The sequence below is a fragment of the Corythoichthys intestinalis genome, chromosome 22 (assembly GCF_030265065.1).
Source record: "Corythoichthys intestinalis isolate RoL2023-P3 chromosome 22, ASM3026506v1, whole genome shotgun sequence".
NCBI classification, from domain to species: domain Eukaryota; kingdom Metazoa; phylum Chordata; class Actinopteri; order Syngnathiformes; family Syngnathidae; genus Corythoichthys; species Corythoichthys intestinalis.
The window spans coordinates 30,320,363-30,464,541 of record NC_080416.1 but is presented as its reverse complement, the minus strand read 5'-3'; the positions used below and the strand labels follow the sequence as shown (position 1 = coordinate 30,464,541).

Sequence of the window (144,179 nt, the reverse complement as noted above, 5' to 3'; positions counted from 1 at the left end):
GTTATATAAGTTTTACCTTATCACCAAACACTCTTCCAACAATTACGCGTATTCGTTCTGAAAAGAAAGGCGTCAGGAAGCCGGCATTTTCACACACGAGTGGATTTATTCCTAACACGGAAATCTAATACAGCACTCGGGGCACAGGTCCCTCTCAGTACAGTCTCGTACTCCCCTGTGTCTATCAGGAGAAGCACACACCCTGTGTTGCCCAAGAATGATTCAAATTACACAATATGCAAATACATGTTCCTAGCGACTATTGATTGGCTATGTGATACCTGCAGTTATTCTTAGCTTGCTCTGATTGGTTTAAATTCCCCTGCAGGATGGCGGGGTCTTCTCTCTTTATCTCCGGGGGTCCCTCTCAGTGGGGGTCAGCCGAGTTGTTTTCCCGCCTCTTTGAGAAAAAAGGAGCGGCCGCCTTTTGAGACAAAAGGGAGCATCTGCCCCCCCTTACTGTGATTGACTGTGGGCTTATTCTACAAGTCTTGTAATTGTGCCTTCACACACATCTGTTATTTCCTGGAACTTGTATAAATACCTCTGCCATTACATTTGACTGTTGATTAAAGTTATGCATGGTAAAACACTGTTTTCTCTTGTTATGAAATTATTTTACCTTCATTCCCTCTCATGACCTCAGACCACTGAGGTCATCATCACATTTTTCACATTGATTAATGAGTGCATGAATATTTGATCGTAAATCACCACAACAAAAGGATATATTGATTGAAAAGATCCATATTGTCTTCTTCAGACACCCATGTCCCGAAGGGGCACATCCACGTTGTCATCCTCCTTTTCCAAGTCCTTCTCAGTCACATGTGTTTTTTCCCCTTTGAGCGGTTGAGTGGTTCAAGGAACACCATTTGTTTGAAGCAACATCTGTTCTGTAAACTTTATCCCCAGGGGAGGTCATGAGTGGCCAGCTCATCACCCCCCTTCCACTTTGGTATGTGACTTGTGACCTTTTTCCCCAGGCAAAAGTGTAGAGCAGGACAACTTACTCATGTAAATCGATATAAAACATCAAACTTCATGGGTTACAATTTAATAAAACCCCTAGCTTAAATAAATGTAATTCCCTTTTCCTTCCTAATATTTCCCTAACATTTCCCCCCTGTTTACACAGTCAAGCTGTGTAACAAAAAGATAAATCTGAGAAATAAATATACACACAAAAACAACAGAAGATATAACAACAACAGTAGAAACACATTCAAAATTCATTGGTGAACCAAATCCTCGCCCAAATTTTATGCAAATCAAATCATGTATCAGTGACTTTAATGTTGTCAGCAAAACCCACAAATGTGTACGACCTATCATCTAAACCTGACTAAAAAATATCTAACTTTGACTGTCTTAATCCATTCTACATTTTTATTGGAAACCCCTTGGAACTACTTTGTATCTAAATTCAGATGATGTTAGCAAATTAATATAAATTTAATATATCACTGTACTTCATCTTAAAACTAAAAAATCCCACAAATATATCACTCTTTGAACTGGAATAAAACTAAAAACAAACAAACTCTGAGGCGGCACGAGGTAGGGATGTCACGAGGATGACGACGATGGACCCTCATCGCAAAAGGGCCTGTAGTCACAACCACTCCTTGTATGGTTCTCGATTCATGCAGTTCTTGTCCATCCACGAACGACATGGTCAGTCCATCCGGGCTGCAGAAGATGTTGGCTTCCGCATAGATGAGTCAACTGTATCCCCCCAGTTCAGTGGGGCCTCCCACAGACAGACTGCTGCTGCAGTCCTCCAACGGCCTAGATCTCAACTTGGGAGGACCCCTGTGTCCACCAGCACGCGAACGTCCACCTTCATGGAGAAACGGTTGACTGTGTTACCTCTAGACCAAGTCTCTGGACATCTCCACTGGCGTGACTGCCAGCTTTCCATCACAGCAGCACAGGTTGGCGGCTGTTGTTGTGGTCCTCGCTTTACTGCTGCCATGGTTCCAGTCACATTCTCCTCCAAAGCATGGAAGACAGCATTTGGGATGGAGCTTTTCAAGTCCCTCTGGTGGCTGTTGCAATGTCTGTGGGGCAAGGGAGCAGCATAGAGACGTCGCGTGTCCATACTGACCAGTCTGAATCTCGCTTGGTCCTCTGGGGAAGGGCGAATGTCTTGTTTGCATCCAAGGAATGAACTCTCTTCCCACCTCGTGTCATACTCAGTCGCTACTCTTCCTATAATAGCCTATGCTAGCCGCAAATATTCAAAAATTAAAATTTAAAATCACATTTGCATGTTTTGCTGAGAACATTTTTACTGCTTGAAAAATGTAGCAATTAACACAAACAACATTATTTCATCATAATTGAAAAATTCTTCCCCAAAAAAAAATCAAAATATTATGGTTTTGGAATTTAACCCCAAAAATTCCCATCAAAATGTTTTCTTGCACAGATTAAAATCAAACCAAAAAAAGATGTATGTAGTAAAGTTATCATTAACTATATATCTAACTCCCCCTGTTTAGCCATGTGAATTGACAAAACAAAACACAGGGCTGAAAAAAAAAAATATCTACATTTGCTAACACACAAATAATCTTTACCATTGTTATCTTAAATCAACCCACACATTTCCTAGTGCATCTATATCGATAATCAAATCCACAGTAACACTCTTCTATTTGTCCCACTTTGCATATCAAACTAAAAATTTAATTAAAATCAATGTAGCAGCATGAGCTGAACAATTTAGTTCTACACATTCCCCATCAAAAGCGATAGCAGTTAACTAGTTAATCCTATATTCATTTAAAACTATGCCAAAAATTCAAACCCCTCAAGCTGAGACTTCTTTAGTGTTGGGTCTCTATTCGCCAACACAGTCATCTGGAAGATAAAATGGATGTGTTAGTAATCAATCAATAAAACAAACAATTTCATATTCATTTCAAGAATCTCACAAATAGATAACAATGTCATTCAAAATTATGTATTACCATAAACATAAATGGACTGTATCGATCAGTCAGTGCTCCATGTACTGTATAAGTAACGTAGTTTTAATTTCTAAAATGTACTGCAATAAACAAGTGACAGATCAATTCTACATCTGCAAATCGACTTTAACAAAATCATAAACTAAAACAAAACCAAAAATGAACAAAATTCAATTCCGTAAATGTGCAAAAAGTATGGAAGTAAGTAGTTTATCTAATCCCCCCCAAAATGAATCAAAATATAAATAAAAAGTACAAAGGAAAAAGTAAATAAAATTTTGAATTATACTCAGAAAATTGTAATCATATGCTATTAATTTAGAAATTGTGACAAACGTTATAAAAGAAAAACAACCTATTCCTCTAAATTTCATAAAATTATATAGAATTTTCATAAAATTATATAACATTTGATTAAACCTTTATAACACCCCATAGTAACAGCGCCATACAAGAACAGTTCAGTAAATCTGTACTATCAAGGAGTATTACAAATATGAAACTTAATCTCAGACTCTTCATATTACAATTTTCGTAGTATAATTGTACTTGGCCCAATGCCAATAATTGCTTATGATCAATTTTGTCAGCTCCCATTTTAATCAGTAAATTAAATTTGCAGTGGCATTAATATATCGCGCAATGTTCCACTCAAGATTACAAAATTGAAATTTGTCTTTGTTTTGGAATTTCTTTAGAGCAGACAAAATGTCTTTTCACCTTCTTTGGGTCACTGTCTAAGATTCATCAACATGTAATCCAAAAATTACGATTCCACGACGCAATTATAATCTATTCAATTGATTGTTTTTAGTCAAATACAGTATCTCAATAGGTATCTTTTGGGTAAATTTAGTAATCAATTTACATTTCTATTTCAAATTTGAATTTTCCATAACACAGTGTGTTGTCCACATAAGTCAAAATCGGACTTTTTTACCCAGGCAAAGTTTTTCATTTGAATGGGAGAGTATTTAGGGACAACAATACTCTTTTAAGGAATCACATCTTTTCTTATTCAAAACCCCTTCAAGTCTAAATTGTTTCATGTTACTCTTACGTCTTACAGACATACCAGTTGTCATAAAGTTTTTACAAGTATCCAGCTTTCTTCCAGATGAACTGTGGTCATAAACTTTTATTACTGTTTACCTTCCTTTCAACTCAATTTTGCTCCCCCATACTGTTTATAGATAACACCTTGGTTTCCTTCCACACATTGTAAAGGACAGCTCCTGTGATCAAATGGACATCAGGTTACATTCGACACTTCCACTGTCTCACAAAGTGTGGATGAAATAAGCATTTTAACATTTGGTGTGCTTGCTACAGTACTTTATTTTAGTAAGAATCTGATTCTTTAGGATCAATTTACTTCACAAAATGTTTTAACTTTCTTCTTTTATTCCACTATGGCTTCTCTGCTATTCTTTAACACTTAAAACACTACCTCTTATAGCATTCAATTCAATTTGTTAATTCTGATCATGATTTCAACTAGCGCTGTTAATATAAATATACCTTTCCAATTGACATCATATAATTTATAATGGAGGATAATTCAACAGTCCAGAGGAGAACAAAGAATGTTTTTTCGTGCACTAAAAAACATCCATTTGTATTTCACTCCAGGTTGGTAGAATTATCTGCTTCCATGTGAATTTTAGAACGGTTTTTTTTTTTTTAATCCCAACTTTTGATTTGTGATCATTATTTATACACTCCTTGTAACAACTTATTTCCCTAGTTTAAACTATTCCTGCCATTCTTAAAAAGCGGCAAGGTTTAGAATTGCTCTAGCGTCTGCTAAAACTGATTTTTCATCAGCTATTAATATTTATTCATTTTGTGACATATACCAAACCGCTGCTCCTTCCTCAACAGGAGTTTGCTTAACCAACATTTGGACCTATCTTTCTCTATAAGACTTGTATTGATATCTATTATCGTTCCCAAAAATTAATGGGAAGTCTTTCTGACAGTTCTTATAGTATTTTGCCATGTACTTCAAAATCTAATTTAGTCAATCTATACATTATGTCATTATGTGTGATTCCTTTTCTCTTTAAATCTGCCGATAATGACATTTCTCTATTTCTGAATCACCTTCTTCATTGTAAATTTTATAACGTAATACTCTTTTAAATCTAGCCGAATAATTTTCTCCATCTTACTTTGAATGTTAAGAACTAGTTCAAAGATTAATACGTCAGATTACTCTACTTACTTGGAGTAAATATTATTATTTGTTTCTTATTAGCTCGATACATCTAAAAGTTGGTCATTTTTTCACCTGAATTCAGAATTTACTTTCAAATAATATTATGAACAATATCTATTCTTGAATGAAGAACTTTTCTAACAATCTAATTTTCTTTTATCAAATATACTAGCTCTTTGCTTAAAATAAATCTGTTAAGTTTGTTTTCAAATAGCTATTTATCAACAGTTGATCTTTTCCTTTTTCAAAACATTAACTATTTTCTTTCTTTTAGCCATTCTCTTATTTTCTTTTAAGAGCGTTCTATAATTTTCAATTTAGCTCAATAGTCTATTTTTTTTTTTTTTTTTTTTTTTTTTTTTTTTTTATCTCTAATGAGATTCCATTTCAAAATTCATATCCTAAATAGTACAAGGGAAAGGCTGGAATATTCCCAGCTGCAATTACAACCTTCCCTTATAATTTGGGCAAAAACCCAGCGGATGCCGTCGAGGACCCCATGTTGCAAATAGGGGCCACCGAAGGGCCGCACTCCTCATGTTGAAAAACTTCTAGGTTTTTCCGATTTTGCACAATAAACGATCAGCTATTCACAAACAATTCCCTCGCTTATCAACGTTCGTCTCACACGCCCAAAAATTTCCAAGCCCTACATTCTCAGCTCCTCTATGCTCTGTGCGAAGGGCCAAATGTGTGATTTCCTCTTCTAGCTTGATTTTCAGCGTTGCCAGAGTAGACTTTTCTTGCTCTCTTCATGCTTGCTTCCTCTTTTTCCTTCTTCATCTTCCGCTTATCAATGCCACTCAAAACCTGTAATTCCAACCTTGCGTAATGATCCGTAATTTCACTCCAAACCTTGCTTCTTTCCACTCTTTCTTCCGACCTGATAACTCTCTCATTCGACTTTCCCGTCATTTGTTTAATCCACTCGTGTGCGTCCCGACAACCAACTGAACAGAGCGTATCGCCTTTCTCAGTCACACTCACAACAAACACTCTGTTTTACGCACAAATTCGTTTATTTTAGGGTGGTGGACAAAATCAAACACCTGCGATAATTTATTTGACACGACGAAGATCGAAACGGCCGTAAGTAAATCCCAGATTTTAAACCTTACGGTGGAGTGAGTAAATCCCAGATTTTATACCTCACTACCTATTAACGAGTAAATCCCAGATTTTATACCTCGTTATTAGTACGTAACTCCCAGAGATTTTATAACGCACTAGTCCACACAATTACGTTGAATACGCAAATCCCAGATTTTAAATCGTATTTAACGGAGTAAGTAAATCCCAGATTTTACACCTTACTCTTTTATACTTCAACACTCCTCTCCTCAATAAAACAATAAAATGCAGATTTTAAAAGGATTCTGCTTACCTCTATTTCGTGGTGATCACCGAGAGGAGAAAGTGAGAAGTCTGGCTACCTCGCGCCTCAGGTCGTCACCTGGTGTGGACATCGGGTCCCAGACCCTTTTTCCTTACTTTTGGTCGTCGGTTTTCCTTTTTATTCCCTTTCTTTCATCACGTCGGGGTCACCATGGAATTGTTGGGAATAATTCATACCTTCAAATATTACGCAATAATTACCTGACTCCGTTTTAGTGTTATATAAGTTTTACCTTATCACCAAACACTCTTCCAACAATTACGCGTATTCGTTCTGAAAAGAAAGGCGTCAGGAAGCCGGCATTTTCACACACGAGTGGATTTATTACCTTGGTCTTTCCAAAGGAAAGAACAAGGTAATGATATTCTACAACTTTATTGTACTTATTATTATTCATCTTATTCTCCGCGTTTTTTTGAGCCAACGCACAGCCCAAACCGTAGCACCGATCGGCACCGTTGAAGTATCGGCACGACCGGAATTCTCGCGTGACGATGGGAATTTTTCAAACCGCCACGAAAAATTTTCCGTTCGCCCGTAAACGGCAATTTTCCGAAAAATAAAAAAAGTTTAAAAATGTATCTAGTCCTACAATTTTTGACCAAATCACATAATTTGGGCATCAAAAATTCCGGGACGGTGAGGGGCATAAAAGTTGTATACAGAATTTGGCAAAAATTTACGGTTCCCTGGAAATTTGCCAAAAACTTTCCTATTCATTTTGAATGGAAAAAAAACGCGCGCTTCACAGCCCGAACCGTTAGACCGATCGGCACCGTTCAAGTATCGGCACGACCGGAATTTTCGCGTGACACAGGAAACTTTACAAATGGCCCCGAAAATTTTTCCGTTCGTCCGTAAACGGCAATTTTCCGTGAAAAAAAAAAAAGTTTCAAAATGTATCTAGTCCTACAATTTTTGACCAAATCACATAATTTGGGCATCAAAAATTCCGGGACGGTGAGGGGCATAAAAGTTGTATACAGAATTTGGAAAAAAATTACGCTTCATTGGAAATTTGCCAAAAACTATCCCATTCATTTCAAATGGGAAAAGTCCCATTCACTTCCAATGGGATTTCCAATGGAATTTACATTGCATTGATGCCATTGACGGCCATGCATGTCGAATCTACTGATGCCAATGTACTTGGATTCAATTGACTGTATGGATGTCGATGCCATTGACGGCCATGGACGTCCAAAATTTTTCCCATTCATTTTCAATGGGGAAAAAACAAAATTACCCCAAATCAACAGAAAATGACCAGATATCAATAGGACGTGTCCCCCAAACTTCCCCAATTCCATTGACGCTTATGAAGGGTGCCGCCATTGACTTACATGGACGTCCAAAATTTTTCCCATTCATTTTCAATGGGGAAAAAACTACATTTTCTAAATCAACAGAAAATGACCAGATATCAATAGGACGTATACCCCAAACGTCCCCAACTCCATTGACGCTTATGGGGGGTGCTGCCATTGACGTCCATGGACGTCCAAAATTTTACCCATTCATTTTCAATGGGAAATTTTTTTTTTTCCCCAAATCAACAGAAAATGACTAGATATCAATAGGACGTGTCCCCCAAATGTCCCCAATTGCATTGCTGCTTATGGAGGGTGATGCCATTGACGTCCAGGGACGTCCAAACTTCCCATTTATTCCAATGGCATTTTTTCATGTTTGTTCATTCTATTGATGCCAATGTACTTAGATTCCATTGACGCTTATGTAAGTTGATACCATTGACGTCCATAGACGTCCAAAATTTTTCCCATTCATTTTCAATGGGAAATTTTTTTTTTTTCCCCAAATCAACAGAAAATGACTAGATATCATTAGGACGTGTCCCCCAAATGTCCCCGATTGCATTGCCGCTTATGGAGGGTGATGCCATTGACGTTCATGGACGTCCAAACTTCCCATTAAATCCCAATGGCATTTCTTCATGTTTGTTCATTCTATTGATGCCAATGTACTTGGATTCCATTGACGCTTATCTAAGTTGATACCATTGACGTCCATGGACGTCCAAAATTTTTCCCATTCATTTTCAATGGGAATTTTTTTTTTTTCCCCAAATCAACAGAAAATGACTAGATATCAATAGGACGTGTCCCCCAAATGTCCCCGATTGCATTGCCTCTTATGGAGGGTGATGCCATTGACGGCCACGGACGTCCAAACTTCCCATTCATTTCCAATGGCATTTCTTCATGTTTGTTCATTCTATTGATGCCAATGTACTTGGATTCCATTGACGCTTATGTAAATTGATACCATTGACGTCCATGGACGTCCAAAATTTTTCCCATTCATTTTCAATGGGAATTTTTTTTTTTTCCCCAAATCAACAGAAAATGACTAGATATCATTAGGACGTGTCCCCCAAATGTCCCTGATTGGATTGCCGCTTATGGAGGGTGATGCCATTGACGGCCATGGACGTCCAATTCTCCCAATCTTTTCTAATGGCTTTTACTTTGTTTAGTGCCATTGACTGGCATTATGGTCCATTCTATTGATAGACCTGAGTGGGGCTAAGATTTGTATCTCCACAGAGGAAAGACCAAGGTGTAATTTCTCCCGAAATTGCAGTTTCTAGTTCCTAACACGGAAATCTAATACAGCACTCGGGGCACAGGTCCCTCTCAGTACAGTCTCGTACTCCCCTGTGTCTATCAGGAGAAGCACACACCCTGTGTTGCCCAAGAATGATTCAAATTACACAATATGCAAATACATGTTCCTAGCGACTATTGATTGGCTATGTGATACCTGCAGTTATTCTTAGCTTGCTCTGATTGGTTTAAATTCCCCTGCAGGATGGCGGGGTCTTCTCTCTTTATCTCCGGGGGTCCCTCTCAGTGGGGGTCAGCCGAGTTGTTTTCCCGCCTCTTTGAGAAAAAAGGAGCGGCCGCCTTTTGAGACAAAAGGGAGCATCTGCCCCCCCTTACTGTGATTGACTGTGGGCTTATTCTACAAGTCTTGTAATTGTGCCTTCACACACATCTGTTATTTCCTGGAACTTGTATAAATACCTCTGCCATTACATTTGACTGTTGATTAAAGTTATGCATGGTAAAACACTGTTTTCTCTTGTTATGAAATTATTTTACCTTCAACATATTGAATCAGTTTCCTGAGATCAGAGAAGCAACACGATTTTTCAAAGGGTGTCTGGCCCATTTTTGGAGTTTTGTGTAAAATGATAATGATTCAATTTTTTTCCCATTCTCTTTTGTGTTTTTCATTGCAAGCAAAATCAATGAAGATATTACTATCTACACATTTGTAATTGCAATCATTTTCTGGGAGAAATTGAGCATCTGGCAGAATTGCAGGGGTGTCAATACTTTTGGCCAGCAGTGTATACTGTATACTATACTATACTATACTATACTATACTATACTATACTATACTATACTATACTATATATATATATATACTGTACTTACTTATACTGTATAAACAGTGCCCTCCATGATTATTGGCACCCCTGGTTAGGATGTGTTTTTTAACTTCTAATAATTTTTTTAAATTTAAAATGTCCTGGTATTTCAAAGCATTCACGATGTCATGCACCCTAACAAGGTTCCCAGGGCCTTTGGAAGCGAAACAGCCCCACAGCATCACTGACCCACCCCCATACCCCATATGAGGTGCTTTTCAGCATGCGCACCTTTCGTGGCACGCCAGACCGACTTACAGTGTTTGTTGCCAAAAAGCTCAATCTTGGTCTCATCCGACCAAAGCTCACGGTCCCAGTTGAAGCCTGGGAGAGCCTGGGAGACCAAGATTGAGCTTTTTGGCAACAAACACTCTAAGTGGGTCTGGCGTGCCACGAAAGATGCGCATGCTGAAGAGCACCTCATACCCACTGTGAAGTATGGGGGTGGGTCAGTGATGCTGTGGGGCTGTTTCGCTTCCAAAGGCCCTGAGAACCTTGTTAGGGTGCATCAGATCATGAATGCTTTGAAATACCAGGACATTTTAAATCAAAATCTGTTGCTGGGTGAGCTGAAGAGGAGAGTACAGAGGAGAGGTCCCAGGTCTCTGGATGATTTAGAGAGATTCTGCAAAGAGGAATGGCTGAAGATCCCTCTTTCTGTCTTTTCCCATCTTGTGAAACATTATCGGAGAAGATTAGGTGCTGGGTTTTTTTTGGCAAAAGGGGTTTGAACAGAGTATTAACACCAGGGATGCTAATAATTGTGACACACATTATTTGATGTCAAATAATTATTTCTTAATGTGGGATTTTTTCCCCCACTTAATAAATGCATTTGTATTGAAGGTTGGATTTTTCTCTTTTTTTCCATTAAGTTCCCATATTATTTTAATAAAAAAATATATATTAGAAGCTAAAAAACACATCTTAACCAGGGGTGCCAATAATTATGGAGGGCACTGTACACCATATATTACATACAGTGGGGCAAATAAGTATTTACTCAATCACCAATTGTGCAAGTTCTCCTACTTGAAGAGAATAGAGAGGCCTGTAATTTTCAACATGGGTAAACCCGAACCATGAGAGACAGAATGTGGGGAAAAAAAAGAAAATCACATTGGTTGATTTTTAAAGAATTTATTTCCAAATTAGAGTGGAAAATAAGTATTTGGTCACCTACAAACAAGCAAGATTTCTGGCTGTCAAAGAGGTCTAACTTCTTCTAATGAGGTCTAACGAGGCTCCACTCGTTACCTGTATTAATGGCACCTGTTTTAACTCATTATCGGTACAAAAGACACCTGTCCACAAACTCAGTCAGTCATACTCCAAACTCCACTATGGCCAGGACCAAAGAGCTGTCGAAGGACACCAGAGACAAAATTGTAGCCCTGCACCAGGCTGGGAAGACTGAATCTGCAATAAGTAAAATGCTTGGTGTAAAGAAATCAACTGTGGGAGCTATTATTAGAAAACGGAAGACATACAAGACCACTGATAATCTCCCTCGATCTAGGGCTCCATGCCTTGGTGTCAAAATGATAACAAGAACCGTGAGCAAAAATCCCAGAACCACACAGGGGGACCTAGTGAATGACCTACAGAGAGCTGGGACCACAGTGACAAAGGCTACTATCAGTAACACAATGCGCCGCCAGGGACTCAAATCCTGCATTGCCAGACATGTCCCCCTGCTGAAGAAAGTACACGTCCAGGCCCGTCTGCGGGTCGCTAGCGAGCATTTGGATGATCCAGAAGAGGACTGGGAGAATGTGTTATGGTCAGATGACACCAAAATAGAACTTCTTGGTAGAAACAAAGGTTCTCGTGTTTGGAGGAGAAAGAATACTGAATTGCATCCGAAGAACACCATACCCACTGTGAAGCATGGGGGTGGAAACATCATGCTTTGGGGCTGTTTTTCTGCAAAGGGACCCGGACAACTGATCTGTGTAAAGGAAAGAATGAATGGGGCCATGTATCGAGAGATTTTGAGTGAAAATCTCCTTCCATCAGCAAGGGCATTGAAGATGAGACGTGGCTGGGTCTTTCAGCATGACAATGATCCCAAACACACAGCCAGGGCAACAAAGGAGTGGCTTTGTAAGAAGCATTTCAAGGTCCTGGAGTGGCCTAGCCAGTCTCCAGATCTAAACCCCAATCTGTGGAGGGAGTTGAAAGTCCGTGTTGCCCAACGACAGCCCCAAAACATCAGTGCTCTAGAGGAGATCTGCATGGAGGAATGGACCAAAATACCAGCAACAGTGTGTGAAAAGCTTGCGAAGAGTTACAAAAAACATTTGGCCTCTGTTATTGCCAACAAAGGGTACCATAACAAAGTATTGAGATGAACTTTTGGTATTGACCAAATACTTATTTTCCACCATGATTTGCAAATAAATTCTTTAAAAATCAAACAATGTGATTTTCTGGGGGGTTTTCCACATTCTGTCTCTCATGGTTGAGGTTTACTCATGTTGACAATTACAGGCTTCTCTAATATTTTCAAGTGGGAGAACTTGCACAATTTGTGGTTGACTAAATACTTATTTGCCCCACTGTATATGTGTATATATATTATATTTATATTTATATCATTATTGTTAATATTATACTATATACCACTACAGTATATATTTTGTAATCATTAAATACAATTATAAATTACTAAAAGATTCACACACACACACAAAAAAACTCAGAACGACAAAAATAGACTTTTGGCCCCTAATAATACTAAAAAAAATTTTTTTGTTTTTGTTTTTTTAAATCACAGTACTGTATTTATATGAGAACCCTATAAAGGGTTAAAATGTTAATAGAATTTTATACACATTTCCCAATAAAGCTTGATTGTAAATCAAAAAATGTATTCATATATTTCTGCACACATTGTTTTTTATTACACATATCAACATTTTAGGCCACAATGAAATGGAAAAATTTCAATTCCAAGCGGCTACATTCAAACATCTCGAATCATATTTAATGGCTTACCTACTTAACCTTAGTTCATGAGTCACAGTTTAAATATGTTTTATTTGGCCTTTTAAACTGTCAGCCCATCTGCTGGGACGGTAAATTAAAACATTCAATGTACCCCCACCAAAAAAAACAAAAAAAACACCACACACAAAAAAATCAGCCATAACTCCCACGATGTGACACACTTTCATTCTTTGGACGCTTCCCATGTGCAAGTAGCATAAAGAAATGACCGTATAAAGACAGCAGTGAGTGCACTCCATGTCAGCTTGACACCGGATTTAACAAGACACAGAAAACAGAATGTTCTGAGCTGTCTTTTTTTTTTTTTTTTTTTTTGGTCAGCGTGAGCACAGACATTAAATTTAATGTGACTAAAAACTTTGGCTGGAAAAAGTGTGTGAATGTCTGGGAATTGATGAAAAAAAAAAAAAAAAACTAAATGATGTTATTGGCGCTAATGAGGACATTAAAAGATGATATCGGCATCCCTTATGCTATTTTTATGATGCAGTATCAGTTTGTCTTATTTACTGCACTCCTTTACAAGATCAATGACGGTATCCCATTTGTCCACTAGGTGGTGGAATGCACACACCATACTGTACATACCAAGGGCGTAGGTTTGGTCTCAACATTGGTAGGGACGATATGGCCTAACCTGCATGTACACTTTTAGCTGGAGACGGGACATTCATAATGATCAATGCAAAATAAATCTGCATTGACTTATGCTAACTTTTATTTTACTGGTTCAGCCTACACCATTCAATTAAAACTTTTGTTTTTAAAAACTACTAAAGAAACATTTTTTAAAATTCCAGAAAAAATGTCCGGATTTTATATGCAAATTTAAATTGCATTATTTGAACATAACTTAAATTATATTAACATACACAATAAATACAAGTTTAACTATCCAGGAATTAAAAAAAAAAAAAAAAAAAAAAAAAAAAAAAAACATTTGTCTTAACACCCCTCAACATTGTCTAAATAAAGAAATTAAATATAAATGAAAAAACTTCTTTGTCAGGGAATAACAAAAATAAATAAAAATGAAGCTGTCCTTCAGGTAAAACACTACTGCTTTTGTCCACAAGCACAGCCAAACTCAACAAAAAATGAAAGCTCCCTTGTAAGCCTCTTTAAGACCACATCAATAAAATAAAAAGTATAATTGGGAAGAAGGGGGCAAACCTCGGTTCCTTACATTTCTCACTGTTAATTTAACAATAACAGTAGAAAACACATACGGGAGGACACTTCTCTCTAAGTAGCTTCCTACTCAAGTTTTGCAGATTAGCAGGTTTACACAGTTTACTGTTATGCTAACTCGGATTCAGATCGGACTTCCAGTAGCAAAATTAGTGTTGTGTTCCCCACTTCCACAACATTGATGTATTTCTACATTTCTTACAGTGGCTGCTGCTGGCTGAAAAAAAAAAAACTTCTAATATCCCTAACATCTCTAATATCTAATGTGTGGTGGTGGGGAGGGGGAGGGGGTCAATTAATCAGCCATTTGATTGTGCGTTGGAGGGAATAAAATGGACCGGCACACTCAGCAAGTGAAAAGAGTTACATGTACAGTGGGCCAAACAAGAATTTAGTCAACCACTAATTGTGCAAATTCTTCCACTTGAAAAGATTAGAGAGGCCAGTAATTGTCTTTATGGGTAAATCTCAACCATGAGAGACAGAATGTGGGGGGGGGGGGGGGGGGGGGGGACAGAAAATCACATTGTTTGATTTTTAAAGAATTTATTCCTCCATGCAGATCTCCTCTAGAGCAGTGATGTTCATACAGGAGACATACAACCATTCACGCACACACTCATACCTACGGACAATTTAGAGTGTTCAATCAGCCTACCATGCATGTTTTTTGGATGTGGGAGGAAACCGGAGTTCCCAGAGGAAACCCACACAGGCACGGGGAGAACATGCAAACTCCACACACTCCACACACTTTATCGTACCACTGCATGGAAATTTACGGAGCCCAGAAAGGGACATCGACAAAAATGAAATAAATTTAAACCATCTTGTGCACACTACAAACTATCTGGTGATGTGCAAGTAATGCAGTAATATCTTTATAGTTGAGTCCAAGATTGAAGTAAGGCTCAACTAAATCCGGGATTATCATTTTTAGCACGCCGAAACTGCTGGTGTCAGATGCGCGCCTGCAGTTTGTAGCCTATAAAAGGGAACGATCTGGTGCACACCAAATAGTTTTCTAGTGCGCACCAGATGGTTTAAATTTATTTTATATCTGTTGATATCTCCTTTGGGGTTCCGTAGAAATTAAAATAAAAATGTTCATCAAATTTGTAATTTATCAGACATATAGGGTCAGCAATGAAGATTTTTTTTTAAACCTATACATAATTAAGGGAAATATTTTTGTAAAAGCTAAATATATTGTAACTAGGGCTGTGAAACGATTAAAATTTTTAATCGAGTTAATTACAGCTTAAAAATTAATTAATCGTAATTAATCGCAATTAATCGCAATTCAAACTATCTATAAAATATGCCATATTTTTCTGTAAATTATTTATATTCTGTAAAATAAATTGTTGGAATGGAAAGATAAGACACAAGATGGATATATACAGTGGGGAGAACAAGTATTTGATACACTGCCAATGGGAAAATCCATTGGCAGTGTATCAAATACTTGTTCTCCCCACTGTACATTCAACATACGGTACATAAGGACTGTAGTGGGCATTTCACTCTACTGTCATTTAAATCTGTCTATGCTGTCCTCACTCCGAAGCGTCTACTTTTTCCAAAGCTAGACAGCTGGTGAACGACGCCTTAATAATCAGACTTCTTCCTTTTTCATCTGATTTATTAATAAAATAGCCTCAAACCATTGTCCTCTTTGGACCGTCATAAAACTACAAAAAAAAAAAAGTACACAAGCATTGCATTAGCAACAACGTTAGCTTAGCACGCTATTCAGGTTCACTAAACATAAACAAAAAGCGTCTCATACAAAAAATAGAACATTTCGCTTACTAACATAATATGTACATTCTTTACAACAACCATACTTACGAACAGATCTTGTCCAAGGATCATATAAGCACAACATTACAATGAAGGCTTCAGCCCGAGACGTCGTGCAGCCATATGAACTGGCAAGAAAAAAAAGAAACCATGTCGCAAAGCGACCACAAGAGTTCGCTGTTGTGCTGCAGCACAAAAAGCCTTGCTGTAAAACTTACCAAAAGGCAGAATACTGTCTGAGCGGGACATGTGCGTTAATTGCGTCAAATATTTTAACGTGATTAATTTAAAAAATTAATTACCGCGCGATAACGCGATAATTTTGACAGCCCTAAAAAAAAATATATATTTTTTTAAATCCTGCAAAAAAATCATTAAAATAGTATTGGTAAATAATGCCACAATACAAAAACCTGTTTTTTTTTCACATAAAGAAATATTTGAAATTATTACGTTTTAAACATGTTCCAATCCATGTTGGGTAATAATGATCATTTTTACACATTATTACAACTGAGCCATCATGATAGATTTATAATATACTGTACTGCATATGTATATTGTAAACACATTTACAGTATATTTTTTGAATGTGTTTTATATGTATAATTGCATATTACCTAACTTATACCCAATGAAAAATACAGTGAGCGTACGTTGTGACGTCATCGTCTGGTGTTGACCCAGCTGAGCGTGTAGGAGCTCCGCGCATTCTCCACGTAGCGTTTTAACACGCGTTGTCCATCACCGCGGCTGCTGTGTACCAGCCTGAGCCCGGTGTCCCCTAGCCCTCGCAGAACGGTGAACCAATAGCGCAGCACTTGCTCCTCAGCACCGCCGACCTGGAATCCGGCCCATTCCAGGTGCACCCGAGCCACCACGTGATGCACGCGTTGCAACGTACCTGCCTCGATCCAGTTTTGGAAGACACGCCACTCGGCGCTTAGGAGGTCGGCATATAGAAAGTGCACCTGGAAAGACAAATACAATAGAAATATTCAACTTATCTCTTGCTCACAAACACTCATACATCCAACCACCCTTTCATGCACACCCTCCCATCGTAACTTTATCTCTCACACATATTTGATTGATTATTATTTCGAGCAGTGAGTAAGAAATACAACAACAAATAGAAAGAAAACCTTAATAGTAATAGTAGTAATAATAATAATAATAACAATATACTGGTATATAGACTGCCCTTAGTTAGCTGGGATAGGCTCCAGCACCTCCGCGACCCTGGTGAGGAAAAGCGGCATGGAAAATGAATGAATGGTATATAGAGCTGCAGCTATGAATTATTTAGGTAACCAATTAATCTATCAGTTCAAATAACCAAGTAATCGGATTACGAACATTTAATGCGTTGCAGAATAAATTTTAGGATATGTAAAACAAGCATTAATGCTTGCAAAAATATTTACTTTGGCTTTCTAAGATTATACTTTCAGAAGACCATTAAATTTGAATACGAAATAAAATTCCTGGGTGTTTCGTCAAACTATGGAGGATTGCACTTTCATTTCACAAGGGCAATAAATGCATTTAAAAATAAATTAAAATTAGGGCTGTCAAAATTATCGCGTTAACGCGTGGTAATTAATTTTTTAAATTAATCACGTTAAAATATTTGACGCAATTAACGCACATGTCCTGCTCAGAAAGTATTCTGCCTTTTGGTAAGTTTTACAGCAAGGCTTTTTGTGCTGTCCAACAGCGAACTCTTGTGGTCGCTTTGCGACATGGTTTATTGTTTTCTTGCCAGTTCATTATGGCTGCACGACGTCTCGGGCTGATAATGTTGTGCTTATATGATCCTTGGACAAGATTTGTCCGTAAGTATGGTTGTTGTAAAGAATGTACATATTATGTTAGTAAGTGAAATGTTTTATTTTTTGTATGAGACGCTTTTTGTTTATGTTTAGTGAACCTGTATAGCGTGCTAAGCTAACGTTGTGGCTAATGCAATGCTTGTGTACTGTTTTTTGTAGTTTTACGACGGTCTAAAGAGGACAATGGTTTGAGGCTATTTTATTAATAAATCAGATGAAAAAGGAAGAAGTCTAATTATTAAGACGTCGTTCACTAACTGTCTAGTCAAAAAGTAGACGCTTCGGAGTGAGGACAGCATAGACAGATTTAAATGACAGTAGAGTGAAATGCCCACTACAGTCCTTATGTACCGTATGTTGAATGTATATATATATCCATCTTGTGTCTTATCTTTCCATTCCAACAATTTATTTTACAGAATATATATATAATTTACAGAAAAATATGGCATATTTTATAGATGGTTTGAATTGCGATTAATTGCGATTAATTTTTAAGCTGTAATTAACTCGATTAAAAATTTTAATCGTTTGACAGCCCTAATTAAAATACTTGAGCTTAGCCTGAAACGATATTAAAAAAATTCATAAATGAGGATCTATGTACAACAAAAGAACAATTGGCTAACTTGCAAAGCAAAAGTCCGCTAGCTTAAATGCTATAAAATGCTAACATAACACAAATCCATAACAAACATGTCAGCTCAGAAACAAAAACATCCCTTTTATTGGTCGTAACAAGGAGCAGACAAATTCAGCCATGTTAGAGCAGTAATGTATATTAACTGTTGCCACTAGAAGGCAGTATATTCACCCAAATCAATAAAACTAAATGCATCACTTTCAAAACGAACCATTACAATGTCACTCTAATTCGGTGTTTTCCAACCTTTTCTGAGTTACGCCACGTTTTTACATAGGAAAAAAATGTCGCGGCACACCACAAAGCACAAATGTTCCAAATTTACTTCCTGTACAGTATATTTAATTATCCAATAATTTCTCAATATCTATTCTAAGTCAGTGTGACTTGAGCCTGTTTAGATGACCACAAAGCCAATATCCTGGCGGGAATTTAAAAAAGTCGCACACGAAGCTCTTCTTCAACAGCTCTTTGTCTCTCTGTTTTTTATTTTTTATTTATTTTATTTTTTTTTTTTATCACAGTTAGGCTTGAAAAGCTCAGACTTATCAGGCAGGGGGACTTTATCAATGTCGCAATGTCTTTAACCGCATCAGGGCGGAGCATCTTGCTGACAATTACTTTGCAGGCAGGCAGTATTAATTTCTCTGCCACAGTGTGGGACTTTTTGAATTTAGCAACAAGTTCAGCAACAAGGTCGTTGAGGGCTTTCTCAATTACCTTTGTAGTTTTTCTCAAAAAAGTTGCCTGTTTCGCTGTGTTTTCACGAAAGGCGAACAAAATAGTCCATGGACTTGTTTTGAAGCGACGGGTGTTTTGTTTGGAGATGTCGTTTAAGCTTGTTTGGCACCATGGCGCTGTTGGATAGCTGCTCGTGTCGCGTTCAAGAACTGCTCTGATTTCTAGCTATCGGCCACATTGCTGTCCTTGACAATGTGTTGGAATAAAACACGGGGAGGCTTGACGGTCGTCACATATGGATAAAATAGAAAGAACACTTTCTTGTATATCGACACTTGACAAGTCTAATCCAATGACGTACAGTAGACGTGTTGTGGTCCATATTGGAACATTTTTGGTTTGTGGTGTGCTGCGACATTTTTTTCCTATGTAAAAATGTGTAGTGACTCAGAAAAGGTTAAAAAACACAGAATTAGAGTGACATTGTGATGGTTCGTTCTCTAACATGGCTGAATTTGTTTGCTCCTTGTTACGACCAACGAAAGAGATGTTTTTGTTTCTGAGCTGACATGTATGTTATGGATTTGTTATTTAATTTAGAAGTATATTTAGCAGTTTTAGGTGGGAATATTTGTTTTAACTATTTGTTAAGAGCATTGTAATATACAAAACAAAAAAAGCCTTAGAATTTTATAGCATTTTGTCGCAGACAGTAAGGTGGCTAGAAATCCAAGCAGTTCTTGAACGCAACACGAGCAATACTTCCCTCATTTGCACACAACCAAAACCCTCTACCTAGTCTACATTGTATATAAAAAAAATTTTTAAAAAAACTTAGAATTTTAGAGCATTTTGTCACGGACAGCAAGGTGGCTAGAAATCCAAGCAGTTCTTGAACACGACACGAGCAATACCTCCCTCATTTGCACACAACCGAAACCTTCTACCTACAGTGGGCACTGGGGAGAACAAGTATTTGATACACTGACAATGGGAAAACCCATTGGCAGTGTATCAAATACTTGTTCTCCCCACTGTAAGTCCTTCCTTCGATCTGCAACTCCGTCCAACGATGTAAAAAAAAAAAAAAAAAATGTAATCGATATTGAATAATTTCTCGCGGCACACCTGACAATCTCTTACGGCACACCGGTTAAAAACACTGCTCTAATTAAACGAAGCCTCAAAGGAGCAAAATTTGATTCGAAGCTTTTTTTTTTTATATCGAATCACTCGAGATAATTGATTAATCGTTGCAACACTAAAAATATACACACACACACACACACATATATATATATGCAGCGTGAAACACATATTTTAAAAAAACAATCACTCTCGAACTAAAAACATCTAGGGCTGCAGCTATCGATTATTTTAGTAGTCGATTAATCGATGAACCATTAGTTCGAATAATCGAGTAATTGGATAAGGAACATGAAAAATTAAATTACCTGAGCTGAGCCTCAAACGGTATAAAAAAATAAATAAATTAAGGAGGATCTATGTACAACTAAAGAACAATTGGCTTACTTACATAGCAAAAGTCCGCTCGTTCAAATGCTATACAATGCTAACTTTTTAACAATGCTCTTAACAAATAGTTCAGACACATATTCCCACAAAAATAGGCTAAATATACCTGTAAACTAAATTACAAATGCATTAAAAAAAAACATCAGCTCAAACAAAAACGTAGCTTATGTTGGTCTTAACATGGAGGACCTGGATTCAGCCATGTGAAATGAGGCAGACTAGAAGGCAGTGTATCCACCCAAATCAATAAAACTTAATGCAAACACTTTCAAAATAAACCATTACAACGCCACTTTAATTAAACGAATACTCGAAGCAGCAACATTTAAAATCTTTTTTTCTTATCGAATACTCGAGTTAATCAATTAATTGTTGCAGCACTAAAAACATCCTTCACATTCACCCAAAATCATACACACATACAAAGTCAGACTCTCCTCCAAAAACATGTAACTGTAATGGTTAATAACAATAGGCTAAATAGTTCATTAAAAAAAAAAAAAAAAATTAAAACGTGCTATGTTTTTGCCTATGTAGTTTCTTTTATCATTTATTTCTGCTGTTTACAGATGTAAATAATTATCTGTTCCGATTAAAAAAGGCTTAACAACAATTATAATGAAGGTTATTTAATTATTTCATTACATATCATTCACCGACAGCCACTCCCAGTTAAAATGGATTGGACATCTACTATTGACAATAGAAATTAATGCGTTAAATCGTACTTTTTAGAGTACTCAAAGACACATTTGTTTTAATGTAAAAAAAAGACAACAAAAGCATTTCAATAATGTTAATGTGGATAAGTCCATCCAGTAAAACTTGCCACATGCTTATCAGTGTGTAATATAGGGCCCTCTTGTGACTACAGAGTGTAACTGCGCCTGGAGGAACAGTTGCCATGGCAGCCACGGATGGCGCAGAGCTCAGTTGCTATAGGAACCTAAGTAAGAGATCTTTGTGTTTATGATGGGCTCCAAGGGATATTTGCTTGGCACCCCCTTTTTAAAAAATGTGCACGTGTATGTTACCGTGGCGTGTCCCAGCTCGGCCATGATGTCAGCCAGCGTTCGCGACGCGCCGGCCCGGCGCCTGGCCCGCGTCTTCCTCGCCGGGGACTGCCACTCCAGCCACATCCTGTGCCGGCTGAAGGTGCCTGTGTCCTCATGGCGACCGACCAGAGTGTTGCCACGGCGACTGCCGGACGCATCGGCGGGATCAAAGCGGTGGACGTCGCAGCCGAAAGACGACGTGGTCTTGAAGAAGTCAGCGTCTCTGCTGTCCATGCTGGGTGACACGGGAGGACAGTGTTGTGTTGTTTTTTAATACAAATACTCTCTCAAGAGCGCCCTCACACAAACACCATTCTGTCTACAACGTCCACAGCCAAAAACACACTCCTACAGTGGTATGAAAAAGTATCTGAACCTTTTGGAATTTCTCACATTTCTGCATAAAATCACCATCAAATGTGATCTGAAATCCCAGATGTAAAAACAGTGTCTGCTTTAACTTAAGCCACCCAAACATTTATAGGTTTTCATATTTCAATGAGGATAGCATGCAAACAGTGACAGAAGGGGGAAAAATAAGTAAGTGAACCCTCTGCCGAAGGAGACTTAAAGAGCAATTGAAACCATTTTTTTTTTACCAAACATTCAAGTCTGGACTTTGACTTGGCCACTCCAGAACATGTATTTTGTTCTTCTGAAACCATTCTGAAGTTGATTTAGGGGCCGTTTACATGGTGAATCTCCGAGAATACGAAAAATTTCAAATTTGCATTTGCGTCTCCATTTGAACAATGTCGCAATTCTGCATGAAAACCATGTAGTATTCATGCCAGGCCCTAGGGGGCAGTGCACATTTACAGGGCGACAGAGAATGATGCACTTTGACCCCACCAAGCTCCTTCGCCTGGAAAAAAATATGCCCGCCCACTCGAAGCAATGTCATTTTTCTTTTGTTCAAAAAGGCACAAAAATTGAAAATATTATTAAAACAGTAAATTAAAGCTGGCATTCTGCCATATTTGCTGTTTTTAATGTTTAGTAGCACCGCTGCGCACGCCCAATGTGATGTGTATGAGTGCTGACGTTAACGGCGCGGTCTCGCGCCGCAGGAGCCTTTGATATGCATGCCTAGGAGGCACCCCTCAACCCCCCCACAATCAGATTCTTCCACTTTGGAGGCAGGATTCAGAATTTCTCGTCTTCGCCTTCCGTCTTCGCCGACACCATATGCACGCGAGGCGAGTCCACTACTCAGTCATTGCGTCTTTGTGTCACAGAGTCGCCATGTAAACTGCCCCTTACTTCTGTGTTTTGGATCATGGTTTTGTTGCAGCGTCCATCCTCTTTTTAGCTTCAACTGTCTGACAGACAGCCTCAGGCTTTTCTGCAAAACATCCTGATATACCTTTTCATTCATTCTTCCATTAATGATTGCAAGGTGTCCAGGCCCTGAGGCAGCAAAACAGCCCCAAATAATGATGCTCCATCCACCATGTTTTACGGTGGGGATGAGTTGTTGGTGTGCTGTTCCATTTTTCCTCCACACATTAAGTTGTGTGTTACTCCCAAACAATTCAACTTTGATTTTATCAGTCGACAAAATATTTTGCCAAAACTTCTGTGGAGTGTCCAAGTGCCTTTTTGTGAACATCAAACGAGCAACAATGTTTTTTTAGACAGCAGTGGCTTCTTCCGTGAAGTCCCTCCATGAACACCATTCTCGGCCATAGTTTTACATATAGTTGATGTGTGCACAGAGATATTGGACTGTGCCAGGGATTTCTGTAAGTCTTTAGCAGACACTTTAGGGTTCTTTTTTACCTCACTGAGTACCCTGCGCTGAACTCTTGGCGTCATCTTTGATGGACGGCCACTCCTTGGGAGAGAAGCAACAGTGCCAAACTCTCTCAATTTGTATACAACTTCTCTGACTATCGATTGATGAACATCCACTTTTAGAGAAGGTTTTGTATCCTTTCCCGGCTTTATACAAATCAACAATCCTTGTTCGCAGGTCTTTAGACAGCTCTTTTGGCTGAGCCATGATGCATATCAGAAAATGCTTCTTATCAAGACATTTCTTACCAGATGATGTGTGTTTTATAGTGGGCAGGGCAGCTTTAAACCACTCATCAGTGATTGGGCATACACCTGACTTAAAATGTTTGGTAAAAATTGGTTTCGATTGCTCTTTAAGTCTCCATAGGCAGAAGTTTCACTTACTTATTTTTCCCCCTTCTGTCACTGTTTGCATGCTATCCTCATTAAAATATGAAAACCTATAAATGTTTGGTTGGTTTTAGTTAAAGCAGACACTGTATTTTCATCTGTGTGATTTTGACAAAGATCAGATCACAGTTGATGGGGACTTTATGCAGAAATGTGAGGAATTCCAAAAGGTTCAGATACTTTTTCATACCACTGTACATTCACTCCTAATCATACCAACACACGCCATCACAACTCTCTCAGACACACTACCCCTCTTCTACAGCCAAAAACACTTACACACACTCTCCTTGTCATACAAGCCTAAAGTGACACTCACACCTATAAACTTACTTTTACAGTCACACCCACAAAGTCATACAAACATGGACTCTCTAACACTAATTCCCGCTTTTATACAGTCTCAAACAAAAACTATTTTTCACGCAAACACACTCCGTCTCCCACATTCACACCCAAAAACACCCCCCCCCCTCACACACACATACACACATAACTCTCTCAAACCCCTTTCACATACATCTGAACACCATTTAAATCCCGAGATTTAAACGGACAACCCTTATATGTGAAAGCAATTTCCTGGGTCGACTGACACGGAGATGACGCGGACATTTACCAAGTCGTGTCTTAGTATAATGTTCGGGACTTTCCCGAGAAGCGTTGTGTATAAAAGCAGGCGTTAAAGGGGAACTGAAGAGCTTTTCAGATTTCGCTCTTAAGTGTTTTACTCAGTTGAATTGTATTAAATGAGTCATTCGCTCTCTCAAAAAGTCACATAAAAAAATAATAATAATAATTGACCGCGTAGTTTTTGAGTTATGGCCATAGCAACACCATAGCAACGAGGGACGCGCCGTCCTGCCGACCCCTACCTCGTGACGTAACTTCCAGGAAGTCTCGCCACCACTCTGAACACGGAAATATAGCACCACGCTATCCTCGCCATATATTGCAAACATTTTCTGGGTTTTACTCGCGGGATTCGTCATGCCATCTCGATGTGTAGCGATATGAATTACTCACAGGAAGACTCGAGACTCTAGGAGTGGTCAAAAAAAAAACTTCTGCAAAGGTTTGGACCGTTTTTGTTAGCATGCATACAGGTCCCCAATCGGCTCATTGTTTTCATCATTTCAGCCACGACAGCTTTGAAAACCGACAACAATGCAACCTTGGTTTTCCAAAGACGTAAGTAGAACATTAATGGCTTTTTTTTTTTTTTTTTATAAACGAGGGTGACTCCTACTGCCAGTTTGTTGAAGTGCGACATTTTTTTTTTTTTTTTTTTGCTGTTGGCCTGTCATAAGTAGATAGGTTGGCTGACATGTCGTCTACTCATGTGATTTTATTACTATATCAATAGGTGTTATGTAAATTCAAATGGCCCCAGCACCAAATAGGTCCTTGGCTCGTTTTTTATATTTCAACATCAAGGTCTGCCTATTTGAAGAGGGAACAATAGCATCAAATAGATGCTGCTATGACTGGGGCAATATTATTTGATCACCAAGAAATTATTATTAAATTAAAATTGGGATTCATCCAATATTTTCATGCTGCTGTGATTTTTTTTTTCCTCCAGGAAGCCAAACATAAAAAATTAAGTGGCGGAAACCCTCAACACGATGAAAAAAGCGTTGCAAGTCAGTTGCCACCCAGTTTCCCAAAATCAAGAGAGAGTGGGTCGAGTCATATGATGACCGAAGTGATCCAGTGTCCAGCGATGACGACTGAAGAGATCCTATGAGGCCTGCCAGATGCTGAATTTCTTCCGTCTGCGACATCAGATGACGATGATTTAGGAGAAATAAATGTAGCAAATTTTGATGATATGAAATCATAAACTAGTCATATATACAGCACACATTTTTTAAAAGAAAAATCAAGTTCTTCATATTTTAATGATAATGCATTATCTTTGTATAGAGAACACTTCATGCTACAGAAAAGAAATACATATTTCCCACTGCCATTATCATTTTTCAATGTTGCGCTAGTCCGTTGCTATCCTAACTTTGTGTTGCTTACTAAAATTATGCTCGTTGATGTGTGCCGTTGTGTGCTTGGTATAACATGTTGTGTCACAATCTGACAACGAAAGCTAATGCTGATTCAACATAAACCTGGTATCATTTATTATTGCGGCCTATTGAATATTTTTTCAGTATGTAATATAATTACAATATATTATATACCAATAGAATACATTAAACAGTCAACAAAATGTGTCAATGTTGTTAACAATTTATGGTTTTATTTTTTTAATGAAATTCATGCCCCTGTCAGTGCTTCAGCCTCCGCAAGTTTGGCTCTCACGTCTGGGATCTCCTGATGACACAGGCATACTCTTGGAAGGGTAATAACTTGACGGTTTACAGCAACACCTGGAAAATAAAATGGTTTTGTCATTTATTTTGAAATATCAATAACATATCATTCATTTAGCCACATTTGGGCTAGCTTTATCATATTTAGATCGGTAGGAGCTGTCCCATTACCTAAAATCCAGTTTTAGCTATGTGTAGAGCATTCATTTAGCCACATTTGGGCTAGCTTGATCATATTTAGATCGGTAGGAGCTGTCCCATTACCTAATATCCAGTTTTAGCTATGTGTAGAGCATTCATTTAGCCACATTTGGGCTAGCTTTATCATATTTAGATCGGTAGGAGCTGTCCCATTACCTAATATCCAGTTTTAGCTATGTGTAGAGCATGGAAAAATATACAACCATGTAATTGCATTCTAATAAAAAAATCACGATGCTGGATTTACCACTCACTCTCCCATTCGTGAAGTGTCGAGCTGTCAATTGGCGTCATGACGCCATCTGCTGTGTCAAGTAAATCGCCGTCATCTGACGCCTCAGGTTCAAACATGTAGGGATTAATTGTAGTTCATCTTTCCTGGGAGCCTTTGCCATCGGTAGCGTCACGAAAGAGCGATCCTGAATGGTTACCTTTGGTGGAAATATCACTGACATCGTTGTTGCTGCTATGTTAGCTGTGAGTAGTCTTCTGTTGCCTACGTCACACTTCCGGGTTTGCGAAGGGACCATTAACGGAGTGCAAAAAAACTAAAAAAACGCAAATTATCCTTACAATTACGTGTTGATAATGTCATGGTTGTTTTGACGAACTTGTCCCAAGTTTATATTCATAAAATTACACCAAAATCCGGAAAGGTCTTCAGTTCCCCTTTAAATTCACGGGTCACAGCACGATGGATGATGACTTAAATATCATGGCGGGCCAATCGTCACTTCATCTTTCTTCGCAGTAAGACGAAAAGCGGTAAACAAACATCGCAATTATCAACATAGCAAGCTGGAAATTGCTAAATTAAACTGAAAACGTAACGAAATTAAAACTACTACTGGATCGTAGAGCCGAGGAACAGAGTCCATCGTCGATCTTTAAAAATGTGTGGTTTATTTTATTTCCGATGTTATTGTCCGCAACTGCGGAAACTAGGTTGTACCTCAAAGCAAAAAACAAAGGAGGAATGCGTTCAAGGGTTTATTAAATACAAACAAAAATACACGTGTCGCGGAAAAGGGGGAATAACATAATGGGTCCGTGACAGTAGGTCGATGGGGATCAATAATACTAACCTAACCGGTAGGCAGCACCGGTAAGACAACAAAACAAATACACTCAAATACCAGCACAACATAGAGGATTTCAAAACAAACACATTTCAAAGCACACTCTCTTGTATGACAATTTCAAGTTTGAATGGGAGTTTGTGTTGAAAGGAGACTTTAAAGTGCATGTGACACGAAAAAGCATGTTTATTTCATAACACACGCGGTATTTTATGCTCCTGAATGATATGGACCGCTTGGATGTGTGTGGAAGCGATTGCTATATTTATTTAGTTTTTTTAATCCCGCACCATGAAAATCAGTGACTACCAGCTTCGGTCTCGCATTGAGGAGGAGGGCGCTGTGACGTGTACGGGTGAAGGCGTCCTTTTCACTATACAGTCGTACTGTTGTGTATGAGGACTAAGGATTCACCTGATTTTTCGGATTAATACGTTTATTTTTCGCATCATGCCAGCCAAACGGCTGCAGAAAAATCTTGCTGTATGAGAGAGAGGCGTGTGCGCCTTTTTGGAGTTTCAAAAGGTTCCCATTCACCGTGGATATTGGCTAAAACAAGCCCTACTACTGTGGGACCATTGGACTTACGAGGAAGTGAGTAAACATCTTGTTTTGTATTTTGTCAAATATGAATACAGCGATTACAAAGTAAACACTACAAACTTTCTTTAAATAAAGGACTACTTACATTTGATCATTGATAGGCATGTAAAAAGCTCTCCTCATGCACATTAGCTGCACGTTAGCTGCACAACAACTGCAGCCGCCCTCCTCCGGGGAACGAGCTGTAAATTGCTCTCCGCCGGGCGGTTTGCCGATCCGCGAAGACAATCGACAACCCAGTTGTCATGTCAAATAATCCGGGCTAGTTATGTGTGCTCTTCCGCTTCGAAGACTTTGAAACATCACTCGGTTCGGGTTAGCATGTCGGCTAGCTGTCACGCCTCTTGGTTTGTTTACATTCTCCGAAACCGGGGAAGGGAAATGACATATGTCCGATTTAGGTGTCATAAAATATAGTTCGGGAGGTGCGACAGTAAAGGTGAAGTCGACAGTTTTGACCATTATGGAGTAATTTTGCCATGTCGTCCTGAATAAATGGATTTTTATTATTTCATATTCCATTTAGCACAAGACTGTTATTTGTCATGACCATGCCATTTATTTAGCAGCTGGGGAAAATACTTGGATAAAAAGAATATCCTGTAAAAATATTGAAGAGACAGAAGCAATGACATTTTGCAGATCTCTTCGTCGCGTTTTCCTCGTTCTGAATAATTCCCCCTCAATGGGCTGTATAGTAAAACCGATGAGCCCAGTCTCCCGCTGACGTCATCCACCTGTTAGTGACGCTTGAGACCTATAATGGTAGGCGTGGCTAACCGGCAGATTAAAAGACTAATTTCTCGTCATCTGCGCTTTGCTAAATTGTTGTATATAATCGAATCGTCTCAAAATATGATTCTAATTCACATAATAAAGCGATGTAAGACTTTTTTTTCTCCTGTCGTATGCTCTTTAAGCTGGGTTTATGTGTGTGGTTTCTTTACACACACACAAAAAAAATTCATAAAAAGAAATGAGACAACTTTACTATCTAACAATAACTGAAGTGCTCATATGCTTCTCCAAAACACAATACAAACGGACCCTTAAGACACTGATTAGCATAATCGCTAAGTGGCTTAGTCACAACTCATCAACAAAGAATACAAACAATACAAATGATTTTATTTACTCACTAAAGGGGGAACACTGCATCTAACAACACAAAAGACAATCTAACTCTCCACACTTGCAGCGACCCAACATAAGTGTAGCAGTGAACTCTCTCTCGCCCTCTCTTGCTCTAATCACAGTCGCGTGCGAACAGCCTCACATTCCAAACAAACAAGGACCCAAATGGGAGTTCTTATAGCTGCCGGCAGAAATCGATGATCAAATTCAATGGCAACTAATTTATTAATCGGATTTTAATCAATTTAATCAATTAATTGTTGCAGGCTTACAACTCATTCTCTTTCACATTCATAAAAACACACAAACATGCCTCGTCTATCACAATACACAGAATCTCACACACTTGCTTTCTCTCGCACACAAAAACGAACAGTTATGACCATTTCTCAGTCATCCACACGACACACACCTGAAGGAGTAGGCAACACACATGGTGTCTGCAAGTGGAAGCAGCCACTCCTCTGCACACAGCAACCAACTTGGAGACTCGGCGGGAGGATGAGTCACTTTGACTTGACCCGCACAGACGACCCTTGAGCAGTTCAACTTGAGGTGACAAAAGAAAAGCATGGTGCGCACTATAATTGCTTACCATTGGAACACATGTTGGCTATGTGTTAACATATGATTTACAGTGTATTGCACTCACCACTAACAGATTTTTGACATGAAGAATTACCCTGTAGCCTAACGAAGAACAAACTACCCCATTTAACCAAAAAGGCCGACCACCCAATATTGTGTTTGACAGGTTTGCAAATTCACTGCGTCCTGTCATGAACATTGTACAGTCCCTGACAAAAGTCTTGTCGCTTATGCATTTTGTAGAAACAATTGCTAATAACCTGACTTTTGATTATTCAATTGGTATCAGAAATTGCTCATATGAAAGCTAAGACCCTCCCAAATGATGTCGAATGTACAAAAATATATTTGTTTCACTGAAAAAAGATTTCTCATTTAATGAAAACATAAAGGTCAAATTTTGGCAAGACAATAGTTTTGTCGCCTACAGAAAGTAGTGTGAAAATTGAACAAAAAATGTACTTCAAATACAAAAATATGTTACATATCATAAGCGAATTAAGTAGTGGTGCTGTGAGATCTAAATTCAATATTTTGTATGACTTCCATGGGCTTTGGCAAGGATTCATACAATTTATTGATGAATTCATCAGGAACATCAAAGAAAGCAGTCTTGCATGCCTCCCAGAGTTCATCAACATTATTGGGTTTCGTCTTCCATGCTTCCTCTTTCATCCTACCCCAGACATGCTCAATGATGTTCATGTCTGGTGAATGGGCTGGTCAGTCCTGGAGGATCTTGATCTTCTTTGCTTTGAGGAACTTTGAAGTAGAGATTGAAGTATGCGATGGAGCGCCATCCTGCTGCAGAATTTGTCCCTTTTTATGGTTAGGAATGTATGAGGTAGCTAAGATTTGTTGATATTTCAGACTATTTATGTTGCCTTTCACCCTGCAGATCTCTCGCACACCCCCATACTGCATGTAACCCCAGACCATGATATTGGTAATGATGTCCCTTTTTATGGTTAGGAATGTAAGAGGCAGCTAAGATTTGTTGATATTTCTGACTACCGTGTTTTTCGGACTATAAGTCACACCTGAGTATAAGTCGCACCAGCCATAAAATGCCCAACGAAGAGGAAAAAAACATATAAGTCACACCTGAGTATACTGTAAGTCGCATTTTTGGGGGAAATTTACTTGATAACATCCAACATATAGAACAGATGTCATCTTAAAAGGCATTTTAAAATAAAAATATCATAGAGAACAACATGCTGAATAAGTGTACAGTACGATAATAATACATGATGCATGAAAAACGACATGCAAACGTGGCAAGTATGCTAACGTAACATAGCTATTAAGAGTTATTCAGATAACTATAGCATTAAGAACATGCTAACAAGTTTACCAAACCATCAGTGTCACTCCAAAACACCAAAATAACATGTGAAATGCTATCATAATGTGTTAATAATTTCACACATAAGTCGCACCCCCAGCCGAACTATGAAAAAAACTGCGACTTATAGTCCAAAAAATACGGTATTTATCTCTCAGGGTGCAGACAATTAAAAAACCGTGTGGCATTTGCCAAGGCCCAAAGCCTGTCAAAATGATGGACGCTGGAAAAGTGTCAAAAGGTGGATTTTTCCGATGAATCTTTCATTGAATTACACCACAGTCGCCGCAAATATTGCAGGAGACCAACTGGAGCCCACATGGATCAGAGATTCACTCAGAAAACAGTGAAGTTTGGTGGTTACATCATTACATCCAGTATGGGGGTGTGCGAGAGATCTGCAGGGTGAAAGGCAACATAAATAGTCTGAAATATCAACAAATCTTAGCTGCCTCTTACATTCCTAACCATAAAAAGGGACAAATTCTGCAGCAGGATGGCGCTCCATCGCTTACTTCAAAGTTCCTCAAGGCAAAGAAGATCAAGATCCTCCAGGACTGACCAGCCCATTCACCAGACTTGAACATCATTTAGCATGTCTGGGGTAGGATGAAAGAGGAAGCATGGAAGACGAAACCCAATAATGTTGATGAACTCTGGGAGGCATGCAAGACTGCTTTCTTTGATGTTCCAGATGACTTCATCAATAAATTGTATGAATCCTTGCCGAAGCCCATGGAAGTCATACAAAATATTAAATTTGGATCTCACAGAACCACTACTTAATTCGTTTATGTTATGTAACATATTTTTGTATTTGAAGTACATTTTTTGTTCAATTTTCACACTACTTTCTGTAGGCGACAAAACTATTGTCTTGCCAAAATTTGACCTTTATGTCTTCATTAAATGATAAATCTTTTTTCAGTAAAACAAATATATTTTTTTTACATTCGACATCATTTGGGAGGGTCTTAGCTTTCATAAGAGCCATTTCTGAAACCAATTGAACAATTAAAAGTCAGGTTATTAGCGATTGTTTCTACAAAATGGATAAGCGACAAGACTTTTGTCAGGGACTGTAGATAGTTCATTTGGTACATTTTTACCTCAGCATGTATTTTGGCTAAGTAAAAGATACATAGCAAGTCAGTCTGGTCTTCCATGATTTCAATTTGATTTCCATTTTGGTCCAATTTCAATAGACCAATCACAGCATACGAGGGGAAGGAAGCGACGGCCTTTATTTTTTTTTTTCGTAAAAGTACTTCGTTACTGTACTTAAGTACATTTTTGTGTGTATGTACTGTACTACTGAAGTGGTACTTTTTACTTCACTACATTTTACAGCACGTATCTGTACTTTTTACTTTTCAAATTGTCAATTGCGATACACGTTACTTTTGTTTGTAATGTGAAAACGAAGATGTGATTAAAATTTGACATACAAATTTTACAATGTCACATTTTATGTAACCTACCTGTATTGTGTTGACATACAGGATGATACGGTCGAGTTCTCCAGAGAACGATGGCTGATCCTTGGCCCAAGGCTGCAGCTCCAAAGGTCTCGGTCCAACCTAGCAACTCAGAAATACATTCAGTATGTTTGCAGAATGCAGGAAGTTATATTTCGAATTTCTGAAGTAGTGCTGCAAAGATTAATCGATAAACTCGAGTACCGTATTAGCCCGATTATAAGACAGTGTTTTTTGCATTGAAATAACACTGAAAAAGAGGGGGTCTTCAGTTGAAGCCTTGGACCGTGTGCTTTGGTCAGATGAGACCAAGATTGAGCTTTTTGTAACCATCATACCATTTTAAGCTTTCCAATGATGTATCATCTGACCAAAGCACACGGTCCCAGTTGAAGCCTGGGACCGTGTGCTTTGGTCAGATGAGACCAAGATTGAGCTTTTTGGAACTAAACACTCTAAGTGGGTCTGGCGTGCCACGAAAGATGCGCATGCTGAAAAGCACCTCATACCCACTGTGAAGTATGGGGGTGGGTCAGTGATGCTGTGGGGCTGTTTCGCTTCCAAAGGCCCTGGGAACCTTGTTAGAGTGCATGGCATCATGAATGCTTTGAAATACCAGGACATCTTAAATCAAAATCTGTTGCCCTCTGCCCGAAAGCTGAAGATGGGTTGTCACTGGGTCTTTCAGCAAGATAATGACCCGAAACATAGGGCCAAATCCACACAGAAATGGTTCACCAGACACAAAATCAAGCTCCTCCCATGGCTATCTCAGTCCCCAGACCTTGTTTTGTTTGCAAAAGGGGGTTGTACAAAGTATTAACACCAGGGGTGCTAATAATTGTGACACACATTATTTGATGTCAAATAATTATTTAATTATGTGGGATTTTTTTCCCCCACTGAATAAATGCACTTGTATTGAAGGTTGGATTTTTCTCTTTTTTTTTCAATTAAGGTCCCATATTATTTGAATTTAAAAAAATATATTAGAAGCTACAAAATACATCTTAACCAGGGGTGCCAATAATTATGGAGGGCACTGTAAATGTTCAGATATTAAGATTTGAATGAGGTAAAATAACATGCTTTTTGCCTCAAATATATTGTTATAACCATTTGTTTCGGATGTACTGTAATTATTTTCTGTATAAAAAATAATTTGGTGTTCAAAAAGTCTTTTTTCAAACTTGAGTCTTGGAAAAAGAGGGGGTCGTCTTATAATCAGGGCCGTCTTACATGGGGCAAATAAGTATTTAGTCAACCACTAATTGTGCAAGTTCTCCTACTTGAAAAGATTAGAGAGGCCTGTAATTGTTAACATGGGTAAACCTTAACCATGAGAGACAGAATGTGAAAAAAACAGAAAATCATATTGTTTGATTTTTAAATAATCCATTTCCAAATTAGAGTGGAAAATAAGTATTTGGTCACCTACAAACAAGCAAGATTTCTGGATGTCAAAGAGGTCTAACTTCTTCTAACGAGGTCTAACAAGGCTCCACTCGTTACCTGTATTAACGGCACCTGTCTTAACTCATTATCAGTAAAAAAGACACCTGTCCACAACTTCAGTCAGTCACACTCCAAACTCCACGATGGCCAAGACCAAAGAGCCGTCGAAGGACACCAGAGACAAAATTGTAGACCTGCACCAGGCTGGGAAGACTGAATCTGCAATAGGTAAAACGCTTGGTGGAAAGAAATCAACTGTGGGAGTAATTATTAGAAAATGGAAGACATACAAAACCACTGATAATCTCCCTCGATTTGGGCCTCCCTGCAAGATCTCACCCCATGGCGTCAAAATGATAACAAGAACGGTGAGCAAAAATCCCAGAACCACACGGGGGGACCAAGTAAATGACCTACAGAGAGCTGGGACCACAGTAACAAAGGCTACTATTCAGTAACACAATGCGCCGCCAGGGACTCAAATCCTGCACTGCCAGACGTGTCCCCCTGCTGAAGAAAGTACACGCCCAGGCCCATCTGCGCCCATGTATCGAGAGATTTTGAGTGAAAAAATCCTTTCATCAGCAAGGGCATTGAAGATGAGACGTGGCTGGGTCTTTCAGCATGTCAATGATCCCAAACAAACAGCCAGGGCAACAAAGGAGTGACTTCGTAAGAAGCATTTCAAGGTCCTGGAGTGGCCTAACCAGTCTCCAGATCTCAACCCCATAGAAAATCTATGGAGGGAGTTGAAAGTCGGTGTTGCCCAACGACAGCCCCAAAAGATCACTGCTCTAGAGGAGATCTGCATGGAGGAATGGGCCAAAATACCAGCAACAGTGTGTGAAAAGCTTGTGAAAAGTTACAGAAAACGTTTGGCCTCCGTTATTGCCAACAAAGGGTACATAACAAAGTATTGAGATGAACTTTTGGTATTGACCAAATACTTATTTTCCACCATGATTTGCAAATAAATTCTTTAAAAATCAAACAATGTGATTTTCTGTTTTTTTTTCCACATTCTGTCTCTCATGGTTGAGGTTTACCCATGTTGACAATTACAGGCCTGTCTCATATTTTCAAATGGGAGAACTTGCACAATTAGTGGTTGACTAAATACTTATTTACCCCACTGTATATCCGGGCCAATACAGTAATTCCATTATAAAAAAAGCTTCGAATCAAATTTTGCTGCTTTGAGGATTCGTTTAATTAGAGTGGCGTTGTCATGATTTGTTTTGAAAGTGTTTGCATTTTGTTTTATCATTTTGGATGGATACACTGCCCTCTAGTGGCTACAGTAAATATGACATAACTCATCTAACATGGGTGGATCCAGCTGCTCCCTGTTAATGCCAACATAAGGATGTCAGTTTTTGTAGGAGCTAATATGATTGTTTATGCGCTCATAACTTCGTTTAGAGGTATATTTTGCCTTTTTTTGGTATAGTTTTCATTGATAGCTGCAGCCCTTATCTGAAGAATCAGTCGAATCAATGATGCAGGAAACGTCATAAGTCAAACTGGGTAAAAAACATACTCTGTGAGCTTCTTTGAAAAGTTGGAAGAGGCAATATAACGAGACAGAAAAAGCCTAAAGCTGTAGTTAAGAGGCAATATCATCAGTCCTACTTAAGGTTTATTGCCAGTCACCAGCTCTGCTTAATATGCTGAGACAGCCTCGCGAACGAAGCAATAAAGCCATCAAAACTGTTTCAGCACACGGAGCCCTAGCATGGCATTAAAAAAACAAGCCTTTAGAGTTTTGGAAAGTCAAAAGATTACCCTTTGATGGTAACCGCTTGGTAAAAAGAGAGTCTATCTAATCATATGTATTTCTGAGGAACTTGTCTGTGGCATGAAAGAGACAGGAGACCACAGCTATAGGCCTACACAGTAATACATCAAAGCATTAAAAAAGAAAAAAAAAACTCAACCCCAAACGGAAAATGATGTCTATGGTCACCATGGCAACACAGATGAGTTGCAGGGTGGGGGGTGATGAATCACTGGAATGAGTCAGAGTTTAGCCTTGAGCAGAAAAAGAGTGAAAAAAGAAGGAGGTGGGACTATTGAGGAATTTGATGGGACACGTTGAATGAGGTCGTGAAGGCCAAATGGTGAAAAGAGACACAAGGAGAACAGCTGCCCCCCAGCCCACCTAATTCACCTGTTCTGTCATGTTTGGACCGTGCACATAAATCGAAATCAATGACATTTGACGACTGTAATGAAACTCTTTTCAGTTTCAGTGTCATTGATGACGATGGACGTCCGATCATGCGGCTCTTTTCATTCTTCTGCTGGGAATGTATTCATGGTCAATGGCAGCAAAAGTGTTGAAAATGTCAGCATGACCTTACAGCAGTGCATTAGTGAAATGTGTATAATCAATGGAACAACAAATTTTAGTAGGCGATATATTGTCTTATAACATATTGCTGATATGCGATATTATTGTCAATTTTCACCAATTCAACCACTAATGTAGTGATGATTCATCCAAATAAATCACTCATTTAAATTTAATAAATTCTTATTCTTAAAACACAAACTACCGTATTTTTTGGACTATAAGCAGGGGTGAAAGTGGCTAGAATTTCTTGCCGGAACTCTCCGACGTGAAGGTCGCCATTGAGCCAGAAATTTATGTATTTATTTATTTTCATTTGGGGGGGGGGGTTAAACCTCGTAAAACTACTGAAATGCAAAGAAAACTGTTTTGACACAGTTATTTCTATAACACATACAAAAACAGATTTCCATTTAAAATTGTATTTTTCCAATGATTCGCAAAATAAAAGTGAACAAAAACAGCAATAACCCCAACTTCCATCTCCTAATTTTTATTTTCCCTCATTTCCTCACATACTTTGCCAAATCTCAATTTTATCTACTTAAGAACAGGATGTATATTAATATTGAAGTTCATGTAAACATTTACTTTTTCTTTTCTTTTTCTTCTAATAATAACGATATAAGCAACATACATTCAGAAAAATAAGTACAAATGACTTATATTATGCAGAGTGAAACGGAATACTAGTATATCTTGAAGATCGCGCAAACATTGACTTTTAAATTTTTTTTTTTTTTTTTTTGCTGTTCCAGAAAACATGCAGCCAATTGAACGGATAAATGAGTCCAGGCGTTTTGCTTTGCTGCTTGCATTCGCACATTGATGTGACTCATCATCCTTAGACTCAGGTAACTGCAGCAGCTGGGGAAACCTCCATGCCGTCCGTGGAATAAAATAAATAAAAAATATCGGTGGAAACAGATTACGCAACACAAGCACTTTATTATGCTTGTTGTTAACATTTGTGTATGTAAATCTGATGTTGGTAAATTGTTGTATTCTTGGAGATTAAATGTATGTGTGGCAGTTTAGCATTATTATTATTATTTTTTTTTTACATCGCGTTTTGACAGTTGCAGTCATATTTTTGGAATCAAAGCACCGTGTACCGGAAGAGCATTCCGGCCCTGAATCTTATACTGCATTCCTGACCGTTCTGGCCCACCTTAACCCCTGACTATAAGTCAAAGTTTTTTTCATAGTTTGGCTGGGGGTGCGACTTATACTCTGGAGAGACTTATGTGTGAAATTATTAACACATTACTGAATCATTTCACATGTTATTTTGGTGTTTTGGAGTGGCACTGATGGTTTGGCAAACTTGTTAGCATGTTCTTTATGCTATAGTTATCTGAATAACTCTTAATAGCTATATTAAAGTATGATAAGATAATTATTAAATGGTTATTAAATAGTTGCCTTTACCAATGAAGACTAACAGTAAACCATTGATTGCTATAATAAAATGTTCCATGATTGATTGCAGTACACTATAGACATGTTTAGCTCGTGGTAGAACTGCCTTCTCATTCTGACCAGTTTAAACCGGTGTTCGGCCATTCCTTACTACGCGGCGAAACGTCCTACACAATGCTCAGAGCGCTTGCGCATGCATCCACACGCATGCGCACATCGGTTAGAAGCGGCGAGTATCACTATTTTTGTTTTTATTTAGTTATTTAGAACCTTTTCACTGCCTCAAAGATACTTTTTGCATGTATTACTCTCTCATACTTTTAACCATTGTGTTTTTTTGTGTTAGCTTTGAAGCTGTTGACCACATTAGTCACATAGCGTATTTAAACCGTCCTTATTTGATTTAACTACATTTAAGTATTTTCTGCAGGCATTTTTTTAGTACGTTATTCCTGTATGCATCTAAACAAAACAAGTTTAGAGCGCACGGTAGTACTTTAGGTGTCAAATTCGACTAATGTAGGAGGTTTCGCCAATGTAGGATATTTTGGCAGAACACCGGCCTAGGTTGCACAGGTCAATTTCAGTACAAGCCGCAGACATTGAGAAACTAAAATTGTCTGGGACATTTAAGAAATCGTATTGTTGCATTTTTTTATTTGTCAAATGCTATTGCTTCATGAAATGTATTTGATTAGATGATTATTAAGTTGTTATTATATATTCGCTCTAATCAATTGCTGCTCACAATGAAGAAATGCTTTTGCTTATTGCTGCCCGCAATCAGTGTTGTTAATAACGGCGTTAGAATATAACGGCGTTACTAACGGCGTTATTTTCTTCAGTAGTGAGTAATCTAATTAATTAGTTTTCTCATCTTGGCAACGCCGTTACCGTTACTGAGGCGGGAAAGGCGTGCGTTACTATGTTGGTTGACTGACGCGAGAAAAGTCTGAGAAAGACGGACTCACAGAGACTAGAGAGCAGAGCAGGAGTGGGGAGACGGCAAGGTAGGGTGACGCCGTTGCAAACGCGATGCTACTATGCTAGGTGGCTCCAATAATACCTGACTGTAGCCGATAGCCTACAAACTACGCCCAAATGATGCTTCGGTAGATATCACATATATACAGAACTAGAGGCAAATGACAGACACGGCTGCATTAGCAACATGTATAATAAAGAACTAGATGTGTTAGTAAACAGCCGCCATCTTAAAGCAGTAGACTTCTCAGGAAGGTTCAGGAAGGCTCTGTTGTAGAGAACCTTCCTAGCGAACCTAAGTAACTTTTTATCTAAAATGCTCCAAAATCGGCAAAATCTTAACTTAAATCTATTTTTGAATGATGAAATACTTTTAAAACTTAGAAGACAGAAGGGAACTAATGCAATAACGCGAGTAGTTTTAGCAACTTTAACGGTTGATTCACAACATTGTAAATAACTTCCACACATAGCAAAGGTTACTATCTACTACTATCGCAATATCCGTAACACCCCTGTGTTTAGTTAAGTTTAGGGTAAAGAATCGGGCAAAGGTCAATTGTCCCAAAAAAAACTTTAAACTTCACAATGTGTGACCTGTTTTTTTGTTGTTTTTTTTTTGTGAGAAAAAAAAAAAAAAACATGAAAATTACCACCGGTTACTTTACCAAGTAACTAATTACTCTTACATTCAGGTAACTGAGTTACTAACGCAATTACTTTTTGGGAGAAGTAATTTGTAACTGTAATGAATTACTTTTTAAAAGTAAGATTAACAACACTGCCCGCAATGAAGAAATGCTTTTGCTTATTATTATTGTTCACAAAGAAAGGATGTTTTGTCTTGCCTGGTCAAGGGCAGAAGAGGCCGCTTTCCTTTGCTGAAATGTGCTAGCGTATACAATTCCACCTACATGTACACACATAGCCAAACAAAGACAAGGGGTGTCGCCAGCTTGCGTCCCCTTTTTCCCTTTTAGGCCAAGACACTCATCTGTCACTAGGGCCATCCCAAATAAAAAGCGAGGTAAAGGAGGTGCTAGTTAGAACGATTGCGGAAGCTGTATTTTGTAGTCCATTATATAGCTTTCTTCCTTCTCCTTGCAAGCTTTTCAACTAAATTGAGTGCCTTCTCTCCTTTGGGTAATATTATAAATGTCTACCTAAGGATTCGTATTTGAACTTGACAACATTAACGTACCGGCCACGTTCGCATTTCGTTGTTCATGCATCATGTTACATTATCATACTGTACACTTATTCAGCATGTTGTTCTCTATTGTATTTTTATTTTAAATTGCATTTAAAGATGACATATCTGTTCTATGTGTTGGATTTTATCAAGTAAATTTCCCCCCAAAATGAGACGGTGCGATTTATATGTTTTTTTCCCTCTTCATTGCAGATTTTTGGGCTTGTGCGACTCCGAAAAATATGGTATATTAAAAAAATAAATAAATACACTGCTGGCCAAAAGTATTGGCAGCCCTGCAATTCTGTCAGATAATGCTTAATTTCTCCCAGAAAATGATTGCAATTACAAATGCTTTGGTAGTAATATCTTCATTTATTTTGCTTGCAATTAGAAATAAATTTTGCTTGCAATTAAAAAAAAAAAAAAAATTAGAATGACAAAAGTATTGGCACCCTCAGCCTAATACTTGGTAGCACAACCTTTAGACAAAATAACTGCGAACAACTGCTTCTGGTATCCATCATGAGGTTCTTCCATTGCCTTGCTGGAATTTTAGACCATTCTTCTTTGGCCAACTGCTCCAGGTCTCTGAGATTTGAAGGGTACCTTCTCTAAACTGCCATTTTCTGATCTCCCCACATGTGTTGTATGGGATTCAGGTCTGGACTCATTGCTGGCCACTTAAGAAGTCTCCAGTGCTTTCTCTCAAACCATTTTCTAGTGCTTCTTGAAGTGTGTTTTGGGTCATTGTCCTGCTGGAATAACCATGACCTCTGAGGGAGACCAAGCTTTCTCACACTGGGCCCTAAATTATGTTGCAAAATTTGATGGTAGTCTTCAGACTTCATAATGCCATTCACACAGTCAAGCAGTCCAGTGCCAGAGGTAGCAAAGCAACCCCAAAACATCAGGGAACTTCCGCCATGTTTGACAGTGGGGACCGTGTTCTTTTCTTTGAAGGCCTCCTTTTTTTTCCTCTATGTTGATGTCTTTTCCCAAAAAGCTCTACTTTTGTCTCATCTGACCAGAGAACATTCTTCCTCAACGTTTTAGGCTTTCACAGGTACAGTAAATTTTGGCAAACTCCAACCTAGCTTTTTTATGTCTCTGGGTCAGAAACGGGGTCTTCCTGGGTATCCTACCATAGAGTCCCTTTTCATTCAGACGCTGACGGATAGTACTGGTTGACACTGTTGTACCCTCGGACTGCAGGTCAGCTTGAACTTGTTTGGATGTTAGTCGAGGTTCTTTATCCACCATCCGCACAATCTTTCGTTGAAATCTCTTGTCAATTTTCCTTTTCCGTCCACATCTAGGGAGGTTAGCCACAGTGCCGTGGGCTTTACACTTATTGATGACAATGCGCACGGTAGACACAGGGGCATTCAGGTGTTTGGAGATGGATTTGTAGCCTTGAGATTGACCATGCTTCCTCACAATTTTGCTTCTCAAGTCCTCAGGCAGTTCTTTGGTCTTCTTTCGTTTCTCCATGCTCAATGTGTTACACACAAGGACACAGGACAAAGGTTGAGTCACCTTTAATCCATTTTAACTGGATGGAAGTGTGATTTAGTTATTGCCACCACCTGTTATGTGCCACAGGTAACTAACATGCTGTTAATCACACAAATTAGAGAAGCATCACATGAATTTTCAAAGGGTGCCAATACTTTTGTCCGGCCCATTTTTGGAGTTTTGGGCAAAATGATCATGATTTTTCTTTGGTTTTGTTTCCATTCTCATATGTGTTTTTTCATTGCAAGCAAAATAAATGAAGATATTACTACCAAAGCATTTGTAATTGGAATCATTTTCTGGAATAAATTGAGCATTATCTGACAGAATTGCAGGGGTGCCAATAACTGGGATAGGATCCAGCACCCCCGCAACCCTGGCGAGGATATGTGTCTCGGAAAATGAATGAATACTAGAGAAATTAAAAAAGAACATTTGCTTTTATTTGACAACAATGATCAACAATTTGACCAAATGTCTGAGTCGTAACCAGCAATTGAATAAAAATCAGTTGCTTTTTGTATATTTTCTGCACTGAAAATTTGAAATAATGTCCTGGTTTTAAAAAAGGGTTGGAAATTTTTAAAAAAAAAAGTCATTGATTAATCGAGGCATTGATTGAACTACACGACAAATTTATTCTTATTTGAAAAATCATTCACTGCTGTTCTAAAACCAATCTTTGAAAAAAAGGTTTTTCAAACCAACTGGCCTGAGGAAAACAACCAATCATAGGCAGAAAGTGACCTAAGATACATCAATCATTTGTCGTTGCTATGCGTTGACAATGTTATCTCTAGTTTCTAGAGCTTTGCTGAAACTATGGCTAATTATTCACTTGTGAAAAGTCTTAAAAAGACCCATTCTTTGTTTGCTAAGAACTAGCAAACAGATGCAGAGCAAAGGGTAACATTTCTGTTAGGGAAGTATGTTTCTCATATCATTTCAATTTCTTATTGATTGGAAGGGTGACCTGAAAAAACGGGAACTTTTTAGAAATCCAATAAAACCAAGAGCGATGGAAAAAAATATTATCTACAAAATAACTGAAATCTTCAAACATGGCCATTTAAAGGAATCCACGGATAGAAAAACTTAGCTCTTAAAAGATAAACGTTATTTTGATGTTTTCATTTTTATACAGTTAGTAAAGTTAGTTTAACTAGTGGGTCGCCATTTTGTTGACGTCGCAGGGCGGTACACTGCCGGACACAGTATCACTCTCTGACTACATAAACATGTCATCCTTTCTGCCCTTCCAATTTGAACCCGACCGGAATATTAATGAGTAGGACATTCCAATGATATTTCACAAAACGAGCAGCAAAAGCAAAATTAACAGGAAACACGGGATGAGACGAGTAGCATTCATGTGTCAAGTTTGTGAATGACAGCACTCTCCTGCTCTAGTGAAGGAGCAGGACAGTGAGGTGAAAAAATGTTTGCAGATCTTCACGGCAAACTATTGTCAGAGCCAACTTATTCCAATGTTATTATGGGGATAGTTAGCATCCAGAGCTGTCGTGTGCTTTACATATCATTTGGGTATAAAGTGAAACACAGCAGTTTGCAAATTATTTTTGCATTGTTGCATACTAAAACAGTGATGCAGTTAAATTGAATAATCATAACTTGTACTAACAATTATCTTTTAAGAACTACTGTAATTTTCGGACTATAAGCCACTACTTTTTTCCTTCATTTTGAATCCTGCGGCTTATCGTCCACTGTGGCTTATTTATCGATTTATTTGGGCATAGACTTCATAGTAAAGTCTATGATTTGGGTTAAGAGGTAACACCTTATTTGACAGCGGCATCATAACACCTTCATAATTATGACATAACACGATCATAGGCATTACTGAATGCTTATGACGGATGTGATTAAGTGTCATCCGGCAAATTATGCCACTAACTCCATTTATGTCCAGCTCGGATCTTTTTGCATCCATTCAAAGGTGAGACAATTTGCCGGATAAGACCAAATGACATCTGTTATAAGCATTCATTAATGCTCATGACAGTGTCATGTCATAATTATGATTGTCTAATTACAGTCTTATGGTGCCACTCTCAATGAAAGTGTTACCAAATACCATAACTAGCAATTAATGAAACAACTGGAACAGTAACTGAAGAAATAATTAGCACAAAACATGAATTTTGATAGCTATTTACCTCTGTAGCGCATGTAATGCACGCTAGGAAGCATGTTGGACAACAACAGTGTTGACCGCAGGTGGCAGTAGAGGTTGACTGTCTCTCCCTAAGGAGCAGTGATGGCCTAATAAAGCTTCTTGAAGCAATGTAGCTTTGCAGCCAATTGGTTCAAAGCTTCATTGTGGTTCATTTGGTCTTATGACAGTCGTATGATGCCGCTGTCAAATAAAGCTTTACCGGTTAACATCTTTTGGTGTAAATATCCCATAATACAGCGAGAACAGCTGCAGCTTATAGTCCAGTGCGGCTTATCAATGAACAAATGCCGTTTTCGTGTCACATTTGTTAGGTGGCGGCTTATAATCAGGTGCACCTTATAGTGCGAAAATAACATTTAATATAATAACATAAAAAACATGTCTTACTATTCGTGGTTCCCTTCAAATAAGTTCAAATAAACAAGAAAGCACAATGCTTAAAAGTATGAGAGGCAAACACATGCAAAAAGTATTTTAAGGCAATGAAAATGTAATAAAAAGCTCAATAAAAACACAAATAGTAAGTACTCACCGCTTTTAACCGATGCGCATGTGTTGGACATCTCGCCGCGTAGAAGGAATTGCAGTAAGCCGGTAGTAATTGTCGAGTGACAGTGACAATCTACGTCATCACCCCGAGTGTTCATAAAACAGGTCGCCCTCCGTTGGTCAAACCATGTACTAAATATTATAGATTTTTAAATCAATGGCAATATTGTATCATAGACTTCATAATGTATTGATGGGGCGTGGGGCTGATAAATAGGGGGCCTGCATTGTTGGTGAGGTTGTCAAATCTGACCGAGTGGAATCACAGACAAAAAGCTTTTTCTGTTGAAAATTCTTGTGTATAAATGCATAAATCCCTGAATTCTCTATATAAATATGGATGTAAAACAGTCTCGATTCTTGGTTATGAGCAAAATAACGTGCAGTTAGAATTTATTTTACGTAAATGTGTCGAAGTACGATGCTAGTCTGTCAGTCAATGATGCGGCCGCAATATATAAACAGGGCTTTTCCGGTGAAAATTCTTGTGAATAAATGCTTAAATCCCTGAATTCTTTATAGAAGAAATAAATAAAAAAAACGTGCAGTTAGCATTTATTTTACGTAACTGTCGAAGAATGACGCTAGTCTCTTAGCTTTTTCTTGTGATAAGGGGGCTGCCACAATGGCTTTTTCCGTTGAAAACTCTTGTTGAATAATTGCTTAAATGCCTGAATTCTTTATTGATATAGATGTAAAACAGTGTTGATTCTTTGTTAAAAGCAGAAAAAAACGTGCAGGTAGATTTATTTTACGTAAATATTGCGAAGTATGAGGCTAGTCTGTAAGGAAATTAGCAGCCATCATATGTAAACAAAGACCTTTTTCCATTGAAAATACTATGGAATAAATGCTTAAATCCCTGAATTTTTTAATAGATATGGATGTAAAAGAGTCTCGATTTTGGCATTAAAAAAAAACAAAAAGAAAAACAAAAAAACGGGCAGTTTGCATTTAATTTATGTAAATATGTCGAAGAATGATGCTAGTCCGTAGCGGTTAATTTCTCCCGTTGATTTTTTTCACAACATTTCAAAATGCATGCATGGTACGAAAAATACTGGACTGTCTCAGAAAATTAGAATACACAATATTCTAATTTTCTGAGACAGTCCTGTATATTGTTCTATGTAAAGGACGTCAGCCAAGGTCGGCCCCCCACATTTTTACCACGCCAAATCTGGTCCCCTTTGCAAAAAGTTTGGACACCCCTGCTTTAAATGGTGGATTAATGTACAGGACTGTCTCAGAAAATTAGAATATTGTGTATTCTAATTTTCTGAGACAGTCCAGTATATCAAATAACCTTGAATCCTCGAACAAATCACTCCTGAGACAAACCTTCTTGTTTGTATGCGGTACAGCTTTCGTACTTTTTCAATCCTAAATCAGCCGTTGGATTACTGCATGTGTTGACTCTATGACCGACTGCGAATAACTGAACCGGACTGTAGGGCGGCCGCCAACTTAAAGGCGTTGCACAGTGAAACTGGAATCTGAACCGTCAATCATTATGAAGTCTATGATTGTATGTGTTTCTAACAACTTATTTTAGTAAAAGAGAACAATTGTGGCTTATTAGAGCCTACAAGTCTTTAAGTCTGAGGTTCCCTTTAAGGCACAATGATAAATTTTTCATTTAAAGCAGAAATGTGAAGTAATTTCATAACATGCCAAATAGGGTCACATTTAAAGTAATTAAACATTGTCCAACAAATAAAGTATGAAAAAATAATTTATATGTTGTATATTTGACAAAATAATCGCGTTTCCGAAGTTCGAGCCTGAAAGGGGACGAACCTGGGAGTGATACGTCACACCGAGAACAGCGATGGCAGCGCTCCATACATACGGTCGCCATACAAAGCCCTCCAAACAATGACTCAAACAGCTATATAAGCGATAGATCGAGCACAAGGGAGGAGAGCCAAGTTTTTGAAGAGTTGGAGGAAGAAGAGGAGGTTGGAATTTTACGTTGGACCTAACATGTATTAGCCAGACGCTAATCAGGATGCAAACAACGTGCCTAGACTACCTGACATAGAATGGAGACAAGACCCATCGAGATTACAAGATTGGTCAAATATAGGCTGTTATTATTTTCATGATTTGAAGATGCAGGCACATAACTTCATGTTCATTTTGGCAGAACCAGCAGCTCTCAAGCATATAAAATAATAATATAAAAATGTTGGGGGGAAAGAAGGAGATGAGTCGTTGATGGCTTTCTCCACTTTATTGTGGCAACAATAAGAAAACAAAATAATAGCGGACTGCCGCCACATTCGACCGCGAAGTTTTGCTTCTCTCTCATCTCTGCCTCACCTCGTACTACCAGCTACTACTACTTCCAGTCCCAGCGTCTCTTAAACGGATCATTCATAGTGTCTTGTTATGAGCTTTTTGTTGACAAAGGTATCGAACACACCACGTGCTGACAACTTTGTTTCTTTATTAACACATGGAGCTAACAGGACAAACACAGCTTGGGGCTCTCGGCAGGAAGTGGCGTCTAATGGCGTGAGGAAATGTTCCGAGACTACATTTCCCATGATTCACTGCGTGACTTGAGCCGCTCGCTGATTCGCTGCGAGATTGACTCGATGCCAACACGCTAGTTGTCACCTGTCAGCGGCTCTCGTAAAACACAAAGTAGAAGGCTATCAAGCGATCACCGTGAAAGAAACGCCGAACTGTACAAATGCAATGCAATGCTTGACGCATGAAGGTGGAAATACATAATAAAAATACAAATAAATGTGCACAAACTCACTGGCGGTGTGTGTCTCTTACGGCAACGTGACCGTGAATTACCGCGACGCCGACCCGCTTATATGCACATCCACACCCCTTTCCCGATTGACAGTGGATTAACCCTTTCGGACAAGATCGTAGATGTCGCACAATTTAAACACGCTTAACCTAGCGAACACAACAACAACTATGATCGGGGAATGCCACGAGTTGGCTTTCGGCTAACGTCGCTAGCTTCTACTGTACATTCCACAACAGTTGGCAGCTCTGCTTTGACAAGGTCATCAGTCATCTATCCAAAAATCACACTTACTTTTTGGCAAATCCTTGATCATAAGCAGACCGGTTAAGGAAGCAAGCATCTTCAAAGTGTTTGTAGCAGAGACCACTACTCGATGATGGCGTGAAATTCATTTGCTTCGTGAGAACAAAAGATGTCCATTTACGTGCCCTACTATCCTTTGGCCACTCAAACAACTTTTCGTTAGAGTGAGAATAAAACATTGCCACAACGTAGTGGCATCTTACGAGAAACAATGCAAAAACAATACTGTTCTATGGCGGACTTCCCTCGCACTTCTAGGTGTGACGTCATTTCCGAAGATTGCCGAAGAAAAGCATTTTCATTGTCCAGGGCGTTGCTATGGGTTAAACAAAGAATCTGGAAGGGTTGCGTTAAAAAAAATAACGAAAATATGCTCATAATTGTTTAGCCATTGATATTATTCAAAAACATGGTTGGTCAACCTTACTTCACATTTCCGCTTTAAAAATGACGTCATTTAAACAGCGTCCGCCTGCATGAATGCATTCTTAAAATCTGCTATTGAAAAAAACCGATAATTTTACGTATTAGTAGAAATGAGCAAATGGCAGCTCATTTGTGACCTTGATCATTTCAGGATGAAATTAACAGTATCCCAGCTCGAATGTGAATCAATAAAGAATCTAAACGGCAAATTTCAAGAATGCATTTGTCGAGGAAGATGCCATTTAAAGGAAATAAAATTAAAAAATGAAAATTCCATCATTATTTCTTTAGTGGCATCTTTTAAGGTTTCAATTACTATAAATAAAATATTTTTCCTTCTCCACTCTTGGTTTTATTGAGGTGTTTAAAAAGTACCCTTTTTTTTTGGGTCACCCTGTACAAACATAAACTCACAAACTAAGGCTGCAACAACTAATCAATTAAAATAGATTCCTAAATGAGTTGCCAACTAATGTGAAAATTGATTTTTACCGGCAGGTGTCAGCAGACCCGTGTGGGTCCTTATTTGTGCGCGCGCCAGTGATTAGCGAGAGAGTTCACTGCTACATTCAGGTTGGGTTGCTGAATCAATACAGTAATATTATGAACTGTTAGACAAGTTAACAAGTTAGATTGTTTTTTGTGTTGTTACATCCAGTTTGCCTCCACCAGAGTTGAGTAAATGCAGCCAATTTTATTGTTTGTATTCTTTATTGATGAGACGTTACTACTTAGCACAGAGCGCTAAGCCAGTTAGCGATTATCAGAGGTGGGTTCAGTGACCAAAAATTTTATTCCAAGTACGAGTAACATTACATAGTCATCCAAAAAATTTACTGAAGTACAACAAAAAAGTATTTGGTGAAAAGAATACTCAAGTAATGAGTAACATTATTAGTAACTGCTTATGATATTTTTAGTTTATTTAGTTTTTTTTCTCTAAGTAAGTGAACTGTTATTATCATACTTTGAAGAATAAAATCAAATTTATTTCTAGAGCTCTTTACAAAAACCTCAAAGTGCTTTACAACAAAGCAGATTATAAAGACTATAAACTATTATGTAACCCCCTTAAAGAGCATACGACACGAGAAAAAAAGTCTTAAATGGCATTATTATGTGAATTAGAATCATATTTTGAGACGATTCGACTATATACAACAATTTAGCAAAGCACAGATGACGAGAAATTAGCCTTTTAATCTGCCAGTTAGCCACACCTACCATTATAGGGCTTTAGCGTCCCCAACAGGTGGATGACGTCAGCGGTAGACTGGGCTCATCGATTTTACTATTCAGCCCATTGAGGGGGAATTATTCAGAACGAGGAAAACGCGACGAAGAAAGCCGCCAAATGTCATTGTTTCAGTCTCTCTACTCCAATATTTTTACAGGATATTCTTTTTATCCAAGTATTTTTCCCCAATAGCAATATAAATGGCTTGAGAAGGACCAGTCAGCCCGTCGAGGGAGAACTATTCACAACGAGGAAAACGCGACGAAGAGAGCAGCAAAATGTCATTGTTTCTGTCTCTTTACTTCAATATTTTTACAGGATATTCTTTTTATCCAAGTATTTTTCCCCAATAGCTATATAAATGGCTTGAGAAGGACCAGTCAGCCCGTCGAGGGGGAACTATTCACAATGAGGAAAACGCGACGAAGAGAGCGGCAAAATGTCATTGTTTCTGTCTCTTTACTTCAATATTTTTACAGGATATTCTTTTTATCCAAGTATTTTCCCCAATTGCTAAATAAATGGCATGGTCATGACAAATAACAGTCTTGTGCTGAATGGAATATGAAATAATAAAAATGCATTTATTCAGGACGACATGGCAAAATTACTCCATAATGGTCAAAACTGTCGACTTCACCTTTACTGTCGCACCTCCCGAACTATATTTTATGACACCTAAATCGGACATATGTCATTTCCCTTCCCTGGCTTCGGAGAATGTAAACAAACCAGAAGGCGTGACAGCTAGCCGACATGCTAACCCGAACCGAGTGATGTTTCAAAGTCTTCAAAGCGGAAAATCACACATAACTATCCTGGATTATTTGACATGACGACCCGGTTGTCTATTGTCGTCGCGGATCGGCAAACCGCCCGGCGAAGAGCAATTTACAGTTTGTTCCCCGGAGGAGGGTGGCTGGAGTTGTTGTGCAGCTAACGGGCTGCTGCTAATGACCATTAGGACAGCTTTTTACATGCCTATCAATGATCAAACGTAAGTAGTCCTTCATTTAAAGGAAGTTTGTAGTGTTTACTTTGTAATCGCTGTATTCGTATTTGACATAATACAAAACAAGATGTTTACTCACTTCCTCGTAAGTCCAATGGTCCCACAGTAAATATCCACGGTGAATGGGAACCTTTTGAAACTCCAAAAAGGCGCATACGCCTCTCCCTCATACAGAATGATTTTTCTGCAGCCGTTTGGCTGGCGTGATGCGAAAAATAAACGTATTAATCCGCAAAATCAGCTGAATCATTCGTCCCCATACACAACAGTACGCTGTATAGTGAAGAGGACGTCTTCTACCGTACACGTCACAGCGCCCTCCTCCTCAATGCAAGACCGAAGCCGGAAGTCACTCATTTTCCTGGCGCGGGATTCAAAAAACTAAATAAATATAGCGATCGCTTCCACACACATCCAAGCGGTCCATATCATTCAGGAGCATAAAATACCGCGTGTATTATGAAATAAACATGCTTTTTCGTGTCACAGGCACTTTAAGCCATAGAAATACAAAAAAAAAAACAGAAATTAAACATCATTCGTCCAAAAGTATGTGTGCCCTCTAGTGGAGAAAATAATATGAAACTAAAAGAATCATATCTCCGGTTTTCCATGGTTAGTCGGTGCCAAATAAAAACTGGGAGAGAGGTTAAAATCCGCGGTTTCAAGTTATGTTGATGACGGCGCTCAATGTCAAATATTTAATTTTTACGGTGCTTTAAAGACGCCGCCTGATAGAACAGGCCAGTGTGATCATAGAACAGCGTCTGATTGGTGTTAGTCCCACCATTGCAGTCTCTGGCATTAAAAAAAAAAAAAAAAAAACATCTAATATTTAGAATAAAGAGGCAAAATGCAACAACTAGAAAGGCCCAAAGTAGTGGGGTAAGAGTAGCGCTTCTTCTTCAAAAATCTATGGCTTAGTAAAACTAATCTTAGAAGTACATTTTTCTCCAAAAGTTACTCAAGTAAATGTAACGGAGTAAATCTAACACGTTACTACTAGGAGTGTGCAATCTTAGTCACCCCACGATTTGATTTGATTACGATTCAGAGTGCTACAATTCAATTATTGAACGATGATCACGGCTATCACCATTATCGATGCATCATACATTACTATAAAGTAGCCAAACAAATTTATGTCCATCATTTATTTAAAATATCCTAATGATTCAACAAGAACGATTGAAACATGCCCAGACAACAAAAAGCTGTTTTTTTTTTTAAAACAAGAAAGTGCAAAAACATGAACCATTATAAAGGCAGTATTTATTTCTCAACATGCCCATACAACACACAGCTGACCTTGAGATACTCTTTTTCACAAGAAGTTGTTAAAACTTTAGCTGTTTCAAAGGCAGACTTTCTCCCAACAATAAAATAAAATGTACACTAGTGGAATGAATTCCACATTTTCTGGAAACAAACAAAGAGTCTTTAGAAATAAGACTTCTTTTAACAAATATACTTTCTTTTCAAAGATTTCTGTACTGTTTCAAATGTTTGTAGTGTTACCACTGTACTTAATCCTGGTTTTAAACGTTCTGCATCTGGAGTAACGTATGTACACCAGCAAACAACGCGCAACTTCACATGGAAATACATGTTAGCAAATTCGTTAATTAGCCTAGCACTCAGCGCTAACTAGTAACATCTCAAAAACAACAACAATAAACGCTAAACAGTACAAGAGGGTTTGTGTACTCACCTCTGATAGATGGACCACTGCTGGACAACCGAAAGACGAGGAGCAACAAACTCTCTCTTCCGCTCCCGCTCTAAAAAATAACGTGCGCACAGAAGCGCGACCGCTGGGTCCCTGCATGTCTCATACACAAATTTATTTTCCAGTCTTTTGAAAAGGAGTAAATCTCTCGCTCAGTAACCGGCAGCATCCGTCATAACGTTGTCAGGCATGAAAATGGGTCAGGGGTTAAAAAGGTGAGAACGGTGTGGAGGACATATGTTCCGGCGTTTTGCCAAAATGTCTACATCGGCGAAGCGTCCTACTGTATATGAGGCACATTTGACACCCAAAGTACTACCGTGTGCTCTCAACTTGTTTTGTTTAGATGCATACAGGCAGAACATACTAAAAAATGCCTTAAAGGGCAACTGAAGAGCTTTTCAGATTTCGCTCTTAAGTGTTTTACTCAGTTGAATTGTATTAAATGCGTCATTCGCTCTCTCAAAAAGTCACATAAAAAAAAAATAATAATAATTGGCCGCGTAGTTTTTGAGTTATGGCCATAGCAACACCATAGCAACGAGGGACGCGCCGTCCTGCCGACCCCTACCTCATGACGTAACTTCCAGGAAGCCTCGCCACCACTCTGAACGCGGAAATATAGCACCACGCTATCCTCGCCATATATTGCATACATTTTCTGGGTTTTACTCGCGGGATTCGTCATGCCATCTCGATGTGTAGCGATGAATTACTCACAGGAAGATTCGAGACTCTCGGAGTGGTCCCAAAAAAACTTCTCCTGCAAAGGTTTGGACCGTTTTTGTTAGCATGCTTACAGGTCCCCAATCGGCTCATTGTTTTCATCATTTCAGCCACGACAGCTTTGAAAACCTACAACAACGCAACCTTGGTTTTGCAAAGACGTAAGTAGAACATTAATGGCTTTTTTTTAAATAAGAGGGGGACTCCTACTGCCTGTTTGTTGAAGTGCGACATTTTTTTTTTTTTTTTTTTTTTGCTGTTGGCCTGTCATAAGTAGATAGGTTGGCTGACGTCGTCTACTCGTGTGATTTTATTACTATATCAATAGGTGTTATGTAAATTCAAATGTCCCCAGCACCAAATAGGTCCTTGGCTCGTTTTTTATACTTTAACATCAAGGTCTGCCTATTTGAAGAGGCAACAATAGCATCAAATAGATGCTGCTATGACAGGGGCATTATTATTTGATCACCAATAAATTATTATTAAATTAAAATTAGGATTCATCCAACATTTTCATGCTGCTGTGATTTTTTTTTTCTCCAGGAAGCCAAACATAAAAAATTAACACGATGAAAAAAGCGTTGCAAGTCAGTTGCCACCCAGTTTCCCAAAATCAAGAGAGAGTGGGTCGAGTCATATGATGACCCAAGTGATGCGGTGTCCAGCGATGACGACTGAAGAGATCCTATGAGGCCTGCCAGATGCTGAATTTCTTCCGTCTGCGACATCAGATGACGATGATTTAGGAGAAATAAATGTAGCAAATTTTGATGACATGAAATCATAAACTAGTCATATATACAGTACACATTTTTTAAAAGAAAAATCAAGTTACCTTCATATTTTAATGATAATGCATTATCTTTGTATAGAGAACACTTCATGCTACAGAAAAGAGTAAATACATATACATAAATCTGGTATTTATTATTGTGGCCTATTAAATATTTTTTCAGAATGTAATATAATTACAATATATTATATACCAATAGAATACATTAAACAGTCAACAAAATGTGTCAATGTTGTTAACAATTTATGGTTTTATTTTTTTTAATGTAATTCATGCCCCTGTCAGTGCTTCAGCCTCCTCAAGTTTGGCTCTCACGTCTGGGATCTCCTGATGACACAGGCATACTCTTGGAAGGGTAATTACTTGACGGTTTACAGCAACACCTGGAAAATAAAATGGTTTTATCATTTATTTTGAAATATCAATAACATATCATTCATTTAGCCACATTTGGGCTAGCTATATCATATTTAGATCGGTAGGAGTTGTCCCATTACCTAATATCCCGTTTTAGCTATGTGTAGAGCATTCATTTAGCCACATTTGGGCTAGCTTTATCATATTTAGATCGGTAGGAGCTGTCCCATTACCTAATATCCGGTTTTAGCTATGTCTAGAGCATTCATTTAGCCACATTTGGGCTAGCTTTATCATATTTAGATCGGTAGGAGCTGTCCCATTACCTAATATCCAGTTTTAGCTATGTGTAGAGCATTCATTTAGCCACATTTGGGCTAGCTTTATCATATTTAGATCGGTAGGAGCTGTCCCATTACCTAATATCCAGTTTTAGCTATGTGTAGAGCATGGAAAAAATATACAACCATGTAATCGCATTCTGATAAAAAAAATCACGATGCTGGACTTACCACTCACTCTCCCGTTCGTGAAGTGTCGAGCTTTCAATTGGCGTCATGATGCCATCTGCTGTGTCAAGTAAATCGCCGTCATCTGACGCCTCAGGTTCAAACATGTAGGGATTAATTGTAGTTCATCTTTCCTGGGAGCCTTTGCCATCGGTAGCGTCACGGAAGAGCGATCCTGAATGGTTACCTTTGGTGGAAATATCACTGACATCGTTGTTGCTGCTATACTAGCTGTGGGTAGTCTTCTGTTGCCTACGTCACACTTCCGGGTTTGCGAAGGGACCATTAACGGAGTGCAAAAAAACTAAAAAAAAAAACGCAAATTACCCTTACAATTACGTGTTGATAATGTCATGGTTGTTTTGATGAACTTGTCCCAAGTTTATATTCATAAAATTACACCAAAATCCGGAAAGGTCTTCAGTTGCCCTTTAAGACTTAAATGTAGTTATATCAAATAGGGACGGTTTAAATACGCTACGTGACTAATGTGGTCAACTGCTTTAAAGCTACCACAAAATAAACACAATGGTTAAAAGTATGGGAGGGTAATACATGCAAAAAGTATTTTTGAGGGAATGAAAAGGTCATAAAAAACTCAGTAAAAACAAAAATAGTGAGTACTCGCAGTTTTTAACTGATGTGCGCATGCGTGCGAATGTTTGCGCAAGCACGCTGCGCATTGTGTACAGCGATATTAGAAAGAAGCTTGCGTTTCTTCTTTTATATTACCGTTAAATACACAAGCTTGACGCTAACTTAATGGGAGCTATTTTTTTCACTGGAGATTTGGCTAGCTCTGGCAGTGTTCGACACAAGTTGCAACAAACGGCAGTAACTTTGTTATACAGCAAAATATGAAAAGGATTGAAACCGTTACTCACCAAATACAATATGCTGGCAAATGCATTCATCTGAAAAAAATATTGGGAGTGAGACCTCTCCTCGTCCAGCGAACGTGAATTTGTGCTTAGGGCAAGATCATCTGTCGCCATTAGCAATCTTTGACGCTATCCTTTTTTCCACTTCAAGCTTGTTTCTCACTTAGCAGTTGTGAGACTTAAAACCTCGACGAAGTTGCTCTTCCAGCTAAGCCTAGGCTAACATTCGTCTTTGTAAGTTTTTAATGAGTTTGTATTGTGAATTTGAAAGGAAAATGTGTTTGGTTTTTTTTGGTGAACTTTTTCATGGTGCTAATCAGTTGAAGCTACTCACACATGGAAAAATACTATTGTACAACGTTTTAAATGTATTCATTTTGTATATTTCAGTTACCACGATTTGAGAGCTCAATTAATTGAAGAAAAGTACGCCTTGTGTTTTGTTTTTGGGTTCGCTGGAATAGCGTCACTGACAGACCCGGCTACAGAAGGAAATTACAGGGGGGGCATTACATTTTTTTGGGGGGGGCACACTTCTTCAACGTAAATTTAGCCTGAACAGAGGCGCTTTTACCCGTTATATTTTCTGATGATGGTGTCAGTCAGTGAAACTGCAGGAGGTGGCAGCGCTATCCCTTCACGGCCGCGTCTTTGTCATGGCTTGAGTTTGTCTTTAATTTATTGAAAAAAACACGGATGTCCATTCCAATTTGAATTAGCAACGGAGGAGCCGCTCAATCGCCATTTCTGTAACCGAAGCAATCCCTATCCAATCGCAGTACCCAATGGCCAGCTACTCGGCCCGCCCCCCTTATCTGTGATTGGCTAGAAATTGCCTTCATTCGCTGCTCAGATTGGTTGAATTGAATGACGACAGATCAAGATATGATGAATAGTGCAGTGTTTTCCAGCCTTTTCTGAGTCACGGGAAGTTTTTACATTGGAAAAAATCTACTTTCTGTACAGTATATTTAATTATAAAACAATTTCTCAGTATTTATACTTACTCAGTGTGAAACTTGAGCCTGTTAAGATGAACACAAAGCCAAAAACCTGGCAGGAATCTTCTTAAACATCTCTCAGTCTCTCTGTTTTTATTTATATTTTTTTTCGCAGTTAGGCTTGAAAAACTCAGAATAATCAGACAGGGGGACTTGAGCAATGTCTTTAAGCACATCAGGCTGACAATGGCTTTGCAGGCAGGAAGTATTAACGTCTCTACCACAGTTTGGGACTTTTTGGATTTAGCAACAAAGTAACTGGATTTCAGGGCTTTCTTATTTACCTTTGTAGTTTTTCTTAAAAAAGTTGCCCATTTCTCTGTGTATTCACGAAGGCAAACAAAATAGTCCATTGACTTGTTCTGAAGCGACTGGCGTTCATTTGGAGATGACGTTTAAGCTTGTATGGCGGCATGGCGCAAGACAGCTGCTCGTGTCGCGTTCAAGAACTGCTCGGATTTCTAGCCATCACCCACCTTGCTGTCCTCGATAATGTGTTGGAATAAAACACAGAGGGAGGATTGACGGTCGTCACATATGGATAAAATGGAAAGGACACTTTTGTGTATATCGACACTTGACGAGTCAAATGATAAACAGTAGACGTGCTGGGGTCCACATTGTTGCGTAAGCAAGGTGGCTGATGGCTAGAAATCCGAGCAGTTCTTGAATGCAACACTAGCAATGCCTCGCTCATCTGCACACAACCGAGAACTTTTTGCCTACTCCTTCCTTCCTACTGCAACTTTGCCCGACGATGTTAAATAAAAAAAAAGTGACATTGGATAATTTCTCGCGGCACACCAGACGATCTCTCACGGCGGCAGCACAATTGGTTGAAAAACACTGGAATAGAGGGTTCGTCCTCTCCGTGTGTGCGCGTTTTTTTACACAGTACAGTCTATTCGAGCTAGGGCGGGCACAGCAGTCTTTCAGGGGGGACCCGGCCCCCTAATGCCTGCCCATGCCGCCGGGTCTGGTCACTGACACACAAAGCAACAAACAGGGGAAGGGGTGAGGGCTGCCACGCCACTTTTGGCTGCATTTTTGACACGTGAAAAATAATAGCGAATCATGTACTACGGTGTGACAGATAATTTTAGTGGTTTTGATTAAAAAAAATTTTTTTTTTTTTTTTTTTTTTTTTTAAACCTGTCCTGTTCAGCTGTTTGACACAGAGAATGGAAGTCTAAGTGCCCGGGTTGTCTGAACAGTTTTAATGTTTCACATTGAGAATCTGATATACTCCCATTGTGATCATTCAAAATACCTTCTTATTATGACAAAGCAGCGAACAGGAAGGGATTATGGGGGGACAGAAGAAAAGCAACACAAGAGAAGAAAGAAAAGAAACACATACAAAAACAACAACAAGAAATACATAGAACATCTAGACTAATTATTAATATGCTGGTGCCATCGTCAGCGAGATGTATTTCCGGTTTACACCATGTGGGGGCCTATTGGCCAGTGAAAGAGGGGGACAGGGGTGGGGGTGTCTATAAGCTAAGTGATTGAAAGAGGTAGACTGGTAGAGTGTACACAAATCAGTTCTGTGATCTAGAACCCAGTAATCATTTAAATCTCTTATGAATGTAAGCCCGTTGGCGATCAACCCTACGCCGCCCCATCGCCAATTCCGGCACCAAGACCCCCAACCCGAGCATGCACTACCGCATCCCGCAGCACGCGAGCCCCACCGGACGCGCGACAGCCACGCAGATGGGCGGAGAAGCCGCGCGGAAGCCAACCCAGGGCCACGGCCCCCACCCAGCCAGCCCGGGGAAGGAGGGTGGGCGGGGGGTCAAGCGCAGCCCATCCCTCCTCCCGCAGCCCAGCAAAGGAGCCATCGCCCCCCCCGGGATCCAGGCACCCATCAACCGGCCTTCAGGGATGGCAGGAGGGGACGCACCACCAACCCCACGTCTATCCCCACCCCCGCCCGCCCACCCGGGCCACGAGCCACAGCCGCAGCCCCCCAACCGGCACGGCACGCCACGGGAACCCCAGCGGCCCACTAAGCCCAAGGCAGGGCAGGGCCCCCCGCCGGTGCAGGCAACACCCCGCTGATACACCGGCGCCCAGCCAGCGACCCGCGACGGAGCGCAGGGCGGATGCCCAGTCAGAGAAAAGGGGAAGGCGGAGGCAGGAGAACGCCGAGGAACCGCCACGGGGCGATGCAAGATCGGAGCCCCGACCCCCCCACCCCACTCCCGCGGCCGACAGCCCAGGCAGAGGGGAGGCCACACCCCAGGAGCCACACCATGAGGAAAAAGTGTGGGACCCACCTACCACCCTATTACTGTGGCTGCCAGGTTCCCGGCTGGCAGCCATCACCCAGCACCGTGATGGGATTGTGAGGGGAGGGTAGTGCAATGTATGCATTAAAATAGGAGAGCTTGGCTTGGGGCAGTGGGACCGCAGCATGGATTTCTGCCCAGCCGCCCGACCCACCGCCCTTTGCCGGCGCTCTCCTGTGGAGTATGATGTGTGTGGTGCATTTAAAAAAGGTGCAGGGATGGCGGGGCCTGTTGTGAGGGGGCAACCGTGATAATTTTAGTGGTTTTGAAACCGCAACGTTTTCATACCATGGTAAACCGTGACACCGGAAACCGGCACATGCCTACTCCCGACCCCCCCCCCCCCCCCTTAAAAAGTTTCTCCTCGGATCTACACGATTCACTTAGGTCACCTTTTTTTGACTTCAAAACGGCGAATTTCGCCGAAAGGTGAGAGATTTTCATGCCTTCGTTGTTTATGCGTCTGTTAAAGGTGTCCAGGCTGCAGACGTGTCTTGAATTTCATTCCGCTACGAGTGGCTGACAAAGTAATTAGGAAAAAAATCATCGTTTTTGAACATTTATTAATCGTAATCGAATTGTCACGTGTCAAATCGTGATGCATCTAATAATCGATTTTTACTACCCACCTCTAGCGATTTTGCTCATCAGTGTCTGAAGTGTCTGTTTGTGTTTTGGAGAATCATCTGAGCACTTGAGTTATTGTTAGATAGTAAAATTGTCTCATTTCTTTATACAAAGAAACCACACACATAAACCCAGTCATATAACAGCTCTCAACATAAACTCCCATTCAAACTGTAAATTGTCATACAAGAGAGTGTGCTTTGAAATTGGATTTGGATTGTATTTATCAACAACTGTTGGATAAAGAAAGCTGATTCATTATCTGGATAGATGTAGTGAGACTTTACTAAATTTGGGTCACTAAAAAAGAAAAATGAGGTCAAAAGTGTCAATTGGCTCTAGTTTTTGACAGACAGTATCTTGCTGAAATGTTAAAATTAGGGCTGTCAAAATTATCGCGTTAACGGGCGTTAATTAATTTTTTAAATTAATCACGTTAAAATATTTGATGCAATTAACGCAGATGTCCCGCTCAGACAAATTTAAATGACAGTACAGTGAAACGCTCACTTGTGTTTTATGGAGTTTTGCTGCCCTCTGCTGGTGCTTGGGTGCGACTGATTTTATAGGCTTCAGCACCCATTACATTGTGTAAGTAATTATTGACATCAACAATGGCGGGCTACTAGTTTATTTTTTGATTGAAAATTTTACAAATTTTATTAAAACGAAAACATTAAGAGGGGTTTTAATATAAAATTTCTATAACTTGTACTAACATTTTTCTTTTAAGAACTACAAGACCCTCTATCCATGGATTGCTTTAACAGAATGTTAATAATGTTAATGCCATCTTGTTGATTTATTGTTATAATAAACAAATACAGTCTTTATGTACCGTATGTTGAATGTATATATCCATCTTGTGTCTTATCTTTCCATTCCAACAATTTACAGAAAAATATGGCATATTTTATAGATGGTTTGAATTGCGATTAATTTCGATTAATTAATTTTTAAGCTGTAATTAACTCGATTAAAAATTTTAATCGTTTGACAGCCCTAGTTAAAATCTAAGCAATTTAGGCGAAATGTATATAAAGTGAAGCCATTTTTTCCTTTCATTGTAAATATTATAGAAACACATGATCACATTTCATCTTAGTGCCCCGACATACCTTGGACCAGTTGATCTCATTCTCGTCCTCGTATCCGCGCGGTCCTTCCACCTCCTGCGGAACCGGCATCAAGCTCGCGGCTCTTTCAAGGCGCTCCCTCGCAGAGCCTCTCTCCGGTTCAATACTCATGACAGACAAAGCCACGGCGGCCTCGGGCTCCTTGTTGATGGTTTTTGCAGATCCGGGCGTCCGCCGCAAAAACACAACAAGCAGCAGCAGCGGCGGCAGGAGAAGGAGCGCCACTTCCCGGCACCGCCACCGCCACATGGCTCTCCTGTTGGCATCCTCGCCGCTTGTGCTCTGCTCCAAAGGGCAGCGAGAGGGGAGTCCCAGCTGGGACCTCCCCCACTCTCGTTTCTTCCCCTCCCCCAGCTCATCCCACAACCCCCCCGGGTACAAAAAACGTATGATGACGAGGCACATTCCTAACCCATTTAGGGCCTTTTTTTCCTCCTTACACTAACTCTCAGTGACGTCATATTCCTCTGATCCACTGACCCCATTGTTTTCCAAATAGACTATCTAGTATGTTGTTACATCACAACTACAAAAACAGGATGACTTTTGATCTATGTTTTAAAAATAAATATTGTCTATGTTGTGCAAAATCTGATCTATTAGTAATGCTATGCGAATTAGAAAGGATTCCTAAGTTGTCTTGTTTCTTAGCAACTCAGGAGTCGCAGACAGGCATGAATATAAAAATAAATTAAAAAAATGGAGTAAGGACTGCTTCTGGACTAATATTTGTTTTAGTTACACTTTTTTGTGGGAATATCAGAAAAAACTGCCACGAGTTACGATTAAAAATTAATACTGTGCAGACTGTGGATGCCATCACCTAGCAACAGCAGAAATGATTTTTTTCACAACATTAACCCTTTATAGTGCACTCATTAAACTTTTGACGGCGCTGGAGAATGATGCTGCCAACCCTCCCAATCAAAATGGATTTGACGTCAACCACCGTCAATGGCATTGAGACATGAGCATTTTACACTGCTGGCCAAAAGTAGTGACACCCCTGAAATTCTGTCATATAATGCTCAATTTCTCCCAGAAAATGATTGCAATTACAAATGCTTTGGTACTAATTTCATCATTTATTTTGCTTGCAGTGGAAAAAAGACAAAAGAGAATGGGAAAAAAAATTAAATCATAATTATTTTACACAGGACTCCAAAAATGGGCCGGACAAAAGAATTGGCACCCTTTGAAAAATCATGTGATGCTCCTTTGTGTAATTAACAGCACCTGTTACTTAACTACGGCACATAACAGGTGGTGGCAATAACTAAATCACACTTGCAGCCAGTTAAAATGGATTAAAGTTGACTCAACCTCCTTGTGTGTACAGTGGGGCAAATAAGTATTTAGTCAACCACTAATTGTGCAAGTTCTCCCAATTGAAAATATTAGCGAGGCCTGTAATTGTCAAGAAAAGCGCAATACAAGTATAAAAAAAAATTTTTTTAAAAACCATGGGTAAACCTCAACCATGAGAGACAGAATGTGGAAAAAAAAAAACAGAAAGTCACATTGTTTGATTTTGAAAAATTTTCAAATCATGGTGGAAAATAAGTATTTGGTCAATACCAAAAGCTCATCTCAATACTTTGTTATGCACCCTTTGTTGGCAATAACAGAGGCCAAACGTTTTCTGTAACTCTTCAAAAGCTTTTCACACACTGTTGCTGGTATTCTGGCCCATTCCTCCATGCAGATCTTCTCTAGAGCAGTGATGTTTTGGGGCTGTCGTTGGGCAACACGGACTTTCAACTCCCTCCACAGATTTTCTATGGGGTTGCGATCTGGACACTGGCTAGGCCACTCCTGGACCTTGAAATGCTTCTTTCGAATCCACTCCTTTGTTGCCCTGGCTGTGTGTTTGGGATCATTGTCATGCTGAAAAACCCAGCCACGTCTCATCTTCAATGCCCTTACTGATGGAAGGAGATTTTCACTCAAAATCTCTCGATACATGGCCCCATTCATTATTTCCTTTACACAGATCAGTTGTCCTGGTCTCTTTGCAGAAAAACAGCCCCAAAGCATGATGTTTCCACCCCCATGCTTCACAGTGGGTATGATGTTCTTCGGATGCAATTCAGTATTCTTTCACCTCCAAACACCTCCAAAAAGTTCTATTTTGGTTTCATCTGACCATGACACATTCTACCAGCCTACTTCTGGATCATCCAAATGCTCTTTAGCGAACCGCAGACGGGCCTGGATGTGTACTTTCTTCAGCAGGGGGACACGTCTGGCAGTGCAGGATTAGATTCCCTGGCGGCGCATTGTGTTACTTATAGTAACCTTTGTTACTGTGGTCCCAGCTCTCTGTAGGTCATTCACTAGGCCCCCCCATGTGGTTCTGGGAGTTTTGCTCACCGTTCTTGTTATCATTTTGACGCTACGGGGTGAGATCTTGCATGGAGCCCCAGATCGAGGGAGATTATCAGTTGTCTTGTATGTCTTCCATTTTCCTCGTTAGACCTCGTTAGAAGAAGTTAGACCTCTTTGACAGCCAGAAATCTTGCTTGTTTGTAGGTGACCAAATACTTATTTTCCACTCTAATTTGGAAATAAATTCTTTAAAAATCAAACAATGTGATTTTCTGTTGTTTTTTTTTCACACATTCTGTCTCTCATAGTTGAGGTTTACCCATGTTGACAATTACAGGCCTCTCTAATCTTTTCAAGTAGGAAAACTTGCACAATTGGTGGTTGACTAAATGCTTATTTGCCCCACTGTACCACATTGATTATGGAAGGAAAAAAAGACCAAAGAACTGTCTGAGGACTTGAGAAGCAAAATTGGGAGGAAGCATGGGCAATCTCAAGGCTACAATTCCATCTCCAAAGACCTGAATGTTCCTGTGTCTACCGTGCGCACTGTCATCAATAAGTGTAAAGCCCATGGCACTGTGGCTAACCTCCCTAGATGTGGATGGAAAGGAAAAGTTGACTACAGATTTCAACAAAGGATTGTACGGATGGTGGATGAAGAACCTTGACCAACATCCAAGCAAGTTCAAGCTGTCCTGCAGTCCGAGGGTACAACAGTGTCAACCCGTAGTATCCGTCGGCGTCTGAATGAAAAGGAGCTCTATGGTAGGATACCGAGGAAGACCCCACTTCTGACCCAGAGACATACAAAAGCCAGGTTTGAGTTTTCCATAACATACCCGAGAAAGCCCAAAACGTTTTGGAAGAATGTTCTCTGGTCAGATGAGACAAAAGTAGAGCATTTTGGGAAAAGGCATCAACATAGAGTGTACAGGGGGAAAAAAACGAGGCCTTCAAAGAAAAGAACACAGTCCCCGCAGTCAAACACTGAGGTTCCCTGATATTTTGGGGTTGCTTTGCTGCCTCTGGCACTGGACTGTTTGACCGTGTGCATGGCATAATTATGTCTGGAGACTACCAACTAATTTTGCAGCATAATGTAGGGCCTAGAGTGAGGAAAGCTGGGTCTCCCTCAGAGATCATGGGTCTTCCAGCAGGACAATGACATGGGAAAATGGCAGTTTGGAGAAGGCACCATTCAAAACTCAGAGACCAGGAGCAGTTGGCCAAAGAAGAATGGTCTAAAATTCCAGCAGAGCATTGTTAGAAACTCATTGATTGATACCGGAAGTTGTTCGCAGTTATTATGTCTAAAGGTTGTGCTACCAAGTATTAGGCTGAGGGTGCCAATACTTTTGTCTGGCCCATTTCGTTTTGAGTTTTGTGTAAAATGATAATGATTTTTATTTTATTTTTTTCATTCAAGCAAAGCAAATCAAGCAAAATAAATGAAGATATTACTACCAAAGCATTTGTAATTGCAATCCTTTTCTGGGAGAAATTGAGCATGATCTGACAGAATTGCAGGGGTGCCAATACTTTTGGCCAGCAGTGTAGTTATTATGAATTCACAAGAATTTTGCACGGAAACAGCCCTTTGTTTACATACGGCGGCCGCTAATTTGCCTACTGACTGGGTCATAGCTCGCAATATTTGCGTAAAATAAATGCGAACTGCACGTTTTCTTGCTTTTAACCAAGAATCAAGTCGGTTGTACATTCATATCTATGAAAAATTCAGGAATTTAAGCATTTATTCACAAGAATTTTGCACGGAAACAGCTCTTTGTTTACATATAGCGGCTGCTAATATGCTTACTGACTAACATCGTAGTCCGCAATATTTACCTAAAATAAATGCTAACTACACATTTTTTTGCTTCTGACCAAGAATCGAGACTGTTTTACATCCATATCTATTAAGATTTAGGATTTAAGCAGTTATTCACAAGAATTTTGCACGCAAAAAGCTCTTTGTTGCATATTTACGTAAACTTAACGCTAACTGCACTTTTTTTCTTTCTTTTGCATTCAATCAAGAATCTAGACTGTTTTACATTCATATCTATAAAGAATTCAGGGATTTAAGCATTTATTCACAAGAATTTTCAACGGAAAGAGCTCTTTGCTTACATATGGTGGCCGCTAATTTGCTTACTGACAAGCATCATAGTTCGCAATATTTACATAAAATAAATGCTAACTGCACGTTGTTTTTGCTTTTAACCAAGAATCGAGACCGTTTTACGTCCATATCTATAAATAATTCAGAGATTTAAGCATTTATTCACAAGAATTTTGCACGGAAACAGCTGTTTGTTTACATATGGAGGCCGCTAATTTACTTACTGACTAGCATCATAGTTCACAATATTTACGTAAAATAAATGCTCCGTGCATGTTTTTTTGTGTGTTTTAGCTGCTTGAATACGGAGAATAGAAATCTTGAGCGTCCTTATTGTCTGAACAGTTTTGATGTGGGCGTTTGATATACTCCCATTGTGATAGTTCATTATGTTTTATTTATTTATTAACTCGCCCATGCCATAACTGGACCTTACCAAGGCCAAATCAGGACTCTTCCTATGGTTAAAATAGGAATGTCACATGTAACATAGTACACTCAATCTCATTAATGAGATTTTTTTATTTTTCATTTTAAGTGGGCCAAATTAATTTTGTTAGAAGTAAACTAATTGGTAAATTTCTGCTGTAATTCCATTCTTTTAATAAGCCATGTAATTGCTATGAACCAAGGTGTTGAACAGGCATGATACTGGTGTGTCCACAGTGTACACATCTGATGTTGCTCACAGTGGTCCGCAGTGTGATCAGGGAGCTTGTGTGTCTGCTCAGACACATGAAAAACATTGTTTGACACCCCTGCTTTAAATGGATGCAGCTGTTGAGAAGAGTTCGGCTCCTTTTGGTCACTCAATGCGTTTTTCTGTAACTAAAAGTAAAGTTTATCTTTTGCTTTGACTCCTATGCGGTGGGAATGCCACAGCCTCTATTTAGTCATCCTGTTGATAAAGTGTATACACAACATGCGGCCAATCAACTCGCCGACTGTCGAATCACTGGAGCAATGAATCCTAAACAACTCTGATTTCCTCCCCCCCAAACAGTCATCCATTCCTCTCACGCTCCTATCCTCCCCCCCTTCCCAATTTGTGTCCTCACTCGAACTCTTGCTCTCGCTCCCAGACAGCTGGAGTAAAAACCGACGTGCTTGCTCGTCCTAATCCCGTAGATAGGTGGAAATAGACACTAAAAACACACCGTTACCAATGGCAAGAACAGAATGTGTATTTAAATATTTTTGCACCTCGGGTACATACATACATACGTACATACATACATATGTAACGGACAGATATAGAACTTGTTTTTTGGGGAAGGAGGGGGATTTCGCGTCACAAAGAACCCACCAAACGACAACAACGAGACCACAGAACAGAAAGAAGAAGGGAAAGTGAAAGAAAGCCCACTCGTTAGGACCCCACAGGCACACAGACACACATACATGCATGACTGCAGTCACGCCAGCGCACACGCACAGCTCTTTGGGGTCCTTCTGGCGGAGTTAAGACAGCAAAAGACAGGCAAAAAGGAGAGCATGTGGGAGAATATTTACAGATGCTGGTGTCTCAGAAGAGTGGTGGGGGGGTCCACGTAAAGAGGGAACGGCGGGCGTTTCAAAAGCGTGCACAGCGGCGAGAACGTCGAGGAAGGACAAGAAGGAAAAAAAGCGACAAGAAATTAAAAGAGCGGTAGTTTGGAGTCCCGACTCGTATGATTCTTTGTGCGCGTGCGTCTGTGTGTGTGTTCGCGGGGTTGATCTTGATTGTCAATGCCGGAGAATTAAAGCTTTGGAGTCCCCAAAAAAGCTGGTAGCTAAAAATTCTCACCCTTTCAGCCTTCCACCAAGAAGAAGTTCAAGCGTACAAAAGCGAGGGAAAAAAACAAAATGCTTCAAAGGCGCAGAGTAAACACACCTGGAAGCAGAAAGACAAAAAAAGAGAAAGAAAAAGAGACATTATTAGTGCTAGGTAAAGAAATAGACAGTGGGTCATGAATAATAGCACAGTTGCTGCCAACTCTCACGATAACGATGATCTGACGATACGGTGATACAACAATTATCAATACACGAGTCAGGAAATCATTCTAGGATATTCAAATCGTATCGAATCGTGAGCTACCCAGAGGTTTCCACCAGTAGGCGCTAGACCAGGGGTCCCCAAACTACGGCCCGCGGGCCGGATATGGCCCCTCTCCACATTTGGTCCGGCCCCCTGAACAATTTTTTTTTTTTCTTTTCTCAATAGTGTTATTTATTTCCTGGCTTTTTTCTGTGAAGAACCCAGAGAAGGTTATTTGGTTATTATCTATTTAATTAATAGTGTTATTATTATATTATATTATATTATATTATATTATATTATATTATATTATATTATATTATATTATATTATATTATATTATATTATATTATATTTAGGGCTGTCAAATGATTAAAATTTTTAATCGAGTTAATTACAGCTTAAAAATTAATTAATCGTAATTAATCGCAATTAATCGCAATTCAAACCATCTATAAAATATGCCATATTTTTCTGTAAATCATATATATATTCTGTAAAATAAATTGTTGGAATGGAAAGATAAGACACAAGATGGATATATACATTCAACATACGGTACATAAGGACTGTAGTGGGCATTTCACTCTACTGTCATTTAAATCTGTCTATGCTGTCCTCACTCCGAAGCGTCTACTTTTTCCAAAGCCAGACAGCTAGTGAACGATGCCTTAATAATCAGACTTCTTCCTTTTTCATCTGATTTATTAATAAAATAGCCTCAAACCATTGTCCTCTTTAGACCGTCGTCAAACTACAAAAAAAAAGTACACAAGCATTGCATTAGCAACAACGTTAGCTTAGCACGCTATACAGGTTCACTAAACATAAACAAAAAGCGTCTCATACAAAAAATATAACATTTCGCTTAATAACATAATATGTACATTCTTTACAACAACCATACTTACGGACAAATCTTGTCCAAGGATCATATAAGCACAACATTACAACGTAGGCGTCAGCCCGAGACGTCGTGCAGCCATATTGAACTGGCAAGAAAAAAATAAACCATGTCGCAAAGCCACCACAAGAGTTCGCTGTTAGACAGCACAAAAAGCCTTGCTGTAAAACTTACCAAAAGGCAGAATACTGTCTGAGCGAAGACATGTGCGTTAATTGCGTCAAATATTTTAACGTGATTAATTTAAAAAATTAATTACCGCATGTTAACGCGATAATTTTGACAGCCCTAATTATATTATATTATATTATATTATATTATATTATATTATATTATATTATATTATATTATATTATATTATATTATATTATATCATATTTTGGGCTGTCAAACGATTAAAATTTTTAATCGAGTTAATCACAGCTTAAAAATTTATTTATCGTAATGAATCGCAATTCAAACCATCTATAAAATATGCCATATTTTTCTGTAAATTATTGTTGGAATGGAAAGATAAGACACAAGACGGATATATACATTCAACATACTGTACATAAGTACTGTATTTGTTTATTATAACAATAAATCAACAAGATGGCACTAACATTATTAACATTCTGTTAAAGCGATCCATAGATAGAAAGACTTGTAGTTCTTAAAAGATAAATGTTAGTACAAGTTATAGAAATTTTATATTAAAACCCCTCTTAATGTTTTCGTTTTAAAAAATGTGTAAAAATTTTCAGACAAAAAATAAACTAGTAGCTCGCCATTGTTGATGTCAATAATTACACAATGCTCGTGGTGCTGAAACCCATAAAATCAGTCACACCCAAGCGCCAGCAGAGGGTGACAAAACACCAAAAAACACAAGTAACAAATGGACATGACACTGTGCTGTCATTTTAATCTGTTTGAGCGGGGCATGTGCGTTAAATGCAACAAATATTTTAACGTGATTAATTTAAAAAATTAATTACCGCCCGTTAACTCGATAATTTTGACAGCCCTATATATTATATTATATTATATTATATTATATTATATTATATTATATTATATTATATTATATTATATTATATTATATTATTTACTTTTGTTCCGTGAAGAATTCAGAAAGTGTTATTTGATTGTTGCTTCCTGAAAAACAATTAATTTTTTCTTTTAGGCACTCCTGCAATCGTTACACTTTTTCTGTAACAAACTGACCCGGCCCCTCATCAGAGAAGGAAAAAGTTATGCGGCCCTCACAGGAAAAAGTTTGGGGACCCTTGCACTAGACGTCCAATCCAGTCAAAATGAATTGAATATCTATCACTGTCAATGGGAGCCATTGAGCTAACTTAGACACTACCAGGGCAATATAAAGAGGGTTGCGACACTCCCTTAGGGATCCGTTATAAGATTTTACTTCCGGGTTTTCCGGGAAGTGGAGTCTCGGGTAGTTCCAAACATGGCTTCGACGAGGGCGGACCGCATTCATACGAATGGCTGGCTGTCAAGTATATTCGGAGGTAAGTTGATGATAAAAACGGTCCCATTTGAATTTTCAACAGTCTGTATTCTATCAGATGCGCTTTGTGCTGTATATGGTGAGCTTTATTTGTATGTGCGTGGCGTAATTATACATATATTTCATCTTGGTGACAAGCGATTTTCTCGTTTTAAGCTGACTCTGCTAATTGTGAATGTATCGCCAGGGATCAATTCATTAAGGGGCCGTTTACATGGTGACTCTCCGAGAATACGAAAAATTTCAAATTTGCATTTGCGTCTCCATTCGAACAACGTCGCAATTCCGCATGAAAACGATGTAGTATTCATGCCAGGCCCAAGGGGGCAGTGCAGATTTACAGGGCGACAGAGAATGATGCACTTTGACCCCACCGAGCTCCCTCAGCCCGGAAATAAATATGCCCGCCCGCTCGAAGCAATGTCATTTTTCTTTTGTTCAAAAAGGCACACAAATTTAAACATTCAACATATTTAATTTGAAAATATTAAAACAGTAAATTAAAGCCGACATTCCGCCATATTTGCTGTTTTTAATGTTTAGTAGCACCGCTGCGCACAACACAATGTGATGTGTACGAATGCTGACGTTAACGGCGCGGTCTCGCGCCGCGAGAGCCTTTGATATGCATGCCGAGGAAGCCCCCCTGAATCCCCCGTAGTCGGATTCTTCCACTTTGGAGGCAAGATTCAGAATTTTTCGTCTTCGCCGACACTATATGCACGCGAGGCGAGTCTGCTACTCAGTCATTGCGTCTTTGTGTCGCAGAGTCGCCATGTAAACTGCCCCTAAGTCGCTACCTCTTTTAAATTGTCAACTCTTTCAGAGGCCCTTCGTGACGTTCACACTCATCTGTACTGGTAGACGACTGGCTTTTGCGTGCTTATTAGCTCGATTTTGTAAGCTTAGAACTAAGGTATCACCCTCATGCAAGAGTACCAAGTCAATGCATGACAACCTGTATTCTTTACACCAAAATGTTTGACATTATCATTTTTTAGAGATCTGTATCGATTAAAAAGTGATGGCAACAAACAATAAATACAAATTTATAATAGAAAACTAATTTAATGTTTTTTTGGGGGTCACATTTTCATGAACTGCTTCTGCTGGGGACTGCTGCTGGTGCATGCTGCCTGTGGACACGAAGCCCCATTTTATTTAAATAGGCTATTATTTATCTTATTATGTGTTTATATTTTACAAATGTGATGTAGTATTAATTTATATTGTATATTTTATGATGTATAACTTTAGTTCCTATGTGAATATTACTACCTACTTGTTTTGTTGTGGTAGGAGAGTTTTGTATTGAACACGGGGCCGTGTTGGTTATTATTATAGCAGAAAAGACAGCAGTAAATAAACAAAGACAAGTCAACTGTGCCCCGATCTCCCACTCAAGAGATCTGACGGACTCAAAAAGTGGGTTACGATTGCATATTAGTTTGAAAATCGACCGGATCCACCGTATTTTTACACGAAGGACTTCCGGTCTGCCTGATCCTAGCTACCGGTAGTAGTATTGACGCAGGAGGGTCGCGTTTCGCGTCAAATAATCAACTCTGCCGTTCTTTTCGCGTGCGTCATGTTGAGCCGCTTCTGGGACGTGTCTAACACGCGGCTGGTATGCATTGACTGATTGACTTTAACGCCCGCGTTTCACTGCGTTCTCGCGGTGACCACGTTGTCGCGCCGTTGACGTTTCTGGGCTATACTGTCCTACCGTGTTGGTCCTCATTATTAGGGATGGGAATCGAAATCCGATTCCAATTCGGAACCGGTTCCTAGTGTTTCGAGGCCTCAACATCACAATGAAAAAGCCTTAACGATCCCTTTAACGAGTCCTTAAGACGCATATTGCGTTGTGATATAACAATGACACGTAGGTTCAAACGCTCGAAAGTGCGTCTTCACTTCACAAGGAAAAATTACAACAAAACGACTTGCAATCATTGCACGGTGGAGCTAACTGCATCAGGAGGGAAGGTGGAGATAACTGCATCGGGAGGGAATAGACTGCACTGTGCTCACCAAGACAGCTATACAGCTAGCTAAACTCCGAAATGACGATACAGAAGCCGTTGGTATAATTTGCTGACTTTATTCAACCATCACTTGAAGAGTGAAACTGAAAATAAAAATGAAACAAATCAATTTCGTCCCCAATAACAAACAGGTTTGTATCAACGTAAATCAGCGATGATTAGCTCCTAATTCAGTCATAACAAAACAGTTAGCATTCGTTCGCTAGCATTAGCACATCGTTCAAACCACTATACAACTGGATTTAAGTGTCCGATCGAGAGTTGAAACACACAACAACAACACAAGAGATGATACATACAGGTGTTGCCTCTGTAGATATTTTACAAGCATTAACAAAGAACGTAGGGTCGTCGCAGTGCTTCCCTCTCTCACTAACTCGCTCACTCGCCTTGGATGGGGCATTTCTTCTTCTTCACGTGAGCGCGTTCTTCTTCGCGTGAGGAAGCGCAAGGGCGCCCCCACTTGAGCGTGAAAGCACCATAAAAACTAAAAGGCATGCATTTCAATATACTGGTAAATAATACGCTTTAACAGGGGTCCCCAAACTACGGCCCGCGGGCCGAATACGGCCCGCCCCGACATTTGGTCCGGCCCCCTGAACTATACCAGAGAGTATTTTTTTTCCCCCCCTAATAGTGTTATTTATTTTCTGGCCTTTTTCTGTGAAGAACTCAGAGAGGGTTATTTGGTTCTTATCTATTTGATTAATAGTGTTATTATTATTAATTATTATTATATTATATTATTATTCATACATTCATTCATTTTCCATTATTTTTATTTTATTTACTTTTGTTCCGTGAAATATCCAGAAAGGGTTATTTGATTGTGGCTTTCTGAAAAACAATATTTTTTTACATTTAGGCACTCCTGCAATCGTCACACTTTTTCTGTTACAAACTGACCCCGGCCCCTCATCAGAGAAGGGAAAAGTTATGCGGCCCTCACTGGAAAAAGTTTGGGGACCCCTGCAAGTTTAACACATATTGCTAACGGCAGACCAACGACCTATATGCCAATATATACCAATATTTTTTATTTCTATTAGAAAAATGTTTCAGTAAAATGTTACACATTCTTGTGCATTTGCCACTTATTGCCACAGTTAATATTGAGGCTTTGGGCCTCTTTTGACCTTGTTGTGAGTTTGTAAGGTTGTGACTTCTGATTAAACAAACTCGATGGCAATTAAAACGTTTGTTCTTCTTTTTCCCAAAATTAGAATCGATAAGAGAATCGATAATGAATCGAATCGTTAAGCAATATCGATAATGGAATCGGAATCGTAAAAATCCTATCAATTCCCATTCCTACTCATTATAGTAGAGAAGACGGAGTAAATATAATCTACACAAAGAAACTGTAACCTGATCGACTCACAGCCTCGAAAAGTAAGGGTTACATTACGTCAGAAACTCGTTCGGTATGCCTCCGTTCCGAACCGAGCACCACGTACCGAAACGGTTCAATAAAAATACATGTACTGTTACACCCTTAGAAAATAGAATTTAAAAGTCGTGACCTCAAACTTTTTGAGAAACAAAAGTGTTTTTATATGTCAATGCGACGAAACAAACTAGGATGTGCCATTTAGAACTTGGGAACAAAATATGTTATACATGGTGTTATCTTTAATAGATTACCACAGGTAGGTGAATCAAAGATCTAGACATTCTCTGGAAAAACAATATTCTTGTTGTGAAAAAAGAAAAGCGTAAATCATCTTGCATTTCAATGTTAAACGTCGATATCCTTTGCTAATGCTAACACAAACATGAAACTTTCACTCAACATGGGTTCGCGTAACAGTTTACATCGTTTTCAATTGTCGCCTTACCCTTCAAATGTAAAATAAGCATTTAAATGTTACAATGCAATGACATAATCAAACTAGTACTTAGATACGCGATTTTATCCATTTTCCCATAAATGTCGCAATTACCGCTGTCAGTTCCATTGAAAACCACTAGAGCGCTGCTTGTGCTTGGAACTACCCACCCCCTGCAGGAACCACGTGATCACCTGCGACGACCCTCTTTATATGGCCCTGGACACTACTATTCGAATGAAAGATTTTTTTTAGCATTTTATTGTGGTCTAAAACAGAAAATGATGAGCCTTCACCGACATAGTTAGCTGCCAAGTCACGCCTTGAGAAAATCTTTGTGAGGCTGGGATTATGCAAATGATCACAGCTGTTATGTTACATCACTTTAGTCAAAATGTATACAGCGGTATGTCAAATGAGGAATGATGATTTGTTTTAATCGTGATTAATCGCATTCTGTATAATGATTGATTTAAAAGTAGTAATTAGCACACTTTTATTTTGAATGTACTGCTATATTAAAGAAACAGTAATCTGCAGTCTATTAACTCGTTGGATGCCATTGACAGCGATACACATCCAAACCAATTGAGCCCTGTGTTGGCCCCCCATCAGGCGCAAATTTATATGGTGGAAAACACATACAAGACTGAAAAAGCAGTTTCTGCTCTTGCACCCCTCTTTAAAATAAACTGCTGTATTTCAAGCCAAAAGAACTGTTGTGTTTGATAGAAAAATATGTCTATATGCTGCCATAGCAGATTCATGGCGCATTAAGCCCGCAAACTATTTTTAATTTGCCCGTATTACCCTGGAAACCCCCGTTTACAGACGTCGCGCAACCGCTTTTGTTTCAACCAAGCCATAAAAAGAAGGTAAGTAATTATATTTATTAATCAAAATGTCTGTCATTTTTATCTTAGAATCATTAATTGATGTCTAATATTTTGTTTAAAAGAAAAAAACGACTTTAAAAAAATTATTCACTCGCATATTCTAAACTTTTAAACAAATTACATCACAGTGAAAAAATGGCGTCTGTAAAAAACTCACAGATATCTACCTCATAACTATCGATTAATTGTATTTTTTTGTTACTGTCGCATTTTCCCCGATATGTTAGATGATAAATAATCAATCCAAACAAAGAAAATTTGAAAAAAAAGAAAAAAACGTTTAAAACGGTAAATAAATGAAAAAGAACACCTTGACCACTCCTTGATGTCTGCGATTTCTGCATCGTGACCCTTGTTATATTACCATGTTTCCCCCATAAAATCCCCTAAAAATCCAGGTGTGGCCATTCACATCTGTGTCTTGACACTCGATGATACATGCTACATGGAGTTTTTGGATTGAAACAAGGGAAGTACGCGATTATATCTCGTTAAAATCGTGGCGTCTTTAATTCTGCTCTCGCGTGCTCTCGCCCCCAGTTAGGGTTTTGCTGCTTAAAATTTTTTTCTTTTTTAAAAATGCCTTCCTGTTCAAATTTTTCTTCCCCCAGAAAATAGAGATTTTAAGCTTTCCAAGGATGTATCACATATGCATATAGGACAATTTTGAAATTTGGTCAAATTGGGGTCTCAGAGCGGAACTTCAAGTTTCCCGAGTGTTTTCCGCCATATATATATATACACATACACAAATATCTAAATTTCAAACGAAGTGGTATTGGTATGGCATCGGTATCGGCCAATACTGCACAGCCAGCTATCGGTATCGGGGCCAAAAAACGGTATCGCTGCAACACTAACTATTATACTACTAATGCAATATTAATCTCTATTAACTCACAATGAGTTAATGTGCAGTCATTAACTACATTTATTAATATGTGAATTAACTCTTACATTAATACTCGGTTCTACACTATAATCACTAACACTGCTATAATCACCAACACTGCTTGTGATCTCACCCTGCCCTGTCAGACACTAATCTGACCAATCTTCCTTCTTCCTATTCTATTGGTTACAAGGCATATACCCTCTCCATACGTTGGCCCCTTGGTATGGTGGTCGTAAAGAACTTTCAACTGTACTTACAAGTAGGTAGCATATACATTCAGTCATGTTTTATTATAACTATTCCCTTCTTTTATTTCTTTCTACAGTCCAGCTGCGTTTTCAAAATAACCAACACAAACAACCACAAGCATACCAAAAGTCTGTATACCAAAGTTTATACAGTATGAAAACCAAAAAATTACTATGGCAAAAAATGTAAACGGCTTCATTCAAAACATTTTTCCAAAAATGAACTTTGTTATTTCAAATTCAATGGCAGCACTCCCAAATGTCACCTTTAATACATACAATACACCCCCTAACCCAGTACTTCTCAAATAGTGGGGCGCGCCCCCCCAGGGGGGCGCAGAGCAATGCCAGGGGTGGCGCGTGTGACCTCGGGGAACATGCTTTTTTTTTTTTTTTTTTTTTTTTTGCCGTACTAGAATAAAGTGTACTTCCACATCCACTCAGTGGGTGGCAGTGGCGCTCTCATTTTCAAAGTGCGCGCAGTATTTTTGAAGTAAGCAAGAGCACACGGAAGAGACTCATGAATGAAGAGCTGCTGAGCTGTGCGCCGTTTTCGAAAGCCATCTCACGCAGCAACCCACTGTCTTCTCCGGTTCTCACGTGTCCGCCCGAAAAGTGCCATTTTCGGCTTGGGATCGGCACGACGACCGCCCTCACCTACGGTTCTCCCTCGGCCGCCGAGAATGCGCTTTTTTCGGGCCGTTTGCCTTTTGGCTTTGACATTTAATACAGTGGTAGACGAGGAAAGACCACTGTTTACTGTGTCTAAAAATGATTATAGCGGACAGCCGGAAGCCAAATCAATTAAGACGCCACTTAAAGACATTACACCCCAATCTCATTGATAAGCTGCTTGGTTGTTTTTCAGCGAAAACGTGCCGAATATTGCCAACAATTGTCCCGCTCTGTCAGTGTTATATCAGTAAACCAGTGAGCACTGTTAGCATGCTCAGTGCAATATAACCCCACATCATTGCAAACTGGAGGTGATACTGGGAGCAGCGAGCAGCGAAAATAAAAAAAAACTGTCCTTCTGTTTTTTTTTTCTTCTTCTTCTTCTATTCAGTTTTTTTTTCGGTCAATTTTTTTGGCATATTGTCCTCATGAGTTAATGTTTATAATCAGTTTGAATTTGTTAGTATTTATCGATTTTATTTTTCAGTATCAAATGGTCAAAAATGTACCATGAGTGTATTTTTACAGTTTGGATGTGACTTTTTTATTTTATTTTTATTTTTTTAATTCAGGCAAATTGATGCGTGTTAAGTCTTTTCTGTTACAAACAAAACAATGTTAATAAAGTAATACTTTATAAGATGATCTCTGTTATTTTCTCTAATAGAAAAAAAGGATACAATGTGAGGAAGAGGCATACTTATAATAGTAATAGACAAATGATACTATTTACAGTGGCGGCAGAGTTTGGGGGGGGCGCGAAACATTTACGTCTTCCTTGGAGGGGCGTAACAGAAAATAATTGAGAAGCACTGCCCTAACCCAAGATAGCAGTCTCAGTAGTTTTCAAGCCAATAAATAAATGACTCACCTGCTGTTACAGGCTGGTCACGCTAAAGCCATCATCATGGCCTTGGTCCAAAAGCTGGCACAGCACTCCGGTTCCCTGCTGCGACGCCTGTGATGGATAACGATGCCCCATGGCTTGGCAGGAAACATGGGACAGCGAGTAAGCACCGGAGTCCTCCTCTATGTTGCTTTTTGTGTACGGCGGCGATGTTAGCAGGCCTTGGCGCGGCATCAGCTCCTGCTTGTGTGTGGTCGCGGTACTGCACTCTTCGTAGAGCGATGGCGCCGAGTGGGCGGCAGCCTGCGTGCCAAGATGAGGCTGATTGTTGGTGTGGGCGTGAGTAAGGGAGTTGCCAGGGTAAGGTTTGGCATGGGAGCTCAGGTGATGCTGCGGCTCATGAGGCGGCGGGTTCATGTGAGCGTTGGGGCTTGCCAGAAGGTTTCCGTGAGTGTTGGCGTGTGGGCTCGTATGAGGGTGGGTACTTGGGCTGGGGGTGCTGCTGTGCGACGTTTGTCCGTACCAGTAGGGCGAACCGCAGTAACTGGGGGAGTCGTATTGAGAGAACGGCGCTTCTTTAGGAGGGGGGCGGTATGAGGGGCTCATTGCCGAGCTGCAGTGAGGTGTTACTCGTGGTAAAGGGGAGCAGGATGGGGAGAAGTTTCTGGAGGGGGCAAGGTGATAAGACTGCGATTTTGCAGGGTAAGGGGGAGACGACACACCAGGGGACAGGGAGGAAGAGGACTCTCCAGGGTACAAGGCTGGATATCGCTCTTCAGAAGATGGCGTAGAAGGGTGGGCAGAATATGGGGAGGGGTACTCACAGGGATCTTGGAGGTAGGTGGAAGGGGGTGCTGAATTAGGAGTAGCTAAGGGAGAGAGGCTGCTACTATCTCCGCTGTAATAGTCCAGGCCCTCCTGGAATAAGCCAGAAGCCTCCAGACCCGAAGAAGAAGCTGCAGCTTTTCCCCTGCCTTTGGATCCAGAAAGACGCTCTCTCGGGCACCCGGATATTCCCCCTCTGCCTCCTCTCGACCCTCGGCCTCGTCCTCCAGCCCCTCCCCGCTTAGGAGTGAGAGTTGGAGAGGGACTGGACGGGGAATCGGAGTGTAAAACCGAGGCCCCCTCTTTCTCCGTCTGTTCAATCCTTTTCCTGCGCCCCCGGCCAGGCTTGCTGGTCCCCCCGCCCTGGAAGAGGACGTTCTGACTCCAGTTGTAGGAAGGCGCTGAAGCGCTTTCGTGCCAGTCGATCATCAGCTTTTCCAAGCTAGAAAGGCTGGACGGAGCTCCCTCCCCACTGACTGTTTCGCTTTGTTTGAAGACTCCACCCATGGAAGGAGTTCCACTCCCGGCCGCCCCCGAGCCGGGATGCGAGGAGTCGGAGGAGGACTCCGACAGGCTCTCTGGAAAAGGGGGTCTCTTGGACTTCTGAGGGGTGTAGTTGGAGATGTCCAAGATGTCCTTTGACTCATTGGAGCCATATTCACTGTAAGCGTGAGAGCCAAAATTGTCTGCTGACCAGCCACCGTAACCTTGCCTACAAAATATAACACAAAGCAAATTAAGAGATAGAGCATTTTATAATTATGTCGTTTCTCAGATAAAAATGTACCTTAAACTCCACTGGTTGCTGGTGTATTGTTTGTAACACTCTGGCGAGGATGAGGAACTAAAGGTCCCTCCTTTGGCCACCGACATGTAGCCTCCACTTGGTGATATGGGTCCTGTGGCAGGACTTCCAGTGTACCCCTTCCTGGCTGCCGACTGGTAACCGGAGTAGCCAATCTGACCCCGGTCATGAACTAAAGTCTTACCACTGCTGTTATAGGAAAAACTGCAGTCTGAGGATCTCTGGGGCCCGGCGCAAGAAGATGCGGCGTAGGCAGGAGAGTAGTGGCCGTAGCTGGCAGGGTGGGGGGAACTGGGAGAGTGCGAAAGTGACGGTGGGGTGGATTTAAGGTACGCAGAAGGGGTAGGGGATGTTTGATTCTGGCTGGCATAGCTGTAAGGAGGCCCAGCAGAAGAGCCATGTGTTTGCGCCGGACTATCCGCTGCACAACTTGCCCCGTTGGCTCCCCATTTTGGGATGGCTGTGGACCACTGGTGACCAGACGCTGGGCTGGATGACTCATAACTGTGACCGGATGAAGCTTTGCGCGCGTTTGATTGCGAGATGTCCAAAAGTTCAGATGAATCATCCGAGTCCAGCAGGGATCGGAAATACCCTGCAAACAGACTTTGCGAGTCTTCCCTGACTTGCCGGACTACCCTGCTTCCGCGGCTGTAGGCCCCTCTCCTGCCGACCACACCGGAGGAAAAGCCCCCTCTTGTAGATCTGCAGAGCTCGTACCGTTTACCAGTGTCCTCCGCACCCCAACCGCCAGCACCATTGGGCCAGTCCTGTCCCATGCAACCCCCCTCTCCTTTTAATGTGCCATTTTTCCTCACGCGTCTCTTCCTGACTGTCTTCTCACCCCCAGGCTCGGTTCCGACCACACCCCCGCCTCTACCGACTCCACCCACACCTTTCCCCCTTTTTCTGGGTAATCCATGCTCAGTGAGGGGACTCAGTTTTCGCTTCTTGCCAATGGACTCAAAGAAGTCACAGAAGGTGCTTTTATTGTGCTCACAGTTCCCAGCACCCCCTGCTGTAGCCCCACCTCTTCCAGCACCTCCTCCTCTGCTGCCCCGGGGTCGCCTAAACCCAGTGAGCCTGTGCAGTAGGGCGGATATTCCCGGGTTTTCTGAGGGGGTGTGGAAGCTCTCCGGCTCACTGGGTGTCCAGCAGCGAGGGGGGGAGCATCGGCCAGTGGTGGGAGGCTGGCGATTCAAAAAAGCCAGTTTTGATAGAACATCCCCATACTCTGTTTTTATATCATTGGTATCACTAACATATGATGGATAGGGACAAGGGAGTTTAGTCCGTCGCCTCCTCCGGGGCTTTTTAAGTTGTTCTCCATCGCCACAGGTAGCAGGGACCTCCCCTGATACCAAGGGAATTGGCTGTTTGGGTGGTCGCCCTCGCCTTCGTTTGACAATTAGAGGCAATTCTCCGGGAGGGAACATGACCATAACGCTCTTGCCATTGTTCTTCATGCGGAGGAGTGCTGTCGGCTCCTTAGCCACTTCCGGGCCCTCCAGAGTACCGCCCTTCTCAGGCGCCGCAAATGTCTCCAAATTGGAGATCTTGTAGCTTTTCTGTCGCCGGCCGAGGTTCACGGGAATGCGAGCCACTTTGACTACGATCCTCCGCACCTGTACAGCAAAGAAAAAGTATAAAATACAGGCAATGTAAAAATTGTCTCGGCGCCAGTTCTAGACATGCAAAACGCCAAATTAAACACAGAAACGTAAAAAAACTCACTCCGACAAAGCGTCCACACCTCCGGCCATTGGGGGAGAAAATTTGCAACTCCTTCTTCAAAAGTGGCGCAATGACAGGCGGTGGGAAATGAGTGGCGCCACCCTGTAAGGCTGCTTGTGCTGCCAGACGCTGCCTCATGACACTTTTAGGACCGGGCCTCTGGACCGACTTGGGACCCGGCCTCGATCGAGATTTAGGTCCAGGTCTGTGCCCGAGTCTAGGACCAAGTTTCGGGGTAGCTTTGGGGACCATCTTGGGTACGGTTAACGCAAGAGGAACATCTGCAGGGCAAACAGCCGTAGGGATGACAGGTGCCAAGGATGGTTGCTCCTTTTTCAGGACAGCTTCTTCTACCTGTTCCTCTTTAACCCTCCAGATCTTCTCCTCAAAGGCTTCAACCGCCTCCTCATTTGGTCTCTCCTTCTCTGCTCTCCTCTCATCTTCGTCCAGGGTTCGCCGGAGGCGGGATGATTTGCGCACATGACAAGGGAAGCGAGAACGTCCGGAGCTGCGCAACGCATACTTCCTTTCAGCCTCAACAATGAGAGGTGACGGGCCCGTACTGGGACAGACATTTGCGGGTATCTCCATATCTGCATCGAGGGTCCGCCCAACCGCCTGATTGGCGGCGGTCGGATGATTGCCGAGCGCTAAAGACAAGGACTGAGGTGATGTTGTGCGTTGAGTTCGGGACTGTTGGGCCTCTACAGGGCCACAAGAGTCCAAATTGGGGGGAGAAAGCGTTTGAGTGTCTATGTGTGTTTGCATGCTTCCAGGTGGCTCCGAGCCAGTTGCCTCCCGCTTTGATGGGCAGGAGCGGTTTTTGCCCCTGCGCTGGGGGTGGACGCCGTTGGCCAGCGTGGGGGCTACGGAGGAGAGATCGGCGGTCACCGGCGACGGGTCATCTTGAGCAAGGAGCTCTGCCATCCAGAGCTTAGGCCCTTCCCCCAATCAATTTTTTACCTCTCCGCCACTCACCAAAGGACCAGTTTTTCCAGTGCGAAAATGTCCTGGCACACTACTCATTCAGTGGACATGCTTGGGCCTGCCTTTCTTTTGATGCCCTCTATAGTTTGTCAAGAAGATAATAAAACCTGAAAATGAAAAAATAGAAATAGTTAACCAACACCAAACCAACCATTTAAGCTATGTTGCCAACTGATGTTGTTTTCGTCAACGATGACGATAACGAAAATATTTCGTCGACGAAAAAATTTTTTCCGGCTAGAAACGTATCTCGGGAGGCTAAGACATAACAAGACGAATGCTAGCAAGAACAGGACGAAAATGCGCCAAAGCTTCGTCATACGTTCACAATGTGTGACATTTTCTTATCATACGTGTAGTTAGTCAGGCTGCATCGTAGCAGTGTATGGGCCGTGTTACTCATGTAACATGTCCTGCGCCCCACTCCCACCCTGACAATCAATCCCAAGGATGTATAAACAATTATGTTCTTCAAGCCAGGCTTACTTGTTTTGAAATACATGGAAAGATTTGTTTATACCATGGGTGTCCAAACCTGTCCTCAAGGGCCGCTGTGGGTCCTGGTTTTTGTTCCTACCAATCGAGCAAAGACAGTTTAACAAATGAAGTTTGTGCTAAAACAAGCAGCACCTGACTGCAATCACCTGATTACACTTGTGAGACACCAGATTGTGTGAAAGGTTGTCCTCATGATGGGTTTGAACAAAAACCCGCACCCACTGCGGCCCTATGTGGAATAGTTTGGACACCACTGGTTTAGAGCATATGCAATGTTGCCTTTAGCCTTTAAAGGTCTGTGCCGAGTGATCATCAAACACTCAATGTAACTTGTAGTGTTAGCATAGCATTGCATTTGCGTTAGCATTAGCATTAAATTAGCGTAGCGAGCGTCCTCTAAAATTGTTGTTGTGTGGTTTTCGTTTTGTTGGCTTACTGCTCTGTGCTTCCGTTTCCAAATAAAGCCACTGGAAAACCCTCACTAAGTTGGCGTCGTACTTGTAGATGCTACAAGATGTGATTTTCTGTAAATTTTCATTCGAAATTGTGGGAAACATTTTTTTGTTTCTATTTTTGGAATAAAACATTTTAATTTTTACTGAATAAAATGTGACAGAAACATTTAATACATCTTGAAATTACTAAAATATGACTAAATCCTGATTTATGATTCTACATTGCGGTGACGGCAGAGCGACGGCATAGCCACTACATCGTCATTGAGCATTCAAAGTTCTGCGTCAAGAGAACGCGTTGTTCTGTAATTCACCACCAAGCCACTAGAGAGGTGTGGCTTTGTCTTTTTACGGTTTTGGGTGATTCTTGTCAAATTCCTTTAGTTTTCTTTCGGTCATCCACAGCAATGGCAACGGAGATGGAACGTGTGTATTTGCAGCTGCAGCTAATCAATATTGTACAACAAATGTGAATACAAATGTTGAAGCGTAGGGTTCACAGAAGACGTTTGTGAATGTTTGAAAACAGCGGAGTTGTTGTGCTGAACCGGAAAAAACGTTCCGAGTGGACCAATCACAGTCCTTTAGGTCAGGGCCGGCCCAGGCCATTTTGGGGCCCTAAGCAAAATAATGCAAAGGGGCCCATATTTTTCGCCCACCATTTCGTCACAATGATCTGTGAAACCCATACATGCAATCCAACCAATATGTCCATATTTTGTATATTAATCAGATTTTGGTGCACTGCATACTTCAAACTTCTCATCCCAAATGATTGTCAGTATTTACAGTAGATAGCGCCAAACCTTATCTAAAAGAGGAAAGAAAGAAGTTAAGGAAGAACTTTTATTTTTTTTAAGCTTGTAATCAAGTATCAAAACTCACAAAAGTCAAATAAAGCAAACTGTAGTAAACAAAATAGAATATAAATTAAACAATTGCCAGATTGAGGGCCCCCTAGCGGTCAGGGGCCCTAAGCAGCTGCATAGTCTGCGTATAGGCTGGGCCGGCCCTGCTTTACGTTCACATGACCACGCGTTGACGAGACACGTAGTCAGGATTTTTTAGAGGCGCACGTCAGGCTACGGCATAGAGTCGTAAATCGGGTCTGCGTTAACGGCGTAGGTCCGCCGTCAAACTGATTAGTGTTTTGTCCAAAAGACTAAGACGAAAAAAAAAGTTGTTTTACACAATGATCAGCATTTGGTCGCTCTGCAATGTTTTTTGCATCTAAAGTATGTTTATGTATAGTGCTGCAATGATTACTCGATAAAGTCGAGGAGAAAAAAGCTTTGAATTCAATTTTGTTGCTTTGAGGATTCGTCTAATTAAAGTGCCGTTGTAATGCTTTGTTTTGAAAGTGTTTGCACTTTGTTTTATTGATTAGGGTGGATACACTTCCTCTAGTGGCAACAATGGATATGACATAACTCATCTAACATGGCTGGATCCAGCTGCACCCTGTTAAGACCAACATAAGGTTGTAAGTTTTTGTTTGATCTAATCTGATTGTTTATGCATTTGTAACTTAGTTTAGAGGTATATTTCTGCTGTTTTTTGTAGGCACATGTGTTTGAACGAGCTTTGTGAAAAAAAAAAGTAAGCACTTTATAACATTTAAGCTAGCAGACTTTTGCAATGCAAGTTAGCCACTTGTTCCTTTTGCTGTACTTCAGTTCTCATTCATTAAATTTTTTTATACCGCCAATGCCATTCATTTCAATAGCAAAAAAACTTCCATTCACTCCTACTAATTTCCTACCAAGGACCCGATATCAATAGGAAGTGACCCCAAAATGCCCCCTAATAAACAGGAAGTGACCCAATATACCAACCATCACAGCAAAGCTACCATCGCAATTTCTGCAGAAAATACATTTTCTACATAGTTTACATTTTACACTTAGTTCTTAACACAGTGCTGTACACATTTTGTTCCATATTAAATATTATTTCCTGAAGTGTCACACCCACGCAGCAGCACAGCAATTAGTTCCGCACTTACCATTCACGTCCCACTTGTCCAGTCAACACCGTTGGCTCGCCGGCTGATTCGGATTCCGAGGCTCACCTCACTCTGTCAGCCGGGCTGGCGGAGTTCTGCAGGGGATCATTGGGTCATCAATACTGCAGTGGGCAGCAGCAGCAGCAGCAACTCGCACACTTTGGCTCAATCCGGCCGCATCCCGTCTGCTCTTTGCGTTGCCCATGGTAGCTGAGAGCGAGCCAGCGAAAAGATAGGGGATGAGGGTAGGGGAGTCGGGGGCGTAGGGGTGAAGGTGAAGAAAGGCAGAGTAGAAAAAAGAAGACCAATAAGAGATGAGTACAGAGTGAACCGGCAATTATTTTGGAGTGTGACCTGTTATGCCCGTGTAACGGCTTTTCTGCCTAAAAGTGATGTGGTAAAATTGAAAACTTACATTTTCATTTCAAATCTTTTCAGATTTCATAATTTAAAGTAGCTGGAATGTGCTGTTTATTTGTTTTTCTTCCTAAACGGGGAAGTGTTACTAATGGAAACAATAAAAGCTAAGTAAAAGTCTCAAGGCTTTTAAGAATACATCAAGAGACTTTTTTTATTAAGTATTTAACTCATACCTCCGTGAATTTGCCCCCCCATCATACGCAAATTTGTATAAAAATGATGTCAATCGTTTGTGCTACATTTGTGCTGCTATCTAGAGCTGTCCCGACTAGTTGACGTCATCGATGACACAAAAGCGTCAACGAGCACAACATCCCGTCACCGGTTAATGAAGGGTTAAAAAAATATATGCGTGAAAAGTTGAGTCGGTATGCAAGCGAGGGAAAGCGGCACAAAGCCAAAAAAGCCCACCAGAGTGGCCAAAACATTGACTTATTTCAACGAAACAAAGGAGGGTACACTGTTGTGTCCTGTCTCTTCAATGCCAAGCTTGGCTGCACGTCGGCCGTGAATGAACACCTAATGCGCCGTCACCCAGTTGTAATTTTAGAAGACGACAGGAGACAACAAGCTGGCAGATTGTAAGTCCAACTAACTAACGACATGTTTTATTGAAGTAGCATTATTGAAGTGTCCATTTATCGCACGGTAAATAAAAATGAGGGTTGCGTTTTATCGCCGCGTGCGTGTGTGAGTGCATACATTGCATATGGGACTCCAGTTCCTTTCACAGATGCTTATTGGTCATTAACACGCCGTAGAATTAAAGTTCAGACAAACAAAATAAGGAAACACATCTATATTAAACATTGTAAATGTTAGCATTGCTACATTGAGGCTAATGGGGAAAAAAAGATTACCTACTTTAGCCTGCTATAAAACATTGGTAGTCTTCTCCCAAACGCAAACTTGCGGTTAAAAGGTGACAAGCATGAAAAATCGCTGGTTAACAGCATTTGCAAAAGAAAAAAATCAAAAAAAGAAAAAAATGTATTACTGGCACCACATGTAATGACGAAGAGTGCTTTTTTTGCTGAGTGTAAACCTTACAGTTAGCGGTTAAGCGAACGTACTTCCAGTGAACATTTCAAAATAAAAGCACACCATGTTCGTCATATAAATAACGATTTCTGGAGCTAATCCCACATACTTCAGAATTCAGATTCTACACTACGAATAGCTTTAAAATGACACCCTGTATGAAAAATCTGATTGCAATGAATAATTATTATACTATTATATATAGATCGGGTCCGATCACGTCATTTTCAAAGTATCGGAATCAGCAATAAAATATCGGACATGCCTTTTTTAAATTTTTTTTATTTATTTTTTTAATTAATACTGTATGTTGAATGTATATATTCGTCCGAGTTTTATTCATTTTTTTCTTAATGCATTGCCAAAATGTATATGATCGGGAAAAATTATCGGGAATGATTGAAATTGAATCTGGAGCAAAAAAAAAGCAATCGGATCGGGAAATAACGGGATCGGAAGATACTCAAACTAAAACGATCGGGATCGGATCAGGAGCAAAAAAAACATGATCGGAACAACCCTAGTAGTATACTATAATATTAATGCTGGATATTTTTTTTGTTTTAAGAATTGTTTTGAATCATGTTGGAAAGGCGAAGTCAGTGTTCTGAATCTGTTTACATTCCATTCTTTTGCACGAGTTAATGCGATTGACCTCATTGTTTATTTGTGATTTATTATTGTTATCTACATGTTTATTTGTACTTTAATGAAGAATTTAAGTGTTCCAAAATGTTTTTGTGAATTAATAAGCGTCAACAATAAATTTATTGCTAAATTAGTAAAAACAAAAAAATGATCAGATTAGTCAACTAATCGTAAAAATAGTCGTCTGACTAATCGGGAGAAAATTTGTCGTTTGGGACAGCTCAACTACTATCGTTTTATAGATACAGTGATCCCTCGCTACTTCACGCTTCAAACTTCGCGCCCTCAATCCATCGTAGATTTTTTTCCCCTCAATTAAAAAATAAATAAATAAATACAGATGAGCTGTCCCAATCCGATCACGTAGTCTCACTCTTCCTCACTGCTTCTTTTCTTGGTCAGGCAGTGCACTGGAGTAAGTTGCTTATTAAAGTTAACAATGATTGACAGACGTTTAGGTTTGATGTTGCCAGAGATGCCTGGAAGCTGAAACTTCAAAGCGCCGGATGTGTCAATCATCGTTTAACTTATTAAACAGTTGCTGGGGCAACTCATTGTGTGTAAGTGAGCAGCTTGAGCGGATTTGAGTGGACACACTCAATGAAGCATTTAATAAAGACAAGCATTTTTCTCTTTTAATCTTGTTTAAAAATAATTCAGAGGGACAGGAACATGTTTAATACTTATCATAATTAATGCTTCAACGATTAATCGATTAACTTGAGTAACACAAGTAGAAAAAAAAATTCAAATTAAATTTTGCTGCTTCGAGTATCCGTTTAATTAAAGTGTTGTAAATAATCGTTTGTTTTGAAAGTGTTTGCATTTAGTTTTATTGATTTTGGTGGATACACTGCTCTCTGGTGGCAACGTGGATATGACATAACATAACATTTCACATGGCTGAATCCAACTGCTTCCTGTTAAGACCTACATAAGCTTAAGTTTTTGTTTGAGCTAATCTTTTTTAATGCATTCATAACTATTTATATTAGTACATATATATACAGTATATATATATATATACAGTATATATATATATATATATATATATAGACGGTATATATATATATATATATATATATATATATATGTATATACTAGTATATATTTAGAAAAAAAATTTTTAAATTTTGTTTGCACTGCTATCGTTTTATAGATATTGAGATATAAATTTCGTGTGATGACGTCACTCGCAGCTTTTCCTTATCAAACTCCTGCGGCTGACGGAGCGTACCACCTCTCTCAATTATAAAGGGGTATCGAAACAACTAGCGCGAACGTAGCACAAACGAATGGCACACCTTTGGGTCCATTTTGCAGTAAATGGGGGGCTTGAGATATGAATTAGGAATGATGACGTGACCCGGAGCCCCCCATTTATTGCAAAATGGACTCGAATAGATGCCATTAGTTTGTGCTACGTTGGCGCTAGTTGTTGGGGTAGAGGGGCGCCCCATGTTATTGAGAGTCAGCTGTGATGGATGGACTGCGACTGACATCTTCAGTTGAAATGAATATCTTAATACAGTGATCCCTCGATTTTTGCAGTTAATGGGGACCAGAACCCGCCAAAAAAAAAACGAAAAGTAGCACCCCCCCACACGAGAAAAACTTTTTTGTGTAATCAATGTATTCATTCAGATTTAGCATTGGAAAAAGATACATATAAGACATGCTTTTTCACTTTTTTCCCCAAAGTATAATTTAAAAAAACTTTTATGTACAGTATATATATAAATTTTAATAAATTGTTTTTAAGCACTTTAATTATTTTTAAACAAGAATAAAGATGAAAAATGCTTGTCTTTATGAAAAGCTTCATTGAGTGAGTCCACTCAAATCCGCTCAAGCTGCTCACTTACACACAATGAGTTGCCACAGCAACTGTTTACAAGTTAAACGATGATTGACGCATAAATGCTTTGGCCTGCAAGCATCTGTGGCAAGAACAAACATTAAATGACTGTCAATCACCGTTAACTTTAATAAACATATCCAGCAAACATACACTCATAAAAATGAATCAGGCAGGTTGTAAAGTTTACTAAAAGACAGTGTGCATTTTCAGCAAGAAACCATCATGTTTCCAAGGTGAGCATGATTGAATCATGCAGTCTCTACATAAACATGAACAGTGAATGAGGAGCTTGATTAGATATTGTTGATGCAACATAATGTTAATGTGTCTTTCCAACTAATTGCAATGGTCTCGTGATTTCTCGCAAGATTTAAAAGTAGGATTGCCAACTCCCTGAAAAAGTAAGGGACACCTCATTGGTACCGTCACCATTAAATTATTATTTTGTATATGAAAAAATATTTTTTATTAGATGGTACTTTGTTAAGGCAAAGGCCCAGCTTGTAAAATTCCTCAGCTTTATTTTTATTTCTTTCTTTCATAATCTTATTATCCACATTTTTTCAGCGCAGTGGAGACTCCAAACCGTTTGACCGACCGGCACCGTTTGAATATCAAAATGACCGTAATTCCATTCATTTTTAATGGCAAACATTTTCCCTTCATTTTCAATGACAGGAAAACATAGGTGGTTGTGATTTTTGACCACTTACCATTACAGCCCATTGACATTGTAGTTGCGCCTAAGTAAGTCAATACCACTGACAGCTATGTATGTCCATGCCATTGTGTATCATGAATGTCGCTACTATTGATGCCAATGTACTGGATTCCATTGAGGCATATATAAATTGATGCCACTGACGGCCAGTTACGTTAAAATTAGGGCTGTCAAACGATTAAAATTTTTAATCGAGTTAATCACAGCTTAGAAATTAATTCATCGTAATTAATCGCAATTCAAACCATCTCTAAAATATGCCATATTTTTCTGTAAATTATTGTTGGACTTGAAAGATAAGACAAGACGGATATATACTGTAAATTCAACATACTGTACATAGGTGGTGTATTTGTTTATTATAACAATAAATCCACAAGAGTGCATTAACATTATTAACATTCTTTCTGTGAAAGGGATCCACGGATAGATTCTTAAAAGATAAATGTGAGTTTGTATATTGTGACTAAATATTGCCATCTAGTGTATGTGTTGAGCGTTCAGTAAATGATAATGTGGTGACAAAACTGTTCTGCTCAAATGCATGATGGGAAGTGGGTAACCATGACTGTGTGTAGCGGCTTCAAATAATATATCTTCTCTATGTTGTGTACAATGCAGGGTGTTAAGAAAAAGATCAACTCCTGTCATTCTTCCCCACATTGCTCGCCTCAATAGTTGTAATTGTTGTGAAAGCGATGTCACAGCTTTACGCAATTAAATGCACGGTCCAAATGAATGCCTGTATCCACTCCACTCACCTGTCACTGCCACTTAGCTCTGTATATACGTAGAACGTCGCTATTGTAGTCTGTTTGCGGCAATGCGTGAGTGGGTCGTTCCGTGCATCCGTTATATTTTAACGTGATTAATTTAAAAAATTAATTACCGCCCGTTAACGTGATAAATTTGACAGCCCTAGTTGTGCCTTATGTTGGCTCAACATGTGTGCTTTATGTTAAAAGAACACAAATGCTAAATACGGAAGGAAAGCAATTTAATGAGGTGCAGTTTATATATATCTTTAATGTCGGTTCAACATGTATTTTGTGGTGAGCATGAGTGCCTTATGTTGGCTCAACAAGATTGTGTTATGTTCGCTCAACATGAGTGCCTAATGTTGGCTAGACATGTGTGCTTTATGTTAAAAGGACACAATTGCTAAATGCTGAAGGAAAGCAGTATTATCAGGTGCAAATTCTTTCCATAATTTTAAAATGTCAGTTCAACACCCCAATTTTTTGGAGTGCAGCTTGACCAACAAAGAGCAGCGGGAGGGAGAGTGAGACTATGTAATCGACTCGGGACGTTGGATTGAGGCCGCGAAGTTTGAAGCGTGAAGTAGCGAGGGATCACTGTAGCTATAAAACGATAGCAGCACAAACTGATTTTTTAAAGCACAAACGAATAGCACCATTGCGGTTTCGTTCAATGGTAGAAGGGGGGCTGAGTGACGTCATCAGTCGAAATTAATATCTCAAAAACGGCACAAACAAAATTTTTTACACCACACACGAAACATAAACGATGGACACTATTTTTAGCTATTTTTTACCAGATTGACCAATAAAATAATTGTAAATATCTTAAAAACAAAAGCAGCACAACCTAAACTTTTTACAGCACAAGTAAGCATAAACGTAGCACAAACGATTGACATCATTTTTAAATTTGCGTCTGATGGGGGGCCCAACTTCATGGAGGTTGAAATGACCCATACATTTCTTAAAATGACATGGAAGTGACACAACATGAACTAATTGCCTGCCATTGATCCTGATAGACATCCAATTCACTTATACTGTAAGGACTGTTAGTGAATGCTGATCTTCCAGTGCCATTGACGGTGATGGAAGTCCAATCGATTTCGAGGGAGGGGGCAAATGAACAGTGAATGAACGAAGTTTGACCACACCTCTGTTTTCGAGGAGTACCATTGATTTAAAGTGTGGCAGCAACCAACTGGGATGTGGCACTAATTAGTTATTTTCTGCTTAGACAGACTGTGATAGAAAGGGGAAATTAAATGGACTTCATAACAAGATCAGCAGGCTGGAGTCATCCCTCCTCAAAAAAAAAAAAAACTTGCGTCGTTGTGTGTATTGAATAGCAGCCACCAGAGGGAAGCAAAGGGGTGATGATGCTTGCGGAGTCAAGCGGATGAACACATCTAGGATGACAGCCAAAATGATAAGGTGTGCCTGTTTACGTAGGTCACATCTGCAACCGTTCGAACACACAATGGCCACAACAACGCCCACAACACCTCTGCATCTCCCTCACTAACATATGGCTGTGATTAGTGAGGAAACAGCATGAGAGGGGGAGACGGAGTCGAAGAGGGAGGAGAGAGTTGCATGTGTGAGTGTGGTTAAGAAAGTACTGTAAGAGGCAAAATGACAGATGGAAGAAAGCACGTTAAACAAACACACTTTCTAACTCGCTAATGTCCTGCAGCTTAACTATCTCACCAGACTTTCTAACATTCTCATAAGGGGTGGCAACATCTGGGTACCTCATGATACGAAACAATTTGGGATGCAAGGCTCACGATAACGATGATCTCATGTTATGGCAATACAATAATTATTGATACTGTACATGGGTAGTGTTGTGCATGAACGCGTTCAATGAACGATCGTTCATGAACATGAATAACTATTCTTTCAAATTCAGTTGGACTTTATTTAGCATTTTTGGATAATGTTTAAACAAGTTGCATCATAAACATACTTCTGCAACATGAATGCGGCGTAAATAAATGCTTAACGTCACCGGGAAGAGGCGGTGAGAGTAAGCATGTTGCGGTTACCGGTTTCAAGGTTTACCGTTGTATAAAAGCATTATCTATTTTTTTTTATGTCTCAGAAATGCGGCAAGAAATCCGTGGCTTGGAGCGGCAGCGCTCACCACTCCCCCTCCGATTGTTGCTCCGTCATGTGTCTGTCGGTGACACTTCACCTCAGCTTTTTCACCCCTCAAAAAAGAAAGTTGCTGGAATGGGAGTACTTCGGCTACCGAAAAGAAACAGTGGCTTAGAGGAAGAAGGACAGCAGGACCTCCAACAAGATTTCACATTTACATAACCATCATCCGTCACTTTACACAAAATATTAGGTAATTAAACGCTGTCATGCACGTTTCCCACTAGCTACGAGAGTCCACGCCAGCGTGTTTAGTGTGTGTAGCGATGATTAAACAAATAGTATATAACGTAAGCTTGTTAACGAGGCAGATAACGTGGCTAGTTAGCTTGCCAAGACGGCTAGCTAGTTTCCTCTCTACCATTAGCCTACAATGGTCTTCCATCATTATAAACATCTGGTCAAAAAATCATTTTCATATTGCAGCCTGATGTTTTTTCTCTCTGGCAACTTTCTGTGTTGAGAGAGGGTGTGTGTGTATAATGTGTAAATAATGACACGAGTCATACACACACTCTCTGTTTCTCACTTTCGCTCTCCATTAATATTCAACTAATTAATATTAAAAGTAGTAGTGGTATGTGTTTTACAAAAAATCAATATGATCATCTATTTTTTAGTGCAGTTCTATATTCCTAAGGGTACCTGTTCTAATGTTGAGCTGTGTCTATGGGTTTAGTCCATAAGTTCTATTTATTTCAGTTTTATTTAAAATATGTCAGTTATTTTTTTGTTATTTTATTTACTTATTTTAACATAATATTCATGTTGATGTTCCAATTTGCAGATATGCCGTGAAAATTTTTAAAAATCCTGTTAAACGGAAGAAAGTTTTTGGTTTTTATTATTATTAACTTTAACCCATACATCTCAAAATAACACATTTTACAACTAAAATTGCAATACCGGGATACCGTTAAACTGCGGTATTTTGCTTTAGGTTATCATACCGTCAAAATTTCATACCGGAACATGCCTAGGTGAGAGAGAGCTTTCCTTCATGTGCGTCCATGACCAACAAAATTCCTTTATTTATAGAAAGTTTTTGGGGTCTACTTTGGAATGTTACATGCATGTGCAGAATTTGAAATTTCTGATGGGGTACATATTACAAAATCTGATAGAACACTGGCCCAGTACCAACATTTAAGTGAGTGTTAGTAACACTCAGTACCAGTACCGACGCAGATTTGAAATTGAATATGAAGATCTGACCATTTCAGTGTTTAAATGGATGAAATAATTACTGTCTGTGGTTCTAATGTTCATTCTGTCAGTAATAGCTTGCAGCAATTATTGGGCAGAACAAAAGAACTACAAAAGTTAATTTTTTGAACCATGAACTTGAGTTCAAGATTTAACTGAACAGCTCATTTTAAAATGTGTGAACTGCAATTACTACGGTAGTTCATGTAGAAAATGAACTTTCCCAACACTGTACATGGGTCAGGAAATAATTTTATGATACAGTGATACCTCGGCTCACGAACGCTTAAGCTCACGAACTTTTCGCCTCAAGAACATTAAATTCGCGAGCATATAGTCTCTGCTGGCGAACTAGTTTTCGGCGGACGAACCAAGCCACGCGGTCGGACAGCGCCACGAGAAGCTGACGCACGCTCACGGCGTCCCAGTTCGTCCCCTCCCTTTCGTTGAGTGCGGACGTGGTTTGTGTTTGATAGACATTTTGGACCATATTGAGTGTACTTTTGCTATTATGGGACCGAAAAAGAGTTACATACAGTCCTTATGGAAGGTGACTCGTGTTACCAATTCGCCCTCGACTGGTAATTGGCGGTGCTTTCAGCTTCCCACCGTCGTGAGAAGTGGACCGGCGAGTCACGTTGGCTCGTTGTCGTCGGTTGTCTTCGGTGCGCCCGATGGCGGCTTGCATACAAACACCCAGAGGTGTCGGATGGCTTTTTGTGGGCACTTTTATTAACAACCAAAAGCATGCGGGGGGCACAGCAGTGGAGTCTACGCTAACTGCGCACTTTGCCGGTAACACTCTCCTTCCAAACAGTAACTCCCTCCCTCCTCCTCCCACTCCTCCCACTCCCATACCATCGCAAAGGTAAATAAAACAACTTTATTATACAGTACAGTTTATTTCTTTAATTATAATACAATAGCACACTTATTATACATAAAATAAGGTATATTTTTGTGTAGTTTTAAGGCTTATTTAGTAGAAAATTATGTTTTATGGGGACCTGGGAACGGATTATTCTCATTTTAATGGTTTCTTATGGGAAATAAATGTTCGGAAGACGAACTTTTCGCCTCACGCACACTTTCTGGGAACCAATTATGTTCGTGAGCTGAGGTATCACTGTACTTTACAACAGTGTTTTTCAACCTTTTCTGAGTCGAGGCACGTTTTTACTAGTGCTGCAACGATTAATCGATTAACTCGAGTATTCGATTACAAAAAAAATATTCGAACTAAATTTTGCTTCCTCGAGTATTCGTTTAATTAAAGTGGCGTTGTAATGGTTTGTTTTGAAAGTGTTTGCATTTAGTTTTATTGATTTAGGTGGATACACTGCCTTCCAGTCTGCCTCATTTCACATGGCTGAACCCAGCTGCTCCCTGTTAAGACCAACATAAGCTAATTTTTTGTTTGAGCTCATTTTTTTTTTTAATGTGTTCGTAATTTAGTTTAAAGATATATTTAGCCGTTTTCTATGGGAATATGTGTTTGAACCATTTTATAGCATTTAAAGTAGTGGACTTTTTCTGTGTAAGTTAGTCAATTGTTCTTTTGTTGCACATATGTCCTCATTTATTTATTTATACCGTTTGCGGCTCAGGTCAGGTATATTAATTTTTTTATGTTCCTTATCCGATTACTCGATTATTCGAACTAACTAGTTCATCAATTAATCGACGACTAAAATAATCAATAACTGCAGGCCTAGTTTTTACATTGGAAAAAAATCTCGCGGCGCACAACGAACCAGAAACGTTCCAAAATTACTTTCTGTACAGTAAATTATAAAATAATTTCTCAGTATTTTTACTTGCTCAGTGTGAAACTTAAGCCTGTTTAGATGAACACAAAGCCGATATCCTGCCAGGAATCTTCTTCAACAGCTCTCAGCCTCTCTCTGTTTTTATTTTTTATAGCAGTTAGGCTTGAGAAGCTCAGAATTATCAGACAGGCCGACTTTAGCAATGCAACGCAACCGCATCAAGGCTGAGCATCTCGCTGAAAATCGCTTTGTAGGCAAGTTTGCATTAATGTCTCTGCCACATTGTGGGAATTTTTTGATTTAGCAATAAGCTCAGCAACAAGGCTTTGAGGACTTTCTCATTAACATTTGCGTTTTTTCCTCAAAAAAGTTACCTGTTTTTCTGTGTTTTCACGAAAACAGTCCATCGACTTGTCTTGAAGTGACGGGTGTTTCATTTGGAGATGACGTTTAAGCTTGCTTGGCACCATGGCGCTGTTGGAGAGCTGCTCGCGTCGCGTTCAAGAACTGCTTGGATGACTAGCCATCAGCCACCTTGCTTACCCTCGACAACGTGTTGGAATACAACACAGGGGCAGGATTGACGGTTGTCACATACTGTACGGATAAAATGGAAAGGACACTTTCGTGTATATGGACACTTGACGAGGCCAATCAAATGATGTACAGAAGACGTGCTGGGGTCCACATTGTTGCGGACAGCAAGGTGGCTGATGGCTAGAAATCTGAGCAGTTCTTGAACGCAACACAAGCAATACCTCGCTCATCTGCAAGAATTTTTTACCAACTTCTTCCTTCCTACTGCAACTCTGACGTAAAAAAAAAATTAAAAATGCGATATTGGATCATTTCTCACGGAACACCTGACGATGTCTCATAGCACACCGGTTGAAAAACACTCCTCTACAATGCAGTTAATAAATAGCTGCGAATTGAAACAAATTCATCTCTCTAGTATACAGCCAATTCATTTGAACTGGGAGGGAGGGTGGCATATTAATCTATTTATTTGTAAGTCTGAATAATCGATTAATCTGATTACAAACATTTAATGCCTGGCAGAATGAATTTTAGGGGATTGGGAGAGTAAAAGGAAACAAACGTGTCTGTGCTTGCAATTAGGAGTAGGGACCTCTTGGTACCTCACGATACGATACGATTTGCGATACAAAGCTCACGATAACGATGATTTGACGATACAACGATTATCGATACATTGGTCAGGATCATTCTAGGATATTCTACAAACAACTAATTAAGACAAAAACAAGCTTCTAGTGTGAATTGAAATTAGTTTATCACTAGTAGACGTCCAATCTGTTTGAACTGGGAGGGTCGCTGACATCCCTCCCACTTCAAACGAATTGAACATCAAGGGCTGTCAGTGGCAGTCAATGCCAGGCAATTACATAATTTTGGGCCATTTAAGGTCTCACTGGAACAACACCAAAAAAAGTTCCAGCATCATCATCTTGTCCAATGCAGATTTTTGACTCTTGACAAGTTGATGATGCTGGAACTTTTGTTTGGTGCCGTTCCAGTGAGATTTACAAAGTGCCTGAAGAAAACATCGAAATTCCCTCAGTCCATGATGATATGGGGCTGCATGTCAGGCAAAGGCACGGGGGAGATGGCTGTGGTTAAATCTTCAATAAATGCACAAGTTTACATTGAAATTTTAGACAGCTTTCTTATCCCTTCAGTTGAAAATATGTTTGTCGTTTTCCAAGATGACAATGCATCATGACACAGAGCTAAAACTGTTAAAGCATTCCTTGGAGAAAGATTCATCCAGTCAATGTCATGGCCTGCAAATAGCCCAGATCTCAACCCTATTGAAAACCTGTGATGGAAATTGAGGAAAAAAAAAAAAAAAAGGTCTACAGCAAGGCTCCGACCTGCAAGGATGATCTGGCAACTGCAATCAAAGAGAGTTGGCACCAAATTTATGAAGAATACTCATCAAGTCCATGCCTCAGAGACTGTAAGCTATTATAAAAGCCAGATGTGGTGCTACTAAATACTAGAGATGTGTTTTGATTGTTATTTCTTTGTTTGCTTCTAATGATTCCATTTATTTTTCCTCAGAATGGAGTGATTCCATATATATTTCCCTGCACTTGCTCTATAAAAGTAACATTTACTGACCACCACAATGTTTTCTATTCATTTCTTTTAGTGTTTCTGAATGATAAAGAGTTGCACTTTTGAACTAATTCATTATTTCTTCAAGCTTTTTATCCGAGTTTGTTCTACATGATAAAATGTCTGAGTGAGTGCTCGTCCGAGACTGGTGATTGCATACTTTTTGCTAGGGGATGTATTATGGTGGAAGATTTTGATAACCCGTTGGTTCCTTTTTTTTTTTTTTTTTTTTCAAACATTGACACCTTTTCAACACGATATCTCGATTCTTGGCAGGAGCATATCGATAACTTTTTCACCATTTCGATATTTGTGACACCCCTACTTGCAATAATATTTATTTTGGCTTGCTAAGATTGCACTTTCAAAAGAGCATTTAGCCTCAAACAATAGCCTCAAGTGGTATACAACAAATGAATAAATAAGTACAACAAAAGAATTTGCTAACTACGTCCAATCCATTTTGACTGAACGAATGACCTAAAATGAACAGGAATTGACCGGTAAACTCCCTCAAAACCGGGATGTGGTCATGTTTGAGTGCCATTCACGACGTTCGACGTCCAATCCATTTTGACTGTCAAAATGAACTGGACGTCTAGCGCCGTCAATGGCAACAAATGAGCTAAGATATATGTAGCAACCTGGGAGTGCGTTGCAGGCTAGAGACATTCGCCCCTTACCAGTCAAAATGGATTGGACACTGAATGCCGTCAGTTGCATCCAGTGAGTTAACTTATTAGGCCAAAAATAAAATACCGTATTGGGCCGAATATAAGACAGCCCTGACAGCCACAACCCCTGTGGGGTTGGTGGTGCGTCCCCTCTTGCCATCCCTGAAGGCCGGTTGATGGGTGCGCCGGTGGCCCGGGGGACCACCCTGGATCCCAGGGGTGGGACGATGGCTTCTTTGCTGGGCTGCGGGAGGAGGGATGGGCTGCGCTGAACGCCCCCCCACCCCCACCCCCCGGACGGACTCATGGAGACGAGAGAGCAGAGCGAGAGTTGGGAGGAGGGAAGGGAGTTCTGATGCCGTTGCAAACACGATGCTAGTTGGCTCCAATAAAACCTGACTGTAGCAGATACAGTATATGGGGCTAGATCAAACTACGCCCACATGGTGCTACGGTGGATATCAGATGTAGATAGAATTAGATGCAAAATTACAGACACAGCGGCGTTAGCACATGTATGGAGAATTAGATGCGAAATGATACACTCGCTGGCTTTAGTAAACAGCAGCCATCTTAAAGCAGTAGACTTCTCAGGTAGGAACCTTCCTAGCGAACCTAAGTAACTTTTCATCTAAAATACTCCTAAATAGGCAAAATCTTGTCTTGAATCTATATTTAAATGACGAAACAGTTTTAAAATTTTCACATATCGAAAGTAGAGAGTAGGGAACTAATGCAATAATGGGAGCAATTTTAACAACTTTAACGGTTGATTAATAATATTAAATGACTTCCAAACATAACAAAGGTTACTATGTTTTTTTTCTTTTTGAATGAATAAAAAAAAACATGAAATGTAACACCATTTACTTTGTCACGTAACTAATGACTCTTACATTCAGGTAACTGAGTTACTAACTCAATTACGTTTTGGGATAAGTAATTTGTAATTAATATTTTTTTTAATTAAAATAATTAATTTTTAAAAGAAAGATCAACAACACTGCTCGTATAATGTTTACATTATACACACCCTCTCTTAAAACAGACAGTTGTCAAAGGAAAAAAACCACGAGTTTTACCACTGCTAGACACACTAAACACGCTGGAGTTAACTCTCGTAGCTGGTGGGTAACGTTCATGATAGTGTTTACTATCGTTTAATTTTGTATAAAGGCAAAATCATATTGGAGGTATTGCTCCTAAGCACCTATCTAAGCCGTTGCCGCCTGTAACTTTTCTGTAGCCGAAGTATTCCCATACCAGCGATTTTGTTTTCTTCAATTTGGGAAAAAGTTCAGGAGAGTCACCTCCTCCAGCCATCATGTCGCACAGCTGACTCACTGACACTGAGCAACAAGCTATGGGGGAGGGTTGAGCCTTGCAGCTGCAAGCGACGGATTTCTCCCTGCATTTTTGGCACATAAAAAATACCTTAAACCTTATAAAAGGTATGACAGAATTTTTTTGCGGTTTTGAAACCGAGATGTTTTCATACCACGGTAGAGGTGCACGATAATTATAGGTCCGATAATTATCGTTCCGATAATAGGAATTATAATGTCATCCCAATAAATCCGATAACAATATGTTATCGGGCCTATTAATAATAATTTTGACACAGTGTCGGATTGGGATGTGTGCGTTTGTTTCCACTCCTGTTTGTCTAGTATGCAAAGTTTTGTTACTGTTCTAGAGGCCGTATTTTTCCCTCACTGAGTTATAAACCTTAATATGGCAATTAGCAAATGTTTGCATTTTACAGTGTAATGTTTACAAGTTCTTGAGAGACCTTTTGGTTATTGATAGGCTTGCTGTTCTGTAATTGCCAGGTTAAGAAAGGCGTTTCACTAGGGCTGTCAAACAATTAAAATTTTTAATCAAATTAATCACAGCTTAAAAATTAATTAATCGTAATTAGTCGTAATTCAAACCATCTATAAAATATCCCATATTTTTCTGTAAATTTTTGTTGGAATGGAAAGATAAGACACAAGACGGATATATACATTCAACATACTGTACATAAGGACTGTATTTGTTTATTATAACAATAAATCAGCAAGATGGCATTAACATTAATATTCTGTTAAAGTGATCCATGGATAGAAAGACTAGTACAAGTTATAGAAATTTTATATTAAAACCCATCTTAATGTTTTTAAAATTTGTAAAATTTTCAATCAAAAAATAAACCCGGCTCGCCATTGTTGATGTCAATAATTACACAATGCTCATTGTGCTCATTGTGTGTCCCATAAAATCAGTCGCATCCAAGCGCCAGCAGAGGGCGACAAAACACAAACACAGGTAACAAGTAGACATGACACTACTGTCATTTTAATCTGTTTTAGCGGGGCATGTGCGTTAATTGCGTCAAATATTTCAACGTGATTAATTGAAAATAATTACCGCCCGTTAACGCAATAATTTTGACAGCTCTAGTTAAAACAGGTGCCATTAATACAGGTAACGAGTGGAGCCTCGTTAAAAGAAGTTAGACCTTTGACAGCCAGAAATCCTGCTTGTTTGTAGGTGACCAAATACTTATTTTCCACTCTAATTTGGAAATAAATTCTTTAAAAATCAAACAATGTGATTTTCTGTTTTTTTTCCCCACATTCTGTCTCTCATGGTTGAGGTTTACCCATGTTGACAATTACAGGCTTCTCCAATCTTTTCAAGTAGGAGAACTTGCACAATTGGTGGTTGACTAAATACTAATTTGCCCCACTGTACATTGAAAAATTATATATATACAGTGTTGTGCACGTTACTTTAAAAAAGTAATTAGGTACATTACTCACTACTTCTTCCAAAAAGTAACTGAGTTAGTAACTGAATTACTCTATAGTAAAAGTAACTAGTTACCAGGGAAAGTAACTATTTCCGTTACTTTAAAAAGAACTTGTTGTATGTCAAAGAATTTGAAATTTTCTGAGCAGTATTCGAGTCAGTGGAATAGAGAAGAACAGACAGGTAGTTAACTTGTTCGGTGCTTCAGCAGATTTGAATTGCTTACCAAAGATGTCGACAAAAGCTTTGCCCCGGGACATAAATTACACATTACATGCAGGTTCTTTCCTTTAATTTCGACAAACTTGAAATAGTGTCTATATCTTCACCTCTTAAAGGACATTTTTTCTTCTGAATGCTCTGCCATCCCGACCCTGTGCATCTGTTTTGCGTGTGTGTGTTTGCCGCACGCGCTGTTCCGGTTTGCTTGTGAAATCACCGGCTCTGATTGGCTTACCACGACACATGACTCTAACCCTCAGCCAATCACAATCACTTCCATCGCATCTCTCGAGAGGCTGCATTCAGGTAGGCTCGTTTCCCGACAATTCACGTCACCTTCAAAGCGTCTGCCGTCCTCAAGATGGAAGCAGAATTATTGCTGGCTGACAGTGGGAGATGGGAACGAGGCTAGCATCAGGTGTAGCAAACACAGAAACGTCACCAAACTTTGGAAAGCATTGTCTAATTGAACGAGCAGGGACAAACAGCTTGGAGTCAGAAGTACGTGCGCTATTCTCTAACCTGAACGCACCCCAAGTCTTGGATGACAAATCAACAGAGCAGAGAGTCGACTCGACACGGCTGGTAGTTTCAATTTATTCAGAGTAAGTAACACATTGCTTTTGACCGTCAGTAACGGTAACGGCGTTGTAACGGCGGAAAAAGTAATTAGTTAGATCACCCCGTTACTGAAAAAATAACGCCTTTACGTAACGGCGTTATTTATAACGGCGTTACTCCCAACACTGTATATATATTATCGGTTATCGTATCGGTATCGGCTTTGAGGATCAGGAAGTTATCGATATTGGTATCGGTTTCAAAAAATGGATATCGTGCACCCCTATACCACGGTATACGTTGAAACCAGTAATCGGCACATGTCTCGTCCAGCCCACGAGATCTAATTGCCATAAATGTGGCCCGCAAACCAAAATGAGTTTGATTGACCCCCCTGCTTGCTCCATCCTACCCTTATTTTCTCCTCTGCCCTCACTTTGACTTTCTGCCATCATCACCCTTTACTTCCCTCCACCCACACACTAACTTCCACTTGCTACTCTTGCTTTAACACATCTTCTCAATCCCCCTTCCCCTATTCTCACTTCCACCTTTTTTATCCTCACCCAAACTCTACACATCTTCCATCCTCTAACTAACAACATTAATTAATCATCCTTCTGACCCGTATGTTCGTATGTGAGACGAAGAGACAAACACATGCTTTAATTAAACACACAAACACACTCTACTTGCTGTGAGTGACACTGCGACGGCGTACGCGCACACACGTGCAAATATGCCGCAACAGCTTCATCCGCCCACACGCTTTGCACATAAAGACAAACACGCAAAGACACACACGCACGTGTGTGTACGGGAGTGATTAAGCGAGCTTGCGCACACTATGATTCATTGTTTAAGCAAACACTTTTGGCATCCATCAGCCACCAGTCGGATAAATTCATCTTTCTTACGTGCGACAAAGCCTCGCGAGTACACAACAGTGTGTGCGAGTGTGTAAGAATTTGGCCCGTTGCCCCCACAAAAACCAGCTTCACATGTGCACTCCCTCTCATCTGTCTCAGACGCACGCTCCTGCCAGCGGTGCTCAATGAGGAACTCGACCCGATGTGTGCGCGCGTGCGTCTTCCTGGGTGTGTTTGTAAAAGCACTCAAAGAGCTCTAACGGGTGTGCGGTTGTTGCTAAGAGACAGGCAGCAGCATGGAAACAGCATGGGGAGGTGGAAGGGAGGGACTGGAGGAAGATGGGGGGGAGAATAGGATGTCAGGTCAACCGAGAAACAGAAGGAGGTGAAGATGTGGGTCAGAAGGGTCCTCCGAGACTTGAGGAAGAGTTTGTGGTTTGACGCCAACGGAAAAATGACAATGTGAAGTTCGGAAATACATCAACATACATGCTTTTTACAGTTTGATTGGCTAAAGTGCTGTCGGTTTTGAAAGGTAGTCTATAGTGCCACCTGTTGCTCTGAAGTGTAGAAAATAGCCTGCGAATATGGAGATAGAATAGTGCCAAAAGAAGTGAGGTTGTAAAATGAAAATTATCCCTGTAAAATGACCAATTTTAACTAAAAAAAACACTCGTATTTCCAAATTTTGCGTTGTAAAATAAACATGAAAAAAACTCGAAGGAATAAATTGTTCTACAAGTAGTTTTTTTCTGTTTGCAAGTATTTTTTTGTTGTTGTTCTACAGGTGTTTTTTCTTCACTACGGGTTAAAAATGACCAATTACAAGTGCGCAAGTTTTTTCACATTCTTGTGGAGTTTTATGAGCCAAAAAAGATACTCGTAACCTAGTTTTAAAACAAATTTAAAAAATACCTGTAAAATGACTCATTTTAACTTGTAAAGCAAAAAAACAACAACTTGTATTTCCAAATTTTGCGTTGCGAAATAAACATGAAAAAACACAATGTAAAAAAAAATTACTACAAGTGTTTTTTTTTCCATTTACAAGTGATTTTGTTGTTGTTGTTGTTGTTGTTGTTGTTCTACGGGTGTTTTTTCTTTGCTACAGGTTAAAACCACCAGTTACAACCTCACGAGTTTTGTCTCCCCCTTGTCGCGTTTTCAGAGACAAAAGTCACTTGTAACCATAGACGAAAAAAACTACTTGTACATCGAAATAATCAGTTGTAAAACACAAACACAAAAATATCATTCCAAGTCGTGGTCAAAAAAGACGTTAAGAACACAATCTAGTGAATAGTTCTTCACGACGAGGTGTGAGCAACCATCAGCAAGCATGGCAATACCAAAAGTAGCAGAAAATCCACCTTTTAAACAGTATGGAGTTTGCATGCAAAATCATTTAGTGGTCTCTTGCGCCACCTGCAGGGTTCGGGGTATAAATACACTCTGGATCCGTCTCACGTGTTATTTGACCATCGTTGAAAGGATTGATACGAAAATTGCAATAAAATACGTCAGGTGTACAATAAATCCAAATGTATGAATTATAATGGTAGTCAATGATTACATATTTTGTAATTTCAAGTCACGTGCATTCAAGTTCTTTGGCTACTTAATGCAAAGGTTTAGAAATGACGCCAAAGTTGCATTTGGAACGTCTGCCCGTTTTAAGAACCTAGGAAACATTCGTAGTGTTTCTTTTTTTTTTTTTTTTTTTTTTTTTCCTATGCGCTCTCTTTGATGTGAAAACAAAAACCATCAAAAAATTACATATAATATTCGGCACAGGGGTTAAAGAAAAACACCCGAAAAACTATTCACTAGATTGTGTTCTTAACGTCTTTATTTGACCACGACTTGGAATGATATTTTTGTGTTTGTTTTACAACAGATTATTTCGATGTACACATGTTTTTTTTTTTTTTTGTACACCTGACGTATTTTATTGCAATTTTCGTGATTTTATTCCTTCGAGTTTTTTTCATGTTTATTTTACAACACAAAATTTGGAAATACAAGTGTTTTTTAAGTTATAATTTATATAATAAGTTATAATTGGTCATTTTACAGGGATAATTTTCATTTTACAACCTCACTTCTTTTGGCACTATTCTATCTCCATATGCGAAAGCGTGTGGATGAACACATTCAAGCGGAAGTTCAGGATTTTTGACATTAGGCTTAATCTTCGAGTTAGCTGGGGTTTAGTTGATTTCAACAAATTCCGTTTCGTTTGCAAGTTATTTTTTAGTTTCAGGGCTCCGGAGTGACTAAGCTAGCGCGAGTCAATGGCTATATTATAGCATGCCAATAAAAAACAACATACAGTGGGGCAAATAATTATTTAGTCAGCCACCAATTGTGCAAGTTCTCCTACTTGAAAAGATTAGAGAGGCCTGTAATTGTCAACATGGGTAAACCTCAACCATTAGAGACAGAATGTGGGGGAAAAAAATAATCAGAAAATCAAATTGTTTGATTTTTAAAGATTTTATTTCCAAATTAGAGTGGAAAATAAGTATTTGGTCACTTACAAACAAGCAAGATTTCTGGCTGTCAAAGAGGTCTAACTTCTTCTAACGAGGTCTAACGAGGCTCCACTCATTACCTGAATTAATGGCACCTGTTTTAACTCATTATCAGTATAAAAGACACCTGTCACACTCCAAACCCCACTATGGCCAAGACCAAAGAGCTGTCGAAGGACACCAGAGACAAAATTGTAGACCTGCACCAGGCTGGGAAGACTGAATCTGCAATAGGTAAAACACGTTGTGTAAAGAAATCAACTGTGGGACCAATTATTAGAAAATGGAAGACATACAAGACCACTGATAATCTCCCTCGATCTGGGGCTCCATGCAAGATCGCACCCCATGGCGTCAAAATGATAACAAGAACGGTGAGCAAAAATCCCATAACCACATGGGGGGACCTAGTGAATGACCTACAGAGAGCTGGGACCACAGTAACAAAGCCTACTATCAGTAACACAATGCGCCGCCAGGGACTCAAATCCTGCACTGCCAGACGTGTCCCCCTGCTGAAGCCAGTACACGTCCAGGCCCGTCTGCGGTTCGCTAGAGAGCATTTGGATGATCCAGAAGAGGACTGGGAGAATGTGTTATGGTCAGATGAAACCAAAATTGAACTTTTTGGTAGAAACACAGGTTCTCGTGTTTGGAGGAGAAAGAATACTGAATTACATCCGAAGAACACCGTACCTACTGTGAAGCATGGGGGTGGAAACATCATGCTTTTGGGCTGTTTTTCTGCAAAGGGACCAGGACGACTGATCTGTGTACAGCAAAGAATGAATGGGGCCATGTATCGAGAGATTTTGAGTGAAAACCTTCCATCAGCAAGGGCATTGAAGATGAGACTTGGCTGGGTCCTTCAGCATGACAATGATCCCAAACACACAGCATAGGAGTGGCTTCGTAACAAGCATTTCAAGGTCCTGGAGTAGCCTAGCCAGTCTCCAGATCTCAACCCCATAGAAAAACTGTGGAGGGAGTTGAAAATCCGTGTTGCCCAATGACAGCCCCAAAACATCACTGCTCTAGAGGAGATCTGCATGGAGGAATGGGCCAAAATACCAGCAACAGTGTGTGAAAAGCTTGTGAAGAGTTACAGAAAACATTTGGCCTCCGTTATTGCCAACAAAGGGTACCTAACAAAGTATTGAAATGAACTTTTGGTATTGACCAAATACTTATTTTCCACCATGATTTGCAAATTAATTCTTTAAAAATCAAACAATGTGATTTTCTGGGGGGTTTCTTTCATATTCTGTCTCTCATGGTTGAGGTTTACCCATGTTAACAATTACAGGCCGAATATTTTCAAGTGGGAGAACTTGCACTATTAGTGGTTGACTAAATACTTATTTGCCCCACTGTATTCTGTATTGTGAAAATCATTGATGACCCATGCAATCACTATTGTTGGCAATGTTTTCAGGATAAAGTTATTAAAACTTAACATTGCATGTCAATAATTGCAGTATGAACAGCAACATTTGTAATCCAGAAGCTCTGCAGAGGAGCAGGGCGGAGTGATCTTTTCACCACTGATTTTTTTTATGTCGGAGCCAGCAAGTGACCAGTTTATATTTTTCCTCGTTCTTCATAAGGAATTTATGGAAATTTTCTTTTGCCCGTTTCTTCTGTCTGTTTCGACAGCCTCTAAATGCACATTTCGCCAAGTTGCCGGCCGTCAGTTAACTCAGCAGACTGATGCTGCATTCGAAGAAGGTGGGAAGTCAGAGTTTCCGACCTCTGATCTGGAAAAATATCATTAGTACGCCTCCACTATTTGATCGCTAATGAGAAGTCAGGTTTGCTGGAGGTCAAAATGTCTTTTGAAGGCCAAAATAAAAAACAACTTGTGGCGATCAGCCATTTTTGCTGTTTACATTCGCTTGGAATGCTTTAAGGTCGCAACTGTTACCCTCCGAGCGGGATAAGTCCAACTTCCCAACTTCTCGAATTCAGTGTGAGAACGAGTGACCGAAGAAGTCCTCATTATTGGAGTCGTATTACGCATCGAAAAAAACATAGTCCTGCAGAATGAAATGAATTACGGCAGTTTGGTGTGACACTTTTTTGGCCACATGGGGGTTTTGAAACAATGATCTGTGTTTTGAATTTATTTGACGATGTTGGATCTGTTCGTAGATCTGTATCGTTTTTTTATTGGCATGCTACAATAGTGCAATTGACTCGCGCTAGCTTAGCCACTCCGGAGCCCTGAAACTAACAAAAAACTTGCCAACGTAACAGAATTTGTTGAAATCAACTCCACCAACTTACTAAACCCCTGCTAACTCGAACCTTCGCTTGAACTTCCGCTTAAAGGTAATGTTGTCGAACCCATTTCGGTTCGCGGGCCACATTTATGGCTATCTGATCTCATATAGCCTAGTCTGGACCATTTTTTTCTTTAGGGCCAAATAACTCACTGGCTGCCACTGACGGCGCTTGATGTCCAATCCATTTTGACTGGGAAGGGACGAATGTCTCTAGTCTCCAGCCCACTCCGAGGTTGCTACCAAAGGTGGGTAGAGTAGCCAAAAATTGTACTCAAGTAAGAGTAGCATTACTTCAAAATAATATTACTCAAGTAAAAGTAGTTATCCAAAAAATGTACTCAATTACAACTAAAAAAATATTTGGTGAAAAGAATACTCAAGTAATGAGTAACACTGTGAGCAACAGCTTACAAATTTGATTTTTTTTTCTCAGCATAAACTTATCTACGTACAGTATATGAACTGCTGTTACAACGATACTGTACAATACCCCATTACGTAACCACATTAAGCCAAAGAAAAACAAAACAAAACAAAAAAATTGAATTCCGGCAAGAGAAAAAAAATGATAGAGATGAAGCATTATTCGTCAAAAGAGCATGAGTGCCCTCTAGTGAAAGAAATAGTTCCTACGTGGTTTGAATAGTGAATAGTTCCTATATAGTTACTATTATAAAATTAAAAGGATCAAATTTCCAGTTTTCCGTGGTCAATGGGTGCCAAATAAAGGCTGGGAGAGAGGTTAAAATCCGCGCTTTCGAGTCATGTTGAGGGCAGCGCTCTATGTCAAATACTTCATTTTTTACAGTGCTTTAAAGATGCCACGTGATTGAACAGGCTGGCATGATCATAGAACGGCAAGCCCGCGTCTGATTAGTGTAACGGAGTCATGTGATTATTGCTCAGACGTCTCATTGGTGAAATTAGTAGAGCTACTCTTGGTTTTGCTAGCAAAAAAAAAATCTAATATGAAGAATAAAGAGGGAAAACGTAACGACTCTTGTGTAGCCCAAAGCAGCGGAGTAAGAGTAGCGTTTTTTTCTTCACAAATCTACTTAAGTAAAAGTAAAAAGTATGGCTTAGTAAAACTACCCTTAGAAGTACATTTTTCTCAGAAAGTTACTCAAGTAAATGGAACAGAGTACATGTAACGCATTACTACCCACCTCTGGTTGCTATCTATATCTTCCACTAGAATAGTGTCTATGTTAGCTCATTGGGTACCTTTGACGGTTCTAGATATCTAGCTCATTTTGACGATTAAAATGGATTGGACCTTGAGTGTTGTCAATGGCACTCAAACATGACCACTTCCTGGTGTTGAGGGCGTTTACAGGTCAATTCCTCTTTATTTTAGGACATTTTCAGGTCACTTCCTATTCCACTAGGGACATTTCCTAGTCACTTCCTGTTCAGTAACCCAAAATCAACAGGAATTATGGAAAATCAACAAGAAATGACCTGAAATGCCCCCAAATTAACTCATTGGCTGCCATTGACAGCCGTAAATATCCGAACCGTTTGAAGTGGAATGGACGTGTTCGGATTGGACATTAAGGCTGCAACAACTAATTGATTAAATCGATTAAAATCGATTCATAAATCAGTTGCCGATGAATTTGATGAGCTATGAGCAGTCCCGTTTCAGTCCTTGTTTGTGCGTAATGTGAGGCTGCGCACACGCGCCAGTGATTCGAGCAAGAGAGACAGAGGGAGAGTTCACGGCTACACTCAGGTTAGGAAACAATAATATTATGAAGTGTTGAGTTGGATTCTCTTTTGTGTTGTTAGATCCAGTGTGCCTTCGTCAGAAGTGAGTAAATGAAGCCAATTGTATTGTTTGCATTCTTTTTTTTATTAGACATTACTACTTAGCACTGACCATTAAGATAGTTAGCCGTTTTGCTAATCAGTAAGCGTCTGTCTGGATTGTGTTTTGGAGAAGCATATTAGCACTTGAGTTATTGTTAGATAGTAAAGTTGTCTTATTTTTTTGATAAAGAAACCATCCACAAAAACCCATCGAGATATACCTATTCATATTTAACTCCAATTCAAACTGTAGATTGTCATACAAGAGAGTGTGCTTTGAACTTGGATTTGGATCGTATTTATCAACAACTGTTTGATAAAGAAAACTGATTCATTACAGTCTGCTTCTTCCTTTTTCGGTTTTGTTGTTTAGTTTGTTTGTAGAAAATAAATGAGTCAGTGACACAACCGATATCAGCACTTTGCCCACCAGAAGGAAAATATCAATCAGCAGCACTTTTTTTGTTTGAATGAACAGGACTTTTGTCTGATTTGTGTACTTAGAAATTCTTTTTATGTTTTATACTCAGAACCTTTATTAAACACTTTAACAAAGTTTTATGTACTTAAAACAGTACAGTTGTTGACTACAGCGAAGTCAGGAAGTTGCAATAAAATGTTACCGTATTGGCCCTAATATAAGACGGCCCTAATTATAAGACGACCCCCTCTTTTTCAAGACTCAAGTTTGAAAAAGACTTTTTGAAGACCAAATTAATTTTTATACAGAAAATAATTACAGTACATCTGAATCAAATGATTATAACAATATATTTGAGAGAAAAAGCATGTTAATTTGCCTCATTCAAATCTTAATATCTGAACATTTAAATATGTAAACTAAAGTGCAATCGCATTCGTAAATGAATGGCTTCTGGTTTTTGAAATGTAAATAAACCAATCTATTGTGATAAAACAACAAAATTGCAATAACTGCATGAACCATCAAAGTGAAGTCTAACTGTCACTGTAGTCTTGAAACAAATCTAAATAAGGAAAAACATTGCAATAAAATAATGCAATCTGGTTCAACTTGAGAGTAGCTTAGATCTCTTATGACAGAACATCGCTTCAATGATATCTGGCGCCATCTAGCGTCGTGAATGGGTGTAATGTCTAGACCGCGAATATAAGACAACCCCCACTTTTTTAGTCTTATTTCAATGCAAAAAAACGCTGTCTTATATTCAGGCCAATACGGTATTTTGGGAGGAAATATTCATCTTTTTTGTCTTCATTGTTACTTTGTTACATTGTTACATGCCTAAAACAACTTCAAGTTAAATTGTGAAGGTAACTGAAAAAAGTCACATTTATCTATTACTTAATAGTTGTATTGGGTTCATTTTTCTTCACTTATTGCTTAGTTTTACTTTTTACTTTTACTTTTATCCCAGACAATGGCTATAGATTGTTTTAATTACCTGACGAAACCTATCATGTAATTAATACAACCTATATTTCCTGGGATAGATGAAAAATTCAACTGATCTGATTACTTAATTAATCGCCTAATTATTCGTCCAATTAATCAGTTCTAAATATAGTTGTTATGCTCTTATGACAATTTATGCCGCTACTGTCAAATAAATTGTTACCAAATACAATAACTAGTAAATAATGAAACAACTGGAACAGTAACTGAAGACATAATTAGCACAGAACATGAATTTTGATTGTTATTTACATATGTACTGCTGCAATGCATGCTAGGAGGCATGTTGGACAACAACAGTATTGACAGTAGGTGGCAGCAGAGGTTTACTGTCTCCCCCAAGGAAACAGTCATGGCCAAAGGAAGCTTCTTAAATCAATAGAGCTTTGCAGCTAATTGGTTCAAAGTTTCATGGTGGTTCATTTGGTCTTAGACAGTCTTATGATGCCATTGTCAAATAAAGTGTTACTGGTTAATATCTTTTGGTGTAAGTATCCTATAATACAGTGAGGACAGCTGCAGCTTATAATCCAGAGCGTCTTATCTATGAAGAAATGCCGTTTGCGTGTCAAATTTGGTGGGTTGCAATTTATAATCAGGTGCGCCTTATAGTCCGAAAATTACGGGGAGTTGATCGTAGTCAGGTGCTTCTTGTTTCAGCAGAAACGTCCTTTTCAGTAACCCAAAATCAACAGAAAGTGACCTGTAAATGCTCCAAAATCAACAGGAAGTGATCCATAAATGCCCCAAACGTGACTGAAAATCAACAGGAAATGACATGAAATGCCCCAAAATTAAACTCATGGGTTGCCTTTGACCGCCATAGACGTCCAAAACATTTGAACTGGGAGGGATGGCAGCGAATGAATGTTTATTATAGAGCTGAAACGAATACTCGAGCAACTCGAGTAAGTTTAAAAACTGATCCGAGTAATTTTATTCACCTCGAAGAATCGTTTAATGGTTTTGCCCGGGCTACTTTTAATGCGGGACATCGCGCCGACAGCCGCTACAAACTACGCCGACGTTGCCAAGAACTACGCTCGCATGACGCTAGTTTGGTAGCAGGTAGTGTCCGATGCGTTCATAGATATCGCATGCATTTAGGACTAGATGCGAAATGACAGACTCGGCTGCGTCTGGGCAGCGTTAGTAAATAGCCGCCATCTTTAAACAGTAGACTTCTCATCGCTAATAAATATAAAGTTACTGTCACTCGCTCACGTAACGTTAGCGCTTCGGAGGGCTAGGTTTCTATTGATTATGACCAGTGTTGTCACGGATTACTTAAAAAAGTAATTTAATTACTGATTACTGATTACACCTCAAAATAAGTAATCTAGTTACTTTACTGATTACTTTATTATCAAAGTAACTAAGTTACTTTAAAAGTAACTTATCAGTTACTTTTGACTTTTTTTCCCTTTTGCTGCCTCAACATAAAAATAACAGAAAAATGTCATCGCGTGTAATTGAGTTTTTCACATAAGGCTTAATCTTTGAGTTAGCGGGGGTTTAATTAGTCGACCACCATTGACTCGCCCTTGCTTAGCCATTCCGGAGCCCTAAAACTAACAACTAACTGACAAACTGCACAAAATTTGTTGAAATCAACTCCAACGATTAATTAAACCCCCGCTGACTCCAAGATAAAGCCTAATGTAAAAAATTCTGAACTTCCCCTTTGAAATAAAGACCCAGCCGTTAAAATGTTGTTTCTAAAAGTTGTAAAGCAATAAAACAAACAACAAAAATTAATGAAATGAACAAAAATCCTACAACGTAAAGTTTTCATAATGGGTCAAAAATCATTTTTCGAACAGATCACGTGACTTGCACCTTGGAGACTATCCTTTGCTTTGCTTAGCCAAAACTACACCAGAGGAGACAAGATGGATATTTAGAATTTCTTTAAACCTAAGCTTTCAAACGTTGCCAACAACAACTTGAACAGTTGATTGAACTCGAACAGTGTTAAGATGTGTATATATACATATATATATACAGTATTGGCCAAAAGTTTGGAGACACCTCAAAGGTGGATACTTTGAAGAATGTAGAAAACAAAACCTGTTTTCAGTTATTTCACTTTTTTTGCCATTCCACATGTTCGTTCATAGTTTTGATGTCTTCAGTGAGAATTTACAATAGCAGTGAAAATACATAAAACGCAAAAATTATGAAGTGTGTCCAAACTTTTGACTTTCGTTTTAGTCTTCAACATGCTTCTCCCCCCAGTACCACCAATGTAAAACTCCGCCTACGATTACAAACTCTAACTATAAAATGTACATAATTACACATATTATAAAGGCTAGTTGCTGGCTGTCTCGTCACCTGTCGTCTTGTTTTGAGTTTTTTTTCGCGATTTTGTCATCTTTACTGGACGGATATGTGAAGTAATGGCTGTATCTCCAGTGAGCAAATGCAGCCGTTTGTTGTATCTCTCCGGCTCCTTAACTGTTAGCATCCTGATAGCTAGCAGGCTATGTCGTTGACCGCCGTGGCAGACGGCGCGCGCAGAGGCAGCATGGTATTACACGTGACCCCCCCCCCCCCCGATGAGAAAACGTGAGATGTGATGTCACTCCCAAACTCAAGCGCAGTATTTTCTTTTCAAATGCTCTGCGTACATGACTACAATATTCTTCATTCTACATACAGTATGAGGCAACAACAAAATAGTAACGCACAGGCATCGAGGAAACTAACTTTAATCAGATTACTGGCCTGGAAACGTGAACGCGTTAGATTGCTCGTTACTGAAAGAAAGTAATCAGATTATAGTAACACGTTACTGACAACACTGATTATGATCACTGTCGATGCGTGGCTAACGTGTTTTACATACAGGCTTTATTCAATCTGTAAAAACACAGCGCTGTAGAGTGATGAGGGTGTAAAATTAAAATATAATAAAGCTAAATGTCAGTTTTAGCTCAGTAGTCACTGCTGAATAAAACACCAAGTAGCACTGGTCCCTAATGTGCTCCAATACAGCAGGTATCATACATTGGTTTTGAACACTGCAAAAACTCAAAATCCAATCACTACTTACAGTTTAGACTAACTTAAAACTTAACTAGAACTTAAAAATAGCTCGACACAAATGGAAATTAAATTGAAACACGTGGGGAAAATGCGTAGCTTTCAAGTAATGTGTGTTATCAAGCGTAATTACATTTTTAGTTAAGAAATATGTTGGGTTTTTTTATAAGATCTAGAAGTTTTTTGAGTGAAAGCAGTGAATTTTTTTTTTCTAGTCACATCTGAGATGCAATTGTTGGCTGTTTCCAATAATGTACATCGGAAATAAAGACATTGATTGACTGAAAATGGTTCAATATTGGATTAAATGTCTTTTTTTCTCATGTATATTTATAATTGCTCTTTACCTAAAAAAAAAAGTTTTATCCGATTACCTGATTAATCGAAAGAATTTTCAGTCGATTACTCGATTACTAAAATATTCGATAGCTGCAGCCCTAGTTTACCAGTTCAAACGGTTTGTACGTCTACTAGAGATAAACTCATTCCAATTCACAGCAGAAAGATGTGCAAACAAACTAGTGTAGCCTACAGACACTCTACTCCTCACAGACAGTCTGAACTTCTAGAACTCTCCAAACCAGCTCTCCCCCGACCACATCCCACCATCATCTGCAGGAAGTTCCTAATGATGTTCATAACGAGCGCACAGCAACAAAGGCGGTGATTGCGAGGGAACGAGCACATGAAGCACACGTGCAGGCGAAAACAAAAGACGAGACAGGTGGCAAGAGGACGTAAACACAAACTAGAAACTCAGCCAAGGACGCGCACGCGAGGGAGTGGAACCCACAACACAGTTATTTTAAGCCACGGAGGACTGTATCACCCCTTTTTCACTCCTTCCTCACTTTTCATCCTCACTGTTACGTACTCCCCCATCCTCCCCCTCTTCTCCTCATCTTCAACTCAGCCTGACAGTTTCCTGCCGTTCTCCTGCAGGCAGCTTCCTGATTGTCACCCCCATGTTGAGGGGGGTGGAGAAGATATAATGTGTGTCACATGACCAACCGCCAGCTGGGAAGAGGACACGTGCACATACAGTAAAACCAGTACTGAATAAGTAAACTATGCACTGCATGCACACCAAAAAAAGAAAACGTAGATATTAAAATGAAGAAAATACATAAATATTGGTTTTAATTACAAGACATTAACCTCAAGCAAAAATTTCATGGTTTCACAGTATCGCGGTATTGCAATTACAGCTCTAAAATGTGTTATTTTTTTCCATTGAGCAGAATTTTTATTTTTCAAATCATATTAGCAAATTGGAACAGAAGTATAATGAAATATTCAAAATAATCATCAGAACAAAAATAATTGAAATATTGTTTAATTTCCGTATTAGTTTTACCAACTCTCATAGCTGGTGGGAATTAATTAATATATAAATAAATTAATTAATTAATTATTCAAGTAAAATTACAAATGTACTTGATTTAAAATTTACGTCGCAATCAAAAGTATTTTCTCCCGATGAAAAAAATGTAATATACTGGTGCGTGTATATATATATATATATATATATATATATACACACACATATATATATATACATATATATATATATACACAAATATATATATATGTGTGTATATGTATGGCGGAAAACAGACAAGGCTGAAAAAGCAGTTTCTGTTCTTGCACCCCCTCTTTAAAATAAACTGCTGTATTGTACCCTTGTTATATTACCATGTTTCCCCCATAAAATCCCCCCAAAATCCGGCTTTGGCCATTCACACCTGCGTCTTGACACATGATGATACATGCTACATGGAGTTTTTGGATCAAAACAAGATAAGTACGTGATAATATCTCATTAAAATCATGGCGTCTTCGATTGTGCTCTTGCGTGCTCTCGCCTCCAATTAGGGTTTTGCTATTTTAAAAAAATGTTTGTTTTTTTATTTAGTTTAAAAAAATGTTTGTTTGTTTTTAATTGCGTTTTTTTTTTTTCTTTAAATGCCTCTTTAAAAATGTTTTCCGCTATGTATACTTAAATACAGAGCCAAAAGAACTGATGTGTTTGATAGAACAATATGTCTCTATGCTGCCATAGCACACTCAGGGCGCATTAAGTCCCTGAACGATTTCTAATTTGTCCGTTTTACCCTGGAAACCCCCGTTTACAGACGTTGCGCAACCGCTTTTGTTTCAACCTAGCCATAAAAAGAAGGTAAGTAATCGTATTTATTATTCGAAATGTCTAGCTTTTTTAGCTTAGAATCAATAATTGATGTCTAATATTTAGTTTAAAAAAAAAAAAAAAACGACTTTAAAAAAAAACTTCAGTCGCACATTTTAAACTTTTAAACAAATTACGTCACAATTAAAAAATTTGCGTCTGTAAAAAAGTCTCCGATGTCTACGTCATAACTATTGCTTAGTTGTATTTGTATTTATTTTTTATTTTTTTTTACTGTAGAATTTTCCCCAATATTTCAGATGATAAATAATCGATCCAAACAAAGACAAAAAAAGCATTTAAAAGGGTAAATATATGAAAATCTCGACCACTCCTTGATGTCTGCAATTCCTGCACCGCGACCCTTGTTAATATTACCGTGTTTCACCCATAAAATCTCCCAAAAATCCGGCTGTGGCTATTCACAGCTGTGTCTGACTCTTGAAACTTGTACCCCTTTCCCACTGAAACTAGTGGGTCAACGCGCGTTTTTCCAAGCCGATGCATCCCACTAGCAATTGGCATTTGGCACCTTTCCCATTGACGAAAAAAGCCGTGTTGTTTTTTTTTTTTCACCTGTCTAACCCCCACCCCTCCTCAGCCGTGCGTAAGGTGCGCGACGTCACCACGCTAAGATGCGCTTCGACAAGTGCGACCGAATTCATTCAGTTCAAGGAAGTTAACCATGCAAAGCAACACGGACGCCTCCTTTCCGTTTGTGTTCTCTGTTTTCATGCTTTTTACTGCCCGCAAAATGGTCGAAATGGCACTGTTGCTTCTCTCCCATGGAGTGGCTGTCCACCAAAGATGACGGCAAAAGTTCCGTGCAGAATACTCAGAGAAACATTGCTGCTCGTTTAATGTTCGCAAAAAGGCACCTCGGACACTGCACATATGTTTATGGCAATATATTTTTGTGGACTGATGTAACCAAAGTTGAATTGTTTGGGAGTAACACACAACGTCATGTGTGGAGGAAAAATGGAACAGGTGGAGGGAGCATCATGATTTGGGGCTGTTTTGCTTCCTCAGGGCCTGGACAACTTGCAATCATTAATGGAAGAATAAATTCAAAAGTTTATCAGGATGTTTTGCAGTACAACCTGAGGCCATCTGTCAGATAGTTGAAGCTAAAAAGATAATGGATGCTGCAACAAGTAATGATACAAAACACAGAAGTAAATCAACTTCAGAATGGTTTCAGAAGAACAAAATACACGTTCTGGAGTGGCCAAGTCAAAGTCCAGACTTGAACCCCATTGAGATGCTGTGGCATAACCTAAAAACAGCGATTCATGCCAGACATCCCAGGAATCTATCCCAGGAATCTGAGTGAACTACAACAGTTTTGTAGAGAAGAATGGGCCAATATTAGTCCTGATCAATGTGCCAGTCTGATCTGCAGCTACAGGAAGCGTCTGGTTAAAGCTATTGCTGTCGGGGGGGGGGGGCTGTGCTGTATGTTCTACGTATATGAATATTTGACAATAAAGCTGAACTTGACTTGAAAATATTAAATGTGATGGTTCACTTACTTATTTTACCCTCTTCTGTCATTATTTGCATAATATCCTCATTAAAATATTAAAACCTATAAATGTTTGGGTGGTGTTAGTTAAAGCAGATACTGTTTTTTGATCTATTTGATTTTGACAAAGATCACATCACATTTGATGGTGATTTTATGCAGAAATGTGAGAAATTCCATTGTATCTTTAGTTACTGTTCCAGTTGGTTCATTTATAGCTAGTTATGGTATTTGGTAACACTTTATTTGACAGTGGTGCCATAAGACTGTCATAAGGCCATCATAATTATGACATGACACTGCCATGAGCTTTAATGAATGCTTAGGAGAGATATCATTTTGTGTCATCCTGCAAATGATCTCACTTATGAATGGATGTAAAAGACCCGAGCTGGACATAAATGGAGTTCGTGACATACAGTAATTTGCCGGATGATACTTAATGACATCTGTCACAAGCATTCATTAATGCCCATGATAGTGTCATATCATAATTATGACTGTTTAATGGCAGTCTTACGAGGCCGCTGTCAAAGAAAGTGTTTCCTACTATACAAAATAAATCAACAAATAAGCCGCACTGGACTATAAACTGCAGGATTCAAAATGAGGGGAAAAAGTAGCTGCTTATAGTCCGAAAATTACGGTATTATCGTAAAAAAGACAATAATACAAGAAAACATTCAAACATACAAACAATATTTAAAATGTTTTTTTTTCCCCGAATCAAGAGGTTCTAATCTCAAACACCCGCTCAACCCCAGAGGGGCCAACGCGCTTCCGCGAGCGAGGGGCCTCTCTGCCGCTGCGACCCTGACTTCCTGACTCCTCCTCTTCCTCCTCCGTCCGTTGCTGTGGGAGACGCTGCCGCAGCGCCCGTTGCCGAGGCGACGGCCGCTGGCTGCGCGGGCAACAATGGCCGCCCCGCCAGCGTTCCAGCTGCAGGTGCCGACACCTCTTCGCGGCTCCCATCTACCTTCCACGCGTATGCACGCACGCGCACATACATGCGGTGCATTCATCCATCTTCCCCCTTTCTCCCTGACAACTCTTCTTCTCTTATCTCCCCTCCTTCCCCCTCCCTTTGACAACCTCCCGATTCCACTTTCTCTCTCTTTATCCCAGCCTTGCTCGCCCTCTCTCAGGAAGTGTGTGTTCTCACTCTACACACACACGCAGCAACTCACACTGTATGCAAACATCTCTCCTGGATGTATCCTTTCGTCCCTCGGGGACGCGCACTTTCTCCAAGTACGTGTGTCTGTGTGTGTAAGTGAAAGGAAATGGGGGAGGGAAAAAAGCCTATCAACAGACCCCTCGCTGCTCTGATTATCTCTTCATCGTGATGTGATGACAGGGGAGCCGGATCGTGTAGTGCGCGCAGAGTGTGTATGCGGGAAGGAGTTGAGAAGAATCCCTAACGAGCCCTGTGCAGCCCCTCCCTCTTGGCTTCCACGCGTGACTGTTTTAAAAACGCGCACGAGCACCGAGTAGGACTTTTTTCCTACGAGCACAAAAAGTCCCGCACAAACACATCGCGTGCGCGTGTGGCAGACGGCGTGTTGAGCGCGCGTGTTTTCCCCATCTCTCACTCCTCTTTAATAATTGAGCTGATTCTGTCCAGCTTGTTAGGGAGGTACACAGCAGCTTCACACTCGCCCGCTCTCTCTTCCTCATCCAGCACTCCTGTTCTTTGACCTCTGCATCCCCTCCTCCTCCGCCCTTCATCATCCCCTCACCTCCTGCCATCCTTCCCTTCCTCGCCTCCCGCCATCCTCCGAAAGGTGAGAGGTTGAAGTTTCCCTCCCTGCAGTCAAACGCGAACCGGCTGTAACCAGCCCGGGAAAGTGGGGGTGTACGGACGGTCGGATGTGTGAATGTGGACGAGCTATTGTATTATTCGAGGGGATAGTGAGAAGAGTCAAAGTCGACTATCGCTAGGATGTCATAATCTAGCGCAAAACAGAGTTTTTCCCAGGGGTGAAAGTGGGCCACAACGGTCCTGTACGCCGTTCCGGTAAAAGATTCGGGGCCGGAACGGTACTCTAATTCACGAAAATATGATGGCAACCAGGAGTGGGAACCTCTCGCACTCAAAAAAATGAGGTGTTGAACTGACATAAAAAAATTATGGAAAGAATTTGCACCTGATAATATTGCTTTCCTTCAGCATTTAGCAGCTGTGTTCTTTTAACATAAAGCACACATGTTGAGCCAACATAAGGCACAACTAGGGCTGTCAAATTTATCGCGTTAACGGGCGGTAATTTTTTTTTTTAATTAATCACGTTAAAATATTTAACGGATGCACGGAACGACCCACTCACGCAATGCCGCAAACAGACTACAATGGCGGTGTTCTATGTATATACAGAGCTAAGAGGCAGGGACAAGTGAGTGGAGTGGATACAGGCATTCATTTGGACCGTGCTTTTAATTGCGTAAAGCTTTGACTCCACAACAATTATAACTACTGAGGCGAGCAATGTGGGGAAGAATGACAGGAGTTGATCTTTTTCTTAACACCCTGCATTGTACACAACACAGAGAACATATATTATTTGCAGCCGCCACACACAGTCATGGTTACCCACTTCCCATCATGCATTTGGGCAGAACAGTTTTATCATTTACTGAAAGCTCAACACATACACTAGATATAAATATTTAGTCACAATATACAAACTCACATTTATAATTTAAGAATCTATCCGTGGATCCCTTTCACAGAAAGAATGTTAGTAATGTTGATGCAATCTTGTGGATTTATTGTTATAATAAACAAATACAGTACCTATGTACAGTATCTTGAATGTACAGTATATATCTGTGTTGTCTTATCTTTCCATTCCAACAATAATTTACAAAAAATATGGCATATTTTAGAGATGGTTTGAATTGCGATTAATTACGATGAATTAATTTCTAAGCTGTGATTAACTCGATTAAAAATTTTAATCGTTTGACAGCCCTAATTTTAACGTAAATGGCCGTCAATGGCATCAACATGCCTCAATGGAATCCAGTACATTGGCATCAATAGTAGCGACATTCATGATAGTCAATGGCATGGACATACATAGCTGTCAGTGGTATTGACTTACTTAGGCGCCACTTCAATGTCAATGGGCTGTAAGTGGTCAAAAATCACAACCACCTATGTTTTCCTGTCATTGAAAATGAAGGGAAAATGTTTGCCATTAAAAATGAATGGAATTCCGGTCATTTTGATATTCAAACGGTGCCGGTCGGTCAAACGGTTTGGAGTCTCCACTGCGTCGAAAAAATGTGGATGATTAGATTATGAAAGAAATAAATAAAAATAAAGTTGAGGAATTTTACAAGCTGGGCCTTTGCCTTTCAAAGTCCCATCTAATAAAAAAATCTCTTTTCACATACAAAATAATAATTCTATGGTGACGGTACCAATGAGGTGTCCCTTACTTTTTCAGGGAGTTGGCAATCCTACTTTTAAATCTCGCGAGAAATCACAAGACTATTGCAATTAGTTGGAAAGACACATTAACATTATGTTGCATCAACAATATCTAACCAAGCTCCTCATTTACTGTTCATGTTTATGTAGAGACTGCATGATTCAATCATGCTCACCTTGGAAACATGATGGTTTCTTGCTGAAAATGCCCACTGTCTTTTAGTAAATTTTACAACCTGCCTGATTCATTTTTTTGAGTGTGGTACCTCACGATACAATACAATTTGCAATACAAAGCTCACGATAACGATAATCTGACGATATGGCGATTATCGATACATTGGTAAGGAAATCATTCTAGGATATTTTATAAACAACTTACAAACAGAAAAACAAGCTTCTGCTGTGAATTAGGGTTGGGAATCTCTGGCATGAAGCCGATTCGATATGTATCTAGATACACAGGTTACGATTCAATAAAAAAGATACATTTTTAAGTCCGAGCGATTCGATACGATTCTATACGGTTTAAGAACGATACCGTTCGATACAGAGTGAAAACGATACGATAGTAAACATTTGTTGTGTGCATTCGTACAGTATTTTAAACATATAAAAAAAGATTAAAGATTAAACAACAAAATTTCATACCAATGTTATGTTTTATTTTTTTATGAAAAAAAAAAATAAAGCTTAGTATACGACCGTCATTTTGTTGGATGGGACTGATAATAAAATAAAACTCCAGTGACAGACAACAATAAAGTGCAGTAATTTAATTACTGTATTTCCTGGTCTTTTGAACACAATAGGTAAGTAACTTAAGTGCAAGCTTTCAACGTAAACATCTTACAAGCAAAAAATATTAATTATATGCAGCAGCTCTAGAAAAAAAATAAATAAACCTGTTAGTGTTATCATAAATAAATAATAAATTATGCTTTACCATGGGTATAACTGGGTGAATAAAAACATGGCATTTTAGACAGACAGGTCAATAATCATTACTTTAACCTTATACACAGCAAAGTCATTCACTTATGCCTGCGCTTCCACATTTTTTTATTCCTCATTACTGTCTATATCTTTTTTGAAGGGCAGATTTTTCTTGAGGAATATCAACTGATCCACATGTTCATGTTTAAGTAGACTGCGTTTCGTGGAAACAATATGCTGCCGTTTCCACCATTGTAGTGGGTTATTTTTCAGGGTTAAAAACTCACGATCTGTGTACCGCTTCACACTCTTTCCCATGTGAACAGATCTGACTGCCTTCGTCACTTCAAAGTCCGACTTTTGTTTTCGGGGTGCGTTGAAAATCAATCACTGCACGTCGCTGGCGTGGTGCGCAAACTGTCCATTGTTTTAGCATGTTGCTTCGTTGCCACCACTAGTTTTGTTTTGGGCTGTGAAGAAAACGCTACAGAGCGTGCGTTACAGTGGTTTTGTTAGCTCTCGCGTTGTTATGACACGTCCGTGACGATAGGGTAATGACGGCGACTACTAGCGGTTCTACCCAAATGAATGGGAAGTTGAGGCAACCACGATGGCGGTCACAATCTAAGTGCGCTGTGTGGTGAATGACACAAGCGCAGCATGTGAGGTAAAAGCTAAATTATTATCATATTAAACAATGCACTGAACTAGGCATTACAAGCCGATTCTTGTGCTCGTGATAGCCGAATTCTATCTCTACTATCAGTTCATTGAATATTTAATGGCTAATTACTGTCGAATGGTAAGTTTACTATCGATACAGCTGTATCTCTCACCTTTAAAACCGGATATCCGGTCGTATCGGTTTATCGTTCTCAAACTTACTGTGAATTGGAATGAGTTTATCACTAGTAGACGTTCAATCCGTTTGAAGTGGGAGGGATGGCAGCGAATGAATCATTCGCTGCCACCCTCCCGGTTCAAACGGATTGAACGTCTATGGCCGTCAGTGGCAGCCAATGCCAGGCAATGGGTTTTTGGGCCATTTAAGGTCATTTACCTGTTGATTTTCAGTTACTTCCTGTTCATTTTGGGGTATTTTATGGGTCAGTTCCTGTTTATTTTGAGTTACCGAACAGGAAGTGACCTTGGAATCACCTTAACAAATAGGAAGTGACTCAAACTCAACAGGAAATGACATGAAAATGCCCTTCAATGAACATCAAGTGACCTGTAAATGCCCTGAAAATCGGACAGAATAACTGTGAATGCTCTGGTTTCGAATGAACGAATGTTCCCAGTCTAAATGGATTGGGCGTTGAGCACCGTCAATGCATCCTTAGAGTTAACTGAGACACTATAATGGTGGAAAATTTTGGTAGTGTCATATCTGTATGCCCTCTCAGTTGTTTTTTCTTTCCAGCATCTGATTCAGCTGGATGGGCGGGGCCGTGGCCGCACACCTGTGGCGCATTAGGAGCGCTCATTATTTAAGGACTCCTGTCACCGTCTGCGAGTGTCGGACTATTGCATTTGCTTGTTACTTGCTTTGCTTACCGCTGTGTGCTCATCGTCACCCTTGGTGCTTCCCGACATTCTTCGATCGTGTTCTGGTTTGATCTCATTTACTTTTGTGCTTTTTGGGATTTTGTAATTGTAATTTTGTACTCAGTTATATTCACGCCATTTTGGCGTGCTCCCTCAGTTGTGTTTTCTTATACTCGCGTTTTCTAGCGTGCTCTCTCAGTTGTATTTTCTTATACTCGCGTTCTCTTGCGTGCTCCCTCAGTTGTACTTTGTTATACTCGCGTTACTTAGCGTGCTCCCTTTGTTGTACTCATTAAATACAAAATTCGCTCTCTGATCTCCTGGTCTGTGTTTTGGATCCACATTAACGGCTTGCCGTTCATAACAGGTAGCAACATGTTGGTTCATTTTTTTTTTTTTAGACATCTTTTTAGAACGATATCTCGATTCTTGGCAAGCGCATATCGATAACCTTTTGGGATACAAAGTATCACGATATATCACCATTTCGATATTTTGTCACACCCCCAATGGCAACTGTCAAAATTCCACGTCAAAAAAAAAAAAAAAAAAAAAAACTGCCAGGCACACGTATCTCCAAGAAGAAACTCTACTTACGTCACACTGAAAAATCACACCTTCTTAAAACTAGTTAAATTCCCTTGTTTTCAATGGAAATCTGCTAGAAATAAAGTTGCAGAATAACTGATATTATCTGCCAGTGCTTCAAGTAAATTCTACACAGATTTCTTTAAATTTAAATAATTGCTAGCTCAAAATAACACTAAAAGACTTATTTTCAGCAGTAAATGAGTATATTTAATCTTATTTGAAAAAAAAAAAGCTTGTGTCAGATATGCTCTTAATTCAAGAATAGATATTGCTCAAAAACATGATTTGAAAGCAATTTTTTCTTGATTTAGGTAAGAAATGATCAACTTTTAGATGTATGGGCTTGATAAGAACAAATAGTAGCATTAACTTAATGTAAGTCCATTCATTCATTCAGTTTACGAGCTGCTTATCCTCACGAGTGTCAAGGGGGTGCGGGAACCAATCCCAGCTAACTATAAACAGTCAGCGGGGTACACCCTGAATCGGTTGCCAGCCAATCACAGGGCACAAGGAGACGAACAACCATTTGCGCTAAGCCTGTCGCAATATGCAATAATTCCATTTATCGCACGATAAATAAAAATGAAGGCAGTAATTTTTCCGCTGCGATTTATCGCTTCACGCGCACGTGCGTGCGTGTGGCAGACGTGCTGTTAAAAGTCCGGATTCCTTGGTACCAACTGCGCAAAATGCATCTTCGTTCCAGGTCCGGCAAAAAATAGCGCCTGAGCCAATCGTTCCCGTTATATCCTATTGTTTAACGTATACCGGAGGCGTCAGTGCTCCGCATTGACTGCGGACCATCTCCGGCGTGCCGGTGTTGTTGACGTGTGGGCGCTCCCGTCAGGGGTGACATTTCACGCGGGGCAGCTATTTTTCAGCACAACACCGGATATTTCCAACCAAGTCCGCCAAAACATTGTTACTAACTTGGCTGCTACGAACAACCTCGCTTTGACAACTGACAGGTGAATGGACATGATGAAAATTGAGTGGCAAATTAAGAGCGCTGTGCTTCAAACTCATCCTGTTTATGAAAGTCGATTGTCATATGCTGGTGTTGTACAGTAATGAGCAGATGTGACATGTGTGGCGTTTGCTAACTTTTTTAATGCGCACACACTAGATATCATAAAATAGCAAACTAGATGTGCTACGTACCATGCCATTGGCTACGTGAGCCCAGAGTGATTATGGGACATGTAGTCCATATACTACATCGATGAATTATATACCGCCATGACTGAATGGAAGTTAAGAATGTCAAATTAATCCATACCAGTGACTATAGATAATGCTGCAAATAATTAATTCAGTACGTGACACAGATGGATTCGGATCACAAATAGGATGTCTTGCTCATGTAGTAAACCTAGCTGCTAAGAGAGCTGTAGCAATCAACAGAGTGCCCCACCTCACTATACAAACAGTAAAGATTGTTCTCAGCACTTTCATACAAAATTTCTTCAGATCAGTAAGAAACAAGCACATAAATATTATGCACTAAATGCATGTTTATATGATGGCAATTAAATTTTTGCTCGTTAGCAAAAAAAAATAAATAAATAAAAAAACGAAACAAAAAATACAATTGTTTTTTTTTTTTTTTCCATCGCATTAAATGTATTGAATCGGATCGCAAACCGTGTCCCCCTTATCAAAAATCGTACCGAACCGTGACTTAACTGTATCGTTACATCCCCATGAACACCATTGCAGAAGCTATGAGGGGAAAAGTTTTCATTTGCCTAAATGCTTACCGTAAGTTATTAAGTGCAATTTTTTTTTTCTTGAAAAACACATTTTATTTATTCTGTGTTTCTGTGCGGTATTAATATTGTTGTCTTTTACTTAAGAGGCATGGTCTATTGTTTTTAGTTGTGATTTCTTAAAAAGTATTTTTGAATTTAAGAGTAAATATTCATCGCGTTTAAATGGGTGTACTAGATCTATTAATATATACTGTATTCTCACTGTGTTATTGTGAATTGTTTTTTTTTTTAAATTGGGGGGGCGCAAGAATATCGCATATCGCAATAATTTATGGGATAAATTATCGCGACAGGCCTAATTTGCGCACACACTCATACTTAAGGACAATTTAGAGTGTTTGATCAGTCTACTACGCATGTTTTTGGGATGTCGGGGGAAACCAGAGTACCTGGAGAAAACCCACGCAAGTACAGGGAGAACTTGCAAACTCCACACATCTCAGAACTGTGAACCAGACGTGCTAACCACTTTGCCACTGTGCCACCAGTGGAGTAATCTGACGCATTCATCTGTTAACTAGTCTTTTCCACTCAAAATAAGACAGAGAAAATTATTTGACTAGATTCAAGAAAAATTATCTAATTAAGACGTCATGAATTCACAGTGTATACGTTAATCTGTTATACGTTATAAATTGGCAGTGTACCTTTGAGCATCTTTAAGTTATATAAGTATAACACCATTTACCATTAATGTCAGATTTACATATGATCTGACGCATTACTTGACTGGATTTAAGAAAAATAAACTGATTAAGACATCATAAATGTGCAGTGTATACGTAAATGTTATACGTGATAAATTTGCAGTGTACCAACGGCAGATTTCCGTATACACTGCAAATTTATGACATGCTAATCAGATTATTTTTCTTGAATCAAATACATTTCTCCATCTTGTTTTGAGTGTTAAAGACTAGTTAACAGATTCATGTCAGATTATTCCACATACTTTAAATTAATATTACTATTTGTTCTTATCAAGCCCATACGCTCCTGGCCAAAAGTATTGGCATCCCTGCAATTCTGTCAGATAATGCTCAATTTCTCCCAGAAAATGATTGCAATTACAAATGCTTTAGTAGTAATCAGTGTTGTTAATTTTACTTTAAAAAAGTAATTAATTACAGTTACAAATTACTTCTCCCAAAAAGTAATTGCGTTAGTAACTCAGTTACCTGAATGTAAGAGTAATTAGTTACTTGGAAAAGTAACTAGTGGTGTTTTTTTTTTTTTTTTCTCAAAAAAAAAAAAAGAAAAAAAAAAAAAAAAAAAAAGGTCACGCAATGTGAAGTATAAAGGGTTTGGGGGACAATTGGCCCTAGCCCAATTCTTTACCCTCCACTTAACTAGACACAAGGGTATTGCGATAACTAGATAGTAACCTTTGCTATGTGTGGAAGTCATTTAAAGTTGTGAATCAACCGTTAAAGTTGTTAAAATTGCTCCCGTTATTTCATTAGTTCCCTTCTGTCTACTTTAAACATGTGTAAGTTTTAAAACTGTTTCATCATGTAAAGATAGATTTAAGTTAAGATTTTGCCGATTTAGGAGCATTTTAGATTATTAAAAAAAAAAAAAAAGTTACTTAGGTTCGCTATGAAGGATCTCTACATCAGAGCCTTCCTGAGAGGTCTACTGCTTTAAGATGGCGTTTGTTTACTAACGCATGTAGTCCTTAAAAGATGTTGTCAATGCAGCTGTGTCTGTCAATTGCATCTAGTTCTATAATATGATATCTACCGTGTCATGTGGGCGTAGTTTGTCGGCTATGGCTACAGTCAGGTATTATTGGAGCCACCTAGCATTGCAAAGGCGTCTTCCCCACTCCTGCTCTGCTCTCTCGTCTCCGTGAGTCTGTTTCTCTCAGACTTTTTTTATTCAACCAACTTAGTAACGCATAGTAACGCACGCCTTTCCCGCCTCAGTAACGGTAACGCCGTTGCCAAGATAAGAAAAGTAATTAATTAGATTACTCATTACTGAAAAAAATAACGCCGTTAGTAACGCCGTTATATTCTAACGCCGTTATTAACAACACTGGTAGTAATACCTTCATTTATTTTGCTTGCAATGATAAAGACAAAAGAGAATGAAAAACAATTAAATCATCATCATTTTACACAAAACTACAAAAATGGGCGGACAAAAGTATTGGCACCCTCAGCCTAATACTTGGTAGCACAACCTTTAGACAAAATAACTGCGAACAACTGCTTCCGGTATCCATCATTGAGTTTCTTACAATGCTCTGCTGGAATTTTTGCTAATTTTAATGCTAGAGCACAGAGAACAGCTTAGAGCAGGGGTCCCCAAACTACGGCCCCTGAACATTTTTTTTTTTTTTTCAATTGTGTTTTTTTATTTTATTATTTTTTTAATTAATACTGTTATTATATTATATTATATTATATTACATTATATTATATATATTTGGGCTATCAAACAACTAAGATTTTTAATCGAGTTAATCACAGCTTAGAAATGAATTAATCGTAATTAATCGCAATTCAAACCATCGATAAAATATGCCATATTTTCCTGTAAATTATTGTTGGAATGGAAAGATAAGACACAAGACGCATATAGTATACATTCAACATACTGTACGTAAGTACTGTATTTGTTTATTATAATAATAAATCAACAAGACGGCATTAACATTATTAACATTCTTTCTGTGAAAGGGATCCACGGATAGAAAGACTTGTAGTACTTAAGAGATAAATGTTAGCACAAGTTATAGAAATTTTATATTAAAACCCCTCTTAATGTTTTCGTTTTAATAAAATTTGTAAAATTTTCAATCAAAAAATAAACTAGTAGCTCGCCATTGTTGATGTCAATAATTACACGATGCTCATGGTGCTGAAACCCATGAAATCAGTTGCACCCAAGCGCCAGCAGAGGGCGACAAAACACCTAAAAACACAAGTAACAAGTGGACATGACACTGTGCTGTAATTTTAATCTGTTTGAGCGGGGCATGTGCGTTAATTGCGTCAAATATTTTAACGTGATTAATTTTAAAAATTAATTACTGCCTGTTAACGCAATATATTTGGCAGCCCTATATATTATATTATATTATATTATATTATATTATATTATATTATATTATATTATATTATATTATATTATATTATTTTTATTTTATTTACTTTTGTTCCATGAAGGATTCAGAACGGGTTATTTGATTTTGGCTTTCTGAAAAACATTAAATCTTTACATTTAGGCACTCCTGCAATTGTCACACTTTTTCTGTTACAAACTGACCCGGCCCCTCATCAGAGAAGCAAAAAGTTATGTGGCCCTCACAGGAAAAAGTTTGGGGACCCCTGGCTTAGAGCTTTCTTTAAAAACATACTCCCATTCAAACTGTAAATTGTCATACAAGAGAGCGTGATTTGAAATTAGATTTGTCTGTATTTATGAACATCAGTTCGATAAAGAAAACTGATTCATTACAGTCTGCTTTCTCCTTATTCGATTTTGTTGTTTAGTTTGTTCAAATTTTTAAAAAATGAGTCATTGACAATTACAGTATATCAGCGCTTTGAAAAATAAATGTCAATCAGCAGCAAGTTTTTTTTTTTTTTTTTGAATGAACAGGACTTTTCTCTGATTTATATACTGAAAATTACTTACATGTTTTAAAATAAGAACTTTAATTAAAAACTTTAACAAGTTGGATGCACTTAAAACGGTACAGTTAAGTCAGAAAGCTGTAAAAACAAAAATATATTTTTTAAGGAAACAGTCATCCATTTTGTCGTCATTGTTACTTACAACATGCCTAAAACAACTTCAAGTTAAATTGTGAAGAAAAAAGTGACATTCATCCAATGAATCGATTAATCGTTTGATTAATCGTCCAATTAATCAATTACAAAAAAATAATCGTTACTTGTTGCTAGGGATGGGAATTGATACGATTTTTCCGATTCCGATTCCATTATCGATATTGCTTAATGATTCGATTCTAAATCGATTCTCTTATCGATTCTAATTTGGATTAATGGACTGTATGAGGTTCTGGGTTCAATATGTTTTATGGTTCATTCGCCTCGAGGTGTCGGTTAGAACACAAGGAGCGGGGACTGGAGCTGGTCTTTGGCACTTTTAATCCAACTTGGCAACAGGCACAACTATATACAGGCAATGGCACTTGATATGACAATCACTCAATGAGCAGATGAGAGCATGCGTGGAAATATGTTGATGTATTTGTATGTGTGTGTGGAAGACGACTGGACTGTGTGGGTATATGTGTGGTTCTGAAAGGAAAGAAAATTACATCATATTAGTGCTGATGCAATAAACAATGCAAATTGACTCTAAAGTAGTCAATAACACACATACATGACTCGCACAGTATAATGAACACAAAGGTGGGGGGGCGCGAGTGCGCGCGTACAACCCGGAAGCACGCTGCGTGCACGTGCCGTCATCTTGGCCATAAAAGTGGCGAAAACTAAGCACTTTACACTCATATGGATTGTACATCATCTTAAGATGCTAAACGAACACATTCCCTCTTAACACAAATGTGCAACGCGAATATAATGTAAACAACGCTCTCCTCGACGCAGCCAGGACGAGCAGGAGCAACCAGCCGACGTAACAGTAAAAACATGAAACGGCCGCGCTGAAAACGGCTCTAACTTATCATAAAAACTTTATGACAAAAGAGGAAATACATGCATTCGTTCATGGACGGACACAGATTAACAATTCCTTGCTTAATTCTTAACAGGTGGCCGCACTCTGCTCGAAATGCGCACCTTACGCCTATTCTCGGTCCCAGAATACGTAGCGCGTGTGACGTAGGACAATAACAGGAAGTAAGTGACTGTTTGCTATGGGAACAAACGCATACCCAAAGAACCTTTCTCACAGGAGTATTAAAATTGCTAATAAAATCGAATTTTTTGGATGCAATGTTATATTTTTCCTATAGAGTATTCGACAGGGAATACGATAGACCCATCAATAGACTTTTTTTGCAAAATCACCATTTCTTTAAGTAGTCTTATGAATAACAACCTTGCCTGTGAAAATCAATGCAAACTCACTCGGCAACAACTCTTCAGATTATACTTGGTGAGTGGTCCCTCTTCGAGTAATCATGTAGTCTTTATTGCTGAATTGAATGTGTGTAACATGCATACTTTACATGACGCAAATCGTGCTGTTGGAATCTATAAAAGAATCGTTACATAAACTGCCAAACCATTCCATGGAATTGAAACACACGGAGCCGGTTCTCTATAGGAACCGGTTCTCGATTCCCATCACTAGTTGTAGCCCTAATATGAAGTGAAATCACTGCTTGTTGGGAAGCAATCAAACTTCACTGCCACCCAGAGGTTGCGCTAGACCTTTTCGTTGTCTGTCATTTTGACCGACAGTGTCATAAAAATCCGGTCATAATCTATTTTTACCCATCACTTACATTTTTAAAATGATAATAATGACATATTCAATAGTATTTAGTTTTCATTCATTTTTAATTAATATTCTGTCCGAACAGGCTTAACAAGAGGCAAACAGACAGCGGAGTGCACCAATCAGCGACGGGCAGACGTGCCGTTAGCAAAGCGACGAGGGCAGGACGAGGGACTTGCGCGCGGAAGTAAACATACGAGGAGAACGGAGTTTATTCAACATAGCTAGCGCGAGACAGACTGTTGTCAATGTCGCGTGTCGATGTGTTTTAGCTCATTTAAAACTGAATTTACCGCGAATTGGAACATATTCTCGGCTCTCCCGCCATCCGTGTTGTTGTAGAGACGACTTTTGGCGCGCAAGAGTGACGTTGCTCGTGAAGAACATGTCACGCAAATAAACAAATCTGATTTGTTGATTGATTTTGTACCTACTCGAGAGGCTGTGCCCCAGACTTTTCTCTCTGTGTTTGAAAAATACAGGGAGAACAGTCTGGCCGTGCCAGGCAAACACTCAGTTCCATTGACATTTTTCCGAGTAAGGCCAACGACGTCATGCATCAAGAGAGACAATAGCTAATTAATATGCTCACTCGCCACCCTGTGGTCTGGGGTGTGAATTGCAACCTGTCAAAATGACGGATGGACTTCAGTTTTTTCCGTCACCGTTTTAAAAAACCGGTGAACGACGGAAAATATTCGGTTAACGCGACCCCTGCTGCCACCATATAACGCTCGTGGTATTTTATTTTTTCTTGCACGTCAAAACAAAAAAGTTCTCCGAACTAGATTTCATATTGTGGAAAAATTCAAGATGATCATTTTTCTTAAATTAGCATTGATGGAACTACAAAGTAGGTCCTTGTGTATACAGTTAAAGAAGTCAATCAACTTCAGCTACGACGGCAAGTTTGTTTACGTGCATTTCCAACTTGGACAAAATGAACACCTCACGATAAAACATTTCACTCATGACATTTCCTAGCCAATCAAGTGGAACAAAAGACATTATGGGAAGCTTTTTCACTTCCAAATCCCCGAGTTCCCATACACGACTTGCCCAAGTAAGAATGCTGATACAGGCACAGCATGGTTTTTTTATGAATGTTGCTGCACATCTGTTTTATGGTCCAAAATATGCAGCTCTCCATTAGCGTATGCTATGGTAACAGTCATTCAGCCAACACGTCAACATGTTCATTCTCCTAATTTATAGTTAAAACTGCACTTAAAGAAAAAAATGCCAAAGTAAAAAAAAAGCATTCAAGACAATCTAACTAATCACGGAATAAATGATAAAGTACATACAGCAAATGGGCATTGTGCCTCCACCATACGATTTGCGTTACAAGGCTCACGATAATGATGATCTCACAATATCCCGACACATAGGTAAGGAAATCATTTTAATCGCGCATGAGAAAATATGCAACGTTGCTTTACACTTTTAAGGTGTTTACTGAGTTACAATTACACTCTAAATGTAACTCGTAGCATTCATGTTAGCATTAGCTTTAGCATGGTGAGCATCTTTTAAACTCTCACTTGTTTAGATCTTGTCGTTAAATCCTGGTGGGTTTAATTTGATTAAAATAATGTACTGTTCTAGCTGAATGTCGAAAATCATAAAAAGAAATGCTGCATTTATTGGTTGGTAGCACTAGACCAAATTAAACCTTTAGTCTCAGGTCATCATTGAAAATTTAAAGCTGTTGAGGTAAGTTTTGTAAAAATTGCCTTTCATAATGAACGTGCTTTAAAAAAAAGAAAGTATATCGGCCTCAAATATCGGCGTACAAAATCGGCTATGGATATTGGCAATCGGCTGAATTTTTTTTTTTAGATATCGATATCGGCATCACCATTTGAAAATGCCATATCATTCGACCTCTTTTTTGGGACTGTCAAATTGTCGCCACATCCAGTAGAGAGACTCACGAAACGGCCACGCCGAGAGGATCCGCCTGTCTTGGCCAGTCACTCTCAGAGGGTATGTTCAGCAACACCATTGAAAACACAATCACCGCAATAGAACGAAAATGTCATTGCATTTAACTTACTTTCCATTACAGTATTTGAATTTAAAATTAAGACTTTGCTGGTAAAAAGCTGTCTATAAAGGTTTTAAAGCAATAAAATAAACAACAAAAATAAATGAACAAAAAAATATAATAATATAATATAATATGATATAATATAATATGGTTTCAGTTTGCCCCACTAAAGACATTAATTGTACAACAGAGCCACCGCAAGGCGTACCATATTTAATGGACGATGATCTTGGCCAAAAGCATAGCTGTCCTCAACAGCCTGATTTAGAATTCCCCTTAAAAATGATGGGAAACAAAAAATAAAAAACGGTCATTTTCAAAATATTATGATAAATGTTCCTGGATGTTCAAAAAGGATGCGGCGTCTACTTCTCCACTAGGCAAGACAGAAAAATGTGCGCTCTCACACACACACGCAGACACACATGGCTGGGATAAGCAGTGGCTAAGCTACTATCTGAGCATATATCTTGTAAGTTAATTTGATTGGTGACACTGCGTTTTGGGGTCATCAACATTTTTGCCCCCCTTGCCACAAAAGTCAAACTCTGCCTATGGTTGAACAGATTACATGTTTATGTCACTAGAGTCATACTCTGGAAGTCCGGAAGCATAACCATCTGACATCACTGCCCTGCGACCTCAACATCAATGGCGACCTACTAGTTAAACTAGTTTTACAAATTGTATAAAACCGAAAACATCAAGAGGGGTTTCAATATCTAATTATTTTAACTCATAATAACATTTATCTTTTAAGAACTACAAGTCTTTCTATCAGTGGAAATTAGACATGTGCCGATTACCAGTTTCAAGGAAAACAGTGGTATGAAAATGTCAAGGTTTCAAAACCGCAAAAATTTTCCGTCATACCATCCCTAAGGTATTAGCTATTTTTTATGTCCTAAAAATGCATGGAGAAATCCCTCACTTGCAGCTGTAAAGCTCAACCCTCCCCCACCAGTTGTTGCTCAGTGTCAATGAGTCAGCTGTGCTACACAACGGCTGGAGGAGGTGAAACCCCTGAACTTTTTCCTCATCAAAGACAAAGAACTCGCCGGTATGGGAATACTTCAGCTACAGAAAAGTTACAGACGGCTGTGGCTTAGAGGAGGGCCAACCGACATGCAGACGTGTTTGTGGAGAGTGGCTACCGAGGAGGCAGTACCTCCAATAAACCAGCGTAGGTTTGGTCTCAACATTGGTAGGGACGCTATAACAGAATAACCTGCATGTACACTTTTTGCTGGGAACAGGACATTAATAAGACCAAACAGATTGGGTACATTTCTCAAATATAGCTGGTTCCAACGTATAAATGAAAAAAGTTACAATAAAATTATTTTCCTGGGAGGAAGTCTTTTTCCAAAATGCTTGCTTCATATAAAGGAAATTTACAGTGGTTGTGTTTTTGGTTTTGTGTGGGGGGAGGGGTTTTAAAAAAAAATAATAATAATAAAAAAAATAATAATTATGATAAGAGATAGAAAATACATACATTTTAATTAGGGAATAAATGCACAAAATGCACAGTTGGATTAACGTTACTGGTGCACGATAATTATTGGTCCAATAATTATCGGTCGGATAATAGGAATTATGACGTCATCCCAATAAATCCAATAATGTTATTAATAGGACCGATAATACTGTATGTACTGTGCTGCGCTACACACCAGTATGTGAAATCAGTTGACCATTTGCGGGGCATTGCTGCCACCTGCCAGTCAGAATAATTCGCTGCATCTATTTTTTGTTTTGCTCACAAGCTCAATCACTTACACAGTGCTGTGTCTAGCGGTAGCATTGACAATCGTGAATGCTTTCCGCCTCGGAAATATATGTCTGTAAGTATTTTCTGTTTACTATAACATATGGATGTGCAATATATAATATGTAAAATATATATTACATACTTCTGTGGTGAAGGGTCATATGTACAGAACTTCATAAATTGTGTTATAGAAGCCAGCCAATGCTTAAAGCTAGTAGCTCAAGCTAGTGTGCTATTCTTTTAATATAATAGTTGTGTATATAAATGTATTGTGCAGTTTGTTGTATATTGAGTATTGAATATGTCTATTTTTCTGTTGTACTTTCACAATATTAAGACAAGTGTCTTCCCAAAAAAGCAAGGAAAGACCAAGCCTTGTGGTTTATGGAAGTGCATTCATTTTTAGATGGCTTTCGGGCAGTGCAGAAGTGAAACGCAGTTTTGGGCAGTTCATGTACTGTAATATTTTTGGCACGGTGTCGGTGGATTGGGATATGTGCCTTTGTAAATCAGGCGCTCCCTTTCTGTGACGTCACGCTCAAGTTTGCCGTACGGCTAGCGAGAAACACATCTTAATAAGCCACTGAAAAGATGACAATCGCGTCGATGGTGTTTTAAAGATTGATATTGATTATTATAAGGAAAGCCATTAATCCTTTTTGCTCTACCATATTTTTGTTATGAGCAGGGGTGAAAGTGGCTAGAATTTCTTTTTTTTTTTTTTTTTTTTTTTTTTTTTTTTTTTTTTAAACCTGTCCTGTTCAGCTGTTTGACACAGAGAATGGAAGTCTAAGTGCCCGGATTCTGAACAGTTTTAATGTTTCACATTGAGAGTCTGACATACTCCCATTGTGATCATTCAAAATACCTTTTTATTATGACAAAGCAGCGAACAGGAAGGGATTATGGGGGGACAGAAGAAAAGAAATACAAGAGAAGAAAGAAAAGAAACACATACACAAACAACAACAAGAAATACATTGAACATCTAAACTAGTTAATAATATGCTGGTGCTATCGTCAGCGAGATGTATTTCCGGTTTACACCATGTGGGGGCCTATTGGCCAGTGAAAGAGGAGAATGGGGGTGGGGGTGTCTATAAGACTATAAGCTAAGTGATTGAAAGGGGTAGAGTGTACACAAATCAGTTCTGTGATCTAGAACCCAGTAATCGTGTGAATCTCTTATGAGTGTAAGCCCGTTGGCGACCAACCCTACGCCACCGCATCGCCAATCCCTGCACCGGAACCCCCAACCCGAGCATGCCCTACCACATCCAGCAGCACGCAAGCCCCACCGGGCGCGCGACAGCCACGCAGACGGGCGCCAACCCAGGGCCACGGCCCCCACCCAGCCAGCCCGGGGCGGGGCGGGAGGGCGGGCGGGAGGGTGGGGGGGCCATGCGCAGCCCATCCCCCCTCCCGCCGCCCAGCAAAGGAGCCATCGTCCCCCCCCCGGGACCCAGGGTGGTCCCCCGGGCCACCCGCGCGCCCATCCACCGGCCTTCAGGGATGGCAGGAGGGGACGCATCACCAACCCCACGCCTACACCCACCCCCGCCCGCCCACCCGGGCCACAGCCACAGCCCCCCAACCAGCACAGCACGCCACGGGACCCCCAGCGGCCCACCAAGCCCCAGGCAAGGCAGGGTCCCCCGCCGGTGCAAGCGACACCCCGCTGATACACCGGCGCCCAGCCAGCGACCCGCGACGGAGCGCAGGGCGGATGCCCAGCCAGAGAAGAGAGGGGAAGGCGGAGGCAGGAGAACGCCCAGGAACTGCCACGGGGCGATGGAAGATCCCACTCCCGCGGCCGGCAGCCGAGGCAGAGGGGAGGCCACACCCCGGGAGCCACGCCATATAGAAAAAGTGTGGGACCCACCTACCACCCTATTACTGTGGCTGCCAGGTTCCCGACTGGCAGCCATCACCCAGCACCGTGATGGGGGTGTGAGGGGAGGGTAGTGCAATGTATGCATTAAAATAGGAGAGCTTGGCTTGGGGCAGTGGGACCGCAGCATGGAGTTTCTGCCCAGCTGCCCGTCCCACCGCCCTTTGCCGGAGCTCTCCTGTGGCTAGAATTTCTTGCCGGAACTCCCCGATGTGAAGGTCGCCACGGAGCCAGAAATTTTATTTATTTAATTTTGGGGCGGGGGCAGACCTCTTAAACTTCTGAAATGCAAAGAAAACTCTTTTAGCACAGTTATTTCTATAACACATACAAAAACTGATTTTCATTCAAAATTGTATTTTTTCAATGTTTGCAATTTTTCAATGTTTGCAAAAATAAAGTTAACAAAAACAGCCCAACCTCCATCTCCTAATTTTTATTTTCCCTCATTTCTTCACATACTAAATGCCAAATCTCAGTTTTAACTACTTAAGAACATAGGAGGTATATTAAAATTGAAGTCAATGTATAAACATTTACTTTTTTTTTTTATAACAAAGATATAAGTATCATACTTTCAGAAAAATAAGTACAAATGACTTATATTATGCAGAGTGAAATGGAATATATTTTGAAGATCGCGCAAACATTTTTTAATTAAATCATAAGGTAATGAATAAGTATCCTAACATAACAAAGATAAGTCCAAAGTGCACATTGAGAGCTAACATGTTCTGAACCTCCCCATCAGAGCAAATAAAACTAAATATGATAAGCCTCCTCAACTCTTTCATTGCTCTTAAAGATTAGATCCATTTTATGTTGCATTGCCCTTTTTGTTGCATGAATTAGACAACTTTTTTTTTTTTTGGTGTTCCAGAAAACATGCACATTTGAACCAATCAGATCTAAGTATTACTGCTGATTACATGTCAGTATGTCAGCCTCTTGAATGGATAAATGAGTCCAGGTGTTTTGCTTTGCTGCGTGCGTTCGCACATTGACGTGACTGATCATCGTCAAACTCCGATAACTGCAGCAGCTAAGGAAACTTCCATGCCGTCCGTGGAATATAATAAATAATATTGGTGGAAACGGATTACGCTACACTTTATTATGTTTGTTGTAAACACTTGTGTATGTAAATCTGATGTTGGTAAATTTGTTTTCTTCTTGAAGATGAAATGCATGTGTGGCACCAGGGGTCGCGTTAACCGAATATTTTCCGTCGTTGACCGGTTTTTTAAAACAGTGACGGAAAAAACTGAAGTCCATCTGTCATTTTGACAGGTTGCAATTCACACCCCAGACCACAGGGTGGCGAGTGAGCATATTAATTAGCTATTGTCTCTCTTGATGCATGACGTCGTTGGCCTTACTTGGAAAAATGTCAAGGCAACTGAGTGTTTGCCTGGCACGGCCAGACTGTTCTCCCTGTATTTTTCAAACACTGAGAGAAAAGTCTGGGACACAGCCTCTCGAGTAGGTACAAAATCAATCAACAAATCAGATTTGTTTATTTGCGTGACGTGTTCTTCACGAGCAACGTCACTCTTGCGCGCCGAAAGTCGTCTCTACAACTACGAACGATGGCGAACGGGAGAGCCGAGAATATGTTCCAAGCCGCGGTAAATTCAGTTTTAAATGAGCTAAAACACATTGACACGAGTCATTGACAACAGTCCGTCTCGCGCTAGCCATGTTGAATAAACTCCGTTCTCCTCGTATGTTTACTTCCGCGCGTAAGTCCCTCGTCCTGCCCTCGTCGCTTTGCTAACGGCACGTCTGCCTGTCGCTGATTGGTGCATTCCGCTGTCTGTTTGCCTCTTGTTAAGCTTGTTCGGACAGAATATTAATTAAAAATGAATGAAAACTAAATACTATTGAATATGTCATTATTATCATTTTAAAAATGTAAGTGACGGGTAAAAATAGATTATGACCGGATTTTTATGACACTGTCAGTCAAAATGACAGACAACGAAAAAGTCTAGCGCAACCTCTGGGCAGCTAAGCATTTTTTTTAATATAGCATTTTGACAGTTGCCATCATATTTTAGGAATCAAAGCACCGTGTACCGGAACAGCATTCCGTCCCTGAATCTTATAACCGGAACTGTGTTCTGGCCCTGAATCTTATACCGGAACTGCGTTCCTGACCGTTCTGGCCCACTTTCACCCCTGGTTATGAGGAATGAGTGATGAACCTAACTATATAATGTTTGCATTTTACAGTGTTAGTTATAAGTTAGTAAGTTATTGAGAGGACTTTTGGTTATTGATAGGCTTGGCGAAATCCCCAACTTTCTTAACCTGTCTCCCAGGTTAAGAAAGTTGTTCCATGGACCAAGACCACAACAGTCTCCTCTCCTGTAGCACCAAATATTTTTATTTGATGACAAAGCACAATACCTGTTGGGTTTATGTTTTAGTTCAGTGCTCATTATTCATTATTCAGGAAACACATCTTCTTTTTTTTTTTTTTTTTAATCTCCAGGTGTTCAAAAACTTGAGTGAATATACATTCAAAAAATTGTAAATTTTTAATCAGTTATCAATATCGGTATCGGCTTTGAGGAGCAGGAAGTTATCGATATCGGTATTGGTTTAAAAAAATGGATATCGTGCACCCCTAATTAATGTTAACGGTAGAAAAAGTACAGGAAGACACATCTCTAAGCAGCTTTCTACTCCAGTTTTACAGGTTAACAAGTTCACACAGCTTAATGTTATGCTAACTCTGATGCATGTCAGACTTTCAGTTACAAAATTAGTGGTGTGTTCCCCACCTTCACAACATTGACATCTTTTTACATTACTTAAAGTGGCTGCTGCTGGCCGAAAAAACCTTCTAATATCCCTCCTCTTCAAAGGGGGCGGAGGAGGCGGCATGTCGACATGTATTTCTGTCGGGATTGTGTGAATGTCAGGGTTCTAGTCATCAGCCAATCAAACGTGCGTCTGAAGGGGGAAAAAATGGACAAGCAAATTCAGCAAGTGAAAAGGGGTAAATGTAAATCTGAACATAATGTAGGGTCATTTCTATCTTTACAAGTTATGGGAAGAAAATCTAAATTACCTATATAACTGAACTCATTATATAATGCAAATAAGGTTGCTTAAAAGTTGTTGGGGACAATTTCAGCATCCTTAAAAGTTGGTGGTGTTATATCCCTACTGTCCCTATGCAAACCTACGCCCTTGCTCCAATATGATTTCGTATTCATACAAAATTAAAGGTTATCTTAAAATCAGAATCTCAAACCGGCACATGCCTACACTGGATCCCTTTAGGGCTGGGGTTGGGAACCTTTTTGCCTGAGAGAGCCATGAACACCACATTTTTTAAAATGTAATTCCGTGAGAGCCATACAATATGTTTAAAACTAAAAATACAAGTAATGTGTGCATTTTATGTAATTTCAACGCTTTTAAAGTATAATAAGTCTCTGAATTCTTTTTAATAACATTGTTATGCTGTTGCTAATCAATGATGAGTATTTCTTACCATTAATGCGACTTCTGGTGCTGCATGGTTTTGCTCATAGCTTTGTAGTCTGGTTGATACTTTGTGAGGTTAAGCTTCATGCCGGCATTGAGAAACTTAGGATGAGTCTCTTTTCATGTTCACGAAGAAGCGCCACGAATCCTGTTTTTCCCGACCATCCACGGAGCACCATCAGTGCACACCGGAACAAGTTTATCCATCGGTAGATTTTTTTTCTTTAGCGAATTCAGTAAAGGACTTGAATAAACCTTCCCCCCTTGTTGTCCCTTTCATAGTCAAAACCTTGCAATCACGCTGAACTGGGATAAATAGCTTACGTCTGTTGACTCATTCATAGCGAGAGAAAAAACGGTGCCGTATTTTTGTCCTTCACTTCTGTTGCCTCAGTTGGATTTGACATCATGATGGTACGAGCGTGAACAGTTCTTGCCGACAGAGGCATGTCTTTTATCCGTTTTAATTATCTTGTCTTTATCCGAAAAGTCGTTGAAAATTCCTCTGTCCATTCCTGCTGAAAAGTAAGATACTCCGTCTTTTTTTCTTTAGCCATCTCAAAAGGGTTTCTAAAATTAGCTGACAGCGCAGAGAACGAAACTGAAAACGAGAGAAGTTTACTTTCTGATCTCACGCACATGCGCACATCGACCGCTATTTTTGACAGCAAAATACAGCAACCCTACTTGAACAGTGTCTCTGCCTCATCTGCTTGCCTATGCGATTGATTGATAAGTAGATCGATAGACAAAACGACATGTATGTTTGCCACTTTCCCACTAAAATGACTGCGAACTAGCTTTCTAGTTGCCAGTGTCCGTTTCCGTTTCGCGCAGTGTGCGAAGGAGTATAACGAAACTTTTTTTTTTTTTCCAACAATAAACATTTGTCTGCGAGCCGGATGCAGCCGTCAAAAGAGCCAGATCTGGCTCGCGAGCCATAGTTTCCTGACGCCTGCTTTAAGGCCTTAAAATCAAACTATTGGATTTCATACTTTTCTAGACTTTTTAAGACCCTGCGGATATACCCTGCAATTGTTCATTATTTACCAAACTGCTCCTTGTTGTGAGGTTGGCTCAAACCATTTAGCGCTCGTAAGTCAAGACAAAACTTCTTAACTACGGCTCCTATCTCAAAAAACCGGCACCACCTCTCCTGTTGGCGACCGAGTTGGCGCACGACTCTGTGGTGTCAGCCCACACGCTGGCAAACTGCAGCAGTGCTCAAACAAAAGCTACTTGCGCCACGCGCACACGTCCACGCGCACACGCCGCCGTGTTAGGTGCGCTGACCCCGCCAATGAGGACAGGAGCGACGTCGACGGCGCTACAAGGCCGTTGCCATGACAACTAGGCTCGTTCGCACAGGTAGAGAGCACAATGCTGTTCTGCCTCCCTTCGGCTCGCACATAGACACACACAAGGACATTCACTCAAGACTGACAAGACGTGCGGCCGCGTGCCAAGCTGAGGCCATTTCCTTTTCATTCCGACATTCGGAATTATTCATCACGTCCAAGTGGGATGCGCCAATGGGGAGAGAGAACGAGGGTGAGACATTGTGAGACATTGTGAGACACGCACACAGACAGACAGACCGAGTGTCCGTCTGCATACTAACGGAAGCCGCAGAACAGCCAGCGCACGTCTCCGAGGGGCCCTTAAATAACCAAACTGTCACTGGCCAGACACTGACATTGACTTCTTTTTCTCGTTCTCGCTCCCCGACAAACAACACCCCTCCCCTTACTTAAAACACAGACAAGGGCTGATAATCACCAACGACGAGCGTCTCTCTCCTTCTCTTGCAGCAGTAGTAGAAGCGGCCCTGTTGCCTCTGCAAGATGTGCTGCTGCTGTTGTGTTCTAACAGCTGGGGGAGGAAGGAGGGGGTGAGGAGAGGAGGATGAGAAAAACTCCAGATGATGATGAGAGTGGTGGTGATGAGTGTAGGAAAGATCAGGTGTCACAAACCTAAGACGTGCATGCGTGCATGGAAGTCCCAAAGTCAGCTAAAGCCCAAGTGAAGTGTGGAGTTATGTGTGTGGATGTGTGTGTGTGTGTGCCCACATAGTCAGGTGTAACTTAAAATTGACTAAATTCGTGATACAGAACCTAACACTCTTAGAGATTTAAGATAACATTCAAAATAAATACACTAGGTGTTTTGTGGTGCAGCGGTTACTCACTGGCTGGATGGTGGTGCTCAGTGGCGGACCGACGCTCCGCTCCTCGCCCGGTTAGAGGCGCCGTTGCCGGGCTGGCTGCGCGGCACGGCGCGGTACGCTACACCTCGCCACGAGCGGTTCACGTTCGCGCGCGCGAAGGAGGTAGAGATGGAGAGGATGAGGAGGAATTTTCCGGCGTTGACAGTCTTCGTGCTCGTTTTTCTATGGAGAGGCGAAGGAATGGACAAACGGGGTAAGGACGACCGAGCGCCCCTACTCCTCTGCAGCTCCAGCTGCTGTGTGTTTCTTTCCAGTCCGCTTGTGCTGTGCCTGCTGTCAAAAGTCATCCGGGTACCCGTAGATTCGCGCTTCACCTGTGGAATTGTGGGATTTGTAGTTTTCCAAGGTGACGATTCGACACAAGCGTATTTGAAGCGTTTAAAGCACTCGGAAACAAATTGTTATTATTACACGGTTTCTACAGGTATCAGCAAATCTCATTTAATGCTCTTTAAGGGCACTTTTAAAGCCACTTTAAACTAATTTAATGCCCATGCACAAGTGCAGATAGTTTTACAAACACAAACCGTAAGTAGAGTTGTCCAATAATGACTTTTTAACCAATATCCCGATATTGTCCAACTGTATATATTATTATATATACAGATATAATAATATATAATATATATTATATATATTTTGGACGATATTGTCCAAAAATCCGATACCGATATCAAACCATAGACGCAGTTCGATTGTCGTGGCGTGGGGGGGGGGGGGGGGGGTAAAAATTTTGATGACCTCGAATAGCAGTGTCAGCAATAAAATTGACTTACAAGATATATGCTCGGTTAATAGCTTAGCCCATGCTCGTACATACAGGTATCACAGCTGTGCGTGTGTGCGTGCATGTGTGAGCGCGCGTTTTTCAGTCTTACCTAGTGGAGAAGTAGATGCCGCATCCCTTTTGACTGAATATTCCATCCAGGAACATTCATAATAATATGAGGGGTATTCAAAAAGTAATGCACCCAACTTTATTATGTACAAACAAATTTTGATAGCGACATGTATTGTACATCAAAAGAAAGGTACAAGTGTGAGGATTACATTTTTACTTCTCCACATAGTCTCCACCTCTCTCAAGAGCTACAGTCCACCTATGAACGAGGGCATGTATACCAGTGTTGTAGAACTCAGCCGATTGCTCTCTAAGCCAATTCTTGACAGCGGTTTTCACTTCATCATCATTGCCATATCAGTTGCCCCAGAGTCCTTCTTTTATTGGACCAAAAAGGTAGTCTGACGGTGCCAAATCTGGAGAATATGGCGGATGTGGTATCACAGTCCATCCAAATGAAGTGATGACCTCCATGGTCCTGATGCTTGTGTGAGGATGTGCATTGTCATGCTGGAGGAGCACATTTTGAATACCCAAGGGACGCCACGATTGAATGGGCACTGCCTATGCTTACATCAAACTTGGATGCCAGCTCCTCAACAGTAATGCGCCTGACAGTTCTTATCAACTCATCAGCATAAGTTTTGTTGTCACGATTGACAGAGGTGGATGGGTGACCATTTCGGGGCTTATCAGCTACGCTATCTTTACCCACCTCTTCATGGTCTTCAGTACTGTTTTTAAATCACTGTACCCATCTTTTTACAGTACTATAGTCTATTGTATCATCCTTGTAGACATTTTCCAGTCGGTTGTGAATCCTCAGAGGGGTTTCTCCCTTTGCAACAAGGAATTCGATTACAGCTCTTTGTTTCTGACAAGCTTCAAGAGGGGCAGCCATTTTGGAAGCTAGTTTAAGCTTTAAAAATCTGAAAATACGAAAAACACATACCACAATCGCATAAAGGTGTGTCCTATCATGTTTGTGCCAAATATAAACAAGATTGGTGAAATCCTGTACGAGCAATCCACTTTGCATTACTTTTTGAATGCCCCTCGTATGTTGAAAATTAGCGTTTTTTTGTTTCCCATCATTTTTGAGGAGAATTCTAAATCAGACTGCTTAGGAAAGCCAAGCTTTTGGCCAAGATCGTCGTCCATTGAGTATGGTATGCCTGGTGGTGGCTGTGGCAAATGACCGTCTCAAAGGTGCTAGTCACATGATCTGTTTGAAAAATAATTTTGACCCATTATAAAAAATATTTTTTGTTCATGTCATTCATTTTTGTTTGTTTTATTCCTTTACAACTTTTATAAACAATATTTTACCGGCAGTCTGAATTTTGAATTCATATTTTGGAAAGTCAATTACATGCAATGGCATGTTCGGCCGCCAGGGGTGCTATGCCCCCCCCCCCCCCCCCCCCCTTAATCACCGTGTATAGTGCTGGCCAAAAGTGTTGGCACCCCTGCAATTTTGTCAGATAATGCTCAATTTCTCCCAGAAAATGATTTTAATTACAAATGCTTTGGTAGTAATATCTTAATTAATTTTGCTTTCAATGAAAGAACACTAAAA

The 144,179-nt window shown here is 39.7% G+C and overlaps 2 protein-coding genes and 1 long non-coding RNA gene across 4 annotated transcripts; 1 reads left to right on the top strand and 2 right to left on the bottom strand.

Moving 5' to 3' along the window:
* Positions 1-15,769: 15,769 nt before the first annotated feature.
* LOC130910986 (probable methyltransferase-like protein 24) lies at positions 15,770-60,657 on the bottom strand. Its single transcript, XM_057828677.1, has 5 exons — positions 60,235-60,657; positions 32,767-32,865; positions 29,762-29,898; positions 21,792-22,047; positions 15,770-17,033 (listed from the first exon to the last, which is right to left on the bottom strand). The coding sequence occupies exons 1-5, from the start codon at positions 60,655-60,657 to the stop codon at positions 16,728-16,730; spliced, it is 1,221 nt and encodes a 406-aa protein (XP_057684660.1). The 3' UTR covers positions 15,770-16,727.
* LOC130910248 (uncharacterized) lies at positions 24,791-26,366 on the top strand. The gene is made up of 3 exons (XR_009061845.1): positions 24,791-25,077; positions 25,143-25,193; positions 25,588-26,366. It is a non-coding gene; the product is annotated as an uncharacterized LOC130910248 (long non-coding RNA).
* Positions 60,658-65,747: 5,090 nt separating the features above from the next.
* Positions 65,748-142,676, bottom strand: ahdc1 (AT hook, DNA binding motif, containing 1). Of its 2 annotated transcripts, none has more exons than XM_057827364.1 (8): positions 142,638-142,676; positions 141,721-142,073; positions 141,283-141,404; positions 83,893-84,102; positions 79,948-81,041; positions 78,196-79,838; positions 76,608-78,120; positions 65,748-66,581 (listed from the first exon to the last, which is right to left on the bottom strand). In XM_057827364.1, exons 5-7 carry the CDS (start codon positions 80,872-80,874, stop codon positions 76,614-76,616), a joined length of 4,077 nt encoding a protein of 1,358 aa, XP_057683347.1. In that variant the 5' UTR covers positions 80,875-81,041; positions 83,893-84,102; positions 141,283-141,404; positions 141,721-142,073; positions 142,638-142,676; the 3' UTR covers positions 65,748-66,581; positions 76,608-76,613. The 2 variants fall into 2 exon arrangements, with proteins under 2 accessions (XP_057683347.1, XP_057683345.1); XM_057827362.1 differs by having other exon boundaries at positions 141,312-141,404.
* Between the last annotated feature and the right edge of the window lie 1,503 nt (positions 142,677-144,179).

What these genes read in the sequence shown, in the direction of transcription:
- LOC130910986 (XM_057828677.1), bottom strand. Translation starts at nt 60,657, where the DNA reads ATGTGCCTCGTCATCATACGTTTTTTGTACCCGGGGGGGTTGTGGGAT. An exon ending in TGTATGTCAACACAATACAG is followed by an intron (nt 29,899 to 32,766) that starts GTAGGTTACATA and finishes TGTCACCTCAAG; the next exon opens with TTGAACTGCTCAAGGGTCGT. An exon ending in TGTGTTGCCTACTCCTTCAG is followed by an intron (nt 22,048 to 29,761) that starts GTGTGTGTCGTG and finishes CGTGTCACCCAG; the next exon opens with CATGGACAGCAGAGACGCTG.
- ahdc1 (XM_057827364.1), bottom strand. Translation starts at nt 80,874, where the DNA reads ATGGCAGAGCTCCTTGCTCAAGATGACCCGTCGCCGGTGACCGCCGAT. An exon ending in GGTGTGGACGCTTTGTCGGA is followed by an intron (nt 79,839 to 79,947) that starts GTGAGTTTTTTT and finishes TTTGCTGTACAG; the next exon opens with GTGCGGAGGATCGTAGTCAA. An exon ending in AGCAACCAGTGGAGTTTAAG is followed by an intron (nt 78,121 to 78,195) that starts GTACATTTTTAT and finishes TATATTTTGTAG; the next exon opens with GCAAGGTTACGGTGGCTGGT.